Raw genomic sequence first — 144,179 nt, forward strand, 5'->3', positions numbered from 1 at the left:
CAACACAGTGTGGCACACCACACCCTTGAGGGCCACTGAGTTAGAGCCCATCCCAGTTGTGTTCCAAAAGCATGGACACAGACCTATCTGTGGCGGTTTCTCCCTTGGAGCAAGGGTAACTGAAAAAGCAAACATCATGAGTTGAATCCTCTTAATTTTCTAACCTGTGGAAAGTTCAACAGGATTCCCTGCCCCCGCCTTAACTTTGGGAGTTTGACAGTATGTATATTGTGGAGTTTTAGCTCTTTCTTGGTTTTCATTACTTTAATGGCCAATGGCTACCTTTTACCTTTCATTGAACGAAGCAGCAGAAGGTGGTATAAAACACCACATTAACTAGCAGATGTTTCTGTCGGTCATCACACTACAGCCCATTTTATCCTGGCATGGTGGAAATGCTGCCTGCTGGGTAGCTTTCCAGGTCAATTGTACAACTCACTTAGGTTTGTGCAAATAAAATAAAAATGTTGTCTTTGACAATTAGACCCTGCTTTTATCCTTTCACATAGGCTGTTCTTGCTACGTTTACTGCTGTGCTTGAGTACCTCTACTGTTACAAATTTGTTGATATAGATCAAAGTTAGCAAAGGTGCCATTCCTCTCCTTTTTAAGCTTAGTTTTCACAAACAGCTGAGGAGGTGCTAAACCAGTTTCCTGACTGTACCCTTTCAGAGCGCAGGTGGGAAAGAAGTAAATCCTTTTTAGTTCAGCAGAGGTTACTCTCAAGTAAGTGTGTACAGGATGGCAGCCTCATAGCAGAACCCTGTAATGTCTGCTGAGAAGTAAGTACCATTGAGTAGAACAGAACTTACAGCCAGATAAGTGGGCAGTGGGTCACACGAAGGATAATGTGCCATGCACACTTGCCTGGGAGCTTACTTACTGCTGAGCAGGTATACAAACAATGGTTCGATTTATATCCTTTCTGTGTGTGTAGATGAACTCAAGAACAATCTGCAGTTTTTCTCTACGGATTGGTTTCACTCTTTCTGATATTTTAGTTTGCTTTGGCAAGTTTTCAATTGGCACTAATCTGATAAATAAGAATAAATGCATTTCCATTACATCTAACCTGACATTAAAAATATGCAGAAAAGGTTTATTATCACACATTCAAGGTTATTGTTATTCCCACTTTGTAATGGTGGACGTAGAAATGATGAGGCATATTTGAATTGCAGTATGAGCCACTGCTACCATCTGTCAAAAAGAATTGTTTAACTTCTCGCATTCTGCCCAAGCAGAAACCTTTAAACACTCTCTCTCTCTCTCTCTCTCTCTCTCTCTCTCTGTGTGTGTGCGTGCGTGCCACAATGCAGTGAAATTTCTAGCGTAAATCAACATACATGCTCAGCAGAGAAACATGGGCAGTACTGGTGAGATGGGTAGTGTTTGAATATACAGGCAACGACCAATTTACACACGTCCAATTGATGCGCAACAGCACAGGTGCACATCGCAGCAACCCAGAAGCTGCTGGAAAAGGGGGCAGAGTGGGCTTATGTGCGCTCTGCTGTCGTGCACAATGACCCAGAATACAACACCCATGCAAATCAGGGGGTGCCTATACATAAGTGTTTTGCATTTGTTTTAACTATGTTATAGGTTGGTTAAGCCATGTTTTAAAAAAAACAGAGAAGAAGGGAGGATGGATGGATGCATTTATGGAGGTTTAGATAGGCCACCTATTGAAATTAATAGTTCATTTCAGTGAATTTATGCCTGTGGATGCACATGTGCCCACTGAGAGCTTCCCCGATGCCCCCTCCCCCACTGAAATAAGGGTTGAAATAAGCAGTCTATTGTAGCCAACAAATAAGTCAGTGTGTTTGTATGTGGTGCCCAGGGTTGTTTCTCAACTTTCCATAGGGGCTCATGGGTCCCAAAAGGTTGGTGTCTCCTGTCACCTATGTGTCTGAGCATCAGCCAGGGTAGGATAAAAACTGTGTTCATTGATCCATATACTGATAATCTGTGCCTGGGATGTGTATGTAGAATGTGGGTTAGGCCCACATCTCTCTCCTCTACCCCCACCTCCTTAGGCATCCATTCTAATTTGTAATGAATACCCCTGAACCATGTTAGGCTGCCGCTGCCCTCTAGAATTCAATGAGAGGCAATTAACCTACAAAGTTTGACTGTTCTAAATGTACTCAGCCTAGTTCAAGTGATTTTAGCACCTTCATCTTGTTTGGTTGTGACTGGGACCTGAAAAGAAACACATACGGTGGGGAAATGTGTTCATGTAAGATCAACTATAAAGAATGACAAACCTAATGAATGAACCCAACTGGGGATAAATTACTCTGTTTTGTTGCACGGTTAGAGAACTGCAAGCTTTTCATTTTAGACGACATAACTGCTCTTGAATGGACAAGGCATAAATATGTCCAGCAGAGTGAATCACATACTGTGCATTGATCATAGTTTATTTAATCTCCATTTGTTTCCTGTTCTGCCCACTCTTTTGTCATAGGGAAATTGTACAACAAAGTTTCTTTTACTTTATTGACTTGAGAGAAATATGGAGAGCACTGCACCGATAATAAGGTGTGAAGGAGCTGTGAAGAGTGAAAGAAGTATACTTGTTTGAAAGAGAATAGCAAAAAGGCACAACACATAGGCCCCAGTGAAACATGTGGGGCTGTAAGATGCATAAGGGGCTGATACCTAAATGATTGGTTTGTCATCCTTATGATAATCTACATTTTTCTCTAGGAGATCAGGGTGGTGCAGATTCAGTCTGACTTCAGGTCTTGGTACAATACTGAAACAAATGTGGTCATCCTGATTGATGCCGTTTATTGGGAACGGAATGGGAGAATACTGCCCTGTTGCTTCTCTTTAATCATGGGTCCTAATACTGTCTTTCTGGCCTCACCACCTCTCCCTTCCCAAAACCTCATGCTTAACGTTGGAACTCAGCTATGTCCTTCTGACTCAGGTTGTGGATCTTGCACAGACATAGGCAAACTCTGCCCTCCAGATGTTTTGGAACTACAGCTCCCATCATCCCTGACCACTGGTCCTGTTAGCTAGGGATGATGGGAGCTGGAGTCTCAAAACATCTGGAGGGCTGAGTTTGCCTGTGCCTGACCTTGCACAATGTTGCCCCTCCCACAACACACATAATGATGTCATCGATGTTCTATAACAACAAGGAGCTGTCCGCAGTACCAGAAAAAGGTGGTCACACCACACTCATAATATCTCTCTCTCTCTCTCTCTCTCTCTCTCTCTCTCACACACACACACACACCCTTGCTCATACAGACCACAGATACACATACCTCTCTCATACACTTCACATATAAATAGCCACACATACACCTCTGCCTTTCTCTCCGCTCAAGGGCATCTCTCCTTCTCTTACACAGACCACACATTCATAAATACCACCCCATCGCTACTTAATGCAATATACAATTTCTTTTTTCTTTTAGTTTACCCTTCCAAGTTCGAAGAGAGAGCAAATGTGGCCATGGACAGAGGAAGCTATTTGTTAAATATATGACTATTGTTCCTGCAGGGTTGCTGATTGTAATCTTTTATAGTAAATTTTTAAAAAATGAACTGCTTCAATAAATTTCATGCTTTATAACAAGCACACTCTCAATAAATTTCATGTTTTATTGCAAGCACACTCTCCACATTAATCTTTTAAATGACCACTAACCATATATATATATATATATATATATATATATATATATATATATATAAAATGATGCAGAGTTAATGCAACCCTTTGAGGTATTAAGCCAACAGGAGAATCAGGGATTAAAACAGCCTTAAAATTTTAATGGCTTTTTACAAAAATATATTTTAAGAGGAAATTTATGAAACAGGTGGTTTTCATTAAAACTGTTACTGGAAGATGATGCAAGTTTAACTCTTGAATTTCTCTTACATATAGTTTAATGCTTAGGAGTTGTTATTGGCATTGGTATAGCCAATATTATTATTATATATATAGTGCTTAATTGGTCTGCCTGAAAGTGTGGGCTTAGACATTCTAAGATCATGGCACATAAAGGTTAAGTACTATTTCCAGTAATTTTCTTGCAAGGGGTTTTAAAGTTTCAGTGAGGGGAAAGTGAGTGTTTTTAATGTTCTTGCTGACTGCAGACTTCTAACTTTAAACTTCAAGATAAGTGCAATTATATATACGGACGAATGATATCACATACAACACGACGGCATTCAATAGCTTCCATATCTATTGATATAAATACATGTGTCCAGAAAGGGACGTTACGTCAAAATGTCTAAGCACCTAAATAAAGCCATGCTTTAGGTATTCTAGGTCTAACCGACAAATTAAAAACTGAAAAATCACTGGGTCTGCATGGCAAATGTGAACTTGCCGACGTGGTGCTTGGATCATCCCAGCCTCACAAAGTGGCCCAGGGTTGGCGGAGGGCACAAGGAGCCAAATGTGCAGCATCCCACCCCGAAAAATATACCCAGCACCCCACCCACTATCCCCCTGCAGGCTGATTATTGGGAAAATGCACCTTAATACTTTTTGCTGCAATTTCAATACTTAGAGCAGTACATTTTGAAGTGGCTGTGATCACAGAAATGATGGAATGGAGACTCTCTCTTCTGTGCCAAAACAATGAGTCTTGTAGCACATAAAGATTTACTATGGGGCAAACTTTCATGGGTTAGCATCACTGGTTACATAACCCACTGTGCTTCCCTTTGTGCCTTTAGACAGATTGCACCGAGAGGGAGAGAACAGTCTATGGCCACCGGACCTCACTCCTTTCCAGCTCTGCGGTTTCATAAATTGCTGAGGCAACGCTAGAGATCAAAGTTCTCTGCTATGGAATGTGTTGCTCGTCAGGTAGGGTGGAATGTGCACAACAAGCACCACACAGCACTCGTATAATAAGAAAAGCATATGTCTCCATAATAACGTTACATCTTAATGGCCACATCGCGTGCTATAAATCATATTGATGGGCTTCAATAATAAATACTTGGTTATAAGGGCATTAGCTCTCCGTCAACGGTAAGATTGATCTCAGATACAGTAGTTAAATTTTAACAGAAAACTAACCCCTGCATCTTTCCGTCAGTGTGTGCCCAAGGGAGGCACTGAAATCTGCAGTGCTGAATGAGCCACCCAGAACGGCTATATTTAAAGCTGTGTTACTTTCATTAAAACCCAAGATTTCCAGGCATTTAAGAAGCCATAAAATTCATAGTGGACAGCAATGCAGCATCTTTCACTTCAGCTTAAGTATATGTGATGGATTTTTACAAACAGTCTTTCCTTGTCACAGATAAGATGTTGTGTTATCACCTGCCTTTAAAAAAAATGGCAATAGGTTGATACTATGCTAACAAATTGAAATATATACCTGTGGAATACAGTCTACACAGGCAGAAAAGTCTAGGGCTGAACAGAGTTCTCCTTTTTCTGTTCCAGTATTCCTCAGTGTATTTGTACAGCCTTATGTTCCATGCCTAAGAGCTGAGAGTTGGACCATAAAGAAGGCTGATCGCCGAAGAATTAATGCTTTTGAATTATGGTGCTGGAGGAGACTCTTAAGAGTCCCATGGACTGCAAGAAGATTCTTAAGGAAATCAGCCCTGAGTGCTCACTGGAAGGACAGATTGTGAAGCTGAGGCTCCAATACTTTGGCCACCCCATGAGAAAAGAAGACTCCCTGAAAAAGACCCTGATGTTGGGAAAGATGGAGGCACAAGGAGAAGGGGACGAAAGAGGACGAGGTGGCTGGATAGTGTTCTCGAAGCTACCAGCATGAGTTTGACCAAACTGAGGGAGGCAGTGGAAGACCGGAGTGCCTGGCGTGCTCTGGTCCATGGGGTCACGAAGAGTCGGACACGACTAAACGACCAAACAACAACAAGGTTCCATGCCACCTGCCTTCCAGTTCGACAAATATAATTTTGAAATTAAATATTAAAAATTGGTATATGATGTCTGCCATTTTCACGTCATCCCCCACCCCCCTTCACAGTTTACAAAAGTGCTTCACTGAATCACACATGGCTTTAAATCACAAGGTAGAAAGGGGGCTTGGTGTGATTTCACACAAACAGATCAAGTCCCCCCTTTTCCACTGTGATTTAGTTGATGCATATGAAAGCAAACTGTCAGTGATTTAAAGCAGGGCACGAGAAAGGAATCCTGATGTGATCACATCAAGGCCTCTCATTGCTCTTTAATTTAATCAATGTGCATTTGTGCTGGGGTGGATTAATAACCTGTAAGGGAGGGGAGAGACCTAAACTGTGTAAATTATATAAATTTACATATATTGATTTATTTTGCACTTCTTCTGATAGATATAGGAGATGCAAGGAGGTATGCCAAGACAATGAAGCCCCTCTCTCAGAACTCAGTGGAGCCCCTTGGCTCCATTACATTCCCTGTGTGATTACTGTTAATATTCTTCAGGGTGAAGTAAAATTCTTATCCATTAAGAACTGTGATGGCTGTTTCTTGATCTTGCAGGCCAAAATAAAAAGCAATGATTTAGCATGCCAGTCTCATTCCTGATTTAGTTTGTCCAATATCTGCATTGAAATATGATATCCCAGCATTTTTTTCTGAAACTATCATACCTACACAATAGCATAAAACAGTTATTTCTTAGGAAACTATCCCATTGCTCTCAATAACGCCACATGAGCCTGGATCACATGTAATGCATGTAACAATTATAGGGTGAGCTGTAATGAATCTCTGGCTCTCAAGCTCCTCTTTGCTGCACCCCAAGGAGGAAACTGGAAACGTCCCCTTTGTTTTAGATTAACCGCGGTTTAGTGTTAAGTTTTAACTCTGAACTGTGACTAACCTTATCTACAGTTACTGAAAACTGTGGGCAACCATCTGTAGAGGACATTTGCTATTGCTTACTACAATGTCCACTTTTACAGACCCAAGAAATTGATTCATAAAACCCCTTTTCATGAAGGAAACAAATCTATCTAGGGCGGAGAGGGTGAAATGGCTGCTTAGTGATACTGATGACTCAGTGACTTATAAGGTGGCTCTCTATGCCATGGCAGCTAGGAAGAGTAGGGACTCAGCTACACAGCTGCAACTAAAACATTTTAAGTGTGTCTTAAGTGCAATATACAATGTGACACTAGATGGCAATGGCAAGCCTTATAGAAAATTCAATGTATTTTTTTTAAATGCTTTCAAAAATAGTATTTTCAGGACATTTTTCATATGTGTGTAGATTCCACTTAGGAAGAAAGAACTGGATAGGGTAGCGGCCAATTGCAACGGGGACTTTGATCTCTAATCTGCATATTTCATTTGAGAATTACCGTACTTTTCTGTCTATAAGACGCCCCCATGTATAAGACTGAAATTGGGGACTAAAATTTCAGAAAATGAGTTGTTGAGCTTTTTTTAGGGGGGAATGCTGAAACTTGCTCACCCACACGCTTCACAAAATCCGCTTCCCGTCTGTCTCCTCACTGGCAGAAGCTGCCAATCACCCGCCCAATCAATAACATGCACAATAGCCGCAGTAGCAACCAATCAAACGTCCACCTTATGAACTACCCACTTTTTAGCATGGTTGTTAAGGGAGAAAAACCTAGTCTTATACATGGAAAAGTACGGTACAGTGGTGCCTCGCAAGACGAAAAGAATCCGTTCTGTGATTCTCTTCGTCTAGCGGTTTTTTCGTCTTGCGAAGCAAGCCCATTGACGCATTAGCGGATTAGTGGCTTTTAGCGGCTTATCTGTTTATCGGATCAGCTGATAAGCGGCTTAGCGGCTTAGAAAAAGTGGGGGGAGGGGAAAAAACCCGCAGGAACTCGCAAGACATTTTCGTCTTGCGAAGTAAGCCCATAGGAGATTCGTTTTGCGAAGCACCTCCAAAATGGAAAACTCTTTCGTCTAGCGAGTTTTCCGTCTTGCGAGGCATTCGTCTTGTGGGGCACCAATGTACTTTTTATTCTATGTAATAAGAAATTTTGGTGGATTTGACCATGGTTTTACTGCAAATGTAGTGACTGCTGTTTTTCTCTTTCTTTCTTCCTTCTTTGGATGTTGCCATGACCTTTGGCTAGCGCAAAAAAAAAAAAAAAGGAGAGTTACTGAAAACAAGCTAGCTATTCAAACTACCATTAAAAATAAAACACATACCGTAAATTTCGCTCGAAAACACGCACTTTTTTGCTCCGAGAAAGTAAGGGAAAATGCCTGTGCGTGTTAAGGAGCGAATGCACGGATCAGAGCCATGGCTGCCGTCAGTCAGGCAAAGCGGGAGCCACTTACACGCTCTACGAGGCTCTCACTTTGCTTTCTTTAAAGCGACCTGGAGCCAGGAAGGAGGGAGGGAAGGAGAGCCATAGCAGCAAAGCCGGCAGCAGCCGCTTACACGGGAGGGAGAGACGCTTGCAAAGGTCTGCGCGCTCTCTAAACAGAGCAATGAGGCTGCAGAGAGACGGCAGGAAAGATAAAATTTAAGCAACCAGCAGCAAAATAAAATCAACCTCTAGCTCTGAGCCACGCAGTGAAAACCAGGAAGTAAAAAAAAAAAGGCTGGGGAGGGCATGAGGGAGAGGGGAAAACTTCGCAAATCCCCCGCGTCTCAGCTGATCGGCTGGGATGGAGCAGCTTGTTTTCAGGCAGGATAGATTTGAGCATTGTCTGGGTCCTAGTGCCCCTACCGCTTTTTTGTGCTCCATTCTATTGCTGCTGCTGGTGGCTGCTTACCATTCAGGCTGCAAGGAGGAGCACTTTTACACAGCTAATGGCAAATCCCCTGCAATCCCAAGTCCTCCTCACTTGCTCAAATCTATTCCGCCTCAAAACAAGGAGCGGAAGGAAAAGGCTGCAAACTGTTAAATGGAAAAAAAAACCCAGGCACAGGGCAAATACCTTAAGTATACCTTTAAAGCAACAGTGCTCTTTCCCTCCCTCCTCCCCGCGGAAAAGCTCCTTGTCCCTTGAGTTCTTTTCCTTCCCTCCCCACTTAAAACGTGGTTACAAAGCACGGATCCACATGGATCCTCAGGATTTTTGCATTGGGCTACCCCAAACTCACTGTCAGATCACATGTCTGTGGCCACAGCATGAACCATAAAAATCATACATCCACTGTTTCATTTAGAATATTTTTTCCTCGTTTTCCTCCTCTAAAAACTACATGCGTGTTATGGTCAGATGCGTGTTATAGAGCGAAAAATACGGTAGTTAAGATTACCTACCATTTGTTTGGTCTGGATGACGGGGCAAGCTTGTCAGGTCTGATGACATGGTTAATCTAGAACAGAAGCAAAAGCTTCCAAATGGCTCCTCTCCTCAGGGCTGTTTCAGACGAGGAGGGTGAGCAGGCAAGTCTGAGGCTTACCTAAACTCATTATTTGAACCACCTCAATCTGATGAGCAAAATGGTGCCATACAGGCGTCTCCCAACTTTTGTGGAGGTTACATTCCCAGGCACTGCACACAGGTGTGGAGTGTATAGTGGGGAACAGCATCTAAAAAGCCAAATTCTGTCAAAATTCCACAAAAGACCACCGAACTGCACCACATTCACTCCCTCCAAACCTCTTTTCTCAAACTCAAATTCTCCACAGGGCTCAAAGGCCAGTGCAAAGTCTCATGGGATTGTAGTTGCAAAGGTTCCTGAGGTTGCTAGTCGTTTTCCCACTATTTTTGTGTCATTTTTGCAATTTCCCCACTCTTTCTGGGCCACTTTTGCCCTTTTCGCAGTTTAAATCCATTTATTTACTTATTTCCTGGAGCTGTGCATATACACGGTCCTGAGCGGGTCGAATGCTCATAAGTGGGGAGGTGCCTGTATTCACTATGTGATCCCCAATAAACTGGAATTAGGCAAGGAAAGCAGTTCCAACCATTAAGTTACCAGCTTTCACTATGGTACCAAGACTGCATGCCATCCAAAGCATCTTTGAAAAATGCTTGTTTAAAGTAACGATCAGATCTCTAGGCAAAGTTTATTTTCCAGTCCTTCTGTAAACAATTTATACAGCTGGTGGATCTCTGACTAGCCCATGTCGTGCTGCATACCTGACTAATATCTTTCCAGTGGTGCTGAATAAGCCGCAAGCAGGGATAAGAACACTATTTTTAAGGAGCAAGTGTAATCATGTTATGTGGGTAGGTTATTGTTGTACATATATACTTTATGTATTTTCATCCGAAGAAAGTGTAGGATTGTATCAGAGTTATGAGTTTTATTTGTGGGGGTAATAGTATACACTTAATCTTTTAGTTGTAATATATCCAGTAGTGATGTATCCCAATTACTTGCTTCACTGTTGCTTGGCTGAAAATGGAAAATGGCTGAAAATCACTTACTGTAGCCAGGTTGCATTGATTTTCTGCAAATTAGAATTACTCAGGAAAAGCACACAATTTTCTGTTTATTTCACATACATTTGTATCAATTTTAACGTTTATTTTATATGAATTGATAGTGGGATTGTAACAAATGACTTATTACACACACACACACACACACACACACACACACGTGTGTGTGTGTGTATATATATATATATATATATGTGTGTGTGTGTGTGTTTTGAACCTAATTCTGCCCAGGTAATAATGATACAGATTTTTGTGTTATAGCAAATATGGAATTTCCCCAGTATTCATAAATTATATTATCATGGTTTGGGAAAATCAATAAGCAATTTTCATGTCAAACTAGTGATGTGGTCAGTAATATTGTTGTTGGGTGGCTTTTTTGGGGGGGAGGGGCAATTGGCAGCTAATTTTTACATCTGTGATGCTCGCATTACCAATGTGGATGTTTCAAGTGCAAAGTTTCTCCCAGATATTTTACTGAGATTCTTACGATAACTTTTGTGTCACTGAATATACCACAACCAGCTCTGGGCTGGTTCTACTATGAACAGGGTGAAACGACTTGCTTCAGGTGGCACTATGAGGGGAGGGGAGGGAAATAGATGAAGTTGGGATTAGAGTTTGAATGTTTAAAGCACAGATGGGCAACCTGTGGCCCAGGGCCCATTTTTATGTGCCCTCCCCGAGGCCAAGCATCAAGTCCAGCAACCCATTAAACCATGGGGCTACCATAGAAATGTACCTGCCACAACCAGTAGGAAAGGAGGAATAGCTTCCAAAGCGAATGGTCAAGTAGCTCAGTTTTGCTCTGGCTTGTCTTGTATTGTGGCAGAACCCTGCTTGAGCCAACATTTGGCAAAAAATATATTTAGGACATCCCCCCCATATAGTGGAATCTTGAGAGTTCTCCATATTTTCTGGTTGGCAATACAGACACGCTACAGTCTTAACTGCATGGAGCCAGATGGAATAGGAATAACCCATCAGCTCTACATTTCTGAATTTGATCTTGAGGGAGACTATGGCTAATACATTATATTAATGGAGCCAAATACTTTTTTTTGCTATCAGTAAAGTGATCTTGCTAACGCTTCTTGTGCTGTCAGCTGCCTCCCTGTGTTATAATCTGATGAAGAACCAGAATTTAAGAGCAACCTTTTCATACGATGCTATCAACTGAAACATTTAAATAATTCTAAGCAGCAGCTCATTCCCTCCCATAGGGAATGAATTGAAAGGTTTAAGCAAACTATGGAAAATATGAAAAGGGCTTTCCCCCTCAAGCGTAATGGGAAAAAATGGGCTGAGATGATTCAAGAATTGACCTTAACTACAATAAACTGCTCACAGCATGACTAGCTATCCATCATTTTGCTCTATGCCTGGCAAAATGCCACATCAGAAAACTGTAATAATATTCAGAAATGCCATAGAGGAAAAAGAAATAGTTGCAGGGCTAGTGAAGTTTAAAAAGAGGCAGCTAGCCACTTTGCAAAACAGCAGTCGAACAGGTTCAAACAACCCATCCTAAGGCTAAATGCTAGCCATCCATACTTGAGAGTAAGTATCATTGAACTCAGTTGGATTTACTTCTGAGTAAGCAAGCACAGGCATGCCTTTATCAATGACTGGTCCTCTCTTTGTGTCTTGAGTGTTGATTCACCCTTTCCACAAAGTCACTTTTGCTGCCTCTTATCTTCCTCTTTGTGGCAGAGGCCTTTTGCAGCCTGGGAGTTTATAGCCACCTTTATAGCTTGCAAATGCAAGCTCTGCAATTACGGTTCAAGGTGAACAAGAGGAGGCAGTCATGCTGAAGTGAATCAGGGTAAACTTAGCTGGCACAACCTGTTCATTGTGAGCATCCCGGTGCTCTTCCAGTGTCAGAAGTTGAGCTGAGATACATCCATGAACACTTTAAAAAGAATTCAGATGCCTTTCCAAATATCTGACTGCTCTTCCGCACTAAATCATGACAAATATGTTGTTAAGTAGCATTTCAAGCTGCTTTCCCACATCTAGACAAAAGCAAAGCTCTGTTAAAGAAAAAGCATGCTTAATTTAGGAAAATAGACCCAGAATGTTTGTTTATTTAGCACTAGCATGACTAGCATGATAACAAACCTATCCATTCTGAAGGAAATCAGCCTGGAGTGCTCTCTGGAAGGACAGATCCTGAAGCTGAGGCTCCAATACTTTGGCCACCTCATGGGAAGAGAAGACTCCCTGGAAAAGACCCTGATGTTGGGAAAGATTGAGGGCACAAGGAGAAGGAGACGACAGAGGACAAAATGGTTGGACAGTGTTCTCGAAGCTACCAGCATGAGTTTGACCAAACTGTGGGAGGCAGTGGAAGACAGAAGTGCCTGGCGTGCTCTGGTCCATGGGGTCATGAAGAGTCAGACACGACTAAACGACTAAACAACAACAACAACAAAGCATGACTATGTAGAATAAAGTTTATAATAGAAAAACCCAGGACACCAATTTAGCTTTGGATATTTAATACAGTGGTACCTCGCAAGACGAATGCCTCGCAAGACAAAAAACTCGCTAGACGAAAGGGTTTTTGGTTTTTTGAGTTGCTTCGCAAGACGATTTTTCCTATGGGCTTGCTTCGCAAGACGGAAACGTCTTGCAAGTTTGTTTCCTTTTTCTTAACACCGTTAATACAGTTGCGACTTGACTTTGAGGAGCAACTCATAGAACGCGGTGTGGTAGCCTTTTTTGAGGTGTTTAAAGACTTTGGTGATTTTTGAAGCTTTTCCAAAACTTCCCCTACACCGTGCTTCGCAAGACGAAAAAAATCGCAAGACGACAAAACTCGCAGAACGGATTAATTTCGTCTTGCGAGGCACCACTGTACCAAACATCTGACTTTAATGCAAAGATTTTACTGAGTTCATATTAGAAAGCAATGTTATTTCTCTCCCCCCGCCACTAGACAAAGGCACTCAGCATGCTGCAAAATAATAAATCAAAAACAAAACACAAAATAAGCTTGGCAGCCCTACTTCCCCATTAAGAAAGGAAGTATTTTGATTGTACCCCATATTGAAAATTTGTTTGAAGTGGCCCAGTTAACAATAAACCCTCAGCAGGCTGATTAAAGTGGGAGGGAGACAATATGATAATGATGGAGGTTTCATATGTGATTAAAATAATTGGCCATATATTCAAGAATATTGATTGAGGAAGGTGGATAGGATTTCAGAAATCAAGATTTTTTTAAAAAAAAAGTGTTTCAAAAGCCAGCTCAGAAAATGGAGGCATTCAGCATAGCACTCTTCTGATTGTTCTGTCAGCACAAGCTTTTTGGCTTGCCAAACAGAATGACCCCCTCCCTCCCAAATTTTCTTGGAGGGAATTTACCGTATTTTTCACTCTATAAGACGCACCCGGCCATAAGACGCATCTAAGCCAGAACAAGCTGCACAGCTGTCGCTGAAATAAGCAGAGCAAGAGCAAAAGCTGCGCAGCAGCTCTTGCTCTGCTGGCTTCCCAGCAAAGCGGGATGAGAGACAGAAGGGGCTCCATAAGGGCTCCCGTCCGTTCCTCCTCCCGCTTTGCTGGGAAGCCAGCAGAACAAGAGGCGCTGCGCAGCTCTCGCTCTTACTCTGCTTGCTTCAGCGATAGCTGCGCAGCCTGCATTCGCTCCATAAGATGCACACACATTTCCCCTTACTTTTTAGGAGGGGAAAAGTGTGTCTTATAGAGCAAAAAATATGGTAATTTCAGGAAACACGCGTGGGATGCAGAGGGAAGAGAGGAGGGAGTCCCATTGCACAAGCAGAAGTTTTTGCACAAGGATTCCGTTGATGGGACTCAGTTGCATCCCACCCTGAGCCTGGAAGGCCTCATTCCCCAACTCATACAAATAAAATGTATGAAAAATTGCCACAAGTGCCTATGATGAACCTTAACAGTCAACCCTAGAACCCCTGAGTCTTGGACTTAACAAGTCTAATATGGATTCATTTTCTGGGGTGAACAATATAATTATTACTAGGAGTGCACCACACACACACCCCTCCTGCCCCATCTCTTGGAAAGAATTACAGCAAGACTGGAGGGGAAACAAGCAGAACAGGGAAGCCACACACTATTTATTGATGGCAGCAGCACGTGCACACTATTTGTGAAGACACTAAAAAAAGCCTCCCCCCTTAAAACACTAGTGCCCCAAATTTCTAACTGCTATTGCAGGGTGTTCAAATTACCACAATTTGTACGGTAGCTTGCCACTGTCGCTGTTGAATGGAGAGTGCACATCCTAGCCATCCCATGGAGAAGGTGATATATGGAGGCTATTTCAAGCAGTTTCCGTGGGGTGGCTATAACCTGAAATTTGGCTTTATGAGCCTTTTCCCTTGGGAACCTGTTCTTCTTATACCCAGGGCTCTGGTGCACTATTTTACTGATGTTGATCCGATGGTAGCCCTCCCAGAAGTTCTAAGAAACTAGATGAGAATGGTGTTGTTCTCAGCACCACAATCCACCTGAGCAGCATGGAATACAATCTTTCTTTCCGTACAGCTTTGTCTTAGAATCATAGAATCATAGAGTTGGAAGAGACCACAAGGGCCATCGAGTCCAACCCCCTGGCAAGCAGGAAACACCATCAGAGCACTCCTGACATATGGTTGTCAAGCCTCTGCTTAAAGACCTCCAAAGAAGGAGACTCCACCACACTCCTTGGCAGCAAATTCCACTGTCAAACAGCTCTTACTGTCAGGAAGTTCTTCCTAATGTTTAGGTGGAATCTTCTTTCTTGTAGTTTGGATCCATTGCTCCGTGTCCGCTTCTCTGGAGCAGCAGAAAACAACCTTTCTCCCTCCTCCATGTGACATCCTTTTATATATTTGAACATGGCTATCATATCACCCCTTAACCTCCTCTTCTCCAGGCTAAACATGCCCAGCTCCCTTAGCCGTTCCTCATAAGGCATCGTTTCCAGGCCTTTGACCATTTTGGTTGCCCTCCTCTGGACACGTTCCAGTTTGTCAGTGTCCTTCTTGAACTGTGGTGCCCAGAACTGGACACAGTACTCCAGGTGAGGTCTGACCAGAGCAGAATACAGTGGCACTATTACTTCCCTTGATCTAGATGCTATACTCCTATTGATGCAGCCCAGAATTGCATTGGCTTTTTTAGCTGCCGCGTCACACTGTTGGCTCATGTCAAGCTTGTGGTCAACCAAGACTCCTAGATCCTTTTCACATGTACAGCTCTCAAGCCAGGTGTCCCCCATCTTGTATTTGTGCCTCTCATTTTTTTTGCCCAAGTCTGTAGCATGTTTATTTTGTGTAGAACATCTCTCACACAAAAGTGTCGCTGTTCCAAGGAGCAGAATATCATCAACTTTATGGTGTCTCTGAACATATGAATGAAATAATACAAAAATTTCATGCTTGCATGCTGAGGCTCCATGCCCCGCAGGTCCCTATTGATTAATAAACACACGGACATGAGTATTTAGGCTCATGGGATAAAAAAGGCCACAACTTTATTGGTTACAGATGTGAGTGGTTTGGCTTAAGCATTGGGAGAAGCCAGCCTATATCTTGACTCCCACCCATCCTGCAGCGAGTTCAACTAAGAGTAAACCACCAAAAGGGGAGCCCTATGACTTACAGCAAATAGGGACACCTGAGGGGTCCCTCTTGGGGTTGTGGGATGGCCCCAGCTGATGTTCGGGCATCTGACAGGATCCACACCCTTGGATCCCTTTAACAGGATACCCTTATTGAGGAGGGGCAGGCGGAAGCTACAACCTCCCCTCCATTAAAAAAGGCTTACATAATGCCTAACCTTACAAAGTTGTGACAATTGCTACGAGAAAGGCGAAAACCAAATGGCTGGTGCCAATTTGCTAAATGGAAAAATTCCTACCCAACCCCAACAATATGGCCGCCAACATTTGTCCATAGCCAGGTTGTGTCATACCAAAGCATAAAAAGAGGGCAGGTGGGTTGGGAGATCCGGCGAGGAGGCAAAAGAAGGAATGCCCCTGGCTGCACCGTGGTTTAAATCTCCTGCAGCCATGCCCCCTGCCAGCGTTGATTGGCTGGCAAGGGCGTGACGCAGCGGGGGGTCAGCATGAGGGGAGTGTCAACCTCCCACCCCCATGCCAGATCACTGCAATGACCCGATGCCCAGCCGCAACACCGCCCACCACAAAGGTGAGCAGACTTCTAAGGAAGCAACTCGATACTCCTGGTGGCCAGGGTGAGAACTTCAATACATAACAGGAACTTCCTCACAAGACTAACATTCCATGGAATTTTTTTATTTTTTTTTTTGCAGATAATAAAATGTTCACATTCTGAATTGCTGTTCATTAATGAACATGCTTGTGAACAAGGTGTCATAGATGACAGATCTGCAAGGGGTTTTTTTTTAAGGTTATCTGTATTACTTTTTGTCACAGTCATTTCCTCAGTAAGGTTTAGATCCAGAAAGGGAGAAGATTGGTTCTGCAAGCAATTTCAACTTCTCTTTTCCAGTAACAGCCTCCCTGCAAAAGTCCACGTGGGATAAGGAACTGCTGCCAGACCCTGCAACTTGCCACTATCCATGGGTGCAGAAGCACTTTGAACAGCAGGAGAGGCTTCACTTTATTCAAGCCTATATTCCTGGCAATGCAAACTTATGCAAGACTTCTCAGGAGTAAGTCCAACTAAATTCAGTGGGAGTAACCTCCAGGTAAGGATTGCTGCCTTAATTTCCATCAAGGAAATTGTTCCAAAGCAGGATCTCGAAAATTCTGTGTAATCAATGTATTGTTAAAACTTCAGGAGACAATATTTTGAAATAGCCAAAAGAAAGCACAACAGTGAAAAAGATGAATCCTTTTTCATGCTCCATCCTGTTGGAGCAGAAATAACAGCTTTTTATATAGATTATAGAAAAAGTTATTTTCTCTAGGCTGGGAAAAGTGACACACACTATTATTCCACATAACTGACTGAATCCACTTTTTTCATTTAGGAAGGATTTTCATATACTTAAAGGAGATTGTACCATAATGTAAGTAAAATGAGAAGTGCAACAACAGAGTGTTCAGTAATAGGTTCTGAGTGACATTTAGCAATTCTCCTGAGTGTTTATGCCTTGCTGGAGGGAAATGCACTTTCTAAAGATCACAGGCAGTCCCTATGGAGACCTGTAACCTTCCATGAAGCAACTCACCAGACACTGATAGGTTTGTTCTCTTCACAAGTGAGACAATTGCAATTGGCTTAAAAATGTTTTAGCAGCGCCTCAGGGAGTACTAATAAAGGACCCTTTAAAAGATAAGTCAGCTGTAGTTCAAATGTAGCTCTATTAGATATATATGTATAAAGTGAAATGCCGAAGAGACTTCATCTTGGTTGGGCCTGTACTAATTTTCCTGTTCATGGTGGCTTGGGCTGAAAGCAGGTGTGGTGGAACTTTTTCAGCACAACTGTCGCATTGCTTCATGGCCAGTTTTGATGGCTGTATGTCAGTGATAGGTGGGGCCAGAGGGGAGGTGTGTGCATGCATGGGTGGCTCACCAATGCCAGGATGCCTGTGTTATCAACCCAGCTGTTTTTTGGAATGTCATATATGGCATTATCAACATCTGTGCTTTTCTGCATTTCATTACCTATGGCCTCTCTGTTTATAATTTCCTCTTCCCTCCAAACATTTCATGTATCAGTGGACTGTAGTCCACAAAAGCTTATGCTGCAATCTTTAAGATGGCACAAGACTCTTTGTTGTTATTGTTAAATATAACATTTAAACCATAATAAAGCATGTTGTGTTTTCCCCCACCCCATCAGCTATATCAATTGAACTGCTTTGGACTATTGGGAAGGCCTTGAGATAAAGAGTACTGGAAAGTGTTCTAGGACATATTTAAGAGAGAAGACTACAGGCTGGTTAAGTGATAGTGCAATCGAAACCTTGATCGCTGGCTGCCCAGCAGGCCTTAGGGAAGTTGAACCACCATTGCACATACCAGCCAGAAGGGAAGATGCTAGTCAGGCTAATGGTAGTTGTAGCCCCATACATCTGGAGGACACCAGGCTGGGCAAGACTGACTGAATTAGATGGATCAGTGGTCAGACTTGGTATAAGGCAGCGAGCTATATGCCTGTGAAATCCAACTGCTAACAGACATAACCCTACAAATGAAGGTGTGCTTATTTCTGCCATATGGCCTATTGTACCAGGAGCTGGAGCTCAAAAAGCTGAAAAGAGACTGCACTACTTGGTATAGAAGCATAAAGACAGAGAGAGGTCAGTAACAGGTCATATGATGAAGAACCGCCACATGTAGCAAAGGGGGTGTTCCCCAAAGCTCAGATGAAATAAAAACAGGAAAGAAAAAGTAATGTCGAACAAGCAAGTAGATTCCAGCATGGTTGTGAAAAAGGCAGTTTGTGGTTTTAGAGACACTACAGCATGCTGTTCTATAAATTTAGAAGGAAGGATCCTAATTAGGAAGAAAGGGGAAGAAAGGGGATAGAACTAGCTGTAGGACAAAGAAACAAGGTAGGAAGTCTGAAAATCTGAAATTGGGTTTAAGTGGTGTCAGTATTATCACTTTACAAGGTCAGAAGACTCAATACAAATGGATAGAAATATGAAGCAGAAACAGTATAATGGAGCACATTAGCAATATGCACTAAATGGAAAACAGGAGATGCAATACTCAGCAAATCTCTGGTTTCTTACAGCAGGCAAGAAAAGGGAATTATAACTAGTCAAGCCACGAGTTAATCAAATATGTGCTTACTTTAACATACAGGTTTCAGACCAACCAGAGGCACACTGTATTTATATATTAAAATGAAGTAAATGAAAAGGTGTAGCTTGCTCCCTTTTCTAGTCATGTGAAAACAGGGTGGTGAACTAGATGGGACATTAGCCTGATTCAATGGTCTCTTCTGAAGTTCTTCCTTTCTCTCGTGTACTTAGAAGATAAACTAGTGTAACCTGGATTGGAAACACATGGTGACACCACTTGTGTTAATGATCTAACCCTGTTATTCCCTGGAAATCGAAATGACATACAGCTAACCAAACCAGGTGCTCTAACATAGTAACTAGATTCAAAATGAATGAATCCAAATCTTTCTGTGATTGTAGTTCAGTATTAAGCCCTTCAAAGGGCTCTTCCAAGGCTTTCATCGCGCAGTCTGTATAATGTGTTAGGAAGCCATCAGGGGCATGGTGGGGGAATATGGAATAATATAGCCCGTAAAGGTAAAGGGACCCCTGAACATTAGGTCCAGTTGTGACCGACTCTGGGGTTGCGGCGCTCATCTCGCTTTATTGGCCTGGCGTACAGCTTCTGGGTCATGTGGTCAGCATGACTAAGCCACTTCTGGCACACGAAAATGCCGTTTACCTTCCCGCTGGAGCGGTACCTATTTATCTACTTGCACTTTGACGTGCTTTCGAACTGCTAGGTTGGCAGGAGCAGGGACCAAGCAACGGGAGCTCACCCCGTCGTGGGGATTCGAACCGCCGACCTTCTGATCTGCAAGTCCTAGGCTCTGTGGTTTAACCCACAGCGCCATCCGTGTCCCTTAATATAGCTCTTATGAAGCAACAAATGAAGCATCTTAAGTGTGCTCAGGAACATGAAGATCAACAATTATTTTTAACCTGTTCTAGTACATGTTTATTCAGGACATTGGAGAGGACAATCACCTGGGATAATATGTTAAGATGGAGAGCAGAAGACTCCTAACTGATGAAAGCAACTGTAAATCATTTACCAACCTAGGTGTGCAACAGGACTATTTACATTGTATTTGCATTGCATGTTTTTTGGGGTGGGTACATGGGGTTTGTTTGTTCTATTTATTTATAGAAACTACAAAACAAGCTTAAGAAGAAAAGAAAGAAAGAAAGAAAGAAAGAAAGAAAGAAAGAAAGAAAGAAAGAAAGAAAGAAAGAAAGAAAGAAAGAAAGAGACAGACCATCAGAAGAGAACTACACTTGTTTACGGTTTGGCTTTGAGAGACTTTTTCTGCAGTACAGAGGAAACACAGAAAGCTGAGAGGGTGGAGTGGGTTGCACCATTTCAGACTGTGTGTATGGGGAGGGGGGACACACTACAAATCTTCTTTGCGCGAAAACCTGCCAGAATACAGAAAAGGAGCATAGCCGGGAGGAAAGATCTACCCCATCCCTTTGGTCACTGTGCTGTTTTGCTGTGTTTTCAACTGAAACTGGGTTTTGAATGCAGGACAGCAGTCAAAAAACGACCCCCCCCTGCTGCCTGGAATGGCACAGCCCATTCTCTTACCTCAGTTGCTGCAACCTGTTTAGGCCCCACCTGAGCTCTCACATCTGGGCTCACCTGCAACCCCCCCTCCCAACTTCATTCCCAGTTTACCTCTCCCTACTTCCCGGAACCAGCGCCCCCCCCCCATTTTTCTCTGGCTTTCAGTCTTAAGGAAGACAGAAAGGCTTTTGGGAAATGTAGTTCTTGAACTCAGCACTTATAAGGTCTCCTTGCATTCAGATTTGCCCTAAAAGCCTCAAGCTGGCCTAGGCCCTGACAGTCTCCATTTCTCCCTCAAGTTACGATTAATTGTAAGTACATATTAATTTTCTGGGGTTTCCCCCACCATTCCCCAATTTACTGCTACCGTTCTCCCACTTCTGTCACACTTAAGATTTTTAATTTGTTTATTATTATTCTTATTATTAATTCATTTATTTACATTTTATACATTCTTAAAAAAAATTGGGGACAATGTAAAGATTTTTAGTTCCTTGTGGAAGCAGGCCCTGTGTTTTGTTTTGCTATAAATCACCTTTTACTGTGTTGTTGTTGTTGTTACAGTTACTGCTTTTACCACCACCACCAATTGCAACTGCTTACTTTTAGCAGGGTTGTTGTGTTGAATATCAATGTAGGCAAGTAAAAAAGGAGCATGCAATCTTGTATTTTCCCCAATATATGTTGTAGTATTATTATTATTTCATTTCTATACCACTTTATATTTTTAAGAAAAATCTCAAAGTGGTGTACAGCATATTAAACATCAATAAAAAATGCAGAATCAAACATTTCTGAAGAAAGTCAAACATAAAGTACACAGTCAAAGCAAAACAATTAACAGGAAACCAAAATACCATCTCAAAGGTTTCAAAATAAAACATTACAGCGGAGGTCAACTACAGAATACATATTTAACACAAACAAAGTTAACAAGAAACAAAAACAAAATCTTAAACATTTCAAGTAAAACATTGCTAAGTGAAGTCAAATATAAAATGCACATTTAAAACAGCATAATTAACGAGAACAAAATATTATAAGCATGACACGGCTGTTTGGCAGTAACAAAAAGATGGGGCAAAGGAATCCAATACAGTAGTACCTTGGGTTACATACACTTCAGGTTACAGACTCCGCTAACCCAGAAATAGTACCTTGGGTTAAGAACTTTGCTTCAGGATGAGAACAGAAATCGTGCAGCGGTGGCGTAGCGGCAGCCGGAGGCCCTATTAGCTAAAGTGGTGCTTCAGGTTAAGAACAGTTTCAGGTTAAGAACAGACCCCCAGAACAAATTAAGTTCTTAGCCCGAGGTACCACTGTAATTAGGATTTGTTGTCAGGCATAGCAATGTTCCTCCAGTCTCCCCAGGGGCCTCTGTAACAGAGCTGGGTGAGTCTGGGCCCCGCCCTCTCAGCCAGGTGGAAAAGGCCTTGCAGGGAGTGGCCTTCACGACTCATAGGCGGACGTTGTAAATATGTTGCAGGTAGGATTCAGCTCCAGGTAGGATGCAGCTCCATTAAATAGATTGAATACTGACTTAATGAGTAAGATAGAAATATGAGGACCTGGTAAAAACCCAGAATTATTTCTCCCACCCCCCACAGTTCTTCAGAGACAAAAAAAGAAAAAAAAGAAAAGAAAATACATTATTGTCAATACATTATTGATTTAATTTATTTGAGAAAAATTCTACACCGCTAACATTAAGGGGGGGGGGGAAATATGGTGGCGGACAACATAAAACTTACAATAAAGTTGCATTCATAAAAGAAGTACAAAACGCATTAAAGTCGTTGTAGGTCTTAATAACGAACAGGCACAAAGGATTCGGGACAGATTCCTGAAGATTCTAATTCAATTTTCTTCGTGAGTGTAAACATGCTTTTCCAAAGTGACTTGCTCCTCCTCCTGCTACTTAGAGTCCCACTGACCACTATGAGTGGAACAGAGCAGGTGAGCAAGAGTGCTGGCGTGGTAGAGGGACAAAGTGTGTGGTGCATAGTTTTGTCACAACTCGTGGCTGGATCTATTGCAGGGGTAAGCAGAAATGATTCCTCACTGGATGACCCTCTTAAGGGATCTTTGGTTGTCACTTCGAGGCCCCGGCCTGTTTGGGAGCTAACAGGCCTGCCACATACCTAGGTTCCACAGATGCTCACGGTACTGAGCTACATGTGAGCTTTCTGACACCCCTCAACATTTTCCTACCATGTAGGCAATGTGGTTGTATTGGCCACTAGTTAGCCTGTTTATTTGGATCCTCACCATAAGCCACACCAGACACTGTAAACTGCCTGAAATCAATAATAGTTGTGACAATGTTAAACCTATTTTTCTACATTGAAATAGATGTTATGCTGCCACACACTGCGGACAAGGGAGAACATAACACTTGAAGTATGGCAGGTTTTTTCACTCTGAAGTATATACATTTTTACTGAGAAACAAATACCATTGATTTCAACTTACGTTCAAATTAGGTACGCTCAGAAATGTAGTTTTTAATTTTGGTCACGTTTGCAGCGTTTGCATTTTTTCCCCAGAGCAGCTGAATTTATTGTAGTTCATTGTGTTGTCTGTTGCTGCTGCTGTGGTTGCCTTAAACTTTTTTATTATAAGCATGCAGTCACTGCCTGCCCTCTTTTATTGGACAGGTTGAAGGATGAACGGAGAAGCAATTGCTTTTTATTAATTGTGTCAATATCAACAAAAATAAAGTAGGATTTTCTCAAACAGAGTGTTGGATCTGTGTCACACATCTACTATTGTTATGCAGATGCCTTCCAATCTTTTTGCTATATTCCTTGCTACCTGCATATACTGACTGCTATGTTCTCCACTGCCTTGCTGTTTACTTATCTGCTTATGGTTTAATTACCTTTTCAGTTGAGCTACTCCGGTACATATGTGACAAGCAACACAGATAAGCATTCAGAAACATGTATCTGATTTAAATCCTTGTCCATTCCAGTCATAAATTCTTGCTTTAAAAAAACAAACAAACACATCAACCCATTCATATTTCCCACCACAGCTAGAGCAGTGGGATCTTGCATATCGCTTGTCCTCTGAATGACTAATTGCAAGGCTGTAATTGTAAATAAGTATTTTAATTTACTATAATGTAGATACATCTGATTTTCCCCCTCCCATACCTCCTCAAAATATTTGTCTGGAAAAATTCTAACTTGATACACAGTTTGACAAGTTGACCTCTAGTGCTATTTAGTATTTGAAGTCTGACAGTATGTTAACGTTGACATCTGTATAGCATTTTGGTATTTTTTTCACCTGAGAAAAAACAGGATGTCAAAAAAGTTACTATGTCAGAATTTGAATTGTGAATTTCAGTCAGTCAGTCAGTCAGTCAGTCAGTCCAGTCTCTCTTTCAGTTAGCTGTGAAGTCATTTTTTAAAAAAAGTTAAATTGAAATTTGTCAAGTTTTCAAAATTTTCTCTTAATTCTGTGTGAGAGACAGGATTTATTTATTTATTTATGGAGTCTTAAACTTCCAACATTGTTGCAGTTTTTGATAAGGTAAATGGACTGTACAAATTATTCTCAGTAACTCAGCCCTTTCTCATTCCACCCCCCATGCCACAGTCTGTTATTCCAGATGCAAGCACCATATTGCATAACTTACTTAATTACACGATTAGATGTTTGCTGAATGGTTGATTTTGCATTCAGTAGCTATGGCATCAGTAATACAGTTATGAATGTTTACTGACATCTGATCTTGGGCACATCTTTTTTGGAACCACATCTCAGAGTTCAGTTAAACTTACAGCCAAGGAAAGTTGGACACTGAGGAACAAGTCCCATTAAACTCAGCTGAACTTATTTCTGAACAAACATGCATAATAATAAACTGCATGTGTGCATTTTTTTCTTTCCAAAATATAACCCAAAACTTTTAGCATTGTGTCTTTGTATGATGGTTTACACGAGACTGCATTTCTTTATTCTTTATACAAGACACTTTATTGGTGCACTAGCAAATATTTTAAAATATTTCAAGTTCCTTCTGCAGTGTGATAGTTTTTGCATCTCCATGGACTATATGTCATTGCGGTTTGTTTCATGTTGTTTTTAAAAGCGATATTAATATGTAGTATAGCAGATATTTATACTGATAGAATAATAGAGTAGATTTTCCCTAGCTTAATCTTGTATCTTGTCTGTTAAATATATAGATTGCCAAAGCTAGTGGTGAGTTCTGTTTTGTGAAATCATTTTCTAAAAGATGAGAACTGGAAGCTGATAGCAACTTTACAAAGCAGAAGTGGAACAGAATATGTACACTTAAAGAATAAGTATGAGAAGTGGATCATAGAACCATAGAATACTAGAGTTGGAAGGGACCCTGAGTGTCATCTAGTCCAGCCCCCTTCAATGCAGGAATCTCAACTAGAGCATCAATGGCAGATGGCCAACCAACCTCTACTTAAAAACTCCAATGAAGGATTGTCCACAACCTCCCAAGGGATTCTGTTCTACTGTTGAACAGCTCTTACTGTCAGAAAGTTCTTCCTGATGTTTAGTTGGAATCTCCTTAAGCATTAAATCAAAGATTTGGGGAATGAAATTAAAATGCAGTTTAAGCATATGGAGGTTTTAGGTTTGTTGTACAGTGGTACCTCTGGTTACGTACTTAATTCGTTCCGGACATCCGTTCTTAACCTGAAACTGTTCTTAACCTAAAGCACCACTTTAGCTAATGGGGCCTCCCACTGCTGCCACGCCACCGCCGCACGATTTCTGTTCTCATCCTAAGTTCTTAACCCAAGGTACTATTTCTGGGTTAGCGGAGTCTGTAACATGAAGCGTATGTAACCTGAAGCGTATGTAACCTGAGGTACCACTGTATTGTGCTGTGTGAGATAGGAGCAGGTCTGCTGACAAGTATGCTCGAGTTCCAGATTGAAGTGGGGGTGAAAAGAGGTCAAAGTCCAAAAAGTAGAAAGGAAAAGCAAACAGAGGAGATAGTAAGGGGAGGGAAATGTGTGTGGTTACGGTTCAAAGGGGAAAAGAGAATGAATCTGTAAGAAGTAACATTGTTAGCTGAAGGTAAGCAAAATCTGTTTCAGAGGGACACAGCACACATTAATTTTCATCTAATTTAAGATTACTAGAAGAATCAGTGGTTTAGTAAAACTGATATTATTCTTGGTGCCAATTGCAAAAGGTCTTGTAACTAGTAGTAGTCACAGTATTTAATTAATGCAAGGGAAAGTTATTCATTGTTATAAAATCTAGCGTGTAATCTAGCCAAAGCTAGGCATTTTAAAGTAATATCAATAGTGGTGTAGAAATGCATGTATACTTCAATCTCCCACTGAAATGAAAGGACGACTTAAAAGTGCTTAACTTTTGACTTGGGTCACTACCCTAATTGTTATTCTACAAGTAAAATATATTTTCCTTATTGGTTTCCTAAAGTTTAGACTTTAGTTGTTGTTGTTTAGTCGTTTAGTTGTGTCCGACTCTTCGTGACCCCATGGAAAAGAGCACGCCAGGCACTCCTGTCTTCCACTGCCTCCTGCAGTTTGGTCAAACTCAATCCATAGTATTTAATTGATTTTCATTTTCCTCTTAGATACAGGACTTGTGCATTTACTGCTCTATTTATGTCAAAATTTAATATAACTTAAGTATCCAGATTTAATGAAAATCACTGTTCAGGCACATCAACTGCCCTAGAGATGCAGAAGTATTTAAAAAACAAAAAACCCAGAATGCTGGCTGTCTGTTGATCTGTTGATAAGAGGATAACTGGAAAACCATGGGATAGGGATCAAATGCAATATGCTCAGACAACATGGCTGGCCGACTGGTACAATGCAGTATTTTTTTCCTGCAAGCACCAGTTTGCAGCTGGTACCTATTAGGGCTGTTCTTATTTTAGGCACAAAAAGAAAATGAATTAATGCTGTTTCTCTCTCACACTCTCTCCAAACTATAATTCCGTGGAAGAACCACATTATCTGGTTCTTCATCTCTAGTGATAAGATGCCATTTAGCTCCTAGCTTTCATATCTCAGTTTCTAACACTGGTTAGGCTGAGAGGCTCAAGGTTACCCATTGAGCTTCATGGCCAACTTGGGTGATTTGAGCCCTGGTTTCCCAAGTCCTAGTCTGATATTCTAACCACTGTACCATACTAGCTCTCATGATGTGAATGAAACTGCCTCATATTGAATATTTGTATGATTTTTGTACAATTGTTGGGTATGAGGGAAATGCATTTAAATCTTGTATGTGCCAGCTCCATCCCATTGTCATCTGGTTCTGAATAGCTGGATCAGTGTTTTGGCCCATGGCGCACAATGGCCTTGTTCACACATAGCACTATGCCAGACTATGTCCTACCAAAAACAAGCACAAGGAGAAAATTTCAGCTGCTTTGTTCTTTCCCCACTTATGCTGTTTCCATACTACTCAGAGCTAAGTCATGATTTGGCTTAGCATTATCCTAACCCAGACTCACGGTTTGTTTCCCTCCAACAAACCACAAGTAGTTAACCAAGAGCAAATCTTAGCTACAGCATGGTTTGTTTGAAGCTAGACAAACCACTAGCCCAGGTTTGCACATAGCACTGAGCCTTACCATGGCCTAGCTTCTGGTAGTGCAGCAGGAGCAGGGGAGAAGCAAAGTGGCTGTGACTTTCTCTTTCTGTACCAGCACACTTGCTTGTTTGGCTTGGTAAGCTATTGTTTGGCTTAGTGTTATGTGCAAAACAGGCCCATTGATCAGTTTTCCAGATGCTGAGTTCTATTGTGTCTGATAGTACAAATGTGGCTGTATTTTGAAGCATTCTGTGGGCAACACGGGCAATGATGGAGGAAGAATAACTCTCTTGCTCAATTGTGGAACTTAGGTGAATAGCAAATTATGTTTTGAAGGTGACCAAGTGGTGCTCTTCTATTAATTAGGATAAGTAATTAATTAGTAATCAGTATTTACTTTAATTAGTAGCAAATGGATTCTGTGCTGCAGAAAAAGCTTGTTTCATAGTGGATGTAGACTGATTCATCACCTACCACCAAATAAATGACTAATTCATTATTTGCATTAATCAATGGAAGTGGCTAAGTTTTGAATAAACCTTTTGAAAGCCACTATCTGGCCACTTTCCACATAAAAATGGCTTTTCATTAGGGCCTCAAATTTGAGCATGCAGAAATATGTAAAAGAAAATATTTGTCTTGTAGCTTTTGTTTGATCTTATTTTTTTTAACTGAAACATGAAGGTAGTGAAGACACTATGAGTGGTGACCACTTTGAATGCTCAGGTTGCCAGATTTGTGCTCAACACAATTTTAGTCAACTAGAATGTTGTCTGAGTTAAGACAAGTGGAATCAGGATTAGACTGGAAATAGAAAATAGGAAGGCAAGAGTATACAATAATGAGGCCTGGGGAGATGCTAAAACTAAATAAAACTAAATAAAAAATACTACAGAAACAATTTTGAATATGTGGTTGTGTTTTTCACTTTCAGTAGGGATCTCATCTGTACCTTGCATTGAGCTTCTTTCTGCCACACAGAAAGAATCACACTAGTTCATCAAGATGTGTTTTCCAGTGATGCAGACAATCTGATAAATGCAGATGGAGGCCAGAAACTGAATCTGGCTCTATAGGAAATCTTGCTGTCAGTGAAAAGGAATTTTAGGGGAAAACGGTTTAGATTTTATATCCTTGTGGTTTGTGAGAAAACAGCTTTTCTCCGGCAGAGGCCTATTCTGAAATTTCCTCTTGCACTATTTCTTTAGTGCCTAGTCTGCCTATTTCAGTCGTGCCTCCCAAGCTAAAAACTTACACATCCACATCAAGAAGCTAAAGGAGCCAAAAGATTGCTCAGGCTTGAAAATGCAAGTTTAAATGTGGCAATGCACCTGCCATTTTCAGGAGCACAGATTGTAGAAACAATAATGCTGCCTGCGGCTTTCTGATTCTGCAAGTTTGAATGACACTATAGAATTTGTTACTGCTATTGGAGCAGTGGTAGAAAACAGAAGTTGCTGATGTAGCTCTATAGAGAAAGCATTGTATTTAAAACTAATGGCTTTAGGGCTACAGCAATATGCTGCCTTGAAAAATGCTGGAATTGAGAACTTCCCACTCTTTCCTTACACTCCCAAGTATTTCACTTTTTAAAGCTGGAAGGCTGTACCTCAGCAGACATAGCTATAATCTTTGCATCAGACACTAGCCAATATGCACGGCACAGAATCTAAACGAAAATATTTTCTCCCTTTTCATTTTTAGAGTGAGAAATGGATCTGTCTTCTTATGCCTCGCCGGCAGCCATTATAGAAACCGTTGCGTCACAGCTAGCATGCAGTCCAGTGGATAAGGAAGTTGCTGTTCAGTTAGATGAAGAAGATGAACTAAAACACCTGCGTGCATGTTTTCATATTCCCAGAGTGAAGGATCTACCTCCAAGTAAGAACCACAGTTATACCAAGGTGGCTTTGTATCTCCTTGCATATGTTTATTGCAAATCTGCAGGAAGCCTTGCTGCCTAAAGGATAAATGGAGCGATTGGCGCCATATCTTTGATCACAGCATGTCCCCTGCGTTGTAAAATCAGCACCTCAAGTTGAGCGCCTTATATGCTCTCATTCCCATTCTGATTAGAATGGAAGATTACAATACAGCACTTATGCTGTGCTTAGGCTGTCACTCAGTCTCTTTCAACAATATAGTGACTGATTGAAAATTATAGGCAGGAGTGTTTTTTAATGGATTTGAGCTACTTTGCCTCCAGGTGCTTATTGCCAAAAGAAGCTACTACTTTGGGCATTCAGGAAAGTTTTGCACTATCAGTTTTTTATGGTTGATTGGAATCCACTGGGGAGGCCTCCTGCACAAACCTCATTTGGAAGGAGCAGGAACAACACACTTGGCAGGAGGGTTGCGTGTGTGGTTATTGTGGCACTACAAGAGTCTTTCTGAATACTTATACCAGGTATAAGGGTTACAATGTTGTTTGAGTTGATAAATAAATTAATTGACAAAATATTCTGATCAGTTAAACCAATGTCCCTGATTAATTGGACAGCAGGTTTTAATGTCACAGCAATCACCATCTCATGACACGCTGCTTTTGTTATACACAGGTGAGAATGCTGCTTCTGAGATGGCTAATGCTGCTAGTGTTGCATATATTGCCTAAATTCAAATTTGAACTACCGTATTTTTCATCTATAAGATGCCTCCATGTATAAGATGTCTCCTATTTTGGGGCACTCAAGATTTAAGAAAATGGGGGGAGACGGCTCCGTGTATAAGATGCCCCCTAATTTTTGACATTATTTTTAAAGGGAAAAGCCTAGTCTTATACATTGAAAAAATATGTGTTAGGGTTGGGTGATATTTCAATATATTGCCCAAATCCAGTTTGAAGTCCATATCTTGATATTGGTTTCATATTTTTTTACCTGGCAATATATCACAAATCATGGGGTGTGTGCGTGTGCATGCTATGCAAAAATCACAATGTGGGGAAAACTCTGAAGCCAGCCAATGCCTCTCTATATAGTAGCTCCATTCTTATTTTAGACATTGTGATATATCGGTATATTGTGATGTTTAGCTGGTGATATATCGCAGTGCTGAAAACCAGGTTATGCCCCTGTCGTAATATGTGTGTGTATGATATGTTTTCAAGTAATATATTAAAACACATATAATTCATTGGCTAAGATTTCTTTATTCAGGTTGCAACTCTTCTTGTTTTAGGAGATGTGCTTCTGATGTGAAAAAGTAGCAATGGGAAGCCAATTCAACATAATACAATGAGATCTTTTTTTAAAGAAAAAGCATGCAAGGAAGGAAGGAAGGAAAAGGGGAGAGGAATATATTGAATAATTTTATAGCCAATCCATGACCCGAAATATGAACCATGTCTCCTTAACTCTGTTCCATTACATTCAATAGGAGTAGATTTATGAGATTTCAGGTGCAAAGTCCAAGGATGTGTAGGGGACTTCACCACATCTGGGACTGCAGCAGGAAATTGGGTTTTCCCTCATCTTTTATTTCTACCCAGAATCCATAGGCTGAACTACCTGCTTTGGCAGCAGGGGATTGTACTGAATGATAACTCTGTCAGTTCATGTGATCTCTGGCTCCTAAACCAGCCCAGCCCTGGCTTAGAGACAGCCATGGGGAATTTCTGAGCCTGGGATGGGCAACCCCCCTGCAAGCTTTGCTGGCTTCGGAGAGCTATCCTGGCCCTACAAAGCACATGTCAGCCAGGGAAGCCAACCATTTTTGTGTGTCAGATTTTAATTTGAGCCAGAGAAGAATTCAGGGGCTTGTAAAGCTTATCTTTGCTTTGAGTTCAGTTTTAACAAGTCCCTAAAGTTATTCTGCTGCGCCTGGAAAAGGAAAACTTCACTAGAATATCTGTTAAAAAGTAATGAAGTTTATGGTGATAAAGTTTTAAAGGTTCTTAAGCTAAAGGTTCTTGAGCCAAAAGTAAATCTGGCCAAGGAATCTATAATGAATGCTCCCTTTCTCTTTTTAAAGAATCCTTCAGATTCCCCATTTATGAACTATTTTCAAATCAGTGTTTTCTCAGTTATTTTTTCAGAATTATTCACTAACTGATATATATAAATAGCAATTGAAAGATCTTATTTTCTATTCTGCCTTTGAAATACCTTTTAAATAATTCTTATTAATGATTTTGGCAGGCAGTCTAGTTTGGGAATAGATAGCTACTGAAAATGTAAAAAACATACATAATATACAAAGTCACATGACATTTATCCAGTCTCCTAATTGAAGGTTGATATTCAGGGGCGGGGAGGGAGGTCTGTCCCAAACACTCAAATATACATTTGCAACCCTTCTTTATGAGCATTCTGCAGTGTTTATTTCATAATTAAGCAAGCAGACTGGCTAGAAATCCCCACTTTTCATCCTTGTGTTTGTGACAGCTAATCAATTTTGTGGTAATTTTCTTAGTCTGAAGTCCAAAATAAGCACTGTGGAGCAACTCTGAATTCATGTTGTGGTTGTGAGTGTGGATTGTGAATCCTGGGAACTTCTCTCTCTGTGTAAGCGTGTAAAATATTCTCTCTCTATATTTGTTCACCTGATTTCCCATGTGTTTTTTAAAAATGTGGGATCAAGGTGTGAGTGTTCAGGATACTGGTGATTTTCTTTTTAAACAACAATCTACTAAACTAGAACATTGAATTGTACAACAGATCTATGCAGCTTGGTGTTACTGCCTATGAAAGTGTTGTCTGCTGTGTTTAAAGATATCGAGATCTGACCTTTATTCTGAAGCATGTGTTTTTTGAAAAAACCATACACCATCCTAATATCTTTAATGTGGTTAAAATAGAACCATCGTTTACAGAAACTAATGCTTTCTGGGGGTGTTTTTTTTAGTTAGTCTACCATAAATTAGATAATTAGGCAGCTTGATTGATTGGACATCTTTAATGGCTTTGTGTTAGCTTACCAGTGGCACTTAGCAAAACGCCGGTCTAAGGCTTCCAGTCATTTATCAGGCTAAAAAAGATGAACAGAATATATCATAATGGAAGATCTTGAGATTGTTGTATAATCCGTGAAACTAATCAATACATCAAAAAGGCCAGAAAGCTGATGATTTCAGGTAAGATAATAAGGACATAAGAAGAGCCTGCTGGATCAGGCCAGTGACCCATGTAGTCCAGCATCTTGTTCTCACAGTGGCCAAAGCTGTGCAAAACCTGCAAGCAGGATTCGAGCACAAGAGCATGCTTGCCTCCTTTGGTTTACAGCAACTAGAGCTCAAAACTTTGTAGCTTTCTATTTATTTGTTTACATGATTTGTATCCTGCAGCTTCTGCATAAATTTATGCTCCTTGGGTGGCTAACAAGATAGTTAAGAAACAAAAAAGTACAGTTAACATTAACAATCATCTTTTTAAAGAAACAAACCAACCAAAAAAAGCAACAGTCGGTTCAAATAGACAGTAAAATCAAACTGCTCTGAGGGTGCCTTCACAGTGTCATTATTTTGCAGGAAAGATTCAATCGCCTACCAGATCTTTAGTTTTGCACTTTTAAAGCCCCCACATAAACCTTCTGCCCTAGCCAACACAAGCAGATGGGCTTGGGCTGTGGCAGTGGCTACGTCACTCCGTTTGGCCCTGCTGCTTTCCAGCTGGAAGTTAAGATTGCTCCCTTTAGCTGTCACTAATGCCAGTTACAGATCTAAATAATAGTTGGGGTAAACATAATTTACATGGTGTGTACAAGCATGAGTGATCTTGCTTGACATTTATCTGTGCACCAAATGGATCTTGGATGTCTCATACTCATGAAGCTAAAAGAGATAATCCAACTTCTTTATATATTTACATAAAACACTGTACAGCATTGTCTTGAAAGCAGGGTAGAGCAAATCCTATAAAGCAGGTATGCCATTTGAAAGGGGGAGGGGAGAAGCTTATAAACTATATATTAATCTTGTCAAAACTAAGTTTTAGTAACAGCTTGTTTTACGTAGTCATGACATAAATCAAGTGAGAAGCTTCCAAAGGGTTTTTTTGCATTCCACTTCTTTCTGCAGTTTAAGGTGGCAGAGATTTAGCCATTGTAATCAAGAAATGTGCAAGGGAAAATACAAAAGACCTATTTTCAAAATGTTCCATCCAGTACTTGTTAAAGCACTTGATTGCCACATATTTTGTCAGCCTTCATATCATTTGTGTAGATAAAAAAATAAATCAAGACACCCGGATGTAGATACAGTGGTGCCCCGCAAGACGAATACCTCGCAAGGCGAAAAACCCGCTAGACGAAAGGGTTCTCCGTTTTTCAATGTGCTTCGCAAGACGAATTTCCCTATGGGATTGCCCCCTTTTTCTAAGCCGCTAATAGCCTTTTAGCCGCTAAGCTGCTAAGCCTTTAATAGCCGCTAATAGCGCTAATCCGCTAAGCCTCTAATAGGGTTGCTTCGCAAGACGAAAAAACCGCTAGACGAAGAGACTCGCGGAACGGATTATTTTCGTCTTGCGAGGCACCACTGTATGCTTCTGTATGTTGAAACAGATTTCTACATTTAGATACCTTGCAGTTTGTCTCAATTTGTGCAGAAGTGAGTTGTGTAAGAGATACTACCCTCTCACACAAACATACATCTTGTCCTCGAACCTCAGTGTTCAAACTCCAGTAGTATCATTTCAACTTCTTCTAAGCAGGTAATAAGCAACCTTTGTTTAATTGGCAGGGAGATGGTGGTAGGGAAGGTTTTCCTTTAAAATAGTTTTTCCTAAAGTTGCTTTGAGTCACTGAAGTTTAATGTAAACATGAGTCAACAATAAGTTATTGTACCAAATGTCATATTGGAATTGTATTAAAAGGAACAGATTCAGAATGAAACCAGTCTCCATTTTTCCAGCTAGACAGTCTTGATTGGTAAGTGTCAGGGACTGGGCAGAGGAGGAATAATGGAGACCGCCTCTCCATCCTGACCCTTCCAGGGAGGAGGAAGAGGAAGACAGTATAGATTAACAACAGGGGTTTGAGGTAGGTCACAGCTCAGAGGCAGATGAGGGGGGAAGTTGGGAAATCATAGAGAGCCAGAGCAGCACCTGGCTGACACGTTGTCATTAGAAAGTGTTCCAGACCAACCATCTCCCAGAACCCGGCTAGCCTTAAAAGTAGGAGAGCAAAGAGCTCGAAGACAGAGGGCACTTAGCAGCACCCTTAGAGGAGGTGATGATTCTGACAAATGAGGAAGTGGGAGAGACGCAGGGTGGAGATTCACTCTGGACAACGCCATTATCCAAGAGGCTGGGTTCTTCAGCCTCTCTCTGTAAAGATTGTAATAAAAAAGGACTGTAAGAAACTTTTAACTCAGAAACTTTGGCCTTCTAGATGTTGCTGGACTACAGCTCTCACCATCCCTAGTCATTGCCCATGCTTGCTGATGCCGGTGTGAGTTGTAATTTAGCAATATCTGGAGGACCAAAGGTTCCCCACATCTACTCTAACTAATCTTATTTTTCGTATGCTAATCTTTATAGCTTCCCCAGCTTCTTTATTACACTCACACAAACATATACATATTCAAGGTATGATCTCACTCACAAAGTGGACCAAACAATCAGTGCTGTTTGCCCTCTAGAATTATTAAACCCTATTCACCACTTAGAGGTCACGTCTTCAGAAGAAATATTAGAGGAGCTAATATCATGAGCACATTGAAGTTCAGACAACAGGAGAAGTAGTACTGCAAAGCAAGGATCTATTTAGTGAAAGTGAGGTGCTGTGAATGATGGACTGTAGTGGCGTTTAGATAGAAAAAATGTAAGTGGAATGGGCAAGCAAAATTGTGTAAATCTGGACTTAAAAGGGTTGAGTCCATCTAAATCGTTGTGCACGTGGAATGATATCTGCAAGTAAAAGGTCACCCCAACATGCTTCTTGTGGATTGTTGTGGAAAACCCAGAGCACATTGTGCATGTGTGTGTGTGTTGTACGTGTGCACATCTGTACCGGAGGGGGAGAGGGAGGGAAAGTTCTGTTACGCTCATGGAAATGGATCCGTGCTACAGTAATTTGGTTGGATACCACACCCAGTTATGAAAATATCAGTAAGTAGCAATCTAGTATTGTGCGCCAGTGATCAGGAATAATGGTTTTGTATATTTAAAAACCTTTAAAACTGCCTTATATATTAAGCTCTAAGTGATCTAGAAGGAGCAGATGAAAACATACCTTAACATTGCCTGTTCTAATGCTTGACTGGATTTCAAGGAATTCTTCTGAAAATTGCTCAAAGATAATAATAATAATAATAAATAGTTTTATTATTATTTGTACCCCACCAATCTGACTGGGTTGCCCCAGCCACAAATAAAATGCTTGCTTCCTCTAATCTCAATGAGACTCCATTATTGTTCTTCAGAATAACGAAGGCCTGTGAACAGAACCAATTTGGAAGTGTGAATAATATTTACACCTCTGTTATTGCTCATTTTAAAAAGGATGCTGATGAAAACAAGGAGAGTGTCAGTAATATAGATTAGATTGAAACTGGTTTTGTGATTTAGGCTTTTTAAAAGCCTTTAAAGCTTTAATTAAGAAGTTATCTTCGTTGTCTCTTACGCCTGGAAAATGTATTAGTGGTTGAGTTCAAAGTAGTATCTTTAAAATGTAGTTTGAGTAGCTTTGTGGTTTAATGTTTCCCTATAGCCCTAAAATGAAATTGCCTCAGACAAATGTAAACTTATTCTTCTTTATATAATGTTAGAAGTGTTTATGTAAATTTTAATGCATTTGCTCAAGCTGCTGACTTGTATACATTCTTGCATAAGCTATTGATGACTGAGACATGCAAAAATGAGCACTGTTCCTTATGACCCTTGGCAGGAAACAGTAGCATATAGAATGAAAGGTGATGAAAAGGGCTAATCACCCCTTTTATCATTTATAGGCATAATAGCTTGCGTTTCCCCTACTGAGCAGAAAACATTTTCAACAGATATTTTCCTCCTTCACAAGTGAACTATGCTTGCCCACATTTCATCTTGGCAACTTATGAAAGTCTAAAGAAATACTTAAATTTTTAATATACGTATTTCCAGCTTAGGGAATATTTTGCATTATCCATCAAAAAAGATGAGTGTTATCCAACACTAGGTATGCTCAGTAGACTTATTGAACTCAGTGGACTTAAGTAACTTAAATACATTAAAATGAATATATGTACTCTGAATACAACTTACTTGGATATTGCCCTATATTTTTTAATTAAATTTTTAGAGGACTAGTGCTACAGTCATATACATGTTTGCTTCTCGCTGGATCATCACCTTGTCATGGTAAGTGGGCTTGCATGTTTCTATGATCCTTGTGAGCGAAGCTGTTGGGAGTCTCATACTCCCAGTAGAGTCACCCAAGACAGTAAGGTCAAGGGGCAGGAGCTAGACAAAGAATGATCCAAGAAGTCCTCAATAGCAGAACAGGCAGAAGATAACAAGCGGTATGTTACAACAGCTGTGAAGGCAAATGAAGGCTGCAGCAGATAAGAATCTACTGGTCGTCGTGATATTCATGCCATCGGAATAGAGCCATACCGCGAAGAATCTGCATTGGTCAGCGAGCACTGATCTACTCACATCAAGCAAATTCACGCATAGGCATCTTCCAAAAACCCATCCCAAACCCAAAAAGTCTCATGGTGATCGGCAAATGGTAACGGGGGCAGAACCGTGAAATCTGGAACCCCTAGTCAGGGACCTGCACATGAGTGGTGGATACAGATTCATTTGTTCTGACTCGAGGAATGAGGCAGTTGAGTAGCTCAGCAGCTGTATCCACAACTGAGCAGTCCTATTTAGGATCTATTCTGCTCACCCCCAAAACGGGAACGGCTAGAAAAGGTGCCCTAAACATAGTCTGCCTCCCTTTTTCCCTGACTGGATACAATGGCTCTCAAAGTAAACCATTCACAGTGGGATCAGGTGTTAAACAGGGATGTGTTATCTTCATTGATGTTTGGACGCCTGGCACCATTTCAAATCATGATGATGGACTTGAGTTTGGCATAACGACTCCAAACTCTCAAATTGCACTATCCATTTAAAAACCATAGCATTTTTTGGTTTCTACAAATTTCTGAGCAGCACAAGACTCCCCCCGCTACTAGAATAAATGATATAGAGGGTCCACTTCAAAACATTTATTTATTTATTGCTTAAAATTTGGAATTAAAGTTCACTGTTGCAAATACATCCCTCTAAACAAAAGATAGAAATGTGAAATCATATGCTAGTGTATAGTATTCCTTTCCTTTCACTGATGTTCTGAGTTAAGTTAATCTAATCTAACTGCATGTGCAATGGCATTTGAGCTTCTAATGTCCCCAGTTTGCCCTTTTCGTAGTAAACATTAGGAATTGTCTTTAAAAAAGAAGCTGTGATATATGGTATGGAAGAATCTTGTGCTAATATTTTACCACTGAGTCTACAACCCATGTTAGATCTCTTATTTTTGCCATTTATATGAGCAGGCACTGTTGACTAAGCTTGGAGTATCATGTTGACTTGGATCCACTGAAAGACAATATCAGGTCCATGGAATTTGTTCCATGCGCAGTGGTACCTCTGGATGCAAATGGGATCCGTTCCGGAGCCCCGTTCGCACCCTGAGCAGAATGCAATCCACGTATGCGCGGGTCACAATTCGCTGCTTCTGTGCATGCGTGTGACGTCATTTTGAATGTCTGCGCATGTGCGAGTGGTGAAACCTGGAAGTAACCCGTTCCGTTACTTCCGGGTCGCCGCAGAACACAACCTTAAAATGCTCAACCTGAAGCGTCTTTAACCCGAGGTATGACTGTACATTTATATTTTGTATTGGAACTTGGGGAACGTATAGCTTTTGTGTGATGTCTAGCACCCAACAAACTGCTGAATAGAAGTCTAGCATCATCCTTTCTCAGATGTTTTGCCTTTTGTTACTGAGAGAAAGGGAATAGCTTGCTTTTACTATACTTTTAACACAGCTGGTATATTTTTCTACACTTGTCTGTACTATGGTGAATTTTATGTCAGTATTTTTGGCATAGTTTTCATAGAATCTATGACATAATAAGTGTTTTTTTAATGAAATGAATTTTACCTGTTCGTTAACTGGAGGGCTATCTCAGGAATATAGTTGTATATTGGGTTCATCATTAGTGAATGGATATGACGTTTTTCATGGGGAATCTTTTGTGTAGATAAGAAAGGGAATGGTGGCAGCATTTTTAATGGCTTTCTTGGATTTTCCTCCTTCAGCCAATCTAGCCTTAGTGCATAAGAATGAGACCTGCGTCTACTTTGCTGGGAACTCTCTTGGTCTTCAGCCAAAGAAAGTGAAGACTTACTTGGATGAAGAACTTGACAAGTGGGCTAAACTGTGAGTAGTTCCTAGTGACATAAATCACTAACTGCTTTTTTGAGGGTAAAGAAAAATTATTTCATTTTGAAAATGGGCCTGAATATGGTGATATTCTGTTAAAATCCCTTTCTCATGGAAATACAATGAATAGTCAGTGCTTTCCCAACAATAGGAAAACAAGAAATGGTTGCAGTAACCTTTAACCACCTCATATTGGAAGGATCCTCCTCAGCTTACAGCTATTTGCCTAATTGTTTTTTAATGGTCCTAGTTCAAGTCTTACCTATTGTCTGTATGTGTAGTTATTGCTACTAGTCTATGTGATTACCTCATGCAATCCTTGTCTCATCATTTCTGTCCTGATCTGTGCATTTCAGGCTACATACACCATATCTATATCTATATCTATATCTATCTATATCTATATCTATATCTATATCTATACAGTGGTACCTCACAAGACGAATGCCTCGCAAGACGAAAAACGAAAGAGTTTTCCGTTTTTTGAGTCATTCCGCAAGACGAATTTCCCTATCGGCTTGCTTCGCAAGACGAAACGTCTTGCAAGTTCGTTTCCTTTTTCTTAAAGCCACTAAGCCGTTAATAGCCGCTAAGCCGCTAAGCTGTTAATAGCCGCTAAGCCTCTAATAGCCGCTAAGCCGCTAATAGCCGCTAAGCCGCTAATAGCCGTGCTTCGCAAGACGAAAAAACTGCAAGACGAAGAGACTCGCAAACGGATTAATTTTGTCTTGTGAGGCACCACTGTATCTATACTGTATCTATCTATCTATCTATAGATAATGTGTATGTCCCAAATAATCATGGGAACTGTAGTTTGTTGAGTGTGCTGGGAACTCTAGCTCTGGTGGGAGAATTGTAGTTCCCACAAATCTTTAGATGTCCTTTGATAGGTAACCTGGTGCCTATTTCAGCAGTATTCAGATTGACCCTTTGCTTGGTCAATCCTAAATCTGAGACACTAGAATAAAGAATATTGCTTTATAGCCTCAAACTTTTGAGATGCTTGTAAAATTCGCATTCTGAAATCTGAAATTTGCATTTCAAAAAATAAAACAGAGTTGTAATAAGGTCTGTCATAAACTCAGAATTTGGTTCAGTTTCAAAATCTGAAATTGTGGAACTCCAGGCATGCAATATTGCTGTGCTTGCAACTATTTCTTTGTTTTTTCCTTGACCCCTCATTATTACTAAAATCAGCCACTGAACCCCATTTACTAGTCCCACCAGCATTTTTGTGTCCATGGTAAATTCTTCAAGTGGTTTATTTCAGTTGCCCATATTCACACTCCTCCCAGGAGAAATGGCCCTAGGAAGGTGGTGGTAGATGGAAGGAGTAAGCATGGATTGGTGGCCATAATTAAAGTTCAGGAAGGGAGAATCAAGCCCAGAGAGTTAGGGTTATGCTGGGCTGAGGTTCATAGCAGCCTGAAGAAATCAGTGCTCCCGCCTAAGTTGTGAAGAGAGCTTATATCCAGGAAATGTTTATATCATTCAAGAAAATGGTGTATTTTATCTACTCTTGAAATACTTTTCCTCATGTCCTTAAATTTTTCTATTGGTTCAAGCTCATCTTTTGCTCCATCATATTAGATTTAAGACTGATTTCACACAATCTGACTTTGCTGTGTGATAACGCCCATTGATTTCAGTGGGTCTGCTCTGACCATGACTTAGATATCACCTACTAGCAGTTCAATCCTACAGCTTCCTACTGGGGAATAAGCACAATTGAACACCGTTGGACTTCAGAGAAAAGAGTTGTCCTTACCTATTCTCTTGTTAAAACAGGAGAGTTGCAATTAATAATAAAAAGGCAGCTACTTTTTTAGATAGCTGTGAGGGAAGGAAGGAGGGAATAGGAGCATATGAACTTCAGTTAGCACTTCTCTCTGTTCATTTAGCACAGCTCTGCAGTTTTGCCAGCCATTTTAAGAAAATGCAATCCTGTCAATTTTTCTGTGATTATTGTAGTAGCTCAGGGAAATGGCTGACTTCATTCAAGAAGTTAAAGTTAAATAGCTCTCTTCTCCATTTAAAGGGACCAAGAGAGGTAATATTTCATTTCTCACACATTAATTTTGCATTTGTTCATTTTCCATGCATCTGTTTGCCTTGGGTACAATGAAAGAATTTTATACTCAAGACCGATGTACTTAAGTGTGGTGATAATAGTTTGAGCAAAATTCACTGCAGTCCAAGGCATTTATTTTCAGGGAGCAGAATCAATTCCCCCCTTCTTTCTCAGTTTGTGAAAAGAAGTAAATATGATTCTGTATATCTTATATGTATCTGTGGTCCATTACCTTTCATGAAACAAGGAATACAGTTTCTGCCTTATCTTTGACACTCCTGTAACGAAACAAACCCATCACACCTACATGTTTACTATTCAGTGGGGCTTACTGCCAGATAAACTGTGCACAAGATTGCAGCCTCCCTTGCTTGGGTCAATCTTCACTCTTAATTTTATATACAGAATGAATGCCAATAGATATAAATAAAAGAGATGATTATTGTGTTTGGTCTAGAAAACTACAGTTACAACAGTGTGGACAAGCAGTGTTCCTTTTCAATGTTCCAGTCAGCTAGCCAGCCAGCCAGCCAGCCAGCCATGTCCTTTTCCATGGTGCTCCAATCTATTATTCCTACCACCTGGTTTTACAGCCCCATGCCAATCAGTCAGCTTTCTGAGCATGCTCATTCCTCATTTGGCTGGTTTTTGGCTGGGGGGGGGGGCGGCGGTGTCCTTCTCCCTTAGCAGTTTTTTGGTATGTTTGCAAACTTTGGAGTTGCTTGAAGCTTGCTAATACATCCCTGTTAATATGTTCATGGTGCTGTTTGTATCAACATTCACCTCTGAAATAGAAAGACTGATATTAAGTATGATTGTGTGCTCATCATGCACACTCCAGTCACACCCACACCATACATTTAAAGCACATGACTTCCCCCAAAGAATAGAGTTGTTCCATCACAGAGCTACAATCCCCAACAACCTTCACATTTCCCAGGATTTGTGGGGAAAGCCATTGCTTTAAATGTGTTTTAAATATATAGTGTGGATGGGACCAATTGTAGATAAACATTAGTTTAGATTGTGTAGATAAGACAGTTTCAAAAATATAAACTCAGGCCAAAGCAATGTATTGAGAAAATATTAGAAGTAGATAGCAGTCTGTTATTTCAGAGAAACGAAAGAAAAGAAAATGTCAGAATAAGGCCAGACCAAAATAGAACAGTAAGGGAAGAGCAGCTTATATTTAGAAAAGTCAGTGCCCAAAATCCAGTACAAATGGAAGCCTTTCAGAAGGCTAAAGACTTCTGAAAAATGAATTGGAAACCTTTTGGTCCTATCTGAAGGCAGTGCCAGTCTGTTGTGGCTGAAGGTTGATATTTCATGGCTACTTACTAGCTTATAGAGCTACTGAAACTGGCAAATTGGGATTTTGCCTTGTTGAGGCAGAGAAGACTGCAAGAAAGCAATAGAGGCAAATGAATGTTATGCAAATTTCTGTTACTTTTAATGTTTTACTATAACATCTATCTTACACTGATTTCAATTTGTTAATGAAGAGCCTGATGTGACAGTGTTTGAAAGTATTCTGTTAGAAAGGGGTACAACATCATTGTTTTACCCGGTATCTTATAAAACACATAGCTTTTCATCACCAACACTACCCCCAAATTATGTTTAAACTGGTCTTCCGTTGCCAAGATCAGACCTTGGCTACTATTTATGCTTTGAAGAGAAAAAAACCACAAACCCAAGTACAGATGACACACCAAGACATGTAGCATGTTGCTTGTGGCACAGCCAGGAGTGGGGACAAGGTTGGAATTTTGGTGCACTATATATCAGCAAATTGCTTGTTTATATTAATTATGGTTTCATGTAATGGGAAAACCAGGCCTAGGTCATCTATCCTTTTGCTTCATGAAATTAGTTAACATATCATATTGACCATATGCCTTTCAGGTTGGGAGTCGGGGATAAGTGAGGGCTGAGTCTGATATACGGTAAAACTAATTTGATATAGGTGTGTTTTAGGGTGCTGTATATTGTAAAATTTCACAGCTGTTTTCAGAACTTTGAATCTATAGTATGCCCAGTACTTCAGAATTAAGTACATAGAAAAACTATGACCTACCATCTTATGTAAAAAAAGAAGGTAGGAAAATGCGACACTGAAATCTGTTTAGTCTAGATTAAATATTAATCTATGAGTCACTAAAGAAATACTTCTGCCTATGTGATAATTGAAACTTTTCATTCAAGTGACTCAAGTGAACCTGTTTCTTACTGTCTTTTCTTTATGTTTAATTTAGTTACTTGGGTTTGGATTTATTGTACACAGATCTTTCCCCATTGTAATAATAATCACATTGAAAAATCTGTAATAGCTCATAGGAATGTTACATAAAATATTTAAAATGTGAGATCCTTTCTGTTGGGGAATTGGCAGAGAACGAGGAAGTTTAACAGTGAATCTTGCAAAATGACAGAGCAAATGAGAGGATTCATTTGCGGGCACTTTTCTAAATCCTACTAAGTAACTGAGGACAAAGATGTGTAATATAAAAAGAGGACACACCATTAATTTTCTAGTACATTATTTAGCCAGGTTTTGCCTCTGAACTGAGAAATTAGCCCGTCACCCATTCCTGCCAGACCCATTGCACTCTTGTACGCTATCACCATTTCATCTTGCTTCCTGGACAAGCAAGTAACCTGACATAGAAGACACATGAGTGTTTTGCATTGTAGGCCCCTGGCAGCAGGTTCGCTTTGGCTGCATTCACACATAATGATAACCTAAGCTTCCTGGCTTAGTTTACTCTGAACTTGGTTTACTGTGACTTTCCACCATTCACAGTTCTATTCCCTAGCTCTTTGCTGAGGGCTGTTGCTATTTTTTGTTTCTCTTTTAACAAAGCATGAAGATGGCTCATTAGAATCTGTCCCGTGTCTGTTGACTTTGTTTTGTCTGTGTACAATACAAAACTACAGTGGTGCCCCGCAAGACGAATGCCTCGCAAGACGGAAAACCTGCTAGACAAAAGGGTTTTCCGTTTTTGAGCTGCTTCGCAAGACGATTTTCCCTATGGGCTTGCTTTGCAAGATGAAAACGTCTTGCGAGTGTTCCGATTTTTCCCCGCTCCCCCCCCTTTTCTAAGCCGCTAAGCCGCTAATAGCCTTTTAGCCGCTAATCCGCTAAGCCTTTAATAGCCGCTAAACCGCTAATAGCCACTAAACCGCTAATAGCGCTAATCCGCTAAGCCACTAATAGGGTTGCTTCGCAAGACAAAAAAACCGCTAGATGGAGAGACTCGCGGAATGGATTAATTTCGTCTTGCGAGGCACCACTGTACAGTAGACTGCTTGTTTGCTACAGGTGCATGTGGTGCAATAAAATTATTTATTTTCTCTTCCAGCTCCCCAATGAGTGTTGCAATCTTGATGTTGGGACTATACCAAAGACACATATATGAATTTTCATTTGTTCTCTCTTTCAGGGGTGTCCATGGTCATTTCACAGGGAAACGACCTTGGGCTTTAGGGGATGAGTGCATTGTGGAGCTTGTGGCTGATATTGTGGGTAAGAAAATATATTTTTTTGGAAAATAATTCATTTTTTTTCACTGTTTATGTAGCACTAGAAAAAAAAAATCAGACAATGGAACTTTTCTTCCAAAAATTTACCGTTGGGTTTTTTTTGGTTCTGCTCTGAGTGCTTCTCAGTAAGTATGTGAAGTAACTGCATTTTAAAACTTTGAACTGAGAAGATTTAATGCAGACAGTAATATATGAGCAAATGTATATCTTGAAACTAATTGCAGTATGTGGTTCTGGGATCGTCATAAACTATTTAGTCTAATGCATGAAACCAAAGAAAACTTGGCACCCCTACAAATGTCACCATGAATCAGTGATCATTTCTTTTGTTTACAAAGCAATAGCTGCTTGTTACATGATAATGTCTTTAATTGCTGTCAAGGAAGTCAAATTTTTTAAAAAAAGAATTAATAGTGCAGAAAATGATGAAAATTAGAGTTGATACTACCTGTCAAATTGTCTAAAGAATCTTCAGGGAAGTGAGAGGACTTGGGATCGAAATGAAGTAAACAGTGGAGGTGTGAATAGTGGTGCCACTCCTCTGCAATTATGCCTCAAGCAGCAGTCACTAGATGACTGTAACACTTGAACAACCATTTCCCCCAAAGCGGTCACAAAAGCAATGGATGGGTAAGGGTTGGCATTGCTTATTCTCAGACATAATTATTTTACTGTGAGTGATATGAACATAAATTATCCTCTCAATAACAGTACTACCTTGAAGGAAACATGCAAGCATACAGATCAAATCTGAGGTGTATATTTCCTGTGCAAAAATTGATTATACAGAAATAGACACTATTGCGGGTAGCCAGTGTGCCCTTCAAATGTTGGGAGTCCAGCTCCCATCAGGTTTAAGCAGAATAGCCAGTGGTGAAGGATGTTGGGAGATGTCCAAAAACATCTGGAGGGCCCCATGTTAAGTTCTCCTGCCTTATCTAATATCTCTATTAGTTACACCCCCAACAGCACATATGCTTGTGTGTGCCTCTCTATTAATGAAATACTATATAAGAATTAATAGAATCAAAGACTTGGAAGGGACCCTGAATGGCATCTAGTCGAATGCAGGAATTTCTATTAAAACATCCATGTCTTGGAAAGTTTACCTTCCTTCATGTAACTTTATGCATTTGATGAAGTGGATTGTGGTCCCTGAAAGCATAAAACATAATAAAATTGGGAGCCTTTAAGGTATCACAAGACTGCTTGTTCATTATTCTAATTGAAGTTCTTCATCACATCTGTGAGTATTTCCAGAGAGGCACTGCTGTGCTGCCTCTGGTCTCATATCTTGTGTGTGGCCTTGGCTGTCCTTCTGCTGTGGGGCTGCTGTAAGATGTGAAAGTGAATACACTAGAGAGGGGCGGATATGGAATTCAGTGGCTGGCTGCAAAATCTGGTTTTTCTGCCTCCGTTTGGACTTCTTGCTTCAGCTAGAGAGTCAGAGCTTACCTAATGTCTGTGGCAATGCATGCCACACACAATTAATTCTCTGCTGCAGGGTTGCCATTCTGTCTTTAGCAAAATCTTCAGTTAAGGCCATGGTCCACAGTGTCCTTTTAAAAAACAAATGGGGTCCAGAAAATAGCAATGCAAACCAAGAGGAAGGGAAGCTAGAGACACAGAACAACATAGCAACAAACAAAGCAATTACTGGCTGTGAATGTAACATGAGAAAATTTAATGTAAAATCTGCTAGACAGCCAATAAATCTGTTTTACACTTCCTTGTTCACCTTGGTCAGAAAAAAAGAATCTTGTTATTTTTAGATCTGGGACCCACATATGCAGTCAAATATAACAACATTTTCTCAAGGAAAAGAAGAAGAGTTGTTGTGGGGGTTTTTTAAAAAAAGATTTTTTAAGCTTTGCTCTTTCAACTATGCCTTTAGCATTCAGACACTTTTTTTAAAGTTTGGAAGTTATTTTGCCTTTAAATACAAGTGGAGTTTTAGAACTAATAGGAACATACTCTATTCACTGTCACACAGCTTATGTCTGCTCAGTGAGGCCCTTCTGCCCATTATCCACCAGCTAAGTTTTCCATACCCAAAACAGTAGATCTGTATGCAGAAGCCTATTTGTATTCTCTATGTTGGGGAACCATGTTTTAAGCTCTCTATAAAAGAAACTATGAATAAAGATCTTCACATCCTTAACCTGTTTTGCTTTGCTTTGGGCAGTATTTCATAGGTCTGTTGCACACCAGGGACTATTAAGTTTGCTATCATGTTAATGCTATCATGATCTCTCCCTCCTCGCTTGTACAGATAATCCCGCCACACCCCTCGGTGGCTGTACAACTGAATTTCAAAGTGTGGCTTGGCATTCAGCTTCCAAGTATTAGCATTATTTTATTGTAGGTAAATTTCACTTTATTGATTTTGCTCATGTTAGTGAGTTGCCCCCCTCCCCAATAATGAGAAAGGAAAACAAATTAACTTTTCAAGAATTCCAAATTATGGTCCCGTTATGTTGACAGTCTCAACTGGTTAATGACTACATCATTTGCCTTTAGGTAAAAAGAAAAAATGCAAAAAGGAGAAAATACAAAATAAACCACTATTAAAATATTGTCCATCAGCATCGTATTTAAGATGGATATGCATTCTTTCCAGTAACAATGGATGCAGTTACATGGAGGAAAAGAAGGGATTTGTGTTCCTGTAGTAGGCTTGACAAGAGAAAATAAACTGAATTTTTAAGTTAGTTTTTTTATGCTTAGCATTTTATGGAGGAGGAAGAACCGCTGGAGCTTGTTCTATCTGTAGAACAAAAAGTGAGTGTTGTCTTGTGGGATTTATTCAGGAATACAATAAAGGCAGTAAATGGTTTTTCCTTTGGGCCATTTAAATGTTTATGTCTCTATAACACCTTGCTTATTAAATGAGCATACCTTTTTCTTGTTAAAGGAAGACTCCAATAGTAAATATGTTGTGAAATGCAGAGTCAAGGTCACCAGAGACCCAAACTCTCTCCACCCCTTTTTCCATTCATTCCCATATTAAGCAAAAGAACAGGAAAATAAAAATTTGTTCTTTTTTTCCACAGCATGTTATTAATATATTGCAACCTTGGCAGTATCACCTTCTGATGGAGTAAGATTAACTGCATTGCTCCTTCTTATACTTGTGCTGAGAGAGAATGTATACTGAGCTGTTTTGCAGTAACTTTGAATTATAAGGATTATTTGAAATACCCAAACTGGCTTGTCTTTTCTTTTTGTGAAGTCTTGTCTTCTTTCTTTTTCCCAGTTCATCCAGCCATTCCTCCTTTATTTTACACACAAATTTCAGGCAAGGGCTTGGTTCATGTTGCACTAATGCAACGGCTATACTTTCCAAAGTTACAGTGGAAACAGTGGTTGGCGCATCACAAGTCATGCTTTTTTCCATTACAGAAAAGATTTATCAGGAAGGACATATGGGGGTTTATGCTGTCCAGGATATGTGGTGCTGAGTAATGAGTTGGAGAGAGCAAACTTCATTTTGTCTACTGGATACTTGTCTTTGAATATTGTAATAGATTAATTGGATCACAGAAGCATCATATCCGAAATGCAGTGCAAGCTATGAAGGATAACGATTTTCCTAGGGCACAGAAAAGGCTTGTTTTGTGGGCACCAAAATCCAATAAGGAAAAGCTTTTAATAAATATATCATTTACAAGAGTCTAAGACTTACATGACAAATGTGGTGTCATATTCAATATAGGATATTGGCATGCATCTAAAGGTGAACTTTAGATTAACCGTTTATTTTTGGTCTGTGCTTTGAACAGCAAGTGAACTAACAGTAGTTATATTTATACTCTGGAAATATTTTGGAAGTGGATCAGTCAGGTTTTAAAAGCACTAGGATTTGGGGCTTACGTTTCAGTACCCTATCCATAGAGTGGAGTCCCTAAGAGGGTTGGATGGCATCTTGTACGCTTCCTTCTGGCAATTCCTCCAGCCATGATGGTGCCAAAAGGATTGCTCTGCTTTCCTTTGGGGCCACATCAGCAAGGCCGAGAGGAGGGTCTTGTTGTCTGCGCAGCCCAGGACCCCCATACATATTACCCTGGCTTGCTCCCCAGAGAGGTAATTTTGGTGTTGCTAATGCAACAAAAACAACGCAGCAGGCAGCAGTTATGAATCAATGGTCTTTACGGCCACAGCAGGCACTGTGATTCTCCAGCGGTTTGACTTCACCCCTGGAGGCACATTCCATTGTCTCTTGAGACAAACAGATAACGACAAGTGTACATCTAGGACCATTACTTTCATAGGCAGAATCCAGCTCAGCCCACTGATGAGCCAAGTTGAAGCTCCCCCCTCGAGTGGAAGAAGCCCCAGACACAATGCCTGCCTCACACCTACCTTGTGTCTGCCACCCATCCTGCTGTCTTTGCCAGCAGCGGAAAAACTGTATCACAAGCTGCACCTTTTATTGGTGAGATCTCACCAAAATCCTGCGAGATCTCACAGAGCGCATGAGATCTCATGAGATTTCAGCAAGCTCTTGCCACGCAATTCAGGCAGCAGAGGCGTGGGAGGGGCAGAAGTGGGGTGTGCACAGCAAAACAGGACGCGCCACCCCTGGGCAGAATTGTATAGACTTGCAGGATCTCTCTTGGAATAGAAAAGGCAGCAGAGAATGCAGATAGCAGTTATCTCTGTGTGTCTGCACACATGACCAAAATCTACAATAAAAATAATGGCATTTAGCAGTAAATGTTTCTCACTTATGGAGCGTATGTGCTGTTGTTCTGCATACAGTTCAATATCTTCACATACTTCATGTCTGATACATGCAAAATCCAGAAGAGAGGTGTAGTGCAGCAGTGTGGACTACTATTGTTTTTTTATACCTGGGAATTTTTCTTTTTCTTTAAGAGTAAAACTCTGGACAATGTACCATACATTTGTGTAAATTTGATTGGGCCGATTTAAGAAACTGGAGCTACATATCATGCTCACCACACAAGCAACATGGCTGTCCCCGTTTAGAAATTGTAGAGGTCAATCCTCCTCCTCAGCAGAGAAATCCCAGGGAAACATGCAGAGAAGGAGAACCTGAGAACCTGTTGTCCTGGTTTTGCTGTTGTTGTTGTTGTCAATCTCCATCCATTTTTCTCCTTTGTGATTGTTCTCCTGGTTATCTCCCTTGCAACGGCTAGAAAAATAAGCAACTAAGAACCATTGATAGAGAAAAAAGATGACAAAAAACAATCCAGCCAATAACACCTTCCTCTTTATGACTTAACAGACCACATCAGAGTTAAAAGCTCCTTATAATGCTTGCATATTTTTCTAGTTCATGTTATTTTCATCTAAACCCTGGGGATGTTTTTTTTCTTTGTGTTCTTCCATTCGTAATGTGAATTTATTCATCCTTTTCTCTCACCGTATTGACTAACAGGAGTCAGAGAGCACCTTATTGTTTCTGGTGTATTGGAAAAATCCATTTGTTGTGCTTCTGATTCCCATTAAATTTCATTTATTTTATTAATTGCCATAAAGCTCAGAATCCATGACCAAAATGCAATAGATTAACCATGTTCCCATCTTTCCACCAGTTGTCGTACAGACCACCGTTATGTCTACTGTAATGAAGGTCTGAATAATCGTTAGGCAAGACTCTTTATTTTTATTAAGGGCACATTTTAGCTTGGCATTACAATGGCCACTTTAAAAATAGATGATTGCCCCTAAGACAATTTAGGCCTTTATATTGGAGATATATTTAATGGGCAAAGGCACACTAGTACTGAATTTGACCAAGTTGTTAATGATAGCAACAAATCAACAGGTAGATTTCAAGGAAGGAAGTGTTACTGCTTCATTATCTGCTTTATTTGCCACAACAGAATGGTAAAAATAAATATTTCCCTGTTAGAATGGTGTACTATGTCAACAGGGGAACTTTTTTTACTTAAATTTCTCCGTGGTGACACATCAAACATGTATTTACTTCTTAGTCATTAGGGAGACATTGACTGCAAGCCAATGTCATGAGGTTTTGCACAGCACTGGCACAGACCTTGCACAGGACAAAAGAAATAAGGAAACATCTGCCTTATTGCTTTTCAGGGGCTCATAAAGAAGAGGTAGCATTAATGAACGGCTTGACAGTTAATCTGCATCTCCTAATGGTAAGTCATAAGAATTTCTTTGCTAGATATATCTAGTTCAGAATTCTGTTTAAAAGAGAGCTTGATTCCTCCGTCTGTGTATGAAGGTATTATTTGTTCATGAGCATCTGATATTGAAAACTACACTGTCTGTGCACATGAAGATTCTATTTTAGTTGTCTTTTTATTTTAATAAGTTATATAAATACCATAGTTTCTAAGCAATGTCTACTAGGAATACTGGAAGGATAAAAAAGGTATAAAGCATAAAATAAAATAATAAATCAGTTAAAATTAACCATAAAATTAGAAAAAGCTTGCCTACTTAAAATCATGGGTCTGACTTCGATGGATCAGTTGAATGCCCTTTTAAAGTCTTCTAACCTAGTTTCCAGCACTATATTTCAAAACTATGCAAGTTGTAAGTTATAATAAAATGCATTATAATTTAGGTGTTGTGTCAGGGTTACTTCTTTTTATAGCCCTAAACAGAATTTGGGTGGCTATCTGTCATGTATGATCTAGTTGAGATTCCTGCATTGCATCGGGGTCCCTTCCAACTCTATAATTCTTTGATTCTGTGATTATATGGTTCTAAGCCCGTGAGGCCATAAAATCCTTATAAGGAATCATAAGTGGTCTTCTAATTATCTGTGCGCAATACTTCGTTTACAATTTACAGCTTACCACAATTATCCCTAATGTCAAAGCCCCAGTTTTTCATTAATAAACATATTCATTGAACAGTTTGAATTGGAACAAGGTCATGCCAGGAAGACATCTCAGGTTGGAAGCCTAACTGCAAAGAGCCCTTTGCTGCTGTGAGCATCTGCAGGCTTTCATGAAACTTTTCATTGGCTACCTTGTTTACACAATAAGGTTAGTTCATTCCCAACCGCCCTGCCCTATGAATTCCCTCTCAGAGTTCTACCCACCCACCTCACCCTTTTCAAAGCACTATCAGATGCTCACTCCTGTTACTTGCTTCTTAGGCTTCCACATTCATCTCTAAAATGATATTTTGAATGCTTTCCTGACATTTATCAGAAACTGTTGTAGTTCCGAACCACATCATCATCATCATCATCATCATCATCATCATAATAATAATAATATCTTTATTGTCATTGCCCCCTCTTGGGGACAACGAAATTACTTGGCTGCTCCATCCACCCAGGTAGGGCACTCCACACAAAATCAAAACAACTATAAAAACACTAATTAAAACAATACAGTATAATACAGCAAGGAAGATTAGATGATTTTCAAAGTCCAGGCTTCCCATTCAGGGCCGAGATCGCTCTGGGGAAGAAGCTGTTCTTAAGACGGCTCGTTCTTGTCTTCATCGTCCTGTATCTCCGTCCCGACGGCAGGAGCTCGAAGAGACAGTGACCAGGATGCGATGGATCTTTTACTATGTCCAGTGCCTTCCTATGGCACCTTGTGGCATAAATCTGCTCTAAGGTGGAGAGTGGGCAGCCAACAATGCTCTCTGCTGCCTTAACAACTCTGCACAACCCCAACCTGTCCCGGGTGGTACAGCTTCCGTACCACACACATAAGCCATAAGTGAGCACGCTCTCAATGGCACAGTGATAGAAGGCAAGCAGCAGTTTCTGCGGAAGATGGTTTTTCCTTAGAATTCTCAAAAAGAGTGTAGAAGTAAATTTTCAGAGGTCATTGGCAGAGGCAGACTAAATATATTAGATGCATGACAATCAAGGTGGGGTCAGGGATATAGGGAGGGATAGGCCCTGGTGTGTGTACCCTGAGTATGTCAGACTTGTTACTGTGTGGTTCTTGCCGTCAGTTCTAACAATATACTTGGTTACCAGCTTAAACTAAAGAGTAGTTTATTTCAGTAGCATACTTGTGAGCAGTGTATGATGAGAGCCATAAATTCATGTGAGATTGCAGTTCCTCTTTCATAGATATAAAAATTTGCAGGTCCCATGTTGCACTACCCATGCTAGTATACTGCACGCACCACCGACATATCACTGTCACTGAGTGAGGACTAGAAATAGAGAATTGTTGAGATTGAAATCTTTATTTCCCAAGTTCTGAGCAGTCTTTCTATTGCAAATAGAGATAGAGATAGATGCCCATGGAACTTGTATTTTTGGAGTTAGGATATAAGTTTCAGGAAGTATTAGGAGCCCCAAATTGTTCTCCTGCTTTGATGCTTTGATCAAAATCCAAGTCAGAAACAAATTCCCACCCTACCCAGCATGCAGGAACCATTCATCTTGTTCCTCCATCAATTTTGAAAGAACTGGGTTATATGTTGTTGTTGTTAATACCCCGTCCAGCTGGCTGGGTTTCCCCAGCTACTCTGGACAGTTATATATCTATTTTATATTGGCATCCATAAATTTCAGAACTGTATCTTGCACCATGTTGATGTGGCTGGTTACTTCTGAAAAAGTTGCGACTTAGGGGTAGGCCCACCTTAAACTAATGAAATGAATAAGTGTTAATAATTATGGACTAATAAATATTTTACCCTTTTTTACAGTTATCATTCTTTAAGCCTACTGCAGATCGCTATAAAATCCTTCTGGAAGCCAAAGCTTTCCCCTCCGACCATGTAAGGAATTAATATTGCATAATATTTGTGTTATCCATTGTGACTTTCAAAAGCATACCAGCAATCCTGTCTCATTATTTATTACCTGATCCTCCTTTAGAAATAACAGGAAATCTGGTCATGTACTCTTGGGCTTGGCATATTTTACTGATCATGCCTTTATTCTTTTTGTTCAAATAAAAACCTTGCACAAGGAAAAGATTGAATGGCCATATTGATTTATTAGTCCTTTTAAAGACATTGAACAAGCTGTTGGTCTAAATCAACAACAGGTTGTAAATGTTTTATTAATTCTTGTTTCTGTTTTACTTTATGAAACCAAATCAATACAAAGCTCACAACATTAACAGTTTTATATCCCTAGACAGATAGGGAAATGCTTGTCCATGGTGCTTTAGATTACTAATTCAAACATCATTTGTGTGCTATAAAATGAGACAATAGCCCATGCATCACAGATTGCAGCAAATTAATCTTCGGATTTGTGACTCACTGCTACTTTATCAAACTCTGTAAACACTCAGAAATTGATGGGATATTTGATCACTGAGGCACTATAAAAATCTCTACAAATGCAACTCACATAGGGTGCAATTCAGACCCTTTCTGGGCTGCCAGACAATTAGTTAACATGACACGTTTTTCCAGCTAATTTTCTTTTGTTGCTCATATGTTGTATGAAATACAGACATCTTCCTTCAATGCAGTAGTTAGTTTTGGGAATATTATAACATTTTTTCAGCTTGGAAACTGCACCTGTAATTTACTTTACATGAATGGGTGTCTCCTTCACTTCAGTGGGAACATTTCCGTCTCTATGGAATGCATACATGGGGTTCCCTACTTGGATTGGAATGATAGTGGAGGACAAAGAGTTCAAGACCCCTACCCATGTAAGAATTTGGGATAGGGAGTTATGTATGCACTGACAATTTACTTTTAGAAAACCCTGCATTTAAAGGCACAACTGCATAACTAATGTTAGATGTTGTTTGAGCCATAGACAGATTCCAAGGCATCTCTGTGTCTCTGCCCCAGCCTGCCTTCAGCTAGCCCACCAGTATGGTTTGGCCCTTCCGCCCCCGCATGGAGTTCTACTTCAAGTTCTGGCAACCTTCTTTCTACGTCCCAAGCTTTCTTAAGCCTCCACTTCTCCAAACTTTTCTGTTTTAAAGGGGAAACTTTTTTTTTCCTGCATTGGCATCACACCCCTTCCCTGTAAACTTGGCAACCCCTTTTTTGCACAGACCCAGGGATCTTTCTTTGATGTGTTGATGTCCAGCCACTGTTTCATAATGGCTTGCACTCAACTAGCCCAGCCAGGCTAGATTGCATAAGCTAAACTTCCACGTTTCGCCCAGTTCAGGAGAACCTCTGCAGCCTGTATGTCTCCTTCAATACCCCAAATATTAGCTAAAATCTGACATTCATTAATTTTCAACATTCACTAACTTCCTAGAATTGTGAGGGCCTTTGCACCTTCAGACTCTGGTATCCCAGATCTATAACAACATGAAACCAAGGAAGAGCTGTGTTTTTGTGCTTTGGTCTCAAACGGCTGAGGGCTGCATAGAAATAATACAAACATCCAGGGAGGGCAGATTGCATGAGTGTATTCCATGTAGTTGGCATTTCTCTCCCAGTGCGCTGAGTGGGAAAGACCCCGCAAAGGTCTTTTCTCTTCAGTCTTTTACCATTAACCCTTGTAGCTGTGATAAAACCGATGTGTCTTCTGCCTAGTCTGTTTTCTCCCTGATTGTCTCTGCAGGCTGAGTATTCCTCTTATGTGCTCTGGCATACATTACCCAGATTTTAAAAAGAAAGATAGTAGCATGCCTTTCTTCCATCTGATACCACACGACAGTTCTGCAACTAACTCTCAGTTTAAAGGAGATTGAGTATGGGGAATGGGGGAAGTGCACCTGTAATACAACTTGCTGATTTTTTGACTACCAAATACTGAATGGTTATACTGAATTTCATTTTGTTCTGCAATAACTACTGTATATTTTTTATTATGATTTCTGTTGGTCTCCCCAAGTATACCCATTTAGCAAGCCTACTTCATAATACTATGCATAATCTACCATAGAGGTTGCTGTTGGAAAGTTATTTCTTTCATTTGTATCAAGCCATGGATACAGTTCCAGACGACCGGTTTCAGGCCAGGAGTTTGGATGGAAGCTAAGTGTTTTGAGAGTGAATTCCTAATTTGCCTGTTCCACACCATCCAGCTGCACTCAGATAAGGGGTGGGTCCCAAGAAAAAAGTGACAGAAATTCCTGTGTTTGCATATAGCATTATATCCGAAGAGCATTGGGAAAAACCATTGGGGAAAACCCAACCCCCAATAATCTTTAGAAGCACTGAAGCAAGAGGAAGATAGCAATGATCTGTGTGGGCTTAGCAGGGCCTTTTGCTGTTAGAACATGTCAACCATACCACTTAATCAAGTATTATCTACTCCGACTGGAAGCAGTTTTCCAGGCTCTCATGCAGAAGTCTTCCATATCATCTGCCACCTAGCCCTTTAAACTGGAGATGCCAGGCACTGAACCTACAACTTTATGGATGCAAAGCATGTGTTCTACCACTGAGTTATGTCCTTGGATACTGGCCCTTGGATAACTCAGTTGGTTAGAGCATGATGCTAATAATGCCAAAGTTGCAGGTTTGAACCCTGTATGGGACAGCTGCTTATTCTTGCATTGCAGGGGTTTGGAATAGATGAACCTCAGGGTCTCTTCCAACTCTACAATTCTATGATACTATGTTTCTATGGTTCCCTGAATTGCAAAGAGGAAGAGACCATGTAGAACTGGAAACATTTTTCTGAGATTTGCCCAAGCACATCATGCACACACATCCTGCTGATTGTTGCTATGCAAAAGAAATGCTTCTTTTGTTGTTTACATTTGCTCACTAAAACAATCAATATTTTATTTACAGTATGCTGTTGAGTCTCAACTCCAATTTCATGGGCTAGATATGGAGAGCAGTATGCTTATGATAGAACCACAAGAGGTTTGTAATGGGTATTTTATATTGATATCTAATCAAGAATGGATATTGGTATGCTTATGCTTTATTTTCTTTGCAACTTATTATAAATAACCTGTTGTGAACTTCTGAGACAAGAAAACTAAATGCATATTATTCTTAGAATTTCCTTGTCTTCCCAGATCTACCTATTTGTCTAAAAAGCTTCCACGTCGATGGATGATTGTGAAACCCCTGCTGATGCTATACTTGACTGTATAGGGGTTATTCATCACACCCTGTCTAATATAGTACATCTCTGTTAGCACTTTGCTAAAGTATATATTCAGTTTTCAGTGTAGCCCTCCAGTGGTTCTTCACAGCAAATTCCCACATCCTTTTAAACATTCATGAGTTTAAGAAGTGATTTGGGATTTTACCAGCATTGATTGTGAAGGTGTATAAAATACTGACAGTGAATTGTTATAACTTCATTGTGCTGTGCATTCAGATCATCTGGATCGGAACCTGTATTTATGATTTACTTGCTCAGCCCCTATATTTCTTTCTTTGTCTCTAATGTGAGATAATTTGTATTGTCACTAATATGACCTTGGACCTGCATACTTAAAGGACCACTTTCCCCCATAGAAGCCTGCCCATTTTCACAGACCATAAAAACATGGGCAGGAGCAACTGGGAAAAGGGTGTATGTGTTGTTGTTGTTGATGTTCTTGTTGTTTTGCTCACATGGAATCAGCCCATATGTCTTTTTAACACCAGGCAAAGTCATTTTTTAATAGGTGTTACCAGAAAGTATCAGTGCCTCCCTGCATTTTGTCCCTACCTTGACTCAAATTCTCTTGTTTTTTTCTGGATATCTTAGCTGGCAAAACCTAACAAATTTGGAAATGATTTATTTTGCAGGTCTCATTGACATTTCATTGAAATAGAAAAGAGAATGCCCTTACACTATATATGAACACTGTATATATCAGCCTGGCAACATTTGGTTGAACCAAAGCCAAATCTTTGTGTATTATTTCACTCAAGACAACACTGTGCCCCAAATCAATTGGTTGCTGAGAGCCCTGAGTCCTTATATGTCCTTCCAATTCATGCTGAAACACACTCACCTAAAGCCCAAATACCCCTCTATTCAGAAAAGTACAGATGACAATATTTGTCTTTTGTGCACCTGAAAATTTCCCTTTGTGTTGCTGCCCTGGTTTTTGTTCATCATTCTCAGTCTATAACTAGTCTTGGAACCCTGAACATAGTGTGATTTCAGGTTGAGGGGGGAATTGTTGCTGAGATGCACTCAGTAGAGTAGAACCACACCCACAGTGAAAAAATGTTCTCCTTGCACCAGAACTTCGCCTCTCCAGGGGGACTTACTCTCTGAACACAGGAAAGTAGATTTTAGATGACTGCAGTGGTACCTTGGTTTAAGAACAGCTTAGTTTATGAGCAACTTGGATTAAGAAAGCTGCAAACCTGGAAGTAGGTATTTTGGTTTGTGAACTTTGCCTTGGAATAAGAACATTTTTCGCTTCCTATTGAGTGTGTTCCATTTGTAAATTGAGTCCCCCGCTGGCTGCTATGGGAAAGCACGCCTTGGTTTAAGAACACTTTGGTTTAAGAACGGACTTCCGGAACAGATTAAGTTTGTAAACCAAAGTACCACTGTATATAGATACATATCCCAAGCAGGTATGATGAAAAAGCTTTTTTAAAAAAGAAGAAGCAGCATTAGCTTAAATGAAATAGATTTTATCCACTCCTCTAAGCTTTAAATCTTACATTTTTAAAACCATTGTTTCATTGTGGGTTGTTTTTTTACTTTATTACAGTATTAGCTATCCTGATTTTATTCATAATTAAGGGAATTTACACAAATAAATATGTTTCCACTTTATTATTTTGTATGTGTTTTTAGGACTGTATTAAAAATGGACATATTTTTCTATATATATATTTATAGCAGTACCTAACTATCGAAGGCTTTTCACCAAAGCCAGACTGAATGTCTTCCCCTCTGCAGTGCTAGATGGTAGGTTGAGAGGAGTTCCCTACCAGGACAGACTTTGCTCGTGTGCTCAAGACATTGATTCCATAGATCATATTTTGCTACATTGTGCGAAGTATGAGCAGGCCAGGGCTGAACTGATACTACCCTTGCTGGTGCCTTTCCCGGGAAACTCAGAGGCTCACTATGTCAGGTTCCTACTGAAAGACCCGACAAAAGCTAGAATGTTGGCAGTGGCAAAGTTTTTATCGGTGGTTGCAAGAACAAACGAGCCCTATACAGTGGTGCTTCGCAAGACGAAAATCCGTTCTGTGATTCTCTTCGTCTAGCGGTTTTTTCGTCTTGCGAAGCAAGCCCATTGAAGGATTAGCGGATTAGCGCTATTAGTGGCTTTTAGCGGCTTTCAGCGGCTTATCAGCTTATCGGATCAGCTGATAAGCGGCTTAGCGGCTTAGAAAAAGGGGGGGGGGAGGAAAAAACCCCGCAGGAACTCGCAAGACATTTTCGTCTTGCGAAGCAAGCCCATAGGAGATTCGTTTTGCGAAGCACCTCCAAAACGGAAAACTCTTTCGTCTAGCGAGTTTTCCGTCTTGCGAGGCATTCGTCTTGCGGGGCACCACTGTATTCCAAACAAAGTGCTTGATTAACCTGGAGGTAGACTGTATGACCTCTGTATTAATTTGTAATGTTTTGTTGGGTCTCTGGACCGTAATAAAGATTGATGATGATATTTAAATCATGTTTTTTATTTATTTTTAAATGTTTCTACAAATCTAAACTGAATAATCAGAAGATGATATTCCTTACATTGAATACTCCTACACTCATACTTGTATGTTCCTCATACAGTACTTCCTCTGAGTATATATATTTGTGAGCTTCAGTATATGTGAGTCTCAGTATGTAGAATACTCTCTGTTTTATAGAAGTTCTATGAAGACTACATACAGCTTCCTTTATTACTACAGCAACACATTTCTGCTTGGAGGAGTATGTAATTAGGATCGTTATAAAAGAATACCATGAAGAACTTTTGTTACTTTATAGTAGAACTGTTGATGACCTTTTGATTCTTGAAAAAAAGTCCCTTTCCAGAGAAGTGAGAAGCTACTCTCAAGTCCTTGATAGATGTTGAGAGATCGTTAAGATAATAGGAGCTACTTTCAAATCAGCAAATCTTATCTCAGCTCTTTGCAGTGGCATGTCTAATTTCATTTGGAGTTTTCACTGCTTAATTGATCCCTTGGTGATGGTGTGTTTTACATGATCCCTTGCTAAGATGAAATGAGGAAAGGGAGTGGGGGATACAGGCTTTAAAGGATAAAAAGTGATTCCACCCCCACCCAAGTTCAAATTTCTCTATATTTAATGACTTAAGGGTTTTTACATTTTTGAATTATATGAATGCTATTGTTTCTGAAAGACAAATACAGTAACATTTTTAATAGCTTTCTGTGGGATACAAAGTTTGTCTTAAAAGTGTGAAGAGGGATGCGGGGGGCTGCTTTTTAAGTCTTGTGCAGATGTCAGAACTGAAAATGTCATATAAATAGATTGCTGAGTCTTGACCAGCATGACATCTTTATGTTGTTGTGTATATGTCAGTGGTGACATGTTGGGACAAATTAGGATGTCACTGAAATCCTAATTTGGCAGGGAACCACAGAATGCAAAGTGATTGACACTGCTTTTCCCTTAAGAATGGCAGTGTCCATCAACTGGGGTGTGTGTGGCTATGCTTTAGGCTATACACACAGGTTCACATAAGAAGAGCTCTTCAGAATCAGAACAAAGGCCCATCTATACCAGCATCTTTTTTCCCACAGCCATGTAACTCTGGTAAGTCCACAAGTGCAGTTCAAAGGCGTTAACTCTCTCCCGCTGTTATTCCTCAGAAGCTGCTATTCAGCGGCATATTTAACTCTGAATCTTGAAGTTCCATACATTCCACATACTGCCATGATGAATACCTATGCTTATAGACACATATTCTGTGGATTTTTAAAACTATATGAAGTAGTGCACATGATAACATTTTGTGAAAGGCTGCAAATAATACGACTAAATTAAGGCTCACAGGAGATAGAAATGTGGCATGTTTGGACAATTGTCATGGGTCCATATGGTGATACCATAATTTCCATTCTCAATTGCGAGTGTCTTATTTTTAGATTGGAAAACTGAATCTTCTATTGATGATGCATCGTTAATGGCAAGCTGGGCCCTAGCTTCTTGGGGAAGGCTCACAGTAGTCACCAGCATCTCCCCCTCTGTGTATTCTCTTTGAATCAAAATTTACATCTTTTTACATCTTAAAAAACAAAAACAAAGCCAGTTAAGGGAATCTTGAAGTGTTCAGGCAAGCAAAACATATAAGGAAGCAACGTGAATATCCTTTTTAATAATAATGATAACGATAATGATAAGAATAGTAATAAGAATAATTTACCATCTTGAAGCTATGTTACTAATGATCATTCACCCATTCAAAGGTTACTCCAGGGCTCTTACTTTCGTAGATTACTGCCATGTTAAGGATTTGCTTTTGATCGCTTACTGAAGTCAGCAAGGCACATCATAAAAAATAGATTATGAAACAAGAAATGACAGTTTCAGCACTGCCAGGGTTGATATAAAATATGTGCTTAAATTTATTTCAGGGGGAGGAGACCTTGAGAACTGAAGATATCCTTGCTGTAATTGAGAAGGAAGGGGACTCTATTGCCATAATTCTGTTCAGTGGTGTGCAGTACTACACAGGACAGCTGTTTGACATCCCAAGAATAACAAAGGCTGGTCAAGAGAAGGTACAGTTGCTACAGTAGTAAAGATTCACACATCCTTCCCCACAAAAAAACAGAAACCCCTCATGTTCTTGACAGGTTTGACACTTTTGTGAAAATGAACCAATGACAAATGTCACCAACAACCAGGCCCACCAACTCTATGGGGCCAAGGTCTCTTTGACCTCCTCAATATCTGTTGGGAAGAGGCTAGGCCCCCTCAGGGCAGAAGAGGCTGAGCATGGTGCAGCTTCAGTGGCTGGCTCCTGCTGAGCACGAGAGAGTAGGAGCCTCTGGTCATTGAAGCCACACCATGCTGGTCTCCGTGCTTGGCCTTCTCCAGGCGATGTAACGTATGCATGGTGTGTGTCACACACATGATATCACACATGATACACGCATAACATCACATGTGTACCGCACGTCGGGCCCCTGAATCTTGGGTGCAAGTTGGCGCCTCTGCCCACAATGGTTCAAGTAGAAATAAAAAATGGTTTGTTGCAAATGTATATTGGTTGCTGCTAGGGAACAGTTGTGCTGGCTAAGTGTTTGACATAATAATGAGCAGCCTGCTTAACAATACTGATACTTAAATTATCTTTTTAAAAGAAAATTGTCAATTCAGGAGATACTGTTGAGGGATAGGGCTGGGAAGTGAGAGGCTTGTCAAAATAGAATATTAGAACTGCACCCTTTTTCTGCTATTAAGCCTGGCAGCCAGACTGAATTAACCAATGTGCTAAATTAAGGTTACCAGATGTCCCCGTTTCCTGGGGATAGTCCCTGGATTTACAAATCAGTCCCCATACAAAATCCATTGAAATTGAAAAGTGTCCGCGGATTATCTGCTAACCTTATGCTAAATGTGCTGTAACGTAGAGCTCCACCTGATGCGTCAGCTTTTCTGTACAGGCATACCTCAGGGATATTGCAGTTCCAGACCACCACAATAAAGTGAATGTCACAATAATATGAGTCAAAGAAATTTTGGGTTCCCAGTGCACTTAAAAGTTATTTTTAAACTGTACCATAGTCTATTAAGCCAGGCCCCCTTGGCTGCAGGGGCGGAAGTGGAAAAACTCAGCTCCAGCCCTAGCCAACTCCATTCCCATGGACAGTACAGAGGCTGTAGGGACTTCCTTCCTTTGGAAGTGGCCAGCTGCCTGGAGCTGCACCAAATCCTCATAGGGAACAATATCTGTGAAGCACAAGAAAGTGTGGTGTGCCTAAAATGAGATGTGCCTGTGTTTGTTCGAAACTACCACCTACTTAGCAAAAGATTGGCTGTGTTTTCTATTCATTGACTCCTTTAACACTAGCTAGTAGACAAAGTTGAAAGGTCTTGAAGTTTCACTCATTTGACACTTGAGTTCCTCCAGTGTCATTGGAACCTATTCTCTGCCTTAAACTCCAGAAATGTTGTATAAAATGATCTCCAAATTGACTGCATTCACACTCCTTAAGTGCTCTTCTGTGTACCATGTCAGGCCTAACTAGTTCTTTGTCCCAACCCTTTCAAGAAATACCCAAGTGCTCACATAGTTCAAAGATCTATTCATGCTGCTGTTGTGAAAAACCATTCCTCTAATTCTCTGGAGAGTCTTTATATTTCAAAGCCAACCATTTTGGGTGTGAGAAGCTTTTCATCGATGAGTGGCACCAACAATTTTATTTATAAAAAAAATCCAAGAATTAAGCACAACCTCTCAGGTCTTCCTTTTAAAAAAACCCTGTAATCAACTTTATACAATTAGTATTGACAGCTGCTGCCTAAGATCTGGGTGTATTCTGTTCATCTAAATCACACATGCAGAATTATGTATCCAGAATCTCAAGAAAGGTGGTTGTTTTTTACAGCACAGTCTTGTACACATTTACTCAGAAGTAAGTTCATCTGAGTTCAGTGGGACTTACTTTCAAGTAATCTTTTGGGTTGGTTGTTTAAGGCCATTGTTTTAGTTGCTTAGGCTGTGGAATTATGCTTGAAAACATCTGGGCAATGTATGCTAAAATAAAGTAGGGAAGGAAACAGGACCTCCAGATGTAAAGGGTTTTGTTCTTCGCTAGCAGGCATGCCAAGCTATACATTAAAATTTGCAAATGAATGCACATTTTTATTAATATTCACAATATGTTCAACTAGCAGGATGTTTTTTGGTTAGGAATTAAGGTTTTATTAATGCAGAGTATACATAGCAATCTCCTTGACCAGCTCTTAAAAGCCATGTTGAATTTAAAGGGCTTCCGTTCAGGAGCTCTCCAGGGAGCAAGAAGCCTATCTCAGTGGGTGGGTGAAGGAACCCTGAAGTGCAACCCTGACAAATCTAGCTTTTTAGCATGCCTTGCTTTGATAGTTTGGGGAATAGGTGACAATGTATTATTTGCTTGTTTATAATATTTATGCCTCCTCCAATGCAGTTATAGTGGTACCTCGGGTTAAGTACTTAATTAGTTCTGGAGGTCGTTCTTAACCTGTAACTGTTCTTAACCTGAAGCACCACTTTAGCTAATGGGGCCTCCTGCTGCCACTGCGCCACCGAAGGACGATTTCTGTTCTCATCCTGAAGCAAAGTCCTTAACCCGAGGTACTATTTCTGGGTTAGCGGAGTCTGTAACCTGAAGCGTATGTAACCTGAAGCGTACGTAACCCGAGGTACTACTGTACTAATAAGAGAAGAATTCATATATAAAAAACACATAAGCAGCTTTGTATTTACGCATTAGCCTGACAAACATAGGTAAGAAGGGAACTTGATGTTGGTGAGTGCATGCAGGAGAGTGAATGGCTGATGGAGGAGGGACAGAGTGCTTCATTCATCTTCACATAGATGTGAAGTAGGCTCTTGCAGGAGGGATGATGTTCTTAAACCTCCTTCCACCAACCCTGAGCCTACTAGCAAACATTTTTTTCAGGCTAGTAACTGTTACGAACTTATTTACAAGGGATACATAATATGATACCTTTGCAATTCAGTGATGTCTTACAAAAGCCCTGATGGGAAATGTTCACTACCCAGGCTGCAGATAGCACTGTTGCTGATACCGCTTAAACTTCTGCTCTTTGAAAGTACCATGATGGCCATACTCTCTTCTCTCCCTGCCCCCTAGCAACTAGAGTCAGGTAGGACTAGAGGTTTTGGTCCATGGGGGTGGAGTTTCTCCTCACCAGGACAGCTGTACGCTCTGCAGCTCTTGGCTCTTCTCAGTAGCCTGATGAAAGTTCTGAACATGCAAAATAGGGAGGGAGGGTGGATGATTGAGGAAGCGAGCCCCGGCCACACACCCCGGCCAGCGGATTGGCTGGCCGGGCTCTGATGTGGCTGGGATCCCCCAGGCAATGGGGGACAAAGTCCCCCATTGCCCCCGGTAGGGAGTGGGTGACAGCGCGGTCCACCGCAACTCCTCCCCACTGGGAAGTGGAGCGGATTAATGGAAAATGTTCACTGCTGGGCCTTCGACACTGCTGCTTATTCTGGCAAGACTGGCATTTGTGAGCTATAAACTCGGTACAAGTTCCACATGGTTATGGCCTTGAGGTTGTTGCTAATTTAGTCATTTAATCTTGTAAAGTTGTGGCAAGGAACCACTGGTCTGCTGGCGTAATTAAGCCTGGCAGGGGCCCAGTTTGGCTTGCAAGGTAGTTTTCCCCAAGCCATGCCCACCTGCCCTGCACCTATGGAGTCTGGAGTGGGGCAGGTAAAGAAGTGGCTCCTTTCTGAAAGCAGGGCTTACAGATATTGATCAACTGATTGTCAGAGCTCATAACTCATTTGCCTTTGCTGATGTGGTTTGATTTCATGGTGATGTCAGGTGACTGAAAAGTGGGCAGTGGAATTGGAAAGGGTTGAGGGAGGGGGAGGCTGGGGGAAGGTCAGGATCTGGTCTGCTGGTTGGATCCAGTTCCACACCCCTGCTATAAAGGAATAAAGGCACAGTTTGCATGGTGGACTGTTTTTTTTTAAATGGGCATCCATATTGTCATGTTTTACTCACTTTATTTTTCAGAATGATCTGTACTGGGACTAGAGCAATTGCAAGGCCAGTTCAACATAACTTTGTATTCCTTTTTAGTTCCAACACATTAAAAATGGTCAAGCAAGTTGAAGCTTAATTTGCTTCAAGATAAGAGGTGTTTGTGTATTTCATCAACAGTTGGTTCAGTGACTGCCTTTCCCCCAACTCAATAGCATCTGCTGTTGCAGTATTTTGCATTCTATCAGGAGGGCCGGTTTGCTCCTGGTGGTACTGACAGTATTCCTATTCAGCTCAGCAATTTCACAGGAGACAGGCAGATTACTGAGTATATCACCTCCATGAGGTAACTCATTTTCAGTGACTCATCCTTGGGGAATTTACAAAAAAGACAGACTCTACAGACATATCTCAGGGATTCTTTTTAACCTCAGGAATCAGAAAGAACAATTGTCAATTAAGTGTTCTTATCAAGAGGTCAACAGAATTTCAGGAGGTGTATCTTTTATTGGATGTGCCTTATCTAGCTAGAGACATTTTTAAAAAGCATTGCAGGAATTGAGAGAGTCACAGTGGGCATGCTAGCAATGCTAAATAGTAAGTGAATATCCTAATACATATCATTCTATTGATTAAGAATTGTTGCACAAACTGTTGATACTTTTTCTAAAACAGTACAATCTTTAGCTTTATTAAATTTGAACTGTGTCTAAACAGAAATGATCTAGACATCTTACAATAGTAAGAAATTCATTTTCATGTAAACAGTTGAGTTTCAATTAATTAAATATTAAAACTAGACATTGTATCTAAAAAGTAGCTAGTCTTTATGCACAGATTAATAGTTTACTAAAATGTAACACTTCAATAAGATCACCAAGCATTATTGTAAATACAAGTTCTTTCCATTATGTTCTGAAAATGTCTAAACTTAGGATCAGGAAATTCTCCCTTTGTCTGAAATAGAAGGCTACTTCATGAGAAATACAGTACACATACACCATGTACTAGTCCTAATAGCTGAATGTTTGGTGGAGGTAAGGGACAGCCTTAAGCTAGGCTTCTTCTGCTGAGCTTTCTTAACAGATGGGTTTCATATTGAGAAAGATGTTCCCTGGTAGGCCTATCAGAGGTTCTCAACCTGTGGGTTCCCAGATGTTGTTGGACTACAACTCCCATCATCCCTGAGCTCTGGCCTTGCTAGCTAGGGGTGATCGGAGTTGTAGTTCAACAACATCTGGGGATCCACAGGTTGAAAAAGGCTGGTAGATCATTGCATCTCCTTCTGTAAGTAAGAACATTCAAGGCATTAAGCTACAAATCTTATCTTTGGGCCAAGCTAGACATTTTGGTGAATATATTGCTGCTATCAAAAATGTCAGCCACACCTGTTGTTGCCAGTTTATTCTCTATATTATCTAATAGATTATATTTGTCTCCTGATGTCACGACACCCTGTGTTGGTCTGCCCCTGTTCAATATTATTAGCTGTCACTTGTGGGAGGTGAGAGTGAAAGCACAGAGCACCATGACATTGGTAAGTTCATAACTTATAAAAATGAAATTGTGAATATTAATAAAAGAAGGAAAGCAGATGAGAGCCATTTTGTGAATATCTGTGCTGTGCAAATATTTATTTATTTAGTAGATAGATTTACAAAAGAAATCAAAAGACAGTTTTTCCTTTTGTAAGTTTGTAATCATTGTTTGAAAACTTGCTTCTGTAAGCAAGTTTTAAACACAATATAAAAGAAGGAACCCGCACACAAAATGCATTCCTGCCATGATTGGTGGTGGAGGATGAGTTTGAAAGCATTTTGCAAAATAGTTGTCCTCGCATGGTTGGATGCTTTTTCTTTACCAAAACACAACCACTAACTATGTCATGAGTTTGTAATCCAGTTTTATATTACATGCATTTTCCCCAACCCCTTCAGAAAGCTTTAAAAATAAAAAATGAAAAATGATGGTTTCAGAAAACTTATGACTCTTTCTCCCAGTTTTATATTTTATAAAAGAAATATTTCACATTGATTACTTGTGAAAATTACGAGTTTAAACTACTGTACTACTGCTCTTGTTGTTCTCAACATGATGCGGCAACTGAGCCTGTTCATCCCTCATTGGACTGTTTGGTGGTGGTTGTGATTTGGCCCCTTAGAGGGCTTCCCCCTGCATATTTTTTTTGGGGGGGGGTACTTCTGGGTCTGCTTTTGCTTCTTTATTATTTGTGGGTGGTGCCTTTGTGACAGGATAAGGATGGATGGTTGGAAAATGAGTTCACTATTAATTAATGAGTTCACTATAAAAACTGGCCCTGTGATAAAATGCTGCATGGGACTGCTCATGTTCAGAGTTTCATTCAAATACCAATGCTTACCTCTAGGATTCTCCATTTCATTCTTCTGGTACATGCCTCCCTTTAGATTGTAAATAGTGTCATATTGGCAAGATAGGGATTAGCAAATTCATTATGAGTCTGCTATTAATCCTTGTCAGCGTCACCAACATGGTGCTCATGAGTGCTCATGCGTCATCAGAGGCCTTCCCTGGTACCCACAAGATATCACCCTCTGGCTGAAGATAGGTTTGAAAGAAGCATTCTATTGTAGCCCATATAATAGGCTGTGGGGTGTGTTTGGTTGTAGGGTGCATCACTATTCATGTGTAATGAGGCCTCAAACATGGCCTCAACTCAAACAAGTCACTGTTCAGAGAACTGCTCATTATATTCATTTAATTTGGTTAAAGCAAGGTGGATGGTTTTGAGCAACATGTTCACCATTCCCAATGTCTGTCTTAAAAGTGGTGTGATAATTCACGTAGATGAGTAATTATATAATTAAAAATTAAAAACACTTCTAATGTCATCAGAAGAAAGTACATGTATAAGGGTATATTTGGAATGAAATCTATATTTGGAAAGAAGTCTAGACCACAGTGTCTCCATTGCATCTTATCAATTGATTTGTGTCTAGATAGCTAAATCACACTTTTATCATTGGCACATGATAAAAATACTGAAAAGGACAATGAGGTTTTTGCTGCAACTTTTCTGTATTGGTATTCATGAATAGAAGCTAGGTGATAGTATTGTAATTTGTGAAATCTCCTCACCTCAGTTTTTCTTAAGTACATAATGCTTCTGTGACTGTTTACTTGGAAGTAAATGCCACATGCTAAATGAGACAAAGAAGTGTATATAAGATTACCACTTCAGATGGCTAACTATCTTAGAGAGTCACTGCTTGAGTATTATGATGTTTTGGATTTTTGTGGAGGCATTAATATGTTTTCACCCATGCAATGCAAGCCATTTCATCTTTCCAATGCATAAAGCCTTTTATAAGTCATCCCCAAACCAGTCCTTTTTGTGTAACTGTTTTATTCAAAGGGATTTTCTTGTTTTAGGAACAGAGTATATTCCAGTATTCTTATAAGGTTGTGCTTTTATAGTATTTATACATATACATTGAATCTTGCATATACTATACATATTGCATAGTTCTGCAATAACCTGTGTTGGCAAAATGGTAATGGTAGCAAGAGAAGCTCACCAAATGAAACCTTAACTACTGCTGGAGAGTTCAGCTAAGCTTTCCAGTATATAATAGACTTTGGAACATGGATCTTGATAAGAAAGTATATATGTAAGAACTATTGATCTGTGCTCTCAGCTGACTTCTCACTTGATGGTCAGATCTGGACTTACTCTGAAGCAACTGAGTTCAAGATCAGGGGGCAGGTTTAGAGTGAGGGAAGCTTTTGAATGAAGCCCACAGTTTTGGTATGCATGGTGTGAAGAAGTACTTTATTTCTGCCTGTCCCGAATCTTCCGGCATTCAGGTTCATTGGATGGCCCCAAGTTCTAGTGTTACGTGAGAGGCAGAAAGGCTTTTCTTTATCCACTTTCTCCTTACCTTGCATATAGCCAGATTGGGTTTAATGCTAAACTCTGGTTAGTTTAAATTATAGCTGTATAAAGAGAGCTTGCTTCTGTGCAAGCCTTACTTCTGTCCCTTCACATAGTGCTAAACTATGGTTTAGCATTATTTATTATTATTTTGTTTATTACCTTTGTATACTGCCCTTCTGCCAAGGATCACAGCACAGAGCACAATATAAAAATACAAAATGAGAATGCAAAATACATAATAAGAAAACCAACCAACCAACCAATAACCCCTTCCCACAAACACATTTAAAAGTCCATGAAATGTTCACTTAGTCAAAGGCCTAGTTATAGATAAACTTTATGCCTGGCAGATAAAGATATGAAATGAAGTCTCCCGGCAAGCCACCCTGGGGAGAGCATTCCACAAATGGGGAGCCACGGCATAAAAGGCCCTTTCTTGTATTGCTGCCCTCCAGGCCTCTCAGAATTATTGCAGCGTCTGGGTCAGGTCATATGGGCAAAGCCGGTCCTTGAGATATTAATATCCTGAGCCATTTAATGTTTTATAGGTCAAAAGCAGCACTTTGAATTGGGCACAGAGTCTAATTGGCAGCCAATGCAGTTGAGCTAGAATTGTGTCACTTGCATCTAACACAGCACCAAGTAAGCATTCTGTCAGCACAAGGATTTACACTTGTGTACAGTGGTACCTCGGGTTACATACGCTTCAGGTTACACACTCCGCTAACCCAGAAATAGTGCTTCAGGTTAAGAACTTTGCTTCAGGATAAGAACAGAAATTAGACTCCGGTGGCACGGCAGCAGCAGGAGGCCCCATTAGCTAAAGTGGTGCTTCAGGTTAAGAACGGTTTCAGGTTAAGTACGGACCTCCGGAACGAATTAAGTACTTACCCGAGGTACCACTGTAGTAGGATTTTCCCTTCTACCCGCCCCCCGGCCCCTTACACCCCCTGTAACTGTACTGGGGTTTCCCCAAACCCTCTGGAGCAGATGTTGGGAGGGAGCAGTTTGTGTGGGGCGTAGGAGAGGGAGAGAAAGTCTTGTTGCACAAGTGTAAATCCTTGTGCTGATGGGACACTCAGCACTGCATTGGCTACAAGCTTCTGTGAAACAGGTCACTGTACTAACTCTATTGAAAAGAAGTCTTGTTTGCTGTGATATTATGTGTGATGATTCATTTACATAGTTGCATATGATAAGAAGCTGTGAAAGAGGAAGAACAAGTACTTTCAGTCAGTATGTTACCTAGTCACGAGATGATATCTGCCTTTATCTGCCTTGTAATTTCACACCAACATGTTTTAAATGTGTAACGCATACTCAGCTTCTATCCATAGTTAAGCCATAATTAACTTTCATTAGGTTATCCTCCTGAGTACACCTTCTTGCAAAATCACATACAAAATGTCTTCCCAGTTCAAATCATGCTTGCCCTGTCCAGATTCTTTGCAAGAATCTTAGCAATCTGTCAATAGAATATTGTCTCCCTTTTGCCCACCCTTTATAAAGTTTTTTTTAATCCATCATTTCTAGCTACATTTGACAAGTGATGAGGCCTACAAGTTCATCCCTTCATTTTGAAAGAATTTTATAGGCTGACAGCCTCATTAGTGGCTTCATTAGAATTAGCACATCACACTTATAAATGCAATTACTTTCTGAGAGCTACATAGTTTAGAGGAGATTTAATATACCGAAGTATTGTTTTAATAATTTAGATGGAGCATAAGAAAGAACTCAGTAGTCTCAAGCTTTCGTGTTATTTTTAGGTAAAGATACAGGAATTTATGCCCTCGCTATTCATTTTCACACCTTGCTTATAAAGAGACCTTTTTTTGGGGGGGGAGTAAAATATTCTTTAATTTGTAGTCCATGCACAAAATGTACCATCGTTTTTCTTCAGTTTCATGAATACTGCAGCTTTATAATACTAATTTTTGCATTATTCCTTACTTTAAAAATGCTGCCATCAAGTGGTAATTTCTATGCATGCTTACATAGTTCATTTCTAGTATTTTCTTGGAGTTTCACATCAAAATGCACGTAAGGCCCTGTAGAGCCTGCCTTCCCTCAGAAATCCTCATTAGATTTTGAGAACCTGCTTCTTTGCTTGCTTCCAGTTGTGGGGAGCTTATTTCCATAGTATGGAACTACAGTAGATGACAGAGCAATCCTATGCATATCTGCTCAGATGTAAATGCGGCTGAGTTCATCATTGCCAACAAACAACATACTTGAGACTTCCCAAAGGGTCATGCTGTTGTTTAATCAAGGTGCAGTTGTTCTTTGCTGGGGGTTCAGGCATGTTTCCCACAACTAGCATTCTCAGGTAGGAAAAGAGCATGTTCTAGGCATGTACAATATTTGAACCTACCAAAGTAAATCCAGCCCACCCACCCTTGCTTGCTGAGGGGAGAGGGAGCCTGGGACCACAGAAGAGCTGACAGGAAGTCTGTAGTGCCAGGCAGGCCCCATCTAGGTTGTGAGTTGCATTTGCTTTCATGAGTCCTGGGGTTGAATGGTTTGGGTATACTGGTGGTTGTGTCACATATTTTTCGGGTCACAGCTAGCAGTCCTATTACAATAGCGTTGTGCAGAGCATAGTTGTGGAAGGGTCATGATGCTTCTTGCATCATTTCAAGACAGATGCAACCATTGTTGTCTTTTTGTGGCTTTTTGTGGCTTTCCAACCATTACATTGCATGGAAATAAGGATTTCTGCATATACAAAGCAAACTTAAAATCACTTCTTTGTCCATAAGGGCTGCTTTGTTGGATTTGACCTGGCTCATGCTGTAGGCAACGTAGAACTGCATTTACACGAATGGGGAGTAGACTTTGCCTGCTGGTGTTCCTATAAGGTGAGAATGTCTTTAGTATTCTGGAGTATTTGTAATACAGTTAAAAATCAACAGATATTGCAAAAGCAGCCAAACAGAACAGTTGGTTAAAGACTGAAGAGAACTGTTCATTATTTGTTTCATATAAACCTGTGTTATATGTGTTACATTTTAAATACATGTAAGCTAGGTAAGCTGCTTCAGTACAGCTTTGCCCTCAACAGTTGGCAATTCAGAACATGGTCATGAAGAAACGCTTTCAAAATATGCTGAAGGTTCTGCAAGATTGTAGGAAAACGGAAATCCACTAATATGGAGCATCATCTGAAGAAACCACTTTACGTGCTCTTAGCCAGTATTACAAGAAGCTTTGCAATTTAAAATATAAAGCTGTTTTAAGGAACACTTTCCTTACTGGTTCACACTCACTCACATTATACTTAAATCAAAGTCAGTCTGCAGTTTCCAAAGAGAGGTCAGTTATGCTATCATGCATGATAAAACTAAAAATATATGTAAATGCTGACTTCTATCTTACAGTACCTCAATTCGGGAGCAGGAGGTCTAGCCGGTGCTTTCATTCATGAGAAACATTCCCAGACTGTAAAACCAACGTAAGTATCTTTCACATTTTCAAAAAACTATCCTAATAATGAAGAGTTTTCTAAACACTTTTTTTTTTATTTGTGTGTGTACTAACATATACAATTCATTTATTTTTGTGTGTTAAACCCAACCCTACAAATGGAAATGTATACTAAGGCTGCAGGTCCTATACACACTTACTTCCAGAAAAGTTTCCCCCCCTGAGCATTCATTTATAAGATGATACTGTAAGCCAGCTAGTGTTATTTTGCAGGAATACACAGTTTTACAAGTAACAGTGTTAATGCTTTTTTAGACAAATAAAACCCATCTGAAGAGATAAAACAAGCATGGTGTTTGAATTGCTGTTTCAAAATTGTGATAACTTGCTTTGTTTATGCGCACACACAGTCTATTTTGCCTTCATGGAGATTGATATCAGCTCAGTCATACATAGCAGCAAACCAAAATTTCTTAGCAGTATTCTTTTAACCAGGGAATCAAGTAATCAAGAAAACCACCTCCTTCATCCTCGTGATTCTTCATTTTGAAAAATAGCTTCCTGGGAACTAACTGCTTCTACTTCCTTGAGTATTCTTTGTTGTTTTAAACAGCCTTGATTTTCTAAGACTATGGCACTGGGACTGATCACACTGAGAGTACCACAATGCATTTTATTGTATACATAAATAAATGCATGAAATATATTTTCGCTTCTGTGTGATAGAACTACAAGAGTGTGCTAGAAGCACAATAACAGGTTCAAATCCACGACCCTGAGATCAAGAGTCTCATGTTTTACTGACTATATAGTATGGAGAATTGACAAAGACTGAGATAGCTTTTTTTTTTTTTTAATGCTATGAAAATATGGAGAGCAGAAAGTAATATGGTGATAAATGTGTGAGTGTGTAATATTGTATTTAGAAGTAGGTAAGTGTAAGAGGTTATATGCAGCTTGCTGTCAGTTGCTGCATATACAAAGAAGCTGTTATAGGCCTTTGTGGTTCATAGTTAAACCTGTCAGCATTTATACAAGATAGGAGGATTCAAAAGGTCATGTTATGAAAGGCCAGTTAATTAACATTCTGCTGGCTCACATTGACTCATAAACCAATGGGATGTCAGATAATAGAAGTGATTGTTGGTGAAAGGTCTGAAATTGTATAAAAGCACACTCCCGGAATTGCTAAGGATCAGTGTGTGGCCTGCATGGGCACTGTGAACAGTTCAGGCAGAAAAGAGCCCGAGGAAGTAGCAGGCAGAGGAACAGGAGTTGAGATGAAAGGAAGGCAGAAGGTATGAGAGTGACAGCAGGAAGCATTTGGCCTCAGGAAACAATAAGGCTTAAGACGAGACACATGTATGACCTGGCCCAAAGACAAACTTCAGAAGAAGCTGAAGGAAACTTGCCAGAGCCCTGTATCTTTCCATTAAGTACTGAATCAGAGCAGGTGCAGTCCTAAATGTGAAGATGTTGTTGCCATGCCGCCGCCACCTCTTCTACCTAGTGGCGCCCACTAAACAGCAGTGGTGATGGCAGTTTCTGGTGATATTGGAGTGGCCACTGCTGCTTCTCCACTAATGGCAGGGTGGGCAGGGACACTGCCTCATAGTGTTCTACCACCTGAGGCGACTGACTCAGCCTGCCTCTTGGGTGGGCCGGCCCATCCAGAGAGAGAGCTTCAAGTCTTGTCCTTTAGCATTTCTGGGATTTTAATCAGGGCAATAAACTGAGATAAGAATATAACCTATTCCTTAATATAATAGTACAAATTTGAATCAGAAACAGTTTAAATGTAATGGTAAAGGGCCGTCTGACCATTAGGTCCAGTCACGGATGACTCTGGGGTTGCGGCACTCATCTCTCTTTACTGGTTGAGGGAGCTGGCGTTTGTCAGCAGGCAGTTTTTCCGAGTCATGTGGCCAGCATGACTAAGCAGCTTCTGACAAACCAGAGCAGCGCACGGAAACACTGTTTACCTTCCCGCCAGAGCGGTACCTATTTATCTACTTGCACTTGACGTGCTTTCAAACTGCTAGGTTGGCAGGAGCAGGGACTGAACAACAGGAGCTCATCCCGTCGCAGGGATTCGAACCACCGACTTTCTGATCGGCAAGCCCTAGTCTCTGTGGTCTATTAGTCTATTAATATATATTGTATGGGCAACATCCAGTGCTGTTTGTCTGCATGTGCAATGGGTCTTCAGTTTCTCTTCTCACCCACTTGCAGTCCCCTCTTGCACCCCATATCTGCTCTGGAGGGTTCACCAACTTTCCAGAGCTGATCATAGGCACTTGCAGTGCAGTTCAGCAAAGAGAAGAGGAAGTAGAGGCCCCATTGCATGAGTGGATGACAACTTGGGCTTCATTGAATCTCACCCTATATAAACAAAGAGTTTAATAAATGCAAATATATTCATTTAACATTTTAAAACACCTGTGCATGTTCATTCCATTATTCAGTCATCACCTTATACTACAGTCCCAAGGGTGGTTTATAATAAAAGAAAGAAAAAATAAGTTTCAATAAATTACATATAAAGTGGACAAGATAAAATATTATTAAAGATTTTATGGTGGCAGCAGAATTTGTAAACAAAGAACAAAGGTGTGTGTGTGTGTGTGTGTGTGTGTGTGTACAGTAAGCCCACAACTTGTGCTTGCTTTACTTAAGCAATTGCAACCTTACACATGATGGGAGATGAATAAGTAAATAAAAAAGGGGGAAACCCACTACTCTCCACTTATTTATTTTTCCCACCACCAGTGACCCAGTGGGTTTTCCTAGCTTACTGTGCTTTGGGAAGGCAGTGTGAGGGCTCTGGTAGTATCGCAGAGCCTGTTAAGGAAGATGCCTTCACGCTTCCGGGCTCTGGGATATTCACAGGAAGGCTTTGAGAAGTTATCGGGGCCCTCCTACGATCTTCCCAGGCCCCAGTAAGCAGCACTCCACATTGTGGGACAGGGCGGTTCTGCGGGTTCCTGACTTTTCACAATTTTATCTTTGCATGCAGATCCCCAGAACCGAACACTCACATAAGTGGCAGGCTCACTGTATGTGTGTGTGTACACACACACACACACACAGAGAGAGAGAGAGAGAGAGAGAGAGAGAGAGAGAGAGAGAGAGAGACCCTAAATATCTGGAAGGGTTGTTAAGCCAAATCTTCCACAGTTTGGTAGCATGGTAGCATCAGTCACCATTTAGGGAAGCCATCCCAAAGCTTTGCATTGAGGAGTTCATCCAATGTCAATCTGCTGGGAATCTGCTTTCTTCTATAAATGCATCTAATAGTGAAAAAATAATGTTTAAAAATAAGTAACCCCAAGTCAGGTCAAATAGATGCTTTAATAGAGTAGTTTTGATTTTTAAAATTATTCTTTTAAACAGTATCTTTAATGTCTTTGGTTTGTGAACAAAATCAAAGAGAAATTCAGCTCTGTGGCTAATGGCTTTTTAATAGTGTCATGTTTTCATTAAAATTATATCCAACTATAAAGTTGGAAGCATTAGGCAAAGATATGCATTATCAAAGCCTTTATAATCTATGAAAATTAAGTGCTCTTCGATGGTACGCTTGCTGCATGAAAACAAATATTTTTCAGTACATCACATTCTTTAAGAATAGTAGCATTATATATTTTAAAAGATCTTAACAAATGTAAATATTTCTTTCTAGTGATAATGTTTTAAGACACTGCTGGTTTATATATTGATATGAGCTAGAATTCGGAAGTCTAAATCTCAGAGTAAAAGTAGTTATGGTACAAGCACAATTGCATTATAAGCAAGGCTGTCTAGACAGATAATATTGTTCACAACAGTCTAGACACAATAATTCTGATTAATTCTTGGAATCATTTTTAGTACTTCTAATTGAGAAGAACTCATTATGGGAGATAACAGCAATTTACAAGCTGATTCTTGGAGATTCTGATTTGCTTGAGAGAAATGTCAAGAAGTTTGTTGCTTTTTAAAACTATTTTCTTTGTTTTTCTTTCACTTGTCTGTCACCTCTCCTGTCCCGTATAAATGTATTTCATGGATCTTCTTATACTGTCTTTGGTAATTTATGCACAAAGGGAGCATGACAGAAATATTACACCCCCCCTGCAATTTCCATCATCCAAATTAAAGAAATAAAAATAGTTGGGGTTACAAGGCTATTGTTTCTCACAGAATACTAGCAATGCCAATTATGTTCTATTGGGTGTATAAAATGCTTGCAGCCACTACTCTCCTGTAACCTTGTTTGAAATTTGCAGGTCTGTTTTAAAAATGCTCCGGGAGGAAGCCTTTTCAGCTTTCTTTGGGACAGAAAGATCCAAGAACCATCACATAGATGACTAAAGTGTAAATTGTGAAACGTTCTATTTTAGGAGCATTTGTTGTAATGTGTTTTTTCTCCCTTGGGTGTTGAATTTCTTCCTATAGGCTTAGCTCCCCCTACTGCTCAAAGGAAAGAAACTCTATAACTTAGAATGAAATTGTTGCCTTTCCCTCTCTTTGAGGCCTCGGTTCATTTCCTGTCTTTGCTTGGAGCAGACCATTTGATCTAGGTCTACTGTTGTCTGTGCCCGATTCCCCAGGCCTGTGTATTTTGTCCTTTTCCTTGACTTCATTATTGTGTGTGAGGTTAGCCTCTCCACCTCGGCCTTTCCTGATTTTTTAAAATCTCTCAGTCAGCTTCTTACCTGTGACTGGTGCTTGTTTCTCTCCCCACGACCACTTCAGTCCTTTCCAAAGGTTCCTTGATTAAATTTCTGGCTAATATTATTTCCATCTGCTTCTGAGCCAAATTCTCTGCATCCCCCCACCCCTGAGTGTTCTAAAAAATAAAATAAAATTCTATAGTCTTTCTCTCTGGCCCCTTCCCTTCCACACCTCAATTGCCTTTCTGTTGCTCTGGTGAAGGCAAGCTGAGCATCAAAACAATGGGAAAGGCATCTAGGAAAAGATTCACTGCTTCTCACAGCTCAGTGTGCATGTTGCTCATCAAGCTCAGCAGTAGCTGCTGTCGGAGCACTAGTGGGTGTGTGCTAGCTAGTATTCAGGATCTTCAGCACCTCCTAACAGTAGTGTGTGTGTGTGTGTGTGTGTGTGCGCGCGCACACACACACACACACACACACACATGCTTTGGCGGTGGACTGTCCCAGTTCCAGGTGAGTAGACACACGGTTACAGTGTTAGCTCAATTGAGCTAGGGAAGGTGTGGTCAATTCTCCTACACGGCTTTTGTAGACTGCAGCCTTTTGTAGACTTGGAGAAGGTCCAAAATCCACAGACCTAGAGAGGGAGTCTGGAACCCCTTCACATCTTCCATCGTGAGTAACACATGACTCTCAGACGACGACAAGTAACATATTTTGCCATCAAATTTAGACTCATCCACATCTGAGGATGAGTTTGTGGTGTTTTAGCAGTCCCCATGTCTAGTCTCAAGCACGGCCCCTCGATTCTTTTGTTTAAATCAGGGGATCTCAACGCAGATAAAAAGCACCTTATTGTTGGACCTTTCAGCTGAGATACTTGTGCAGAGTAAGGCTTTGGAGTCTCATCCCTCAGCATTGAGTGGTCAGGAAAGCATCCATCCTCCAGGTCCCCCAAGTAACATGCTAAGACTGAAACAGTACTCCTTTTCTGAAGAGGATGTGGAAGGCTCTTCAGAGCTAAAGACAAGCTCCGATAAAATGAACAACACCTGCACATAGATAACTTTTGCCTAGCAAACGACCGCCTGGATCTATTTCTGTTATCCTGAGTTGGAGGATAGGGAATGAAGTGATGGGTCTGAGATGGAGGAGCATACTTGAATTATTAGACAGTTTTGGAAAACTGTTTACTTACCATTATTATGTAAAACATTGATGCTCTGGGACCTCAATGCCTCATCTCTTCAGCCCACAACATTTAGGGGCATGAGTTTTGCCAGACCTGATGCCTTCTGGAAAAGGATTTTTTGTACCTCCCCATTTAAGAAACTAGTCAAAGCTGCATAGACCATGCCTTTGCAATGCAAAAGAACTGTAGCATATGCTGACTAGGTTTATATTCTAGATCAACCTTTCCTGGATATTCATAATAAACTATGACTGACAGTATAGTCTGTGGAGCGGAGCTATTAACTATGGATTTCCAACATTATTTGGCATAAAAGGTTAAACGCCACTTATACAATGATTCCCTTTATTTCAAATACTGAAAAAGGCTATGTTTTGCCATAATTTCTGAAAGCATAATAATGGTAATAATGTGGATTTGTACACCTGCTGAACTGTATGTGCAATCTTTAAAACTAAAAACGAGACGCAATACAGACACACAGCAGAACAAAGCAATGGAAATGTCATGTCTGCTGGAGTATCTTAGTAGTACAAGTATTTTGTAGTATCAGTGTACAGCATGCTTTTTTCAGTCACATAAACTAGTAATTCTCATGTCCTTCCATGCTCAAACATAAACAATGGGGAGGGAAATCTAGGAAAGCAAATACAGTTTAAATCTGGGTACCATGGGAAACGTGAAACCTTCAAAATTAGCCTTAGTATTTAGCATTTATTTGGAACTTTAAGATTAGTCCTCGTATTGATTTCGAGCAATCACATCCTTGTGTTTTTCTGCTTTTTGCTTCCTATGTCACCAGGATGTTCCAGGTCTCCAAATAAGGGAGTGAGACAAAAGTGAATTTGTCTATGTCAGAGTATTCCATTTTATAGCTGATTTAAATGCAGAACAATTTGCTGTATCCCATACAATCAAATAGAGTAGAATTTAACTGCTGTTGAAGTTGCAGGTGTTATGCTGTGTCTGGAAGGTCTTTACTCCTCGTTTGAATCAAGGATGACACCCAGTGGCCATACAGGGTCATTCCAACATATAAACTGGTATTAAGATTTCATTTCCTTGCCTTTTAGCCTCCTCTTAAAGAAGTAATTAAATTCCTATCCACTTGATCTTCCTGATGCCATTTAAATGATTTGATCAATTGCTTTCATCCAATGACCAATCTTATGGCTACCCTTTCCCCTGCCCATTATAGATTTGTTTATAACTTCTCATCTTTCATATTCTCTTCACTTTATTGATATTTATAGGAAAGTAATTTTTCTGAAATTTATTAAATTACAATGTATGCTGTAAATTATAGCTTTCTTTAAACAAAATGCCAATGGGGTAAGCCACAGAAGAGTCCTTATTCTTGTCCACCTGTCAAGGAAGTTTAATATTTAATACGACTTAACAAGATGTATTAAGATGCAATCTTGGTCTCTAATGTAATTTATCTTGCTTTGGATCAGATATGCACTTTATATTTTTTCAAAAACACAGGGCATAAAACAACACAATTAGCTACAAACCTTTTTTTTTTTTTTTACATTTCTGGAACATTCAAGTATTCGCTGTCTTGCCTTGTATTTTTCAAGCCCTAGAAACCACAATTGCATCTTAGCAAATGGTGATGTTATTAATGTATCTTGTGAAAGCCGGACTGATGTAATGGCTAGTCTTTAGCTGAAACTGGAGTGACAAAGTTCAAATTTCTACTCAGTCCTGAAGCTTATTGGGTAATCTTGGGCTAGCCATATTCCCTGATACTGTTGTTATAAAAGTAAAAATGGGGTGTGGGCTGGGAGGGAAAAATCATGTATGATAGCCTGAGATCCTTGATAGGATAAAAAAAATCAGTGAATAAGTTAGGGGCTGCGAAGCATATCTGTATGGGAATTTCCATGCTTCCAGTTCAGCACATTATTGAAAAACACAGGGAACCCAATTTTCCTAGACTGGGAAATATTCCTAGAAGTAACAAGTGTATTGATGTGTGATGATAGACTATAGATGGCTCTACCATTCTTACAGGCCACCATCAATTGTTTGGACATGGAGCTCCAGAGAGGAATATATGAACTATACTGTTTGATAGCCATTAGATGTTCAATGACATCCATAAAAATATTGAAACAGATTCTAGCTGGAAAAGTGTTCCAGTGAGCACATAAGCATCAGTCTAGGATACCGTTCTAGCTTATTTGTATTTATTTTATTTGTACAGATTGTATCTTTGGCCTCTTGCTTCTCTCCACAAGACAGACTACAAAAGAACTGCTGCTGCCCAGCAGATAGTACTGTTAACATTCTTTTAAATTGCTTTTAAATTGTGTTTTTAATTTTTTTTATTTATTTTTTTACAAAAATGAATTGTTTTTAAAGGTTTTTATGTGTTTTGAGGGGGGTTATTTGGCTGTTTCAGCTTATATATATTTTGCTTATGTATTTTGTGTTTTTATTCTGCAATATTATCTTGTGAACTGCCCTAAGACCTTCAGGTATTGTTGTTGTTGTTTAGTCGTGTCCGACTCTTCGTGACCCTATGGACCAGAGCGCGCCAGGCACTTCTGTCTTCCACTGCCTCCCACAGTTTGGTCAAACTCATGCTGGTAGCTTCGTGAACACTATCCAACCATCTCGTCCTCTGTCGTCCCCTTCTCCTTGTGCCCTTTATCTTTCCAAACATCAGGGTCTTTTCCAGGGAGTCTTTTCTTGTCATGAGGTGGCCAAAGTATTGGAGCCTCAGCTTCAGGATCTGTCCTTCCAGTGAGCACTCAGGGCTGATTTCCTTAAGGATGGAGAGGTTTGATCTTCTTGCAGTCCATGGGACTCTCAAGAGTCTCCTCCAGCACCATAATTCAAAAGCATCAATTCTTCGGCGATCAGCCTGCAGGTATAGGGTATTATATAAATTCAATTAAATAATAATAGTTATCATGGGTCAGCTCATGACAATTTAAAATATGGTAACAAAGACAAAAAAGCTATAATTTAAAAGAATAGTTACGTGAGGAATTATGAAAAAAGAATGAATTGTATTTGGTGAAAATAATTGATATAGAGCTGTTGCCATATTTCACAGAAGACATTTTTCTGATAAAATTTCTGAGATTTTTTTCTGAAGGCTGCTTTGCCGAATTTCCTCCTAATACTCTTCTCCGCTTTTGTGATGCCCAGCAAGCCACATCTACTAAGGCAGTTGCTGCTGCTTCCACTCGTTGCAGCAAAAGCAGCCACAATACCTTTGGGGCTGGAAAAAAATATGCTTTGCTACTGTCACTGGTAATAGTGAGTTACACCTCCAATAAATTGTTGGAGAATTTCTCTTTCTCCTCTCCAAAGAGATTTAGTGAAATGGGTCCCTCGTTTTCTCTACTTACAAATAAGGTGGGTAATTTCTAGAGTCCATTTGTACACAGCTCTAGTTCAAAAAAGTGTAGAGTCCTGTCACTCCCATAATTATGTTTTTGGAGACACATTGTTAACCTGTTCCTTCCCCTTCTTCATCTCTACACCCAGTGTTTTTTTCAGGGGATACCCAAGGGTACATAGTACTGGCACCTCTTTTTTGTTATTAAAAAGTGTGGCACTTACTGTAACTTCATGGTGAGTATACTGGCACCTCTTTTTCTATTTTAGAAGCCCTTGTCAGGATACCGTCAGCTGCTCCTGGCTGGTTGCCCAGGAAAGCATAAAGACAAGAAAAAGTTTCTTACCATCCTTTCTTATTCAATATTTACAGAGAGAGGTATAGAACCCAGCCTCTTGGATAATGGCATTGTCCTGAGTGAATCTCCACCACCCCATCTCTCCCACTTCCTCATTCATCACTTCTGCAGGTGTTGCTACGTTCCTTCTGTCTTTGAGCTCTTTGCTCTCCTACTTTCAAGGCTCGCTGGGTTCTGGGAGATGGAGGGTCTGGGATGCTTTCAAATGACACTTTTTGTCAGTCAGCTGTCGCTCCGCTTCCTCCCTCTCCTCCTCCTTCTCTCCCATTATTTCCCAACTTTCCCCCTCATATGCCTCTGAGCTGTGACCTCCCACAAACCACTGTTGTAAATTTATACTGTCTTCCTCTTCCTCCTCCCTGGAAGGGTCAGGATGGGGATGTGATCTCCACCATTCCTCCTCTGCCCAGTCCCTGACAGCAACAATTGAAAGGGCCCAGTCTCTGGCTACAAACACTTATCCCCATCTAGCTGGAGAAAGCTCAAAGGAACCTTTGATCAACCTTATTTGAGATGGGGGGACTCATATTATGAACTCCTGCATCTCAAACATTTTTCCATTCTTAAACCCAGCACTTATTTTCAATGCAATGCTGAGCTGTTCAACATGTGAAGCATGTAAGAGTAGAACATGTTGTGTATATCCAGCATATTAATGCTTTTTTTCTATCCCAGCTAGGTCTGATTCAGACAGAAGCTCATGCCATTACTGCATTTCTTCCACCTGTTCGCAGATTTCCTGTTTGAGCAACTTCAGTCCTATGGGCACACATAATCTAATGAACAGGGTACATGCAGAAACTCATGACTGCAATTGCAGGAATTCTTGTTACACAAAATGTTTGCCCTATGCATTTATGTGTTATGCACAGTGCTATAAACATACAGATACATATAAGACCAAGGGTAGATGTTCAAGCCCCGTACTATCAAATTGAGGGAAACTGGCTACTATAGCACTAGGCAGAGTATGTCCCAACCCTCAGTAATGGCAACTGATTTCTGCATATATGAGATGCAGTGGGTTTTCTGGTCACAGACATCACAATAATTTGTACACAGGTAAACAGCGGGGCCAATTGAGTGCCTCAGTCAAATCAGTGCAGCTGTATTACATCACAGGAAGGGAACAACCCCTCCCAGCATATCAGAAATGGCACCAGTTGCTCCAGTGGTGAGACTCTAAAAGTCAATCCTATAAAGTGATGTCAGTTCATAGTGGTTCGTAGAATGGCTCAGTAAGTTATGGCTTTCTTTCCCTTTTTTATAATCAAACAATAAGAAGGTGAAAAGCATTAAAAGCAGGATCCCTGCCAGAACCAAATGAATAATTAGCATCTATCTTCACTAAAGATATTGGTGAGGTACTCATATCTTAAATATCACTTTCAGATGACAAATTTAATGAATCCCCACACATCAGAAGCTTTGTGTAAAAGGTTTTAGAGTAAATAGATTAAGCAGCAATATGTCGCTAGGTATAGATTGGGTCTGGAAGGTCTCAATTTTAAAATTGCTGAACCACACATTTTGAAATGTAAATGTCTCTTAACACCAGCCTCTCTTTTAGAGGGTGAGATGATAGCTAAAGGAATACCATTATTATTATTATTTTAAATGCCTGGAAACTTCAGGCTGCTGAACATGATTTCAAGACCATGCAAATTAATAGGGAGGGGATATATATAAAATTGTGCATAATTTGAGAAAAGTGAAGAGGGGATATTTTATCCTTTTACATAGTGCTAGATATGAAAAGATACTAAAGTGAGGACACATCGAGTGCCATGTGTTCTAAGCAAGTTGGATGAAGCAGAACTGAAGGATATAAAGGAGTAGTTAGGAAAGGTCAGAAGTGTATTAACTAGTAGAAAGAAGCACTCTAAAGCCATTGCTTATGGTAATGCAGGAAAGGCTTTATGGACTAAATGATTCTCAAAATAATCTTGAGGGATGGTGGAAATAGGTGCTTTGTAAAGAGAGAGAGAACAGAACCTTTATTCGTATAGAGTCAGGGGTAAGAGAAAGCAAAAAAGGGAAAGGTGACAAAAGGCTAGCAACTGGAAGTGAATAGGCTGATCTGAACAACTCTTGCTGATCTGGACACAGCAAGCAAAACTCAGTTCCAGCACCTCTCATTTGGACACCATTGCCTTTATAAAAGAACAAGGGAGACATTCATGGTGTTATATTCTATAGGGTGAATTCAAAAGAACTAAACTTGCAAGTTCTAGTTCAGCCCGTTAACACTTTGAAGAAGAGCCCTCCTGGATTAGATTGAAGTCCTAGTTCAGGTTCCCATCATGTCAAAGTAAATGACTCTGAGAAGCACAAAAGCAGGACTTAGGGGCAATAGAGCTCTGCTATTGTTGTAGCTTCCCCAACCCTCCTACCCAGCAACTCGTGTTCGGAGGCCTCTTATCCTGGAAGGCGTATATAGTCATCATAATGAGTAGTAGCCATTGATAGCCTTATCCTCCAAAAATTTATCTAATCCAATTTTGAGATTGGTGGCTATTACCACATTCTGTTGTAGCAAAGTATATGCTATCTACAAACTTTCGTCTATGCATGACAGCAGGTATATATGACTAGCTCATCATAGACTATGGCAGCTGAGAGGTATTTCCCTGTAGCAACCATGTGCTGATGTGAGAATGCTCCCTGTTCATGTCATAAATGTGTGTTGAACTGTGAGTTATGTGCATTGTGAAAGTTGATCTTACTGCGATGTCTGCAGTGGGATTGTAAATAGTATTTCGATACAGTATTTTTCGCCCTATAGGACACACTTTCCCCCCTCCAAAAATGAAGGGGAAATGTGTGTGCGTCCTATGGGGCGAATGCAGGCTCCTTGGCTTCAGCGATAGCAACGTGAAGCCTCCGAGGCCTGTGCTCCAGAGGCTTTGCGTTGCTTTTGCTGAAGCCAGGAGAGTCTGCTCTTTGAGGCTGGCGGTGGGGGAAAGCAGCACTTCCCCCCACCGCCAGCCCCACAAGCTGGGGGGGGGCAGCGGGAAGGCGCGCGGTGCCTAAGCGCTGCTCCCCGACCCGGCTTTGAGGCTGGCAGTAGGGGAAAGCAGCGCTTCCCCCCACCGCCAGCACCACAAGCTGAGTCGAAAAGCCTGCAGGAGCCGCGTGCTCTTTAAAGGGTGTGCGGCTTCTGCGGGCTTTTCTATGAGGTGGGGGAATTCCCTGTCCGCTGCTCCCAGAGCTGCGGGGGGTGGGAATCATATTTTTTCCCTTGATTCCCCCACCCGAAAACTAGGTGCGCCCTATAGGCCGGTGCGCCCTATAGGGCGAAAAATACGGTATATGGACTAGTAGCCAGAAATGCAAGGGCTATGGGAATTCAGAGGTGTAAATTTTGGTGGTTGGATGTGGAGTAAAAAGACAAGCATCATTATGTTTTTAGCATCTCCGAAACGTAGGCTGATCAAAGTGAGGGACAGCTGACTTACTGCCATGCGATGCTATCATTAATGTCTTTAGCTTATGGTAGGTATCCATGGCAGGATATTTATGATCATTAATTTGCCTTAAGTAAGGCATGTCCTGAAGCCAGGGTAGGGGTAGCATGTTTGCTGTTGCAGCTTCGTGGTTCAGGCAGCACAACAAAAGTCTTTTTTTCTGAGCAATTGAGTTCTGGGGTGGGAACAACTTTTCCTAAGCTGAATGCTTTCAAAATGTACAATTCAAAAAGATGAAAGGGTTATAAAATATATGTAAAGCAGGCAAGAGAATAATAGATAAGCTTCAGCAGAGGATTAAAGCAAAACAGTACACCGCCTAGTATTAAAATGAAAGGATTTATTATGAAGTCTTAAACTTATCACAGGCTTACCAGCAGGTAGGGTCTTGAAATAAAACAGAGTTTTCTGCGATATTTTGGTGGGAAGCTGTACCGAGAAGAAACATGTTTTAAAACCATCAATCTTTTTTTTTAAAAAAATGATAGAAATAAACAGCTATTCAAAGTTTAGTGGTGGTGGGGTGGGTAGGGAGAGACATACCTTGCACAGCAGGCTCCTGGTTTGAAGGAAAGCTTATAATACATTCAGATGACTTCTTGGCTGTCAACGAGGTGAATTGCTTTCATTCTTGTGCTTTATTCTTTTATTCTTCTGCTTCAGACTACAGTTCATAAGTATGTTTTTTCCTTCATGTGTGGCTAACCTGCACCAGGGTTAGAAAGAGAAATAAGCAACTGCATGGCTTCAATGATGCTGTGTCAAAAGCATAACAGGGCATCACTGTCACGTGCTCTGGAAAATGTCTTATTTGAAGTGGGATTTGAAACAGGAGAGATGTCATGACTTTTACAATGAAATGTTATCTGTGTACACACAAACACGCACACATTTATTCTGATAATAAATAAATGACTTGACCTGAAAGGCTTCTATTTCAAGAGTGTAACCAAGTCAGCTTTGATTAACATCCCTAAAAGTTGTTGTCATTGGAATGAGATGAAAAAATTTAGTGGTAATATAGAGGATGTCCTTGGAAAGATTTGCTTCTATTACTGATAGACTGTAATTGTTTCTTAAGAAGGGTCATGTGAAAGCAGAGCAAGGGGATTCTAATGACAGTAATTTACAAAGCTAATAAAGGAAATGGTTTCTAACTATTTAGATGCTGGTGGTTTAGACGGCATTTGTATTGAGACTTTGCACAAAAGGAAAGAAAGTGAATTTCTCATCTGAGCAGCTACCCATTTCTCATATAATGTTGCAAGATAACATTAAAATGTTCATGGGCTGTATCAAAATTTTACACCAACTTCTTAAAGTACCCTTGACTGTGCTCAAAAATAAGCTATTTTTGCTGCCAAATGAAGAGGGGAGAGCATTTTAAGTGCCTCTAGCTCATTTGAAAACCAAAAGTTAAAACTTCCCCTGAGTAGAGGCAGTTTAGGAATAAAGGCTTTGGCTAATTAGGTTTAATGGGACATTGTCTTGGGAGATGTGATTGATTAGGCCAATCTAGACACAAAATAGGCCTGCAGGGTTTAATTCTTGGATTCTCCTAGTGAATGGCAAATATCCAAGGGCATTTTTTAAAAAAAATATTAGAGGGAACATTAAGAAAGTGTGCGGCACCTACATGTCATGCACACATTCATGTAAAGTTTTGTGGATGAAAAACAGCCTCAAGAGGCTGCAATCTTGAGTGTAGAAGTGGTGAGCATTGAGTTCCTTAAGCCTTTCCCATTCAAAAATGCCCCTAGCTTATTTTATTCTATGGGATTCCATTGGGATTCCATTGAGGTTTCATTACCTGCTCTTACATGTATACCCCTAAGCATGTAGAATGTTGCACAGTTGATCTATATTATCTTTTTACCTTTGTCCCTTTCAGGCACTTTTCTATAGCTAAGCTATCCAGATTTCTAGAAGTCCTTTCACAGAACAGGCAGAGTAGAGTACTATGCAGCACTACTTCCACATCTGCCTCTTTGGAAACTAGTCAAAGCTAAGATGAAACTAGGTGGGATGTGTACGGCGTACGAGTTTGGGCTTTTTCTGTGTGGGAGATTTGAAAAGTCTTGTATCAACGTGGAAATTATCACAATCTCTTTGGGGAGGCAGATGCATCATAAAGAGAGGCTTCACAATACAGCTTCACACACAAGCATCAGGTTGTTGAATGCTGACTGAAGAAGTTTCTATAGTCACATTATGAGTCATTATTGAAGTTCATCTTTATACTGGAGGCAATTCCCTATTAACATAAGCTAAGAAACCATATTGTGCTGAATATGTAGGCCTTTCATCAGTTTCTGTTCTGTATATCCACCCAACACTCAGCTCCTCTTTCTCAATAAATGCACATGAGAAGTCAAAGATCACAACTACCTGTTTTGGGAATTTGATAGAAAGAGGTTGTCAAGGATGCCCAAAACTGTCAAGAGAATTGAATAAGAATAATCTAAAGTTCTGCAAACATCTGGAGCTAGTAAGGAGTACAAATTTCAAAAAAAAGAGAGAGCTATTTTGTTCGGTTTATTTTACACAACGCAAGAAGTGTAATCATTTTCAAAGTTACGGTATATGTATAGCAAAAACAGGGCAACCTTAAATATTCAGCATGTGACTGATACAAAAACCAAGCCATAATAAGTATATTGGCTTGTATTATTGTACGATTCTGTATAATGTGGGACAATAAGCAAGCTTAATATATGCATGATCCTTGTCACAAGGTAAACAGAAAAGATCACCTTGTAATAAGGAGAATTTATTCTTGGGTGCTTTTCTATATTTGATTCTAGCTCTTTTAACATAGTGAAAGACGTGTGCATTAAAAATTTTCTATTTGGCTATGCCTAAACCTTACTGGGGGAAATGATTATTATTGCATTATTAGCACTGGAAAGTATTTTTAATTTAATATAATTTTGCATCACTGCTTTCTATTGATTTCTGAGATGTACAGTATATTCAGCTTAGAAGGCAATGCAAAATGCTACTTGCAATTCTTGACCCAGTTAATATATTCTTTAATTTCTGTCTAATATAGCAGATGTCTAGTAGAAATATATATCATTTTCTCTGTTCAGAAATGTAGGGCCCTTTAGTATTGCTTATTTCGATGGATGCATTACAAGGACTCTGCATAGTTACATAGTCTTTGTGAATTAATTCATGGTGCTAAAGAAAGACAAAGTGATTTACAAACTATCATGAGAGTCAACAGCAACTAACAACGTTAAGGAAGAAGTTGCATCTTTGAAAGAGCACATGTGTTATCTTTAATCTTTTTGAGGCACTCTAGAAAGTTTTATCACATTTTCACAGGCTTTTTAAAGCAGCAAGGCATTGTCTTATAATTTTTCACTATTATGGTATTGGTTTCCCCCCAATACTTTTAGAATAATTACTGCGTACTTCATTAATAATCTGTAGGAATAAATTGTCTCCCAGGTTGATTTTTAATTTCTGAATGAAAGCAGTGGATTGATACTCTCAATAGCCGTTCCAAAGTATTTCTGGCTGTATTCTCTCCTCCCCTTTCTTCTCTGTAGATGTAGTTAAATAAAAGTGATATATGTACACTCTGCAGTAACAGTTGATCATAAGCTGATTTAACAGTTTTAATTCAACTTCATTAGCCTTAGAGGGGTTGGTTTGGGTAAGATATTTTCTTAGGATGTAATTTAGACTTCAATTCTTTTTGCAGCTTCCTCATACTTTTTCTCTGCCTGCTCTCTGTGAATGAAATTACCTTTCCTCATCACAAAAGCCTCAGAGGCTTCCAGAGGAGTTCTGTATGAATTCAACAAGCCCTGATTGGATTCCCAGTATAATGGCTATTTCTCTTTCACATACTCTGAGCACAGAAAACTTGTATCTTGTTATAAAAGTGAACTCAATCTCCCTTTGTTTTGACCTGGAGGGGTAATATGGAGGGACATGCTCAGAGATTGGTGTATTCCCAGTTGAACTGAATCTAAAAGACTAACAAGGAAAAAAATATATCTTTAAAGAGGACATCTGCACCCTCTGTTTTCAAATCCCCATCAGCAGTAAATCACCTTGCACTTGGTTGACCAAAGAGCCAATGCGTTTTTCATGTACAAAGTGCATTTGCTACAACCGTTAAATTAAACTCTCTACCGAACGTGAAAATAAAAGCTGCAATCAGAAAGGACATCCAGTTACTTCTTGGGTAAAACAATTATTCCAAATTGTGGCATTTAACATGCCACAACCAAGTCAAGATAGTTATGCCAGTCACCGGGGTTTTTTTGTCATTTTTTTTTAAGCATTATTTTTCTCTCATTAAATTTTGTTCCTGGGCTGCACAAAAGGCTAAATAGGAAAAAAAATGTTTTGCTTCTAATGAAAATGTCTCATTATTTGACTATTGTTAACTCTAGATATTTTTGTTTACAACATTTTCATAGAACTATAGGATAGCTACAGCATTCTAAGAGAGAAATCTGCTAATAATGAACTGCAAGGATGTGTAGTATGTAGATTGGACACAACTGATAATTAGACATGCAAGAAAAGTTTAACACAAAAGACCCTCAACCTATAGCACCACCCCTGCAGATCTTCCTTAAACACAAGTAGTATAACAGTGTAGTAGTATATCATTGTTTTTATTTGGTTTTTCAGTTTTAAGCTATGTATTTTACAAATCTCATGTGGCTTGTTCCTTAGAAAGCCATGTGATGTAGGTTAAAACTCTGGAAGAGTGACAAAATGTATGTTGGAAAGGGGAGGGAAAATAGCTACCGTATTTTTCGCTCGATGACACGCACCCGACCATAACACACATGTAGTTTTTAGAGGAGGAAAACAAGAAAAAAAAAATTCTACACGAAACAGTGGATGTATGATTTTTGTGGTTCATGCTGTGGCCACAGACATGTGATCTGATGGTGAGTTTGGGGTAGCCCAGTGCAAAAATCCTGAGGATCCATGTGGATCCATGTTTGTAACCACGTTTTTGCACCACTGCGGCCCCAGGCAACAGTGGGTGTGTGCTTTTTTTGGTGCAAACTGTAGCCATGGACATGCTATGTGATCTGATGGTGAATTTGGGGTGACCCAGTGCAAAAATCCTGAGGATCCATGTGGATCTGTGCTTTGTAACCACATTTTAAGTGGGGAGGGAAGGAAAAGCACTCAAGGGACAAGGAGCACGTGTGGAGCAAACTCTGCTTCTCTCCCTCCTCCCCCCCCCCCTTAGCGAGCTGAAAAACTTTGCTGGAGGGACAGAGAGCCTGCTTGCTTTAAAGGAGCCTACCGGACAGGAGCCGCTTACATGAGTGTAAGCGGCTCCTGTCCGGTAGGCTCCTTTAAAGCAAGCAGGTTCTTCTTCTCTCCCTCCCTCCCTCCCCGCCCTTAGCGAGCTGAAAATCTTTCCTGTTATTTCCAGCAAAGCTGGACGAGAGAGATACAGAGAGCCTGCTTGCTTTAATGGAGCCAACTGGACAGGAACCACTTACACTCGTGTAAGCGGCTCCTCTCCCGCTTTGCTCCTTTAAAGCAAGCAGGCTCTGCTTCTCTCCCTCCTCCCGCCCCCTTAGCGAGCTGAAAATCTTTCCTGCTATTTCCAGCAAACGGAGAAGAGCCACTGAGTGGGGACGAGAGAGGGACAGAGTGCCTGCTTGCTTTAAAGGAGCCAACCGGACAGGAGCTGCTTACATGAGTGTAAGCGGCTCCCCTCCCCTTCCCTCCCGCTTTGCTCCTTTAAAGAAGCAGGCACTCTGTCTCTCTCTCCTCCCCATTCAGCGGGTAACACACACAGACATTTCCCCTTACTTTCTAGGAGGAAAAAAATGCGTGTAATGGAGCAAAAACTACGGTATTCCTATTTCCAGGTGCAGCAGTGCTTCAGCATAGCTCAGCTCCACTTCCTTTGTCCCGCTATTTCTTCCATTTCTCCCATGATTTTTAGGCATGGATCCAAGAGTTTTTCTTCTGTCCTGCCACTTTCCCTGGAGCAACCCACAGTTTATTGCTGAATCAGAACAAACGTCAATCCGTAGAAGACTCAGTTGACGTTTGTTCTGATTCAGCAGTAAACATCGGGTTTTGCCGCGGGAACTGGCAAGGCAAAAGAAGAACCTCTCAGACCCATGTCTAGACAACATGGGACAAATGAAAGTATGTATGAGTCCAGAGTGCGACATGACCATCTCTGCCCATTTCTGCTCTGCAAAGCCTGCCCTTGTAAGCTTTGCAGGCATTGACTGCACTTTTATAAGTGGTGATCATAAATTCTGAGGGTGCCTCTTTCAAAGCTGAGCAGGAAAAAGACAAGTGTGATGGAGCAGAGAAAGCTCATGATGAGAATGTTTATGAACTACAGCGCTATAGAAAAGTTGCCCTTTTTATAGGGTGTTTCACCTGCTGCCATTCATTTGCTTCTCTGTCTTGTTGATGGTGTGTGGGGAATGCACAGACTATCCCCATGGACAGGAAGGTTTGCCCTGAAACTCAAGCCACATAAATAAAAGCCCAATTTTGTTCATTCTTTTTTAAAAAAATAAAATATAAATCAGTAGTCGGTGTGGATGGGATCCTTCCCTCCCTAGAACACAAATGAACCTTGTGATCCTCCGGGTTATAAATTATAAATGAGGAGCATGCTCATCTGTTATTCAGAAGCAAAGGTCAAAGGATTCCCCCCACCCTTACGTTCTTTAAACTGGATCTCCTTTGATGTCTACACCGCATATACATAGCAATCATTATATCCCACGCTCTTGCATCATTAATGCAACTACAAACGAAACAAGTCAAGTTTTGAATGCCCAGTGCTTCACTGTAAGCACACAGATGTGAAAGGAAATCTTGAGCTAGATAAAAACACACAAAACTTTTACTGATGGGATTGCTCCCTAGCGTAACCGTGCTTGAAAGCAATGGGGGCAAATTATGATCCTTTCGGGCATAATTCTTGCTCTCCAGAAATTTTCTGTCTTGCTGCCTTTGACTAGCAAAACGGGAGCTTGCTGTGTAGGTTAAAAACCAGACGCTGCTGAAATATGCTTTTAATTTCTAATCATACGACATTACCACCTTGAAATTGGGCAACAACTGTATTCTCCATCTATTATTACCTGCTGTAGCTGTGCACTATTACTCCAGTTTAGTTTTGCTACTTTATTTAATTTGCCTCCTGTCCATCCAATAGGTTTCCAGGGTGGCTTACAAAAAGTTACAATTAAACCAAACAAAAAATGGAAACCAGCAAAAATTAAAACACACACACACACACACACACACAAAATACAGCATTAAAATAATGTACAGTAGATTTAAAAGGCTCTTAGTGTGTTGCAAGAGTATATAGGGCACCATATGTATTCACATAGGGGTCCATGGCCATTGGAATCCCAGTCAATCAGAAGTCTTGCAAGGAATCCAACACATGCACACATAGCCTCTTCATACTGATACCAAGCAGTCAGTAAAGTGGTCACTGCATGTGTTGGCTTCTAAGGCACAGAGGCAAAGGTAAAAGGTAAAGGACCCCTGGACAGTCAAGTCCAGTCAAAGGCGACTATGGGCACAGAACCAGCCCATGTCTTTACTACCCCCAGCTATCAATTGCCTTTTGGGTAGCATCACATCAAGACACAAAGCCCGGGGGACCACCAAGTATAAGTTGTTGCAAAATGGTTATTCAAACTCTAAAATGAAGAAGCCATTTATGTTAAGCATGTTTGCGGTGTCTAGAGACTGAGGATATTCTAAATAGTTAATGGATTATAAATACTCATTTTGCATTCCAAATATTTGCTCCTCAATAAATTTTACTTTAGCATCTTATTCAGTTTTACTATATTTTATTTTTAAAAACATGTATTTGTAAAGCCATTATAGTCAGGTCTTAAGACCTTAGCTATTTCAAATCATCACAGGCTAATATTTTGCAGAAATTTGTCAGCCCTAATTTTATGTTTGCCCTCACCCTTTCCAGAATCAATAATCCTTTAGAGTTTCAATTTGCAGCCCCTTCTCAGGTCATAAATGTTTATGGAGGTCATTAGTTGGGAGGTAGAATGCCCCCAAATGTACAACTAAGAACAACTGAGAATTAAGTGCAACTATAACCTGAGCTATGTCTATGGGATTCTAAAGAAACAGTTCATGCGATAAGGTAGAGGATGGGTGGGGGCAGGGAACACAAAGAACAAGAAGCTCACCACTGAAACCTAACATCTCCATTTTGGAGATTTAATTGCTCTTTATTTTATTTTTATTGTATCCACTATCCTCAAAAATGCTTATGGATTACTTTTGAGTGGTTATCACAAGGGTTACAGAATGCATTCACATGTTGCCTTCTTAATGAGAAAATGTGTGGAACAAACCAACTGTTATATTGCCTTTCTGGGGAAAGCTTTCTTGCTCATGGAAGAAGGCAGGAGGTGTAGGCAGCAGTCTCAGCACTCAGTTGTCCCCCTGCAAATGACCTCTGCCCAATACCACCTGTCCTGTCTTGCTGTTATCTCCTGACATTCCAAAGAAATGGTAGTTCATAGCACTAAGGATAATGCATAGTTTCAGATAATTGAAAAATCTCGTACACAAGGCAGTGACTAAATTAGCCTTCAGAAATAATTGGGGAGTTAAAATAGATTTTTCAGTTATCTGAAATCTTTATGTTGGTTAACCATCTTTTTTGTTGACATTTTGCTATTGAACACTTTATGACTTGATACCTGAATCTGCATTAGCAGAATAAAAGGCTAGCTTTGTTGGTGTATTTGATAAACACCCAGGTTTTATTACTTGCCATTTTTCTTCCCGTCCCATCTACATTTTGCACTTCCTCATTTCCACCCTCTCAATATATTGTGCTCTCTTTCTGTTTCCCCCTTCCTTGTGTTTTTGTTGTGGAAGATGAGAAATGTCATTTTTTTTCACAGTGTATGCTAGATGGTCATTTTGCTGATTGTACAGCAGAGAGATTTGAAGCCCATTTGAAGGCTACTAATCAGTCTTTGGAATTTTATGTAAAGGTTGTTCAGAGACCCTAAAAGGCCTTCATTAACATCATTTTGTCCCATTTCCCCTCTCAGGAGAGCTACCACCACAGGAAAAATTAGGGTTGTGTAATGACCTCAGCATAGTCAGCACCCAAGATCTGAATCTTATTTGTCATATGGTTAGGCTAATATTGTCCATGTAGACATTCTGAAAGAGTGTTTATTTGCTCTGGTGTTTTTGACCTTAGTTTAGAACGTCATTCTGTGAAGCATCAAGATCATTGAGTTTTTGTTTTTTTGCTGTACTAACCCTATTAAAATGATGCAAGACCTGCAAAATTGAATTAGTTGGGATGTTGCAATAACATGAATATGTACTAACATTGTGTTTTATGGTAAAATATAAAATGTAGCTTGAAACTGTAAAACGGTTGCTGATGTTTTCATATGTGATTCAAAGCATCATGAACAAAATCTCTCAGGCATTAATTTTACGATGCTTTATATATTTATTTTGACAATTCCATGTTGTGTCATAACCAAAAGCTATTATTTTGTTAGTGGTTTCAATAGAAATTTGAATGGCCATAATAATACTAAGCAGTAGTGTGATGTTTCTCAACTTTGTTGTCTATAATGACATTCCATTATAGATTAGAGAGGATTGTAAAGAATCTATTATCCCCCCCCAAATTAATATTACAAGTTTTAGAAAATCAACATGTTATTTGGTACAGTTTATTCTAATAGTCACTGGCACACATTGTGACTAACCACTGCAACTCATGAGTTGCTTAGAATATATTCTCAGGATGGAATACAGTGTCTGTCATTGCAGCACAACATGACTGGCTCTTGTGTTGTACTGATATCATTAATTGATTCACGTCACTTCACTGCACCTTCTGAGGGCCTTCTCACCTGTAGAAATGGCCAGAAATTGCTCCCAAACTTGTGTGGTCAGGAGAGCTCTCTCCTGGTTGTACATAAAGCATTTGAGACAAACGAGCTACAGCCTTGAAATCCTCCAGTTGGATTGGAAAGTCCACCCCCTGCAGAGGTTCCGTGGACCAAGAGGGTTCACTGTGGGAAGGGGCTTCCCCCTCAACCATCTTTGTATATGCTGCCTCATCATTTGCAGGCCTCCCCTATCCCTTGGCTGCCTTGGACAGCTTTGCACAGCCAGCAGAAGTCTGGACAGAAATTTGCCATTTATGGCTGTTAATTATTGAGCCTCCATGATTTCTGGTTGCAAATGCTTCCTGTCGCGGGATGAGGTCCTAGTGGAAACTTGTCCGGACCTCACAGAGCTGTCATTTCAGGACTTTGGGTGGTGTGTGTCTGTGTGTGGGAGCAACAGATGGGCTAGCATTAGTCAGGAATGCTCCTCCAGCTTGGATTTTATTCTGAACAGGGGGGAAAAATGAATTTGCAATGCTTGTATCTTCATTGAGCTGAGCTTTTCAAGGCCCTGAAGCTCTCATCCAGGCCAGACTCTAGAGAACTTCATCAGCATATGTACATTTCTGTGTCTGTTGACACTGGTCATATTGTTCATTCAACAATATTTTTATTGTGTCACCAACTGTGCTATTACCCCTTTACCTTCTTTTTAGGCTGGTAGGATGGTGGGGTCATGACTTCAAAACCCGGTTTCTCATGGAAAACAGTATGTATATTTCATATTCAGTTTTATGTAAGGATTTATTTTATGGTTTATATAGTTAGTATAATCAGATTCTTTCCCCCCAACCATAAAAAGAAGAACAAACAATGACCAAGAAGGCCACATTCCTACTTCTGATTTAACAGGCCTTTGCAGAGCGAAGTTTTATGTCATTTTTTGAGTTGCTGTACTTTACAGCCTGGTGACTCAATATTAAAATGTTTTTAAGATGCTATATCATTTTGCTATGTTGTGATTTGCTGAGCTGAAAGGCTTTTGTAATAGTGAGTAACAATTATTCCTTGTCCCACAAATCCCTGGACCAGAAATAGAGAAGGCCAAGAACATGTCAGATATATATATTATTTCCAACAACTTAACATGTACTAGAGCATAAACTTCTGCCTGTTTCACGGCAACAGGGATGGCAAAGAAAGCTTCTTTTGCCACTTCTATTGCACTCTCAAGTAGCTGTCCAGCAGAGTTTTTCTGAGTGGTGAGAGGTTTGTTAACATCTTTCCTGATAAATGGGATGTTGGCGCCCCCTGAAGATTGCTGTGACATGTTTGCTAAGCACTTGAATTATAAAAGTATTAGTCTTCACAAGAACTTGAATGTTCTGGTTGTGGCAGGTACAAATGAAGTGTCCAACACACCACCTGGTCACATTTTATGGGATCAGTTTCATTTTTTGAGGCCTGAAAATGTGAACAAGGTGGTTGCAGCTGTCAGCCTTCTTGATTTGCTCACTTTGCCTAATAAAGGCGAGCTGGGTGTGGTCAGGTGGGCCTAGGGTGTGGTGAATGTCTCACTGTGTGAAGGAAAAGGATATACTGCCGTGAAGAAGAAGATGGTATTGCATCTACTCCTTAAAAACCGATGTTGGACTCAAAGGCTTTTAACAGCTACCACCTGATTGCTAATACTTTTTTTTGAGGAAGGTGCTTCAGCTCCAGCAACTCTTGGAAGATACTATTCTCTTTATCCTTCCTTTATCCTTCCCAGGATAGGTTCAGGCCCATTTCACGGACTGACTCATAATCTGTTGCCCCATTGACCTTTATGGAGAGAGGGGTAGGACTGCAACCCTGTGGCTTCCACTCAATATTTTGGCTGGTTTTGATATAATGAACTATGGTGTTTTATTAGGCTGTCTCTGTGGGAAAGAGTTGAGAGGCTCTGTTTTGCAACGGTTCTGCTCCTACCTATGGCAGGATCCAGAGAGCATAAGGTGATTATACCATGAATCCCTGGAGTTCTGCCATAGGGAACCATTTCATTGCCAAAGCTAGTTAAACTTCCAATATGAAGCTGTTGGGAGCAGTTATGTAGAGATTTGGAGCCTGGTGTCATCAATATGTGAAGTTGATAATGCTTAGCTATATTTCTCTAATTTTTTTTTGGGGGGGGAGGGGAGCATGCAGGTCCTAACCAACGCTGTATGCATTGTATGTATGATGCCTGTATGCCTTGGTACACTGGATGAGGGCTAACAAAACCAAAAGTACTTTCTGACAAGATGGAAGCCCTGTGAGTGATTGGTTCTTCGTTCTGGGAACAAACAAAAGCTAGGGATCTAATAGAATGTGTTCATCTTGCAGAATTGCAACTGAGCCCTGGCATCAATGGATTTCGGCTATCAAACCCTTCGATTTTATTGGTGTGCGCCCTCCATGCTAGTTTAGAGGTGAGCAATTACATTTTCATGACAAATCAAGTACAAACAAATGAAGCAATTTGTGTAGTATTAACCTACATTGTGTTCTATACAACAGTTAAACAAAAAGTCTGGTTGAAGACTAATGTAATATAAAAAGGATGATCTCACTGCTATGAATATACTGCCAGCCTTAACATCTGCTTGTAGCATACCAGTGAAGAGAACACTGGAATTCTTGCCTGGTTGCTGCCTCTACCATGGTTTCAAAAAAAATGCCACTCTTTCCCTTCCCCAGAGTGGCTGGAGAAACCCAGTCATATGGTCAGGGTAATAATAATAATAATTTTGTGCCACATAACTTGCTTGGAGGAGGAGAAAGCAGAAGTAGCATCTTGATGGAATGCTAGAGACAGGCATTAATTTTAAAACAAAGCTGAAGTATGTTCTAGCACCATGAATTCTTTTTTTAAAATAATGAACCTGTCTTCAGCTAGTTGTCACTTATACTAAAGCAGCACTTGTGTGTTCACATGTGGATTTTTATTTTTTTGGCAAGAAATCAAGAGGTCAGATAGGTGTCGTATACAGCTACTGGTGAGCTGAAAGTCCCTTAAGGATGTTTTCCCAGTGAAAATAGGGTGGCGCTGTGGGCAAAGAGAAAGAAGAAAATACAGAAGTAAGGGGGGATTGGTGCATTGGGATTTTATAGGAAAAGTAGTAGCAGTGCCCCTTCCCCTCTTCTTGCTTTATAAAATAATTTTGCTGCTGCCAGTAGTAGATGTCACCATCCCTTCTCCCCCAACAGTATCCTAGTACATTGTCCCAGGCAAGGAATGTGCTGTCTGGATTGTCATTGCTTTCAGTGGCAACAAAAGTACAGTATGTTTAAAGTTAAGAAATTGTGTGGAGAGGGTGGGTGTGCTGCCAACATCACTTCTCACAGTAAGTCCCTTTCTCCTGAAAATAGTTATTTTATGCCCAATGGAGAAAAATAGCCAAAACAGTCCCAACTTTCACAGCTGTGAATGGGCATTCAAAATATTCATCTCAGCCTTATGGGGCTGACTTACAAATATTAATTTGAACTAGCCATATCTTGGATCACAACTATCTGCTCTTCCTTAACATCACTTAATTTTGAATGTTTAACACTACTAGACACATAGTGCCAAGTCACTAGGTCATTTCCCCCATTCTTATAATGGCTACAAAGTAAGACTGCTTCATCTCATAAAATTTCCAGGGTCATTTTCACTTGCATTTCAAGATACCTATATATATATTTTAAAATCATATTTATTAAAGTTTCCAGAAATATAGAAATACAAAGAAAAAAGAAAAAGAAAAAAAGATACTTAAAACCTTACTTTCATTGCCTACTTTCTGGGACTCCCCCCCTCCCCCTCCCAACTGTATTCCCCTTTCATTAATTTGGTTCTACAAGCTCTCACTCCCAGTTTGAAACTTAATTTGTTTAACCCACTATCCAAGTTGAATTGTACAAATCTTACCACCGTCCCACATCATTAACAAGAAAAGAAAAAAGATTTTCCCCAAGATCCACCCCAGTTCTTTCCACGAATTCCCTTTTTTAAACACGTCCAATCAAAATAAAATGACATACGTAAGTTATATAAAGAAATAGAAAATAAAAGATATAAAAAGATTCAAAAGATGGTTACACAGCCTTTGGATTCCAAATCTCCCCCCCCCTCCCCGGTTTGAATTCCCCATGTCCATCAGTCTATATGTTATGAGCCTGGAGGTCTCAAGTCCTGGCCAGATTTCTCCCCAATTCCATCTTGCCGGTTTTCTTCTAATTTATTAATTTTAATAATATTTAACTTCAAACGTCCAATCTAACAGAGGCCTTTAATTTCCTTGATCTTTACCACTCCTCCCATTGTTCTTTCCGTGTCGTAGTCAGTCCTTTGTTCTTCTTATTCCTCACTTTCTCAGGTTTCTTGTCCTGTTCAGCTGCTAAAACGTTCTAATTCAGAAATCTGGTATCTCTACAGAGGTTTGTTGTTCAGGAACAAAAACTTACATCCAGTCCCTTCCTTTCTTCAATAGAAAATTCTATTGTCTCCTTTAATGTAAACACCTCTGTAGACAAAATACTATTTCAGTTTTGCAGCTTTCCCAGAAGATAACAAGTCCTGTGCGAATCCTGGAGTATTTTTCCACTTACGACCGTTCTTGTAATGTCCCGAAACCCCTCTAGGGGGATTGTAATAACTTTGTATCCTCTAATCCAAAAGTCAAATTGTTGTTAAGATACCTATATATTTTTTCTGTTCATTGCTTAGCAGACTAACCTGGACTATGTACCAAAAGGCCAGGCATGTGACCACAGATGTTTGTATCTTGACATACATCTAGCAGTCACCCATAATGTAGAATAAGATCTTATGGCTCCCTTGCTTGATTTATTAGTTGATGCACAGGAGAACAAAATGAAGGTAGATGCAAAATTTAAATGTGTTCTAAAAGTTTCGCTTGTGAATCTGCAAGGTTTCTACAAGGAAGTAAAGTGCGCGTCCAATACAGATACAATGGAAATAGATAATGTATCTTGGAACAATATTTGAGATAGGGAATCATTATTGTCCCAACTTCCTTCTCATATGTGAGTTCCTAAGGGGGAAAATATTTTCTCAGAACTTAAAAGAGAGACTTCTATCAATTGTCATTTCCATGCACAGAATGTCTAGTGTTCTGTGATGATTCCTGAAATTGGCTTGTTTGTAGAAAACCATCAGCAGTCTTCAGGATGGGATTATATAATGATGTTGACTCATAATGCCACTTACATGCTGATTTCTGTCAGATGCTAATTTAGTGCATGCATATTTGAATGAAAAATAATATTTTATAACTTTCTGTAACCTGCAACATTCAAAGTTTTTAAAACGTACTTGTATTCATTGCAGCCTTTAGTTGTCTGTTAGGGACATTCTGAATCCATCTGGGGAAAAAATAATTTTCTAAATGCTATCATCAGCCCTAAATAAATAAAGCCAGAGAATTATCAGTAATTTTACTGTTTGCTTTTCCTGCTCTGAAAAATTGCAAAGGGGCATAGCAATACTTTTTCTTCTGTTTGGCAATTCATTTTGTTTGTCCTTAAACATCTCTTGTATTTTTGTAAACTTTATGTGACCTTAGAGATGCTTCTCCGCTCTGACCCAGATGGTGCTGTTCATAAGGGGGAGGGGGAGCAGCCATTTAGCCCACGGCAGGGGGTCAAAGGCAATGAGAGCTCATCAGTTTCTATGGACTTGCCTTTTTGCGCCTGTGTTCCTCTTTTGGCACAGTCAGGATTCCCTTGTGCTAATTGCTGTAGTACAGTGAAATAGAATGTGTATCTGGCAAGAGATGGCTTGCAAAATTGTTTCCCATCTTGCTCTGGGATGCATTAAACAGAGGCTACAGCTTCTAAAGAAAATACTAAGCAATGTAAGTGTGAATGCACAGCAAGGACAATCTCTTGCCTTTTGCAAGGGGAGAATGTTTGTTGTGGGGACATTATTCCTGGCAGCATTCCCACACCCCTTGCAAAGTCACAAGTGAATAGACTTTATATGGCCTAATCTTGCAGAAGAAACCCTAAGTTTCTGCAACCGTAGGCAGCTTCTACATAAAGGCGCACAATATTTTTACCCCCTTGTGCATCCCCAAGTCTCAGTGCCATTAAACTGGTGGCATTCTTATTCTCAAGGCCATCCTCCAAGCAGTGTAGGGTACAAGTTCCAAAAAACAATCGCCTTATGCTGTTCCTAGGGAAGAGGGAGAAATTCAGTTCAGTTCACATTTAAAGGCAAACCTGCCTAACTGCTTTCCGAAACAATATTCAAACTGGAACACGGCCATCCTTGAAATTCACTCTTCTCCAAATTTTGCAGCACAGTTCTTCAGCTAAGGAATGTATATGCAAAAAAATGCATGTACTAGAGTCAAGTGTGCATAAAAATGTAAACTTTAGCAAAAATAAGAGAAAATGTGTTAGATTAGGGGAAACTGCTTTGGAAGATGTTTATATTAGGCAGGATTGCTTACATTGAGTATATTAGGTAGAAATTCACACTACAATTCTGGTGAATTTTCATGACATTTAAAGAAAAAATTCAGAGTGATGTGAGAATGTGTAGAAATGAATTTAAGATTGGAAAAATAAGAAACAGAGAAGAACATAAACTGAAAGATTCTCCCATCCCTAGTCGTTCCTTTCTAGGGATGCGTCTGTTCTTCCTTGGAACTACAGCAATCAGATTGAAACAACAATTTCATTAGATGATAATGAAAAGATCTTTACTTGGTGCCAAAAAATAGAACAGACTTAGAACCAGGAAAATCTCCCTAGGATAGCACCACCAAGAAGCCGCTATCACCAGTCATTACCCATCTCGCATCAGCCAAAACGGGGACCAGAAGAAGGGTCTTTAAATATAACTGTACTATGAGGATAACATTTCTGACCTAGTTTGCATTGCTCTTATAAGGATTACTGAGAGAAAACATTTTTCTCCTGAGCACAGCATCTGCATATTTTGGACAGCTTGAGAATGAAACTCACGCCGGCATTCATACATTTATGTTCACAAATGTTCTTCCCAACCATATGAGTGCTCTTGTGCACTCAGGTTCAGATATATCTACTTTCATTAAAATGACTGGCTTTATTTCTGGTACTAAGTTTTTATCTTACAATACTCAAAAGTCACTTTTTGCAAAGCTAAAGTAGATCATAGGATACAGGCTTTGTAGAGAAGGATGCAGTTTATATTTGTCTGGGCTCTCTTTGTTTTGCTGCAATGATGTAGTTGTCTGTTTTTATTTTAAATATAGGTATTTGGTCAAACTACAATGAAACTCCTGAGAAGGAAATCCATTCTTCTGACTGGCTACTTGGAATATTTGATAAAGCATTACTATAGTGAAGATACAAATGACCCCGAGCAGCCCTTTGTAAGAATAATCACACCTTCCCAAATTGAAGAAAGAGGATGCCAGCTCACACTGGTCTTTTCAGTTCCAATTAAGGATATTTTTAAAGAGTTGGAAAAAAGAGGTGTCGCTGTAAGTAACCAAGGCTTCACATTGCTTTATTTAACAAAGATAGTGGGCTGTGTGATAATTCTAGAATTGCTTCTATTCACCGCTGCTTAGGTCAGAAGGAAGAGGGGGAATCAGAATACCGATATGGTTCTTCAAAACACATAAATTGGTTTATGGTGGTGTTATTATGTTTGCCCTGGGGGACAAACAAAATAAAATATATAAGGTGATACCTTTATTGTAGACTTCCCAGCAAAAATAAATGTGTGCATGCAAGAAAAGGTATCACTTGACTATCTTGAGCATTTTAAGGCTTAATTCAAATCACTTTTGAAGCTGTCTATATTGTATTGGACTTATAGTAGTGGCACTGATTAACTGAGCTGGTGTGATGGCCTGGAACGCTCACAGAACTAAACAGTTTGCAGTTCAGCTTCTGGAAGAGAACAGAAAGTTGCCAGTTGGGCTAGGATTAAAATCTTGCACAGGAATAGATTAAAGACTGGGGAGAGGTCCCAAACAGGAACTGTAGAGGTAAGGAGGCTGAAGGTAGAATGCAGAAGAGTGAGTAATGGGCTGAGTAGTTAGAAGAGAGTGTAGTTCAAAAGGAGTTGAGAGTAGAAGACAGAGGAAATGGAAAACTGAGGCAAGAAGGGACTAGTTGGAGAAAAGGATCTGAAGCAAATCCACAGCATTAAGATTAAGAGGAGTTGTGTGCTATGGAAGGGGAAACGAAACTGTGAAGGCATCTGCCCAGGAAAGAGGGGCCCCCGCTTGTCACCTTCCTCATATCTTGCTAGCCACTGACAAAACAAAAGTGAGATGTTTTTACAATCTACTAGAAATGGCTTCTTAACGTATCATTTGAAAGGGCGGTATGTGCCTATGTGTTTCAATAATATGCTGCCATGACAGTCTCTCAGCTATTACTTATTTGTAAGATAATGTAATGCACAAAATCAGAGGCAGCTTCCCTACTTTATCATTCTTGCTCTCCACTGCCACTATATTTCCCACCCACAATCCCTTTTCCTCACAAGAATTCTCAGAATCCCAGAGCACCAACATTCTAGAACAGCAGGTCTTTGGGGGCCACCACCACAATTCCCTTTTCTTTTAAGAAACCAATCCTGAAAATCAGTATTAACTGATTAGACACATGACTATTAGTTTCCTACACCTTCCCTGTGTAGGAAATGACAATCTGGGCTCCTAAAGCAATGGGATTTCTTATTCCTTTATTTTTTCATTGGTCCTTGTCCTCTGGCATAGGGTGTGACTATGCCAGAGCTCAGAGGTCTCTGAAAACATTCTGATGCATATAGCAACTAGTTTCCAAATATCACATAATAACTCATTTGTATTAATTTCTCTTCCCCTTGTCCCTCTGATTTTTCAGCTTGGAATGGCAAAACATGAATTAGTATCTACCTTCCCTTCTAAAAAAAAGGCTTATTGTGATTTTAACATCCCAACCCTACACTTAGTTACATAGCAGCAAGCCACATTAAACATGAGACTTACTTCTTTGGGTAAACATATATAGAATTGCACTGTAAAATATACCATGGAAAAATCAATACCAAGAACCCTAGCTCTCCATCTTTCCCCTCTATTCTCAGTTTATATGGGCCAGAAATGGGAGAAAGCATTGCATTTGGCCAGCATTATAACAGGAGCACAAACTTTATGTTAGCTTTGCTGCTTTTGGAGTTTGGCAAACAAATATGAAGCTATATTAATTTGCTAGATGTTTATTGGCTGTTTTGCAGTGTGACATTCGGGAACCCAATGCTCTCCGTGTCGCCCCAGTTCCTCTCTACAATTCTTTCCATGACGTGCACAGATTTATTGAAATCCTGGGATCTGCAATGGCATCTGTAAAGCAAAGAACAAACACTGCAGCACTTTCCTGATCTTACTGACGGTGCAACTATACTTTTTAATCTCTTACTAAGATGCATCAATGCTTCTGAGCAATTTTTGTTTGTTTGTTTGTTTCTCTTGGGCTGGGCTATATGTATTCCATCCATTTGCCCCAAAAGATTAATTTTGCTTGGATAGTTATTTACAATAGATACACTTTTTATTAAAACTCATTATTTCTACTTATTTGGGCTCCATAAATTAATATGCTTTATGTATTTTAATAGGGTTAGTCTTTAGCATTCTAGATACTTTCTTCATTTAGATAATTCTGGTTTACTTCTGACAGGCGAAACAGAAAGACAGCTGCAAACCTAATCTTTGTCTAATGTCACTGTGTGGAATAAGGCACTATATACAACTCTGTGGATATAACCTGCATTGGATTTTAAGCACAATTTCTATTAAAGGGAATTTTAATTTGCGCCGAAATTGTATTCATAAACATCTAAGTAGAATTTAAGAATTCACAAATGACTTAAGTTTTAGACATCTCAACTTTTGTTTAAATGTATTTAGCGTTTCTCACAAACCTTCTGCTGAGTTGCTTTGCTCATTTATAGCTGTTTATGAAGGATTTACAGTTCCCCTGGATACCCAGGCAAAATAATGGCCCAGAAGCCTGCTTCTTTAGAAGAACAGATCCAGGGGGATCCTGATCTATATCTATTTGGGCTGTTGTGGTCATCAAGGTATATGTGTTGACATCGTACCTCTGACATTGGTTTTAAAAGAATGCCAATCTTCTGGAATGCTGAGGCATCCTACTGTTTTGTTCTTCAAAGTGCTCAGTGATTGTGAAACACTTTCATTAAGCAAGTGGGGCTTGACTCCTAATTCAGTGTAGAATCATGGGCTTATCTTGTAAGTGCACCAGATGTGGTATGATTGAGGCAAATGTATGCTGCTTAGTAAACTGTCACTGTAATCCACCACCATATCCGTCTAATCACTGGGCCATCTGAAAAATATTTAGACATTATGCTGTCTGAATATGTAAGGAGCAGCAAGAGACCAACATTTTGTACATCAACCATCAGTGTATATTGCACCAAACTCACTTTATCCCACTGTAACAAACTTTGCATTAATCTTGTACTTCAGGGGTTCCCCCTCCCCCAATATGTTGCATATGGGGAACTATAATCTATAAAGTATACATTTTGTATGAGAGAAATATGGCAAAATGAATTTAGTGTGAAGACAAAGGAAAGGTGGAGAGCACAGTTCTGGTAAGTCTTGGTGACATGGTATCTAGATAGCTGGTGATCCTTTAGTCCTTTTTAATATTTTTTTTCTGAACGCTTACTGGATAGTCATAAAAATTATCTGGGTTTGTGTTTGAATTCAGCCATGATGCTATAGCCAGTTCTGAATGGATGTATTTGTATAAGACAGCTCTCTGCCAATACTTAATTTACATGGGTATTCTTACAACATTTTCAGTGTACTGCTGATACCATGTGTGAATAAGCCCCAGGAAGCCTATGATAACTTACTGTGCTGTATAACATTCCATATATGCCACTTATTAAAGAATGAGAAAAATTAAACTAAATTAAAAGTTAAACAGTAACTTTTAAAAAGCAAACTTTTTTTTTTTTTGCAGAATTGTAACTCTGGAAATTTGCATTTTTAGCTACAGATTATGGATGCTGTAGTAAAGTCAAACCAATGGAGAATAACAATAACGGCTGCCTTCTGCATTGTTTTTGCTGCATTAGCAGCACTGAACTGGCCCCTCCAGGACACAAGCCTGGGCAGTGTGTTTGGGGGTCCTGGGCTGTTCAGATAACAAGACCCACCCCCCTCGGCCTTGCTGATGTGGTCCACAGGAATAAATTTGGTACCAGCTTGGCTGCAGGAGTTGCCAGAAGGAAATGTATAAGACACCATCCAACCGTCTTAGGGAGTCCACTCTGGATTTGTGTAACTCCTTAGCCTTTTATTCTCCTGAAGATGTCCCACAAAGCAGTGGGTACAGATTTTTCCTTGGGGTTTACTCCTGAAGCAGGGATGCGGGTGGCGCTGTGGTGTAAACCACTGAGCCTCTTGGGCTTGTTGATCAGAAGGTTGCGGTTTGAATCCGTACGATGGAGTGAGCTCCCATTGCTCTGTCCCAGCTTCTGTCAGCCTAGCAATTAGAAAGCATGCCAGTGCAAGCAGATAAATAGGTACCCGCTGCGGGGGGAAGGTAAACACCATTTACGTGCACTCTGGCTTCTGTCACGGTGTTCTGTTGTGCCGAAAGTGGAAAGTTGTCTGTAGACAAATGCTGGCTCCCTCGGCCTGAAGCGAGATGAGCGTTGCACCCCATGGTTGCCTTTGACTGGACTTGACTGTCCAGGGGTCCTTTACCTTACTTTTACTTACCTTACTCCTGAAGCCTTCCTCACAAATGAGTATAGCTGCAAGGCAGCAGAGGTTTAAGATCAGAGTTTTCATTCTCCTAGCTGGGCTACCTTCCCAGGTTGGTGAGCCCCATCTGCCCACATTCCCGTCTGCAACATGCACTGTAACCAACTTCTTTTACCATTTGTCCCACTACTGGTCTCATCCACTCAATTCGCCAGATTCATATGCAGGGGAAGTCCCTAATTCACCAAGAGTTTGAGACCCATCGGCTACCCTCACCTGGTTTAACCACGCAGCCAAAGCCATTTCCTGGGGTGTAACAGCTTCTAGGATCCACAGGTGAGAGTTGAGTGCATGGTGGGGACCAAAGGTGGTGAAACTAGCCCAGAAGGAGCATGATGTCTCCTCCACCAGAAGTACTACCCCTCCCCTAACACCCCATACATCCCAGAAACAGTGTACAGTACAGTAAGACAAAATACAAAAGATTAGACTCTAAAACTCAATAAAACCATTTATATAGTTCTACAAGTAAAATTTCAAAAAAACTGAGTAACCAGGGAAAGCCTACACACACACGTGCCCACACACACAAACACAGAGAGAATCTTCAGCAGCCACCTAAATATCAAGACACTAAGTAATTGTTTAATTTCAGCTGGTAATTGATTCCAGAGGGTTCAGTTTCTAGTACGAGCTAAGTGTACCTTTGGGACAAGTGGTATCGGCAGTGACTCTGAGAAGCGCAATTGCAGGACAAGGTTATATATGAGGGAAAATGGTTCATAAGGGGTCAATGGGCACTACCTGACTCACTCTCACCATGTTTCCTTGACTGATTTCCCTGTAGTTTTCTCCTTTGTGCAGGGGCTGGTACACAGGTGAGCCTGTGTTTGACAGTCCTGCAGTCACTAGTTAAAGACCTGTTGCAGACTTGATTGCTGACACTATAAGCACAGAACTTTTTGTGTGTTCACATTTACCATATAAATCCACTGGGAGTCTGGGACTGGTTCTGCTACTCTGTAGAATCTATGTCAGAACTGTAGTTCCCCAGCTTGAAGAAGCCAGAGAGAGAAGAACGGGATGGTTTTATTGCTTTGTCAAATGATGCCTTTATATCTCAACACTGCCATTTTCCTAGAATATATGAGCTGCTAGCTCAGACCAGTAGTTCGCATGGTCCAATACAATTGTGATGGGCAGAAGCTTTTCAAAGCTTGAGACAAGTCTTTCTCATCTCAGTTTCCTGGGATTATTTAACACTGAGGCATCAGGAATTGTATATAGGTTCTTGGGGGTGCAAAAAATAGCTGAAACATACTTTATGCTTCTTCAAGTGTTGTGCACACCTTGAATGTGTACCTACAACTGACTGGAAGATGATGCAACAGAGCTTCCCAAAGCTTTGATGTCAGCCATGGGCCTTTTTGGGGGGTATTTTCTACCAGCTGCAGAACAGCATTTTTATTCCTAAAATTGTTAGAAAATGCATCTCAAGGAAAATACTCAAACTTAACATTAGGTGTCAGCATTTTACATATTATTTGCTGAGAGTAGATATCCCAGAAGAGCTAGAGCACAGAAAATAAATGTTTCAGGCTTTCATTTCTAAAGCTTTGTGTTACGATAACTGGAATAACAAGAAAAACAACCTGTTCGAGTCAAATGAAACATACGTTTTCATACCTCTATCACAAGCAACTCATTTAAATATCATTGTTTAACTAAAAAAAATGGACTTCTGATGAAATAATACTTTCATGACTAAAAAGAAAAATGGAACACTTGAGTGGGAAAAAAGAACAGGAATAATGGATAACCACTTTTTTTTTACAATCAAGTGTTATATAAATCTTATGAAATAAATATAGGAATGTTGTAAAATCATCTACAACCACGTTTTCAGGCATGGTGACAAACTTTTTCTGCTTGTTCGCATTTACTTCATCACTACCTACATCATATTGTATTAGAATATTGAGACCCAATCAAACAAAGTCAAGTTAGTGCTTCGCTAACTTAGAAAAGAAAAACCCCACTTTGCATGTTATCAGTAATCATTTAAAAGCAACCCTTGTGCTGCTTGGCAAGCAGTTTTCTTTGCATTCAAAATCTGCATTAATAGATTTAACATGATAGGTGAACTGCAGTACAGATATGTTTGTGCCACACGTGCACCAACCAAGAAACCATTTTGAAAAAAATACCCAGGCCATGTTTCACAGGAAACTTGCATTCTCCTGCCCATAGCTTATCTAGATATCAGAAAATTGTGGTTTCTGAAGTAGTCCTCATGGGAATGGACAATCCAAACAAATCTAGAATATGGAAATAGTTTTGTTTCCTCACCTAATGTGAAATTGTTCCCTTCAAAGTGATCTTTTTGTCAATATTTGTGAAATCTATTTATATGGCTCCTGCAGTTGTACGATGAACTTGATAAAGATCAGCAATTTCTATTTTTTACATTCACAGCATGTTTTTATTTTTAAAAAACTAACATAAATGTACTAGTCTATGCATCATTTTATGTTTCCTGTTAAATATAAGTGAAAATTGATTGGGGCATTTCTCCATGGAATTCTATCTTTATTTCATCATAATTGCTTCTTCTTTGAATAATGACAGATGAACTGCTTCATTCAACTGCAGTTTTTTTAAAAGCTTTGAAGTCACAATAACAGCACCGGATTTAAATCCTGAAGCTATTATTGTGGCAGGAAAGAGATTGGGGGGGGGATTAAAACTTGGGGTCCTAAAAAGAAAATACCGTATTTTTTGCCCTATAGGACACACTTTCCCCCCTCCAAAAATGAAGGGGAAATGTGTGTGCGTCCTATGGGGCGAATGCAGGCTTTCGCTGAAGCCTGGAGAGCCCACGGAAGTTCCTGTCGGGCTCCCTAGGCTTGCGGATAGCAGCCTGTATCTCAAAGCCTGGGGCGCGCTGCACAGCGCGCCCCTGGCTTCGGTTTCCCGACCTGGTTTGGAGGCTGGCGGCGGGGAGAAGCTCGGGCTTCCCCTGCCCCAGCCCCATGCCTGGGGGGGAAATAAAAGTTTTTTTTCTTTATCCCCGCCCCCCAAAAAAACCCCTAGGTGCGTCCTATGGGCCGGTGCGCCCTATGGGGCGAAAAATACGGTAGTTTTATGAAGTAATAGTCATCACTTCTGGCTGTATTGACTACCAGTTTCTGCAACTTCTACATTGCCAAAGTGATCTATCTGTACAGCTCTTAAATGCATTTAATTGTAATAGATGAGGGTCAATATAGTGTTGCATATCGCCCCAATCTCTTGAGTGGTGCAAGATTCCAGGGTTTCAGGCACTTATCCAGAGTTCGTGTTTGTTTTTGCAAAGACAGCACAGCAGAGACTGTGGTATCTTTATGTTACAGGACTTATTTATACATATATACAACTTGAACCTACAGTGGAGGGGTTCACAGCACTAACACCCCAAAAGGCTCGTTTGTCCCATAGCCATAGCCCTGGATTCAAACAGAAATCAAACATTGCTCAGACACACTCTCCAGCTCGCTGGTTTATGTCTAGGTCACATCCGTCTCTAAAACTCTGAAATCTGGCTTTATCTGTTGGGGAAGGGGTCCCCACCCATTTGCTGTCTCACACAAAGCCCCTTAATCCCCCTTAATGGCTCATTACCCAGGCTTTCACCATCACCAGGAGGCTAGCCTGGCTATTCCAAGAATTAGAAGCCTTGATTAAATTGTAACACTTGCTGGATCCAGGGATTAGAGGAGCCTGGCATTCACTTTAACTCCCCAAACTCATAACAATAGTAAGAAAACTTCTCAATGGTTATTTTAAGACTGAAATCATATGCTTTGCAAAAAAAAAAGTTTTAAATTCAGTGCAGATGCAGAGCTATATTTTGCCAATAAAGAGTTCATTAGATCTTTTCCCTCTCTGACATTTACATCTACTCCAAAGTATAGTTTAATACTCCAAGGTATGAATTTCAAAGTTCCCTTTATCTTTGTATTCCAATTTTCAGCCATTAATCAAATAATATGAAACAGCTTTACAAAAAAACCCCCTCTAGGAATGGATCACACATTCAAAATGTGCCTTCCAGAAGTTTTTTGAGTATTATTTTGGAGGGGCGTATGCATGTAATCAATATATGCACAAAAATACTTAGATTTTATATATATATGACCAAATGTGTGTTAGAAAGGTGACAAAATCACACGTACCTCCAACAAATCTTTTTAAATGGTACCTCTTAGAAGAATACAAATATGAAGTTATTTACTCGCCTTGGTGGATATATGTACCCATCTCCAGCAGTTAAACTAATGAGTGTTCTTCTGTGTATAAGGCAGAAGTAGGTGCTCACATGATGTACCGTGTCTCTCATGAGACCCAGCCAGTATAGCCAATGGTCAGGGATAATGGGAGTTATAGTACAACAAATAGGGGGCACTACAATGGCAGTTGCCAACCCACATGGCTGTTAATCCATTTGACAAATTCCCTGCAAGTATTGTACTAGCACATCAGAATGTGATTCTAGCCCTGTATGGGGGGGAAATTACAGGTATTTTAAAGTAAGGACATATGCTATAGTCACTATTGAGACAACAGGCAGGTAGAATTTGTGTCATGGTAGTACAGTACAAAAGGCTGTGGGGAAAGTTAAGGTATTTAGTCAGCCCTTAATTTCTGTGTGCCCTAATCTGAGGCCAAAGCACACCAGTACAAAAAGATGTAGTGGGTAGTCGAATTGCAGTGGACCCATTGAAAGGAATGGTCTAATGTTAGCTTATGTCCATTGGTTTCAATGGGTCTGCTCTGAATTGGACTAGCGTTGGGAATAATCCTGAAGCTGCAATCTTTGCCTACTTACCTGGGAATAATCCCCGTTGATCTCAATGGTATTTTGCTTCTGCAGGGATATGTAACAAGATTGCACTTTTAAGCAGGGATGGATGAATCGGATTGTTTTCCATTTCAAGCCAGTTTTGCATCCCTTCAACCACCTATAAAATATTAGTTTAAAATGGTACATATTTTTTATATGCACTTTCCCCTAAAATACAAGTTTTGTATGTATTTTCCCCCCAAGAATACAGTGGTACTTCGGTTTTAAGAACAGTCCTTTTTAAGAATGATTCGGTTTACGAACTCTGCAAAACTGGAAATAGTGTCCCAGTTTGCGAACTTTACCTCGGTCTAAGAACGGAATCCGAGCGGTGGAAGGGCACTGGCAGCGGGAGGCCTCATTAGGGAAAGCGTGCCTTGGTTTAAGAACATTTTCAGTTTAAGAACGGACTTCTGAAATGGATTATGTTCATAAACTGAGATACTACTGTAGTTGATACAGGCAGCAGAAAGGTAGTAGAATGAAATGTAACAGTAGGTTCACATTTTCAAAGCTCTTCTGTATTGCAGGTTTTTAAAAAACCACCTGCAAGTGGAGATCTTGAACAGGAAGGAGTGGATTAGAAGCTTTTCTCCTTATATGCTAGCTTTTTACACATGGGAGCCCTGTTTAGGCACTCATTTCTCTCATGTGCTGAAAAGTATCAGGGTTCTGCTGGAAGGAAATGCAGCTGCTAGCCCTTGTAGCCTGTGACTGCTGGGTGAGGTTAAACTGTAATTCTTCTTCCTAAAAGATAGGTACCTTGCTAGAAGATGCCCTCAAAGCTGCAGCTGTAGGAAAGGCGCATCTCCAAAACCTGACAGCAGAAGGTGGCATGGCGATTCCACCCATTCGTTTGCAGAAAGAGGGAGGCTCAGACTGAGGGAAGTAAATGGCCTGCAAATTCTTATAGATCCTCGCTGCAGTTTTACAGTTGTCACACTCAGGATGAGAGATTATATTACCGTATTTTTCGCACGATAGGACGCACCGGACAATAGGACGCACTTTGTTTTAGAGGGGGGAGAACAAGAAAAAAAAAATTCTCCCCCTCTCTGCCCAGCGCCCCTTCAGTGAAGCGGCAGGAGGCGCTGCACAGAGAGGGGGAGAACTTTCCCCCTCTTGTTTTCCCGCTCTAAAACAAGGTGCCGTTTAAGGTGCGTTCAGGCGGCTACCTTGGAAGCCTGGAGATCGAGAGGGGTCGGTGTGCACTGACCCCTCTCGCTCTCCAGGCTTCAGGTTCCTTTCGACCTGTTCTTTGGGGCTGGCGGGGGGAAGCCCACCACCAGCCCCAAAGAGCAGGTCAGGGAGCAGCGGAAAGGCGCAGCGGAGAGGCTCCTGCCATAGCCGCACGTCACCTCCCCAGCCGGCGTGTCACCTCTCCAGCTGGGAGAGGGTCGCGGGAGGCTGCTTTAGCCCCGCGCGCGCTCTCCCGGCTGGGGAGGTGACGCGCTGCTATAGAGGCTCCTGCCATAGCTGCGTGTCACCTCTCCAGCTGGGAGAGGGTCGCGGGAGGCTGCTTTAGCCCCGCGCGCGCTCTCCCGGCTGGGGAGGTGACGCGCTGCTATAGAGGCTCCTGCCATAGCTGCGTGTCACCTCTCCAGCTGGGAGAGGGTCGCGGGAGGCTGCTTTAGCCCCGCGCGCGCTCTCCCGGCTGGGGAGGTGACGCGCTGCTATAGAGGCTCCTGCCATAGCTGCGTGTCACCTCTCCAGCTGGGAGAGGGTCGCGGGAGGCTGCTTTAGCCCCGCGCGCGCTCTCCCGGCTGGGGAGGTGACGCGCTGCTATAGAGGCTCCTGCCATAGCTGCGTGTCACCTCTCCAGCTGGGAGAGGGTCGCGGGAGGCTGCTTTAGCCCCGCGCGCGCTCTCCCGGCTGGGGAGGTGACGCGGGGCTGTAGAGGTTCCTGCCATAGCCGCGCATCACCTCTCCAGCTGGGAGAGGGTCGCGGGGCTATGGTGTCTTCGCTCCATAGGACGCACACACATTTCCCCTTCATTTTTGAAGGGGAAAAAGTGCGTCCTATAGAGCGAAAAATACGGTATGTCCACAATCCCATGGAGAGCCGATGGTGAAGTGGGAGCTTCCTCTTGTTATCTCTTATCCATTTCCAGGCATAACAGATAAGTGGAGAAGTGGAACAGTTCGCTCATGGGAGCCTAAATTGTGGCTCTTTCTTAATATCTGTACAGTATATGATATCCTATGAACAAGACCTTAGCAGCACAGGGAAAAGGGCTGGCTACCTTTGAAACAGCACTCAGTTGAAAGGAAATACAGTGAGATTCTTGACCAAATTTAAATGTGTTTGAAGTTCATTCATCTCTAAATTAGAAATAATTAAAGGGGCCCTCATTAACATGAATAACTTGCGTAACTTTTGTTTCTGAGTTAACCCTGAATCATAAACAAAGTCTCTCCCAGAAAAATATTTAAAATGTTTTACCTTCTGGTGCAAATCTTTACATATGTGCTAATGAATATATAAAATACTGCTTTTCAGCTTTGGAAGCTTGATTATTCCAACTTTTTTAAAGTTACGGAAAAGATAAAAAACAGTTCAATTTCATCAACTCAAACATGCAGTGAAATAAGACATTGTTTTTGTAGGGCTGTTCATTCTTTGAACTTAGATGACATTGTCTCAGAGGACAAGATGTTTGATGAGTTTTATACTTTAAAGCCTCTCTTAAGAAAAAATTAGCTCAGAATCTGTTTTGTGTAGAATAGCGTATGTATGCGTGCAGAATCGTTCAGTCTTCAAAAGACCAGAGGGGAAACTGGTGTCATCTTCTATTTACTTTCAATATCTCTCTTTTAAATTCACACATTGGGAAATGCTGAAGAATCATAATTTTAGGTGCTTATTTCTTACCAGTTCAAAAAGCATATATGCATCCAGCTGACCTCATAGTGAAGTGATGAGGAAGGGTGTAACTTTGCTTCTTATTTTACGTGAAGGAATAAAAGATCAGATACTTGCTCACAATTCACCTAATGAACTCTGTGTGTACTACAGTGGTACCTCGGGTTAAGTACTTAATTTGTTCTGGAGGTCTGTTCTTAACCTGAAACTGTTCTTAACCTGAAGCACCACTTTAGCTAATGGGGCCTCCCGCTGCCGCCGCGCCGCCAGAGCATGATTTCTGTTCTCATCCTGAAGCAAAGTTCTTAACCTGAAGCACTATTTCTGGGTTAGCAGAGTCTGTACCCTGAAGCGTATGCCACCAAAGGTACCAACAACAACTGCCCCATATGTATTTTCATAGTCCATTGTAGAATTAGAAGGGACTTGGAGGGTCATCTAGTCCAACTCTCTGCAATGCAGGAATCTCAATTAAAGCATCCATGACAGGTGGCCATCCAACCTCTGCTTAAAAACCTTCAAGGAAGGAGAGTCCACCACCTCTCCTGGGAGTCTGTTCCACTGTCGAATAGCTCTTTTGCACCTCTTTACTCTGGCTTTTGACACTTGAGGTATACACGTATTTGAAGACCCACCTTATTTTTGTGATTGAAAGTTATTATAAACTGTTTTTAACATTGTGTTTTATATAATGTTGTAACCCGCCTTGGGACCTTAGGGTGAAAGGTGTGTGATAAATTAATAAATAAGCAAATTCTGTTCTTACACAGGGCACGTGCAGACTCTATCAGCTTTCACTCGGTCACCCTAGATCACTCACTGCTCTCCAAAATAGAATAAAATAATCATAGTTAGTGCCAAATAGGCAGTATATTGGGACTTTAAATATTAGTGTATCTGAATTTCTGAAGCCCAAATTTACATTTGCCTCACTTGGCTGAAAACCTTCCTTTATAATATGGAAGGGGATATGTCAGTTGCTAGAAAAGGTTTCTGCTGAAGCAGACATTTAGAGCTGTTGCACTTACAAAAGCTATGTAGACAACTCTGGATTTCAGTTTAAAGCAAATATTGCTGGGAAAAGGTTATCAGCAAGATTGCAACTATAAATACACTACCATTTTATTTGATCTGCAATTTTCATAATGAGTTACTGTTTGTGTTATGCAGTATAGGCATATATATGTATGTGTGTGTGTACACACGCACACTACAATATACACATACATTACAATAAAATCTATTTTAAGTATTGCCTTGCAAATGATTTATTCCCTAGCTTATGTATCTTATTCTATAAGATGGCGTTTTGATATGTTATTCCTTACATCTGTTGTTTTCTTAGAAACAAAAAGCAATGTGTTCTGCGCATGCTCTGGAACATTCAGCCAACCCTGGTACACAAACTGTGATGAGCAATTAATAGAATTCAAGTAATTCCTATTTATAATATTTTCCATGATAGAGAATAGTATAAAATACCATCCAAAGTGTAGTTAGTATTTTCCAACTTTTAAGTGGCATGTACAAGTGATAGTACAAAAAAAAGTGTATATACTGCTTTTCAGGGCAAAATCCCACCCAAGATGACTCGCAAGCAATATATAATATAAAACAATCAAGTTACTTTAAATTTACTTAGAACTGTTGTAGTTTAACAGACCAGGATAGTAGTTCATATGAAACATCAATTTTAAAAGCTAGCAAATACGGGGCCATTCATGAAAATATGGTTTAGTGATTAGACCACTGGACTATGACCTGGTTCAGATCCCCACTTGACCTTGAAGCTTACTAGACGATCATGGAAAAGCCACTGACACTCAACCTAATTTTCCCCACATTTGTGGGGATATAACCATGCATGCCACCTTGAGCAACTTGGAGAAGAGGTGGAATGTAAATGTTACACTTAAGCAAGTCATTTTTTCAGGAGAGAGTTCCAGAGATATAGGATCACCACTGAAAAGGCCTCGTCTCTATAGCCCACCTATGTGGCAGACTTACGAGCACAACCTCTGAGGCAGATATTAAGGTCAAAGCAAGTGTATATGGGTGTCATGGGCCAGGAGTCATCTTCACCTGCTGAGCAGCAGCCCGAAGGGGGGAAAGGTGGAGTGACTCCACCTGCAGCTGATTAGCCTTCAAGGACATAGGATAAGGGACTGATGAGAACCAGCTGGCTGTAGCCTTCTTAAGCAGAACTTCCAGCAACAGTCAAATGCAACAGTTCCTGGCTCTACCTTGCTGCCTCCTGCTCGTCTTAACCCTTGACCGCTGGACTATCTGACCATGTGAATTGCTGTTTGCTGAACCCTAGGACTTCGACCTGACTTTGTATGCTGACTCTGCCTCCAGGTAAGTATCTCAGAGATTCTTCCAGTTGGCTGGCCTCCTACTCCACTGAGCTCTGCGCATTGTTGCTCAGCAGCGCGACTACAACAGTGGGTACAGGTGGTCCTTCATATATAAATCTCTTACCTTTTCTTGTTAACTGCAAAAAGATTAGAAATACAAATAGGTACAATACCTTTTGATACATACAAAGTTAGTCGCATAGTCACCCATCCATCCACACTAGGAAAAGACAAAAAGGCAAGAAGGGGGGAAAAACCTGTCCTAATATATGTATATTACAGAATTTAATAATGAATGATTTTTTTTAAGCATGAAAATAGAGTAGAATGGCTGATAGGCAATTCTTGTGGATGCTAGTGTTATAACTGAATGGTCAGTTTTCCACTTAGACCATACCTACTTTTCCAGCCTCCTAAAGAGTTGGCAGTGGGCCAGTGTGGCCCTCAGACCAAAATACGTTGATTACTCCTGTTCTGGACAGCACTAGTTGCATATAGATAAGAAATGAAGAAAACAACCCTGGAGGGATGTGGGGATGTGTGTGAATTCCCATGTACAGTGGTACCTCGGGTTAAGTACTTAATTCATTCCAGAGGTCCGTACTTAACCTGAAACTGTTCTTAACCTGAAGCACCACTTTAGCTAATGGGGCCTCCCACTGCCGCTGCGCCACCACTGCACGATTTCTGTTCTCATCCTGAAGCAAAGTTCTTAACCTGAAGCACTATTTCTGGGTTAGCGGAGTCTGTAACCTGAAGCGTCTGTAACCTGAAGCGTCTGTAACCTGAGGTACCACTGTATATCACAAGATAAAGAGAAGGCATATCCTATGTGAATGGTGCAGTCACGATGAAGACTTCATGGCATTAAAGTCTGGATACACATGTGCACCCCATCTCATCAACACCTGCTGTGTGTATGTCACTGAATGCGTAATTACCGAACTAGCATTATTATCCCACTACCCTTTGTTGATAGTGAATACAGACATCCAGACAACAGGTCCAGAAATGCATGCAAAGAGCCTTCTTTGACTGAACAATCTGCCTGGCAGAATCAGAATTTTGCATTTGAGAAACATAATGGCTATTTGTAGCTGGAACATTGCAGATGCTAAATAAGGAAGAGGACGAATAAGCATTTTGGCTCACATATGGACATTTTATTTCTGAATTTGTTGTGGTTGTTACAAACAAAATAGAATCAAGGAAATTCATTTAACAAAAAAGTTTGGATGTCAAATCACATAAAAAATGAAAATATCACAAAATGAAACAAAATTTTGAGTTTCACAGCATTGTATCATTCAACATCATTATAAAACACATGCGTACTATATGACACAAGAATGGGGTGTGTTTTATTCATCTCAAATTTCTTGATATTTCTAAGCTTATGTCAGTTTCTTTTTCACAATGATGAATTAAATTAATTAGATGCACTAAAGAGATGCATTAAGCAATTTTCACAAATGAAGACAAATTTCACAAATCTAAACTAAAAGGCAAATCAGATTATAGGAAATTAAGCTACTATCAATCAAAAGGCAAAATAATCAGGGTAGAAACCCAAGCCAAAATACTTGTCAGATCATGAAATGTTATTAGTAAATGAGGAAAAAAACATATTTGACGTTGGGGTCAATACCTTGCTTCTTTTATTAGTAAATTGACTAACTGCTGTAAGGATGAATGGCTTCAACCATGTACAGGGCATAAGTGTGGGTAACTAGCTGGATCAATGCCAATTTGGCTGCTATGTTTAGGCTAGGGGCAAAAGGTTCCCTTGAAAGCTATGAAGACCGTTTTGCTTTCTGCTTTGGGTCTGGCCTCTTTCCATCTCTGTGCCATGACAATGTCATATTTTTTTTATCAGGCAGGTCCATATCCTAATATAAGAGCCCTGGTAGATCAAACTTAAGGCCTAGCTAGCTCTGCATCCTATTTCCCACAGTGAGCATCCAGATGCCTCTGGGAAGGCTGAAAGAACCGGTTTCTGTTCACTGTTTCAGCCCAGCAGGTGGTATTCAGAAGCACACCTCTAGCATCTTCACCATGGCTAGTAGCCAATGATAGCATCCTCCATGATTTTTTTATTTAATTTCTAAATCACCCTTATCCCAAAGGGATCCCAGTACAGCAAATAATAAATACAATAACATCATATACATTACCACCAAGAGCCATGTAACTTCCAGTGGTATCATCATGACAAGCAAAACAGTTCCCATCAAATTCTCCCAAATGCCTGCTAGAACAAAAAGTTGTTTACCTGAGGACGAAAAATCAGTACTGATGGGGACAATCATACTTCTAAAGGAAGGAGTCCACAAAAGACACCACAGCAGTGAAGAACTACCCTAGGTTACCACATAATGTAACAGATGTAGATGGAACCACAATTAAGGGCTCTCCCACAAATCCTAAAGCTTGGGATTGGAACCTGAAAACCATCTACATCTGTGTTGGTACAGAGAGGTAATGAGCTCTCCTCCCTCCATGCACAAGAAGAGAAGTAACTGTGATCTCTCAAAACCAACATTTGCTGCCACTAGCCCTCCTGCATTATGAAGGGAACATCCAGCCCACCCCTGTCTCTGCCTAGGAGATCAGGACAGCTTGGTTTCCTTGGGCAAATCCCATTGATATACACATGTAGTAGATGCCAAATGGTCTAGATATGGGGTGGGGTAAATACCCTTTTAAGTGTGGCACAAACATATGCACACACAAAAAAGATCCAACGGGCAATTTTGAGAGACCTTATTAAGAGGTTTATGTAGGCAAAAATGAAAAGGTCCATGAAAGAAATTAAAGCAACAAACAGAATGGGCACATGCCTCAAGCAAAGGAGCTTAAGATCTTTGGGAAATGGGGGTCCTCAAAGTGGTAGCTGCCACTGGAGTTGTTCCCGCTTTTAACTCAGGTGGAATATGACCTCTTTACTTGAACATAATGGATGACTGGAATAATGTTAAAGTGTTAAAGGAATTTTGCTTTGAAAAATACAAATTTTATAGAGACTGCATTTTGCTAAAGTACAGAGTCTTTTAAAAGTACGCACAATTAATGTTTCACTTTTCTCTAACTCCCATACTGATATAGCAATGGATCTGTCTTTTCAACATATTGACAGTAGTAAAGAATTTGACATATTTTTCACAAGAGGCTTATTGTTTAAACTGAACTGAATATATTACCCCCCCCCGCCTTTTTTCCCTTTCTTTTTTACACCACAGTACTTCTGTCATGGTGCTCTTAGCACCTAAAGGTCTTAACATTATCACAAATGAGAATGCTCTGCATTTGCAGCTGACATGTTCCTAAACCCTGTCAAAAGCATTCTTTAAATAATGCATCAGCATGTGTTTGTGATGCTGGCTTTGTACATACACTCTGACTATTATAAGTGAGGGTTTGTTGTCAATGGCACCAGGCACAGCTTCCAGCTTGTCAAATATCAGTTATGTGACACTGTCACTTAATGACAGCCACCCCTAAATGAAAGGATGCACAGTTGCTCACAGCTTACTTATATCGAGGAAGGGGTGAAATTCACACATTATTTGACCACCTCCAGCACACCTCCACTGAAATACTGATAGTGGGCTTTGGTAATGGGGAGTATTGAAGCCTCAAGCTCTGTTCTGTAGACTCTGCTATGTTTGGCGCTGAAACCAGTGGCATCATAAAAGTTGAATGTGAACAAATCGAGAGAGAGAGAGAGGAAATTTGGATGGAGTGAAACTTTAATCACAGAAACTGTGCTTCTATAGACCTGTTCTGGGTGCAAATATTTTCCTTTCAGCAAACAACACCTTGCTCTAGTTACATGGGGAGGGGGTCCCATTTATCAGTGTGATTATTCTTCATGAGCTCCTGTATTGTGGGTTATTATGAGAGAGAGATAAATATTATCTGATAGGCTTGAAATGTACTTGTTGTTTATTGTAATCCAGTGTCCTTTGGTGCACTCATCTGTTCTCTCATCTTCCTTCACTGCTGTTGCCTTCAGGGCAAACCCTCCTTCAAGTCTTCCCATCTGCATTGCCTGTGTATCATCTCCTATTCCCCCGAAATTTCTTGAATCTGGTGCATCTTATCAAATGGAGGTGGTGGCCACAGGAGGTGACAAAGGAGTCGGGCCGGCACAGAGGAGGTGGCAGTGGTTGCAGGAGGAAGCATTTTCAATTTTGCCTGAAGCAGCAAAATGTCCTGGACTGGCCCTGACAATTATAGTGAATTTTATGAAGTATTTAGCCTAGAACTGAAAGTTTTGTTTTCTGGCTGGGGCATTCTCGTTGTGTTGAAGTAAATTCAACATCCAATTTGTTGTGCTGAACTTGGTCAAAATTTCAGATATTTTTAGGTAGGAAGCCTGGAAGGCTCAGGTTTGAGCAACATGCAAAACTACCAGCTCTTTATAGTATACAAGACACTATTAGCTTTATTGACAAGAGGAAGCTGTGTTGCACAACTTCTTTCACTATGATACTAGCAGTTTAGAAAAGGAGTGTTAAAAGCACTTGCTCCTTGCCTTAACATCATACAGGGCTTTTCTTCATGGGTCCAAATGAAATTTTGCATAGATTTTTATTTTTATGTTCTGCATTCCAAAGACTCTGGGCATGTGGCAGGTTTACAATATATTTGGCTAGTTAATTCAGTTCAGTGTGGGCTTGTCAACTTTCCTCATATCTCTGTTTTCTGGCTATATAAATCTCATTGGATTGTTCTGTTGCAGCTGCAGCTCATACTTGTCTATATTTAGAGGTTTGTCTATTTCAGAGTTTCAAGACCAGCCAGTCTTCTCTATATGTATGACAGAGAGAGGGGGGAGAGAGAGGCAAGGCCCACCAATTTCCCTTGGTCACTTTTCCCGCCCTTAATTTCTAAACACAGTGCCCTCGGGTCTGTAGGCCTCATTTTGTAAACTGTTCTCTCTCAGTGCTGCAGACCTTGTCATTTAAACTTGTGGTGGGGAGGCCATCTTTCCCAGTTCCCATCATTTTTGAGCACTGACTGTGTTTGCTGGGGCTGATGGGAGCTGGACTAAAGAACCTCCCCTCAGGGATGTAGGCCTCATTTGCTAAATGTGCTTCTTTAGGGCCATAGGCATAGGAGGCCCAGCATGGATAGCCCTTCTATACCTCTTGGGGATATTCAGCTTTTGTTTTCATAAAGTGTTTTCATTTGTAAGCGATACAAATAACACAATGTGGTCAATACCCAGTCCAGTTGTTTACTAGCATTAGTGAGAAGTACTAGGCCCTTGTTTGTAAAGTTTTCCAAAATTATATAATGCAATTAAGTAACTTTAAATGCATGACTGCCGCGAGATGAAATTTAGAATCCTTTTAAATATAAAATCCTTTCAAAACAGCCAAAATAAAAAGGGTTGCAGCCAAACAAGGCATTCTTGAATTGGACCCAATGAAATCAATGGGCTTCACTAACTTAAATCCACTGTTTTCAATGCAGTACGATTAGGTAGATACAACCCTAATGTAAATTATGCCAGTCTGCTCAATTTATAAAACTTGCTTCAGCCCCAGAATATGATTTTTTTAAAGTGCAGAATTATTTTAAAACAACAACACTTATGCATAAAAGATCATGGAACTTGCCTCTTATGTTTTTTTCTGTGCTCCAGCAACCTGTGTGTATTTAAGGCCTATCTGGACACAAAAGTTGTTGAGCTCTCTCTCTCTCTCTCTCTCTCTCTCTCTATATATATATATACACACACACACACACACACACACACACACATACACACACAGAGAGAGAGGATCCCGGGTATGTCCCTGGACAACCCTACCCTATGGTTGAAAATGGAAGTCAAAAAATTGAGCACAATCTGTTAAAAAGTCAACAGTGAACAAATCTCAAATAAACTCTGACTAAACATCAATAAGAGCTTTCTGACAATAAGAGCTGTTCTCCAGCAGAATGGACTACTTTGGAAGGTGGTGGGCTCTCCTTCATTGGAGGTTTTTAAGCAGGTGTTGGGTGGTCATCTGTCATGAATACTTTAGTTGAGATTTGCATTGCAGGGTGTGACTCGGTAGAAAATTCTATAGTTCATTACAGAATGAGTGGAAATTGCATAAGAGAAGGAGATGGAAATTGCATCTTCATAGTGCCTTATGCCCTAATTATAGAAAGTCATAATACAGAGCAGTATTTTAGACTTGGTCTGGTAGAACGCTGATACAAAAAATGCCAACATGTAAGCTCTTTTCATTTCAGTGCAACTGACTTCCAAACAAGGATGTATGAGGCCTCGGCAAAGTCTCTCATGTAGGTAATTTTCAAACAGGAAGTTGACAAAGCAGGATCATTAACAGCGGCACATTAAGCTTGCCAGAAGTGCAACACCAAAAACCTAATGTTATACGAAAATGTAAACTAGATGCAGTAGTTAGAGCTGTAATTCAAGAGCTAATTAGATGGCAAAAGGCAGCAGAACCAAGCATCTGCCTCCAACATGCCCAAGTAAATTTCTGCAAGACTTTTTATTTTCTACAGAAAACAGAGGAAAAGGAAGTTGGTTCAGACTCCAGCTAGTTTAATTCCTCCTTGTATTTCCTTTTCAACTGCTTTGCTGATCTTCTGAAAGTCTGCTTGTCTACTTGAAGTAACTTTAAGTAATTTTCATGCTAGAGCATTTGCCTGTTATACTCTTCAGTTTCTTCCTATATATGAAACTGCATGTATGACTTGCTGTGGGGGTGCTTAACTCCCTTTAACAGGAAGTGGTTACATCGTGCTTTCCTCTTTGCTTTCTTTCTGTTGCTTCAGGGGAAGAGAGATTTGTGTAGCTTTCAGATACGTAACTGCTTCATGTTTTCCATTTGCTTTTTAGAAGCTACCGGTGGATGTTGGTACAGTGGATAAGAACGTCATGTGTAGCAAACTGTAGGTAAGGAAACTTCATTTATTTCTGAAGTCTTACATACAACCTGTTGCTAGATGTTGCTAGATGTGCATGATAAAATAAGCACAGTACATGGATGGGGAGAGAAACAGATTGCTTCGCATTGTTATGTTAAATGTAGTAGAAAATACACCAACAACTTATTCAATGGAGCCTCCAACATAGATATATAATGTGAGAAAGGGTCCAGATACTGGCATCTGTATTTGCACTGGGAGCACAAACAATAATAACTTTTACATTTTCAAGGGCTTAACTGGTTTTGTCAAAAAGTGTATGCCAGCTTTGGCGTGTCACTTCTTACAGAAATCTGGTCAGCAAATGGTTTTGATTGAGAAAGGTATGGTGAGTATAGGGACAGTGAAATATTGAAGAAATTAAAAGATGTTACGGCATGATGATAAAGCCACATTAGCAAATTTTGGTAAGAAGTCCCACTGCTGAAGTATAGCAGCAATAGTAATAAACAGTGGGAATGCTAGTAAAAATAGTATCCTGTGGGCATATCATTAAGAATGAAAAACGTGCTCAGCTACAGTATCGCGTGTGCACTAAAAATCAGTGGTGGAGCCATATCAGCAGTAATGAAAGTTAGGAGATTTCTCCAAACGCTAATGCAAAAAATGTCCAACAGAGGCAGAGAGAGCACAAACCAGCTCTGCTCTACAATGCTTATGGAGAGACAGAGAGGAAACTGCTGCCTTCTGCATCATTAACTGGAACCCCAGAGTTACAAATTCTTGAGCAATGGATAGTTGTTGTTTTTCTGAAAAGTTTGTATCTCTGAAAGTTCTCCTTTCCAGATGTCTTTCTGCCATTTCCCTTACCTCCCCAGACCCTCAGAGGGGAGGCAACCACCCCTCTATCTTCTCCTCAGCTTTCTCCAGAGCCATCCCCCATATCGAGCCCTAATATCTTACTGAAAAGACTTTCCCCTGTAGTTCCTCAGTAATTTGGTAGTAACAGTAGCTTCCTGCAATGAAGATTAGGTGGCTTTTGCTTGACTGCAGAGTATATGCACAGTGAAAGTCAAATTCTACAGTTACATCTTAAAACGTACAGATGAGTCTTACAAGTCACACCAGTCTCCCTTTACCCTGCTCTTCAAATCCTTACACAAGAAACTGCCTTTTACTAGGCCATACTATCAGTCCATCTAGCCCATTACTGTCTATATTATATTGCAGCAGCTCTCCTGGGTCTGAGCTCTTTCACTTCACTTGCTACCTGATCACTCCCTGGTCCCCTTGCCATTCTTAGTGGAATAGCAGGTATGCATTCCACCCCTTCACCATTCTCAAAACAGAAAGTGTGATGCAGAACTTATATGTATGAAGACAAGATAAAGTCACACAGTTCTTCCCCTTTAAAGGAGGTGAGGGAGAGATCAATATAACTTGGGTTTCCACATCTGAGTCTAAATTTGCTGGATCCCCTCACATGTGTGTAGGTTACAAAAGGGGATGGTCTATGAATCCTTTCTTCACAAACTCAGAACCTAAGGTGTACTGCTAGCTTAGTAAGTGTATATAAATAGAGCCTCTGAAAATATGTGCAAATTTCCCATGAGAATTACAATAGAAACCACAGCCTCTGCAAAAAGGATCGTACCAAGTGAGATAACAGAAGCAGACCTTCCTTCTATGCTTCAGCAATATTCTTTGCATATTTATTGTACCTACACACTCCCTCCAGCACTGAGAGTTTATCTTTAGAAAGTTTTTTAAAGATAAAAACTCATGACAGCTGTATGCCCCATCATGCTTTGAGTGGGCAACAAAACAAATTAGAAAATGAATGTGAATATTGATAGATTTATAAAATCACTTTAGCTAGTAGAACACTGGTCAGCAACTAGGGGGCCCACTTTGAGGATCAGATTATAGGTGGTGGACACGGTCTTACGGCCCATTGCCAATCCATATACTTGTGTGGGTGTTTCCCTCACCCAAGTTTAGCCCCCAATTTATCCAAGTCAATGGACCTCAGGTACTGAAAATGGGAAAGGCCTTTGCCTGAGATCTTTGTAAGGTGTTTCCAGTCAGAATTAAACTATTACTCCAGTCCAGCCCAGTGCTGTCAAACTCAGCATAATTGAGCTTCGTGTTTTCAGAAGAAGTGGAACCACGCTTGAGCTATGCAGATGGTAAGACCCAATTCTCAGTGGCTAGATTCACCAGTTTCAGGAACAGCCTTACCATTATGCTGGTGTCTGGGGAAGGAGGTTTTTGCATACCATTAAAAATGATCACATTGCCAGTTATTTAGTTTGTTATACTTTAGCACCATGAGGTGGAGCGCTGTTTGCATTTTCTGCCTCAGATTCCAAAGTCTCTTTGGCCATCTCTATTTGGGAATCAGGTTTGCAGTTCACTCCTATATAAGCAAATAGATAGCTGCCATTTACTTCTGTGGTAAAATGTAGGGCACATGGGGACACTGTTGTGACAGAAGCACAATCTCATCCAGGGAGGATCAATGTGTGTCTGTAGAATAAATGCACCACATTTGCACATAATGTGAAAGCATGGTTTATCGGAAGGAGGAAAGAGCCAGAGGAAGGTTTCAGGCTCATGTGCTTCTCTCCTCTCACCCGCCTGCCACTCCTCCTGTCGCATGGCTGGGAGAAGGACCTCAGTTTCACACTCCACTAATTTGTACAAACTAGAGATTGTGGCTTAAAACAAAGGCCTGATTCTCATGGCTTAGCGTGATGTGGATGGTGGATTAGTGTTATGTATGAACCGGGCCATAGAAATGTGCTGCATCTACAGAGGTCATTGCCATAGAGAAGTCCATCATAATGGTAGTAACCATAATGGCAAATACAAATAACAGCTGCTTACTAGAAAATGAATAGCAGTTCAATAGCATAATAGCAGTTAAAAGCCATTATGGGATGTTTGTGCAGACTGTCATAAGACATAACATTTGATATTTAGGACCTTTTGGGGTGTTTACATTCAAGCAGCAGAAATTAAGGCCTACTCAGAGGAGGGATCAGGATGCAGCATGGCTTGCACCTTCTATTTGCTTTATGTTTAGATACACATATCACATGAAAAACAGCTGATGCAGACAGATACTTCCTAGCAAATATTTGGCAAATGCTGCTCTGCATTTCATCCGGAAGATGGCATTCTTTGCATCAAAGTGCCTATACTTCCCACAGCTCTTAGGCTTTCCTTAAAGATTTCCCACCTAAGCACAAATCTGGCCTGACAGCCCTATAGTTATGAGATATGGCAGATTTAATAATAGCCCAAGGTCCCAAGTACGAAAAAATATCATGTTACAATTTAAGTAAAATGGATGAAGCTCTGAAAATGTGTTCTCTTTCTGAAACTAGATAAGCATGTTTAGTGTTTTAAAAGCACTGAACGATGTCTGAAAACGTGGCTAATATTTGAGTGTAAAATATATGCATTAGCAGCACCTTGACATGTAGCCAAAGAGTTGCATAGTTTGGTGACATCTCTACCAGTGACCTTGATGTCTGATGCTGACCCCTCCACCCTAATGCAATAGCAACATATTTGCCTCTACTTTGCTCTAGACTGTAATTAGTTCCATAACCATCTACCTATTTTAGCCGGCATATAAGAGGTTTTATGGGGTGCATTTTGAAACATAATATATGAAGCAGGCGTGCATGCAACGTCCTCCGCTGGTCTTTCTGGCATAATCAACAAAGGCCAAGCACTTCACTTTTAGCCTGTGAGCAAACTTGAGATATGTTTCTCAGATGTGAACATGGGAAGACCAAAGGCAAACTGTAAGGCCTGCCAGCTGGATGTACTGGAAAGGTTACTGAAAGATTACACAACAGAAGAGTGGCCTTTGAGATAAAGATAATCTTTTATGTAAACTTCGCTCTTGGACGAGTTGGTGAGTAATAAGGTGCCCTAGATTATTGATTCTACTGATAGATTTTAAGAGATACTCAGCTGGTTTCACTATTATTTTTCCTTATTCCCTAAACTGGAATAAAACCTGGATTAATACACAGTGTGTTTAACATTGTCTTCTTACTGACTAAGATGGAATAAAATCTAGATTAGTGCATGGTGTGTCTGACCTTACTAGCTATTATATTTTTCAGGTTGACATAATAATCATGCAGCGGTTCATGTCTGCTGATACCAGTGCAGAAAAGCTGCATCATTCCCATGAAAGCACAGGTGCTGTTCAGATGAGGATCAAAAATGCCAACAGCCCCCATGACAGACACAGCCAAAGCAAATCTATGATACTGTCTGATAATGTGAAAGTCATTGAGCCCGTAAGTACTGCTCTACAATAATTTTCTGTGTCCAGTCATTTGTTTTGTTATACAGTGGTACCTCTGGTTAAGAACTTAATTTGTTCCGGAGGTCTGTTCTTAACCTGAAACTGTTCTTAACCTGAGGTACCACTTTAGCTAATGGGGCCTCCTACTGCTGCTGTGCCGCCACCGTGCGATTTCTGTTCTCATCCTGAAGTAAAGTTCTTAACCCGAGGTACTACTTCCAGGTTAGCATAGTTTGTAACCTGAAACGTTTGTAACTTGAAGTGTTTGTAACCCGAGGTACCACTGTATATATTTTTGCATTTTTTGAAGTCTTCTGAAACTAATTAGATTACCTTCTCCAGTATAGAGAGGACTAGAGTATCAGGAAACTTTGCCGGAGACACCAGAAAACCATTAATCAGCCACTGATTCATACCACTGAAATTTGTCCTTCACCCTTGCAGAGGTTAGCAGCAGCATGGCGGTCACACCTTATCAAACAGTTATATGCCTATTAGAATTGAGTCATTACTGGCTCCCTCACCTACAGATCACTTTCTCCTAATCCTTTCCAAAACACAAGCTCTGGGGTGTGTTCTGCCATATGTGTTGGACCTGATATAATTTGAGACAAGCCCATAATTACATTGGCAGCCATGGGGTGCCACATCTCTTCAGAAAAGCTTGCACGGATATGTGTGTTGAAGGCCCCCAAGACCAAAAACCTTGTGGTTCCTCAGCACCATTCCTGTCTTAAGTTCCTTACACCAGATACAGACACTACAATTATTGATGAGTGGACAAAGTATCTGATGAGGGAGATGATATATTTACAGTGGTACCTCGCAAGACGAATGCCTCGCAAGACGAAAAACGCGCAAGACGAAAGAGTTTTCCGTTTTTTGAGTCGTTCCGCAAGACGAATTTCCCTATGGGCTTGCTTTGCAAGATGAAACGTCTTGCGAGTTTGTTTCCTTTTTCTTAAAGCCGCTAAGCCGTTAATAGCAGCTAATAGCCGTGCTTCGCAAGACGAAAAAACCTCAAGACGAAGAGACTCGCGGAACGGATTAATTTCGTCTTGCGAGGCACCACTGTATAGAGACATTCATATATTTATAAATAACAGCTACTTCTCCTTTCTGCCCAAAGAGATACATCTGGGAAACATTTGCATCTTCCCCTTCATCCAGTCAGGTTTCAGTTATAATAGCCAGGTCAGCGTGTCCTTCCTGGACAAGATCAGAGACAGTAATTGTTTTTCCATTAGCTGATCTGGAATTTTCTAGTTTCACCTAAACAACTTCAAGGAACCACACAGCAAGGCTACTAGTAACAAGGCTGGGAGATGGGCTGGAAGGAGAAGTAGCTTGAAGACCCAACTTTCCCTCACCTGACACATCCATCCCATCGCCATATCACTCTGTGTCCATTATAATTCCAGTGGTAGCCCTTTACTAAACTACCGTTTTCAGTAGGGGCTGTGCCAATTCATTGTACCCCATCCTCCTAGACCTTGCCACACCCTCATGTGCCTTTCCTCCTCATGCTGCCACTGAAGCCAAGCCAGATGAAAAGTCAACCTGGTAGAAGTAGCAGCAGCATGGGAAAGGAGCCAGAAGTGGTGGCTGATCAGCCTGAATATTTGCTGCTGCTAGCACTGCCTTATCCATTCTGACTACTCATCCTAATAGTGGACTACCAGGTGTGCTGGTCGCTGCTTCTGACCACCTTCTTCCATCCTGAGCTGCTTTTCCTTCTGAGGCAACTCTAACCACTAATTCTAACCACTGGTGGCAGAAGCAGCAGATCCCCAAGCTGGCAATGGAGGAGGAAGGTGGTGAGTAGTGGTGTCTGCTGCCTGGGCTTCTGGATCCTGTGGGCAGGGGCCCCAGGGTTGGCAGGCAGAGGAGCTAACGGGGGGACGGGACGACTGCTGATGCCTGTCCTGGCTGTCCCTCTGCATTTCACCTGGACCACCCACCCACCCTCTGCCTCTTGTAAGAATAAATAAAAATGGCAAAACATCGTAGATTTATTGTTCACCTGCTGTTATGAAAAACTGTAACTTACACAGTAATATAGTTTTCCTCCAAATGTTAGTGTCACTGAGAACGTTTCATGCTGGCTGGCACAAAAGGCAGGGGGAAGGAAAGTAATTTGCCTGCATAGGATGGGGCCAGAAATGGCATTGTGTAGGATCAGTGATACTTCACAGCTCTCTTTTTCCCTGCTGGGTAAGCATTCTTCAACTGAATAAACTCCCCTCCTCTGTGAGTCCCATGATGACTGACCCCATGGGGAGTGGGGTGGGCATTAGAATTGCAGGAAGCGGGGCAGGAGGAGGGAGGGATGAAGGTGTTTAGTTTCCCTCTCCCTGCAATCGCCCTTGTATTGCTCAACTGACTAGGAAACAGCTGTGATTGGTTAAAAGGGGGCTGGATTGAAGGGGAAAGGGCTCCTTTTGAGGAAGAGCAGGATATAAATTAAGTAAATAATGGTAAAAAACAACCCTCCACTTTATCTGGAGCCCCTCCCACCTTCCTGCTTCTTGCCTAATCAGTGGGGAGGTTATGTATAATTTGGAAGTGGGCCAGAAGCAGCCTGGGGACTGCAAATTGCAAAATGCCTGAACATTCTTGGAGATTATGCATATTGGTCAGAAAATGTGCATATTGCCCAGAGAATGTGCAAAATGAAGTTGAGATACGTACAACCCCCCTAGTCTCTTGGGAATTATGCCTTGTGAATGTACAAAATTCAGTCACTATATTCACATTCTCCAGGCCTGTTGGGAGTTATGTATAGTGACCAGGAAATGAAGGATTATGTGCACATTATCCATGAGGCCTGGTGAATTGCACAATGGCCAGATATTATGCACATTAACTGCTCAACACACTCTCCTTAACACATAGATATAATTTAGAAAGTAAAAGCAATTACACAGTTCTCCTGCCATCTCACTAGAGATGAATAAAAATAGGATGTTTCCCAAACCCATTTCCACCCTTACTCAAATAAACATATTCAACTACAACCAGCAGATATATAAGGCACTTCATGATATTCCTGTAACAGACAATTAAGGTATAATTAAATGCCAGGGCATTAGAATGGGAAAAAAATCAAAGCAAGGGAAAGCAAAAATTACCCCCCCCCCCAATGTAACCTTCTTTCCATTCCACCTGAGGCATTTTAGGTACTCATCCATCCACTCACCTACAGTCATCTTTATGACCATTCATATTCCCACAGTGACACTGTGGCTTCAGTGGTCCAATAATTCAGTGGCATTTTCTGCTTTGTTACGTAGTTTGGGAAAGCATTTGAAGAAGTCTTGCATCTCTTTATTCCATAGAGTAAGAAACACGTTCAATGGGAAATTTTGGATTGCCAGCTGTGCCCATGTAAAGCTCTTACGAAACAACCAAAAATCCTTTGTGTTGCAGACATTGGATTATATTTCTGAAAGACATGGCCTAACATTGTATTAAGATAGGTAAATGAGAAATGAAAGCTCTTCCTAGCATGTAACACTTGTTAATGACCTGTGTAAAAATACTATGATTGAGATTATTTGTGATATTTAAAAACTGGAGTCTGAAATAACCCTGACACATGACAGAGAAAGCCAAGTGGTACTGGATTTGTTTATTTTATCCCTTCTGAAAATATTTAAGCGCTAATACTTTAGAGGTGAACTCTGTTGCCAGTCATGTCCCTTCCCTTTTACTCATCCTGTGCTACTAAACAAACTGATTGGTGTGAGCCTCCCTTGGTTCATTTTCCTCCATAATGGCTGCAACTTGCAGCTGAGGCCATATGATATTGCAAAATTATTTATGCAATGTTAGTCACTCGCTTTGGATTCCAGCTCAGTTTTTCAAATCAGAGCAAATAAGTGAAAGCCCAAAAACTCTGCTAGCATCCCACACCAGCACCAAAAATTTCTCTTTTCAGAGCCATGGAAGCTATTAATTGGCTATTCTGCTGATATGACAAGCCCCTATGAAATATTCAGCTATTTAACTGAGACAGTAAATGGAATAATCTTGCTGCAGTTGTTGGTTCCCCTCCCTGCACCCGCCCTTCTGCTATTTTTACCTCCATGTTCAAATGCAAAATTAACCACAGCCGTTTCATCACCATAGCTCAGCAAATACATGATTTTAATTATTCTTCTCTCAGTTGGCAGAAGTAAATCTTTAGTTCAGAGAAACTTGCATTGCATTTCAGAACTGAATCCCTTCCTCTCTCCCCCCCCCTCGATATCAACCTAGTAGCTGATGAAACATTCATTTCCTTATGTTTGCTTTCCAATTTAAAACTATCACTTGCTGGCGACACATTTGCACGTAGTACTTAAAAAACACACACACCAACCCCCAACCCCCATAAGTGAGATGTTCTGTTAGGAAGTTAAAAGAATGTTTACTGTAATTTATTTGGAAATAGTATAATGTATTATCAGTAGGAACTGTAACTTTGAAAAAGTTTAAAAGTTAAGTATATTTAATGATGCCTAACATATTTTATTGGCTGTGTTTAACAAAAGGCACTAGGCTGCAGTTGTTTTTGACAAGCATGAAAACATCACAGCATGAGACTGCAAAAGGAATTATGTAGAGAAATTACAAGTGATCCATCTCTCAATGAATTATCCACCTCAATAGCCTGCAGAACTCAGCTACCAATTAACACCTACTTTATTACATGTTGGGATGTACTTAATAACTTTCATGTGTTTATGCACTATTACCTTGACTGATGCCTCTTGTACAATTAGGCATAATTGGCATATCAATATGCAAAAGTTAAAAGGATTAACCCTCTTAAAACTAATGAGCATTTCTGTATCCAGCTGCTAAATGAGACAAAATTAGCATTTTTCACTTTTGGGCAGGATTTTATCATGCAGTTTCTCATTGTTGGTATTACCTTGTTACATAACTTTCGGTCTGGGATGAGGCTAGGTGGGGTGGGGAGGAGAATACTTGGGGATGATAAAAGAAAAAAGGATTCTAAAAAGTTCCACCAGACACCAAACATTTGCTGCTAATCCACAAGCATAACAGTTGCAATTTATGTTCTTTTGTAGGGAGCTGAAAAAGTTGTGCTTTCTTAGCAGCTAATTATAGAGACGCAGGGTATGTCATTTCACCATGCAAACTTGGCTCTGATATAATAGATTGAAAGCTTGCCATGCTCCTCATTTCCTCGCTCTTTCTAGTATTTTCATCTCTCTCATTTTTCCATGCAGAGTTTCCTGACTAGATATTGACAGAATGCAAAGTATTTTGGCATATTTGCTCGAGCGAGTCTGTTAAGTGGCTGGCGAAAGGCAAACGGGAAAGGCCCAAAGTCTTAAGCAAAACCCCAAACATTACAAAACACATCCTGAAAAACCAGTAGGATTCTGAATGGGAACGATTTGCACAGAAGTGCATGTTGGTTGATTGTTGTGCCAAGAGTCCTAGAACAGGGAAGGTTAAAAATCTTTCTCTGCCTCATATTTTTGAAATTAAATTACGTCCATCACATTTGTAAGCTACAACAACTATATTGCAGTTTGTGGGGTTTTATGAAAAGGTGTACCTGTATAAATCTGGCAACACCAAACAAATGTATATCTATTTGGCAGAGCAAAAGTCCAATATAGCAGGAAGCAAAGCAGAGGAAGTTGGAAATACCTGTATCCAGCTTCATGCACCCATACACAGATCTTTCTCCTAGATTTGCGAGTAGATTATACCCTGATTTTGGTAGGGTTTCCCAATAAGCATTTTAAAGTGCAGCCTCTGTAGAGCTCCATAGCTGTTGGCAATTTCACTTAAATATAATTATTGTCAGTTTTATTTGGATTTCTTTACTGTGTAACCCATCCTGGGACCTTTGGGTGACAAATGGGTAATAATCATCAGTGGTAAATAAAATATTCAATGAGCACTATTTTAATGTTAATCATTTATATATAAACATGCTTTTAAGTATTTATGTGTATAACATTAGCATAACTCTACAGATGAGATTTTTTTAAAATGGGCAAAAGCTGCTACTAAGTCTAGAGTTGGCCTAGAATTGGAACCCATAACTATTAAGCTCAGCACTTTGCTCACCGATCCAGTCTGGTTCATTGGGGATGTGTAATCATAGGGTGATAGCCCGTGGTGCCTGTTGATGAGTCAAACAGACATCTTCTCACACAGTAGGAATTCCCCTTCCTCTCCTATTCCATGCATTTCACCACTCACCCATACAAATCTCTTTAGCAGGGCTGGGACAACCTCTGTAGAAGATTTTGGGGACATTGGGGGAGGGTGGAGGCTGCAACATTAAGTTTTGTAGTGGATTAAAATACTTTCACCAATTAAGGTGCGCCAATTCATGGGAAACCAGATATTTTTTTAAAAAATCATAAGTAAATTTTAATGCACATACTATAAGAACTGCAGGTAGCAGATTTGATATTGCAGGAGACTTTCCTACTACTACTCAACACAGGATGGAAGTTGCTTCTAATATAGTTTTCTGTGATGCATGTACCATCTGAAAATGTAGAAATTACCCCCCCCCCCACAAAAAAGCAATTGATTTGTTCATCAGAATACATATGTGGATTTAATTCACTAAAAACTAATCAATCGAAAGCCATATGATTAATCAGCTAAAAGTTCTTTAATCAGGTGACAGCTCTAGTTTCATTGTATTCATATTCAGCAATCTACTAAGCCTGCTGTATTGGAACTTTTGACTCTGTGCCAATTTTTCTTTGCCAACTCACTGAATTTGTCTAAGCCTTCAGATGTTGCTGCCAATCATACAAAAATATATGCTGCAAAACATAGTTGAAAAAGTACAAGGCCTTTTGTGGCAACCATGAAATATTAAGGTTCGTTTGATGTTGCAGATGTGGAGAACATGTTGTATTTTTAACATTCATGGCTGCATACATGTACATACTGGGACTATTTTTCAGATCGAGATCAAATTGTTTCACCAGTATGCATATAGGACTGGTGCTGTCAGCTGGCAACTTGGAGCAAGAAGATGCTTAGTCCTTCTGTAGCTTTGCCTAGTTTTCAGTGGGAACTTCCATGCTGCTAAGACTAGTCCATAATAGATGAAATGATATTAATGTCTTATCTCAACTACACAAATCTTAAGGCTGAGCATGGACTCTATTAAGCAAGAGCTCTTCCTATGCTTTCTGTTCATATGCAGTCCCTCATTGTGCATGAATATTAACCATTTTCATCTCTTAAATCTCAGAGAGGTGCATTTTGTCTCATTCAGTGCAAATTCAAAGCATGTAACGTCTTTCATTGGAGCTCAGATTAAGAATAAGAGTCTGTTTAGTCATTCCAAAATGTTAATGAATTAGAGTTCTTTTTGATTAGATGAAACAGACTTGGTTGTCTTATTTATCTCTCTAATACACTATCAAAGATTCAGGAAGCCGTTTTCCTTTGTTTCTTGCTATCCTCTTTCTCCTCCCCCTTCCCGGAACCTCGACTACTTGCCAAAGTTACAGCTAGCCAAAGAGACAAATAAAATTGCTAAAATTACTGGTGCTTCTGTTGAGTAGAGCTTTTTGAGCAACGTCAGGAGAGGCGAGACTGTTGTGTGTGTTTACTTCACATCAAGCTTGTAGTCAAGTTTGAGGCTTGCTTTGTGAAGATTGTCCCGAAGTAGATCCTGATATTTAATTAATATGACATTAAATCACATTGAATTGATAAGAGTTGGCATCTCAAAGAAAGGTAATTGCCCGTATTGGTTTTGTACAAAAATAGAGCTGCTTGGAAAATGTGCAGCTAACACAGACTGTCAACTCCATTTATAGATCAATACGTGAAAACCGTTGATCAGGCAGGCATGTGTAACAGTAACACTTTGCATTTATTTCTTGTTTTTCTACTGCATTAAGGCTTACAGGTTTATCAGCTTCCAAAATATTTTGACTTCTGCGTAAATATGTAATCTGTTTAGTTTTAATTAAAAGAGACTGCAGTCCTTTCAAAATTGTTTCTAGCTTCATGATCTCCCCCTGCCCCCTCCCCCAGTTATAGCTGCAGGTAATTTTAGTTTAAAATGGATTATTTCCTTCTTGGAAAAGATCATTAGAACACATTTTTAAAAGAGTATATTTAGTGGAAGGGCTTTTTTTTTTTTTTTGAAGATTTGTTTTGCTTTCTACTTTGTTCTTTCCTGGGAGAAATATAGACACTAACAAAAACATTTTCTCAAGCAATAATGGGCAAGACACCCATAAGATTCTGTTTTCTAATAAAAAAAAAACCTTGCTGCTTCAGATTGCCTCAAAACTAAAATTATTTTACTCCTCGTGCCGTCCCTCCCCTGTCATCCCCCCCCCCCTCAAGAGCTTATTTTCTTAGCCTTTACTGAACACAGAGACATTGCACATGACAGTCAGTGCACTGGATTATATATGGCTCCTCCATCTTGACTTTTACCGTGAGGTGCTATATGACAAAATGGCAGCGTCCAAATGGAAAAAAATCTTGGCTGACAGATTGAAAGAATAAATTGAAGGGCTCTCATGGTTGGTTCAAGACCAGCATTGAAAAGTATCTGTTCCCAGCCAGTACTTATCTCAACAAATTAACATCTGTGACAGTCTGGAGCACAAGCTGAATGCAAATAACCATTTATCAAGTGGTAGCCTACAATGGTGTTCTATAACCAATTGCAAAATCAGTCAGGTTTTACATTTTACCAGGTGGTAGTGAGAATTTTTAGTACTATTCAGCTGACCATTTTGGGGCCAGATCACACTGCAGTTGACTTCACCTGCTCTGGATGCATTTTTGTTGGGGGCCATTGACAAGTGTGAATTGGCCCCATGTATGCCAATAATGGCATACACTGCAGATGATGACAGCAGTCACGAAATTAAAAGACGCCTGCTTCTTGGGAGAAAAGCAGTTACAAATCTAGACAGCATCTTAAAAAGCAGAGACATCACCTTGCCGACAAAGATCCGTATAGTTAAAGCTATGGTTTTCCCAGTAGTGATGTATGGAAGTGAGAGCTGGACCATAAAGAAGGCTGATTGCCGAAGAATCAATGCTTTTGAATTATAGTGCTGGAGGGACTCTTGAGAGTCTCATGGACTGCAAGAAGATCAAACCTATCCATTCTGAAGGAAATCTGCCCCGAGTGCTCACTGAAAGGTCAGATCCTGAAGCTGAGGCTCCAATACTTTGGCCACCTCATGAGAAGAGAAGACTCCCTGGAAAAGACCCTGATGCTGGGGAAGATTGAGGGCACAAGGAGAAGGGGACACAGAGGACAAGATGGTTGGACAGTGTTCTCGAAGCTACCAGCATGCGTTTGACCAAGCTGCGGGAGGCAGTGGAAGACAGGAATGCCTGGCGTGCTCTGGTCCATGGGGTCACGAAGAGTCGGACACGACTAAACAACAAATGCCAATAATGTTTTAGATCAGTGGTGGTGGGCAGGGCCCTTTTCAAACTTAAGGCTAGGTAGCCTCTGATAGCCACATGCCAGTGGTGGGCAGGGCCAGAGGCTAAAGTGTATGGAGCAAACAAATGTAAATTGCACCCTTGTACAGTAGGCTAGTTTCTACACACCCTGTCTAAACACTCCTTTCTATACTATATTCAGGAAGCAAAAGTCAAGTACAAATTCCAGCCGGGCAAAAACACTTGGGGTGCAAAGCAGGACCAGTGAGGGGTGTGGCCTGGAGAGAGTTCTAAGGTTCAGGTAGACAGGCCTAGAAACATAGAATTGTAGAGTTGGAAGGGACTCTGAGGATCATCTAGCCCAGCCCCCTGCAGTGCAGGAATATGCTGCTGTCCCATATGGGGATTGAACCTGCAACCTTAGCATTATCAGCACTACGCCCTAACCAACTGAGCTATCCTGGGGAGGCACATTTGATCCCCTGCACAAATATAGAATGGGGGACACCTGGTTTGTGAAAAGAATATATGGGTCTTATTGGATCACAAGCTTAGCATGAGTCAATGCTTTTATAAGCTGTATTAACAGAAGTATAATGTCCCAATCAAGAGAAGTAATGGTCTTTCTTTCTTCTGCCTTGTTCAGACCACACCGGGAGTACTGTGTTGCGTTCTCGGCAACACAATTTAAGAAGGATGTTGACAAGTTGGAAGGTGTAAAGAGGAGGAGGACCCAGATGATCAAGGTTCTGGAAACCAAGCCTTATGAGAAATGGTTGAAGGAGCTGGATAGGTTTAGCCTGGAAAAGAGGAGACTAAGAGGAGATATGATAGCCATCTTCAGTATCTAAACTGCTATCACATGAGAGATGGGCAGTCTTGTTTTCTCCTGCTCTGGAGGGTAAGACTCACACCAATGGATTCAAGTTACAGGAAAGGAGATTCCGACTAAGCATCAGGAATACCTTTCTGACAGTAAGAGCTGTTCAACAGTGGAACAGACTCCCACAAGAGGTGGTAGACTCTTCCTTGGAGGTTGGATGGCCATCTGCCATATATGATCTAGTTGAGATTTCTGCATTGCAGGGGGTTGGTCTAGATGGCCTCTGGGATCGCTTCCAGTTCTACAATTCTATAAAGCACAGTATTCAGAGTGTGATTTTGACTATTCTCCTATCAAGCGGAACTACTTCAAGCTAATTATTTTGAAAAAAGTCTCACCTGGTGGGATGTTTGAGGGCAACACAGATACAGCTTCATCTGCAAGTCTTACATTTTTGAGGTCAACTTCACACAGTGCTGCACCATAGGTGTTGAGTAGTTTCTTTGTGCTTGAACTCACAGCAAAAGAAACACTGACATAGTACTTCACACATGATCATGTACACTCCCCCCCCCCCCAATGTAAGAAAGCTGACGTAAACTAATCAGTGAGTTTAGGTTTTGTTCAGGAAACCTTGTCTCTAATCCAGATGAAGTTGAGTCCCCCCCCCCCATTTGCTTTCCATGTTACAGCCCCCTGGTGGGAGCTGCTTTTTTAATGTGTTCATTCCTGTTGCATTATGGCTTTAATGCTAAAGGCCACAAACCACAACTGGTGTGACCCCACTGATATAGTAGCAGGTATGTGAATTCGGGGGCACAGGGTGAACCCATAGAAAAGTGACTTCTACAGCATGATTATAACATGTAAACCTTTCACTGTAAAGGATGCCCGAGTCAAAATACAAATCAAAGCAATGGTGCTAATGTAAATCCAGTTTGGATGGATTTACTCCTAACTTTAGCGGGATTGAGGTTATAGATATATGGTGTTCTTTAGGTATTTTCCAGCTGCATAAAAATTGCTTATTCACGAGCAGTACTTGTGAACAAGAGCATTTCAGTAGCCCAGCCATGTGGGCTGTAGGAATGGTGCTGATTCTATAGAAAAAAAAGAACCATATAATCAGACCATGCCCCCATGGTAGGGGGTCATTTAGATATTATCCTGCCTGTACAGGAGGCAGATATGAATAAGTGGCTCCCATACAGCTTGAAGAACATCCAAAGCTGGAATGTGTGCAGAGGAGGGCAACCAAGATAATCAAGGGTCTGGAAACTAAGCCTTATGAGGAGCGCTTGAAGGAGCTGCATATGATTAGCCTGGAAAAGAGGCGACTGAGAGGAGATATGATAGCCACCTTCAAGTATATTAAGGGCTGTCACATGGAGGAGAGAGCATGATTGTTTTCTCCTGCTCTGGAGAGTAGAACTTGAACCAATGGCTTCAGGTTGCAAGAAAGAAGATCCTGACCAAACATTCGGAAAAACTTTCTGACAGAGGTGTTCAGCAGTGGAACAGACTCCCATGAGAAGTGGTGGCCTCTCCTTCCTTGGAGGTTTTTAAACAGAGGTTAGATGGCCTTCTGTCATTGATGCTTTAGCTGAGATCCCTGCGTTGCAGAGGGTTGGACTAGATGATCCTTGGGTCCCTTCCAACTCTATGATTCTAAAGAACATCTACATATAAGTCAATATGGATGACCATTTTACCACAGGTATGACCTTGATATGGTGAAATTGTTCATGCTACGTGGCACAGAATGCTAAGGCAAACAGCAGAATGAGTCTCTAAGACTGCTGAGGTGGTATAAAGGACTGTGTCACCTTAGACTACAGCTGAGGGACACCAATTTTGAATATTCCCACATAAAACAAAATTCTCCCTGCAAACTGAAACTAGCATTATCAGGAAGAAAGGCCCAGCCCATTGCCAGCTGTGCTGGCTTCCTATTTGCAGGGAGTTGTTAATACAGGAAATCATGAAGTGAGGCTACTGCCTATACTGCTGCCATTTTCCATGCATTCTGCTACCACATTCTGCATCATGTGTAAACTTAGGCCTGGTGCCAAGTAAGAGAAGGCAAAAGAGCTCATCTGGACAGCTGGTTGTTTGCATTCTTACTTTGAAGGGCAGTGGGCTGAATTCTGGTTTTGGAGAAGTGGGGTAAGGGTGATGGGGAAGCTAGTATGAAATCATAGCAATCTGAGCATTTGGTTCAGTTTGATAAGAATCACACTTTGTTGTTCTTTCCCTGGCCAGTAAGTTCTTCCTTTCCTGTTTTTCTAGCAGTGATTATCTTAATACTTAAGACACATAGCTTGATTCATATGCAGAGTTAGACACGTCTAAGCTCATTTCTTTAGGGCTAGGCATCTTCTGTGTATTTTGCTACGTTTTTTCTAATACTGAGATTCTCCTATTTTATTGATATGCTATATGTTATTGGTAAAATAACTGTGCTCTGTATCCGTCCCTTTTCCTAGCCTGTTGGAGCAAGTTTCAGGTAACTGGAAGTAAGGATGAGAAAGGCGTCAAATTAAAATTCCCCTCCATTGTAAATTGCCCCCCCCTATAGTTTTATCCATTTAATTTGCTGGAAAACACTCTAATGGTGTTTCATAGAAGAGAAATCTTCAGTACAATTTTTGAAAGCCAGATTTAATTTACTCCAACCCCTTGATAGAAAGGTTAGGCAGTATGATGAAAACTAGATGAAATACTGTGTGAGCTGGGATGGCTGCTCCATCACCACCATCATTTTTATTTTTATTTTATTTTATCAAATAGAATGCATAGATTGGATAAAACGTTTTGAAAATTTCCAGGCTCTCCCCTATGTTCTGACATGTCATGCTGTGAAAATATTTTAGTCTATTTACCAAGTACAAATTAGTCTTGCCAAAGGTCCTGAAAGTTTTCTACTTCTGCTTAGATCCTTGCACTTCAAAGGAGGATGCAACTCTGCACATTAGTGATCACACTATGTTGCCGCAATTTTAAAGTTGAACTTAGCTAAATTCGTTTATAATTCACTGCCGATTGAATGCTGCCACAAATGTACGAGGGGATACTTTTTTTTTTTTTGGTAAAGTTAGTCCTCTGATTACTAATTTGAATCAAAAGCTCTAACCTTGTTAGCATCTGGACTTATTTCCATAATAACAACCCCTTCAGAACCTACAAAGTAATGAATAATTGACAACAAATGAAATGTTTTGATAGTTGTCGGCACAAAGCATGTTTAATGTTTTGTGTTGCTTCCTAGCTAATTATGTAGATGACACATTTGTCAGACCTTGACTGCCATTAGAAACGTGTTTCCAGAGGGGAGAAAAACAGGCTATTCATAGAGTAATTAACTAGAATGCTCAATGACCTGTGAGAGATTCAAATGGCTGCCAGTTCAGACATTGTTTTGTTACAGAAGCAGAGGGGTAATTAAAATTCCAAATTACAGTGCTATGATGAAGCATTTGTTTGTTGACAGTATACTCTTACTCTAGTTTGTTAAAAAAAAATTCTTTCAAAAAATGGCTTCTAATCCATTTTATGGCTTTAGGAGCTCTGTCTTTGAATTTACTGACAACTAATATTATGGTAAATTGCTCTTCCGAGAAGTACTGCAGGCTTTGGCAGTTTCATGGGAGCACAAGGTGGGTGGGATGGAATAGCAGCTCTTTCCCCTAAACTGACATACCATGTGCTGTCGCTGAAACGCCACTAAACTGCAGCCCATCTTGTGAAATGATATGTTCATAATTCCGCACAGAAGAAGATGTCTAGTTGCAGGGAGGAAATGGTTCAGGGAGAGGGATCGTAATCAAACAAATTGAGAAAGGTGTCTTAAAACATTACGGCAAAACCTTAATAGAATTGGCGCAGCGATGAGCATCGTTTAGGCAAACGTTTCGAGAAGCAGATGTAGTTGGAGGAAAAGTGGCTGTGGTTGCGGGGGGGAGAGGATTGAAAAGGGAAAGTATAAAAGAAGACACCCCCCTAAAAAAACCACTGCATCGTTCCCCCATCGTCTCTTATTAACAAATGGCCATGGCTAAGAATTTACATATTGAGAGAATATGTTTTTCTAACAAATGTAATGGGGGGTTTGTTGGAAGAGGCTAAGGTGGTAAAGTTCCCCAACAATGAATTTAATGCAAGCCCAAGTGAAATATTTATTTACTTTGCCAAAAGTGAGAATATGGTTCTGTTAAAAAGATCTGACAGAAGTAACATGGTGTTTGATGCAGGGAAGCTGACAGCGGCATGGAGTGAGCGCTGATTATCCTGAAGACACTGTCAGCTAGGATTGATTTCTACTTTCTCCCTTTATGTAACGGTTCCTGTAATACAGCTGACCCCAAATCACGTTACCTTGTCATCTCTCTGAATGGATCAAGAAGAGATGAGCTGAAAATAGCTAGGCACTGACCTTGAACTTGCCAGAACAGTGAGAAGTGACAGTGGCTTTGTGTATGTGTGTGTGTGTGTGAGAGAGAGAGAGTGGGTTTCATGTACAAAGACAGCCAAGCTGCTTTTCAGTCAAGTTCACTACAGCAGCACAAGGGGGCAGAGCAGCATTAGAGATTACAGGTGAAGCCAATATTCAACTTGCTTCCTTCCCTGCTGCAAAAGTGCTTGCTTGTGCCAGTCAGATATTATTATTTTTTGTTATCGTACCAGTGAAGTCTTCTATAAAAAGCAGATTGACTGAAGTCTTGAGTAAAATTTGGACCTAACTGAAGAGTCCGAGTAGAACCTGACGGTGACTTCCTACACCTTGAATTCCTTGCTCACTTGTGCCGATGAATGAGAAACCAAATCTAGAAAATAAAATGCCAAACAGTATCAGAAATGGCAGGCTACCTCCATGAGCTCCATGGTCCACAGTGCAGCTGAACTACCTTCCTTTTGAAGCCAATAGGAGAGAGAATAAATAGAGTTGCATACATGAAAAGGCTCATATAGTTGGTAGGTTTCTACTTTTCTTATTTATTTATTTTTAAATCTAAGTTTTTGGCATGTTAGTATGCAAATTGCGCTCTTCAGTTCACCCCTCATTTGTCATGCACACGTACCTTAGAAAAGATGCCAACACAGATAGTTATGATAGACATCTATTAACGTGCCTGATGCCTAGAAAAAAATACTCATCTACTGAGTTTTCTCCTTTCCAACTTTTTTCCTTAGCATTTTAATGGAATCTTGGCATCCCTGGTATCTAAAGCCCTCTTTATCGAGGCACCTGGCTTCAATGTTGTTTTCCACAGTGAAACATTGCTGAGAGCTGACATGTGTTAAGGATGTGTCTATTTTGTGTTTCATTTTGTCGTGGTCTCCTTCCCCCCACGCCCCCTTTACTGAGCTTCAAGCAGGAAAACCATGTTTCTCAACTTGGCAAAGAGGCTGTTGATAAAATGAGGGCATGCATGCCCCCTCAATATGTCTTGATTGCTTGGTCATAATCTCTTAAGTCCTTTGATTTCAGGCTTTGACTGCAGCACATGCATTCTGGGCTAGACACCCTTGCTTTGCAACTCCCAGATCTTAAGGGGCTCTTAAACATGCATGTTGGCTTTTAGCATAGCAATCTGGAGGTGGAGCTACTTCAAAATCTTCCTTTGGTATGAAAGCAGTTCTCTAAAGAGTTCTTGTTCCTTATGTACAACCTGGTTGAAAGGTATGGGCTAGAGGAAAAAATTTCCCCTGGAGTTTTGTTCCTGCTTTCATTGTGCTAGGCTTTTAATAAGGGACCCTATTCCCTGATGTGCTAGAAGTGAGTTTATTGCTACCATCTGTTTAATTGCCCTCTCAGTTTTCTTTGGGGAATCATGAAAGTATTTTACCCTGCCTTTGAATCTCTTGGTTCTTTTAAAAGACTGGGTAAAGTACACATCAATTTCCAAAGAGTATATTAAAAACTGATAAACAGCAGCATCTCTGAACAG

General features: G+C 40.5%; 2 protein-coding genes and 1 long non-coding RNA gene across 26 annotated transcripts in view; 2 read left to right on the forward strand and 1 right to left on the reverse strand.

The window, feature by feature from the left end:
* The first annotated feature begins 20,173 nt into the window (after positions 1 to 20,173).
* Positions 20,174 to 104,717, forward strand: KYNU (kynureninase). 6 transcript variants are annotated; one of them, XM_083494840.1, is made up of 14 exons: positions 20,174 to 20,920; positions 28,887 to 29,063; positions 38,417 to 38,537; positions 44,055 to 44,137; positions 50,230 to 50,291; positions 52,789 to 52,860; positions 55,810 to 55,884; positions 60,529 to 60,675; positions 71,302 to 71,400; positions 71,920 to 71,993; positions 95,599 to 95,651; positions 97,250 to 97,335; positions 102,157 to 102,387; positions 104,139 to 104,717. In XM_083494840.1, exons 2-14 carry the CDS (start codon positions 28,895 to 28,897, stop codon positions 104,280 to 104,282), a joined length of 1,416 nt encoding a protein of 471 aa, XP_083350966.1. In that variant the 5' UTR covers positions 20,174 to 20,920; positions 28,887 to 28,894; the 3' UTR covers positions 104,283 to 104,717. The 6 variants fall into 6 exon arrangements, with proteins under 6 accessions (XP_083350966.1, XP_083350970.1, XP_083350969.1 ...); XM_083494841.1 differs by lacking the exon at positions 20,174 to 20,920 and adding an exon at positions 25,573 to 25,682; XM_083494844.1 differs by lacking the exon at positions 38,417 to 38,537 and having other exon boundaries at positions 20,390 to 20,920.
* LOC310703331 lies at positions 83,725 to 85,701 on the reverse strand. Of its 2 annotated transcripts, XR_014524078.1 has the most exons (3): positions 85,539 to 85,701; positions 85,370 to 85,424; positions 83,725 to 83,849 (listed from the first exon to the last, which is right to left on the reverse strand). It is a non-coding gene; the product is annotated as an uncharacterized lncRNA (long non-coding RNA). The 2 variants fall into 2 exon arrangements; XR_014524079.1 differs by lacking the exon at positions 83,725 to 83,849 and having other exon boundaries at positions 85,316 to 85,424.
* A 13,583-nt stretch (positions 104,718 to 118,300) lies between the features above and the next one.
* Positions 118,301 to 144,179, forward strand: part of ARHGAP15 (Rho GTPase activating protein 15) — a 368,006-nt gene continuing 342,127 nt past the window's right edge. Inside the window, exons 1-4 of one of the 18 annotated variants that reach the window (XM_083494626.1) lie at positions 120,905 to 121,004; positions 123,005 to 123,059; positions 123,621 to 123,677; positions 127,795 to 127,974. In XM_083494626.1, coding sequence (XP_083350752.1) covers positions 127,810 to 127,974 — 165 coding nt within the window. In that variant the 5' untranslated portion in view covers positions 120,905 to 121,004; positions 123,005 to 123,059; positions 123,621 to 123,677; positions 127,795 to 127,809. Of the gene's footprint in view, positions 119,679 to 120,880; positions 121,005 to 121,401; positions 121,526 to 121,556; positions 121,664 to 121,793; positions 121,948 to 122,006; positions 122,243 to 123,004; positions 123,060 to 123,142; positions 123,251 to 123,351; positions 123,403 to 123,620; positions 123,678 to 127,794; positions 127,975 to 144,179 lie in introns of those variants that run through there. The other 17 variants (XM_083494621.1, XM_083494622.1, XM_083494620.1 and 14 more) reach the window with 17 other exon arrangements.

The sequence above is a fragment of the Podarcis liolepis genome (genome assembly GCF_965112155.1).
Source record: "Podarcis liolepis genome assembly, chromosome: 1".
Lineage (NCBI taxonomy): Eukaryota > Metazoa > Chordata > Lepidosauria > Squamata > Lacertidae > Podarcis > Podarcis liolepis.

Bases quoted from the DNA above. Each gene is read 5' to 3' on its own strand.
- KYNU (XM_083494840.1), top strand. From the start codon at position 28,895: ATGGATCTGTCTTCTTATGCCTCGCCGGCAGCCATTATAGAAACCGTT. The intron at 50,292-52,788 runs GTAAGTCATAAG...CCTTTTTTACAG, and splicing joins TTAATCTGCATCTCCTAATG to TTATCATTCTTTAAGCCTAC. The intron at 52,861-55,809 runs GTAAGGAATTAA...TTTTATTTACAG, and splicing joins AAGCTTTCCCCTCCGACCAT to TATGCTGTTGAGTCTCAACT.